Raw genomic sequence first — 144,179 nt, 5'->3', positions numbered from 1 at the left:
GGCTAAATTTTGGCTGAGTTGAACAATGTGCATAATACACACCTATAATTTAATGGGATCAGTGCCAAGAGTAACGAGGCAAACAGAGGCAATCAAAATGTTCATAGCTTGGTGGTTGTACAAATACCGGGTCTGCACTTACAAAAAGAGGATGATCCATTACCGAGACCTCTCTCCACTCAACATGATACCGAGATCCCCTTTCAAATAAAAAATAAAAATGGTATTGCTGGGGACCTTCGGAATCACCATAGTTAAAGGAAGACCTGCTTAGTCGAGGTCAAAATATTCTAAAAAAGCTACCAAAGGCCACCAACCTAACCAACGAGGACTACCGAGCTCCGAACCTGGCATTTCAACTACCAGGGACGGTCTCGTCCGGCACTCACCCATCGACTCATAACCGAAGTGGAATCCATGCTGCTAGTGGATCTGCCGACTCTCATATCGACATTAGAGCGTCAAGTGTAAGATAAGTCTATCATGTTCACTTGTTAATTAGCTTAACATTTTGAATATATTTATCCTGGCATTATTAAAAAAAAAAAAAAAAAACACTCTACGTGCCTGATTCTCTTTTGTTGTTAGTCGAAGTGCTGACATCTTTAAAAAAAAAAAATACCGAAGCCAAAGACACATCTGAATCGCATTTCAAAGTTCATAAGAGAAGTAGATCGAATCACATGTGTAATAGCCTGCTACATCATTGAAACAATATTTTAAAGTTTCTTATAATGCTTGAAATTGCATCATTATCATTACTAGTCGCTCCTGTTAAGGCATGTGCTCACCCAAAATACCGGAAAGGTGTTTCATTAATATCTTCTGCAGAAATGACAAAAAGAGAAAATCTAAGCCCAAGATAAAATTCGAAGCCGTGAAAATCCGAGCCAAGGATAAATCCCAACCCAAGGGTAAAATTCGAGCCGAGACTTGAATCACGTTGAGGGGATTCAAGTCGGAGAAACTTATATGACTCGAATCACATTGAGGGAATTCGAGTCGAGACTTGAATCATGTTGAGGGGATTCAAGTCGGAGAAACTTATATGATTCAAATCACGTTGAGGGGATTCGAGCCGAGACTTGAATCACGTTGAGAGGATTCAAGTCGGAGAAACTTATATGACTCGAATCACGTTGAGGGGATTCGACCACTAAAGCCTCGACACCAGTCTGAGCATCCAAAGCCTCAGCAAAGACTCCAAACATCATCAAACGCCAACAATCACAGTTGCTTGGAAATCAGCTTATCGACTCAGGTATGCAAACTAATCATTATTCGATACATATATACATTTGTTCTAACAAAAGTAATGACAACGAACCAAACGGGGAGACAATCCCTACAAAAAAAAAAAAAATCATACGAGAAGAAATTTTGCTCCAGAAATAAACCAAGCAATATATGAGGAAGTGAAGAAGCTACTGCAAGCCGGTTTCATTCGAGAGGTTGACTATCCCGAATGACTAGCCAATATAGTGTTGGTAAAGAAGTCGAGTGGAGGCAACCCCGACAAAAGAAACACATAGCAGTACCCTACATGATTTACATGCCAGAAATCTGAGTCAAGGGCAAAAAATCCGAGCCGAGGGTGAAAAATCCGAGGCCGAGGTAGAAAGATTTCGAGATTGAAAGATCCTGAGTCTGAAAAAAGTCTCCTAGACAAAAAATTTCCCGAGACTAAAAAAGTTTCCGAGACAAAAAAATTTCTCGAGAGTAAAGAATTCTCCGAGACGAGAAATTTTCCGAGAGTAAAAAAGTTTCCGAGAGTAAAGAAGTCTTCGAGACGAAAAATTTTCCAAGTCTGAAAAAGTATCTGACACAAAATTTTCTGAGAGTAAAGAATTCTCCGAGACGAAAAATTTTCCGAGACTAAAGAAGTCTCCAAGACGAAAAATTTTCCAAGTTTGAAAAAGTCTCCTAGACAAAAAAAAATTCGAGAGTAAAGAAGTCTCCAAGACGAAAAATTTTCCAAGTCTAAAAAAGTCTCCGAGACAAAAAAATTTCTGAGAGTAAGAATTCTCCGAGACGAAAAATTTTCCGAGACTAGAAAAGTCTCCAAGACGAAAAATTTTCTAAGTCTAAAAAAGTCTCCTAGACAAAAAAATCTTCGAGTAAAGAAGTCTCTAAGACGAAAAATTTTTCAAGTCTGAAAAAGTCTCCTAGACAAAAAAATTTTCAAGTAAAGAAGTCTCCAAGACGAAAAATTTTCCAAGTCTGAAAAAGTCTCCTAGATAAAAAATATTTCGAGAGTAAAGAAGTCTCTGAGACGAAAAAATTTCCAAGTCTGAAAAAGTCTCTTAGACAAAAAAAAATTTCCAAGTCTAAAAAAGTTTTCGAGACAAAAAATTTTCTGAGAGTAAAGAATTCTCCGAGACTAAAGAAGTCTCTAAGACGAAAAATTTTCCAAGTTTGAAAAAGTCTCCTAGACAAAAAAATTTTGAGAGTAAAGAAGTCTTCGAGACGAAAAATTTTCCAAGTTTAAAAAAGTCTCTGAGATAAAAAATTTTCCAAGTCTGAAAAAAGTCTCCGAGACAAAAAAATTTCTTAGAGTAAAGAATTCTCTGAGACGAAAAATTTTCTGAGACTAAAGAAGTCTTCGAGACGAAAAGTTTTCCAAGTCTGAAAAAGTCTCCTAGACAAAAAATTTTCCGAGACTAAAAAAAAAGTTTCTAAGACGAAAAGTTTCCAAGTTTGAAAAAGTCTCCGAGACAAAAAAAAAAAAAAAAAAAAAAACAACTAAAGAAGTCTCCGAGACGAAAAAATTGACGAAAAATTTTCCGAGCCTAAGAAATTTTTCAAATCTGAGCAAAATTCTGAGGCAAAAAAGGAAATTTTCCTGAGACGGAAATAAAATTCCGAGACAGAAATATACTGAGGCCGAGATAGCCCGAGCATATCGAATAGAAGATTGTCAAATAAAAAAAGATTACCGTATTAACGCAGCTAGGAGATCTTCTGATTTGTCAACGGCCAGTGAAAGGCTCCAGCTGCGAACAACTTCGAGCATTCAAAATTTCTACCACATGCAAAAAGTCACAAGCACAATGGGGTAAAAGCTATGCCGCTTGCTAGACATTCCGACAACCATGGTCTCCACAAGCGTCTGACCATCAATATTGAATCCTCATTATCAACGGACAAAAATAGTCTCATCCACAAGTACAAAAGAAGATTCCCAATGCCCGACTAGCTGAACAAATCAACCAATGGGAATCGGGGGGTATCTGTTGGGGAAATTATCATCTCCTAGGCAAATGGGCCTATACTCGAACCAGGGCCCAGTTGATCTTGTTGGCCCAACTTGACCCGCTCAGTCATTAGGGCTTAACAGAGTCCTATAACACCTTGAATGCTATATTTGTGACACATGGGATAAATACATTATCTCATGAGGAGTAAGTGTCCCATTCTCCCACTTAACTTCTATCTCATCCCACTATGGATCTCACTTAGTCATAACATGAAGGTGGAATAATGCGGTTGAGAACTATGTGCCTATAAATAGGCTGCTACCCCAGGTACAAAATACACTCTGTTTAGATACTAAAAATATACTAAAAACTCTCTACTCCCAATACTCTCCAAAACTGTCCACTAACTTAGGCATCGGAGAGGGGATGTCGGGAGACCCCACTTTTTGACGCATTGTTTATTCTTTGCAGATTATGAAGAACACGACGAATCAAATATCCACACATCACTAGACAGAAAACTGTTCTAACATGCACACTCATATTTAGTGTGAGATTCGTGCATGTGGAACTCACTTCAAATGTATAAGCCTTGCACCAAATTTGAGTGTGCGTATAATATGTGTACAAATAACACATTTCATGATTGATATTTGGTCAGAAAAATTAATGAAAGTGTAATGGATGGGATAACTTGATAACGGATAAAAGTCTAAAGACAAGCAAAAATACAAAAATAATCCAATATTTTTTTCAACAAGAAGATGGGTTTGACTATAAAGAGACATTTAGTTAAGTTATTAAACTATTCATTGTAAAGTCATTCTTGCACTTGTTGTCCATTATAATTGGAGTAATGCTAGAAATATGACTTTTGTTATTTTTTCGTCTCAAAAGTAATATAACTTTTAAAATAATTATTTAATTAAAATCTAATAATAATTATCTCAAATCTAACCGCATCACATTTGAGATAAAAAGTTCGTTGAACTAGAAAATTCCTATAATTAGACAGTAGTGAAAAAAGAAAAATGTTCACAGAGATTATAAAATTGAAATACGTAAATGAAATAATTGAGGAAATGACGGCAAAATAAGAGAATTAGAAAACTTGAGAAATAATTGACCAAGAAACAAATTAAAGAAAAAGAGGAAATGACGGCAAAATAAGATCCATAATGGTCCGTCTGGCAGAAGAGACGGAAGAGAGGAAGGGCGAAATTGTCCTTTCGAGATGTAATTTCGTGTGTAAAGAAGCCAGACGCCCTCTCCCCCTCCCTTTCCCAACTCACCCAGTTGACCCAACTCTTCCTCTTCCCCTTCCCCGGCCTAGTAACCGGTCCCATCCCCTCCCAACTCGCCCGACTCACCACCCTCCGAGTCATCTCCTTAATCAACAACCGCCTCACCGGTCCCATACCCACTTCTCTCTCTGCTCTAACAAACCTGCACACCCTCGACCTGAGCTACAACCAACTCACCGGGTCAATCCCTTGAGCCACTGCTACATCAGATCTGCTTATTTCTCTTGTGCAGAGCCATTTCTACAAGAGTACATCAGGTCTGCTTTTCTTCCTCAGGAAATGGGTACGACTGCTAAGTCTAGAAATTCTATTGCTTTCTTCTTCAATCATTTGCTTATCGATCCACGTTATTCTCATGTAAGGCTTTCTTTCCATGCTCAAAAGTTCTATTATTACCGCTGTTTTAGTGCGACTTCTGCTAAAACTGCCAATAGTGATAGAGGTAATGTTGAAAGCCCCAACCAGTTCTTGAAATCTGTGAGAGATCGATGCAGATCTCGAAGCTTTAGGAATCTTGATGATGCCTTAGGCCTGTTTGATAGAATGCTTCACATGCACCCTTTGCCTTCCGTCGTGGATTTTAATCGATTGCTGACTGCAATTGCAAGAATGAAGCATCACTCAACCGTGATTTCTTTGATTAAAGAAATGGAACTGCTAGGAATTGCTCCAGATGTTTATACTCTGGGCATTCTGATTAATTGCTTCTGCCATTTGAACCGGGTGGATTTCGGCTTCTCTATTTTAGCCAGAATTTTCAAACTTGGTTTTCAACCAAACTGTACAATTCTTAATATTCTTGTCAAGGGACTCTGTCTTCAAGGTAAAATTGTTGAAGCTGTGAAGTTGGCTAACAAAATGGAGAAAATAGGCTACAAACCTGATATATTTACCTACGGAACGATAGTGAATTGCTTGTGTAAAATAGGTAAGACCAGTGAAGCTATTGTGTTGCTTAGGAGGATGGAAGAAGGAAGTCTTGAACTTGGTGTAGTGCTGTATAGCACAATCATTGATAGTTTATGTAAGGAGAGATCAGTAACTGAGGCTTTGAATTTTTTGTCTGAAATGACAAGTAAAGGAATTCAACCAAACATTTTCACTTACAGTTCTTTAATTCAAGGCCTATGCAATTTTGGCCGGTGGAAGGAGACAACTACTCTATGGAAGGAGATGGTTGAAAGGAAAATCATGCCAAATGTAAATACATTCAACATATTAGTGGACACATTTGGCAAAGAAGGGAGGTTGAAAGAAGCAAAAGAAGTTTTTGATGTGATGATTCAGACTGGCATAGAGCCTGATACAATCACTTACAATTCTTTGATTGATGGTTACTGTTTGCAAAATAAAATGGATGAAGCTGTCAAAGCATTTAATACGATGGTTCGAAAGGGTTGTTCGCCTTCTATTTTTAGCTATAACATATTGATCCATGGATATTGTAAAAATAGAAGAATTGATGAGGCAATGAGTCTCTTCCATGAAATGACTAACAATGGCTTGATTCCCAATGTTGTCACTTACACCACTCTTATAGGCGGGTTTTGCCGAGTTGGGAGACTTAAGAATGCACTAGAGCTACTTCATGAGATGCAAGTTTGTGGGCAACCTCCTGATTGCCAAACTTATACTATTTTGTTATATGGCTTGTGTAAGAATCTACACTTTCAAGAGGCGATGACATTGTTTCATGAGATGGAAGACAAAAAGTTAGACCTTAATAGTGCGATTTACAACATCTTGATTGATGGTATGTGTAATGCTAGGCAACTTACGACTGCAAAAGAACTCTTTAATACTCTTCCTTCCAAAGGTTTGCAACCTAATGTTCAAACTTATACTATAATGATCAAAGGGCTTTGCAAAGAGGGACTACTAATTGAAGCAAGTGAGCTATTTGAGAAAATGAAGGAAAATGGTTGTTCACCTGACCATTTCACATATAACACAATCATCCAAGGCTTCTTGCAACATAATGAGACATCATGTGTAGTGAAATATATCAAGATGATGGTTGACAAAGGTTTCTCGGCAAATGCGACCACTGCGACTATTTTGATCAACTTGTTGTCTAATAATCAAGCAGATAAAACATTACAAGAATTTTTTCAAAAATCTGTGTGAAAGCTTTCTAGTTCTTCAACATGCAAGATAAAATTTCATATTCCAATCTTTACGGTGCCAATCTGTAAGGTACAAACATATTTGTTGCAAGTCATTATGGTAATAGTTTCCTTCATATCTTTTGGACTAGTGTTGTGCATTGCTATTTCTATTTTGTTATATTTTCTTACAATTATCTGTAAACATGTGTTGTAACTATAATTGTTTTATTAATGATTTATTTAAACATTTTGTTGATGTAGAGTTATTGCAGAATTTGGTCATTTGGAGTTTTGTGTTCTTGATGGTTGTATGCTTATTGGCCCACAAAGTTAAACTTTTAAGTGTTTCATCAATTAAATTAATGTATCAATGTTATGGAATAATGATATGAATATTATGGAATATATGAATATCATGATATGAATAATGGTTGTAGCTAAGAATGTTTATGCTTTTGGGGTCGTATGGACATTGGAGTAGGAAACTAATTTGCAGTAGTATCATTTGATTAACTTTTCAACGTGAGAAAGTTACTGATAATTATTTACATGCTTCTTCGCATACTGGCTCATAGATAGTTCAATTTAAATTGCAATATATTACAATAGTGACATCACGTTGTAGTAATCAAGAAACCTATTGTTTTAAAAGAATTAATTATATATGGACCTAATTCGGTTGCACATTTATTCTGAAATTGTAACAATACTGGCAACAAATCAAATCTTATTTTTATTTAGAGATCAAAAATACCATTTCCATATCTTTAAATGGGCTAGGTCTTTGTCTATTATTTCAAAATTCTTAAGCTATTTGTTTTTGCAAATCCTTAGATGCTTTATCCTATAAATATTTTTCCTTAAAAAATGCGGACATCATTTTTCAATAATTGCTATAAACAAGTTACATCCTTTTAAGATTAGGATATGTACCCAAAAAAACAAGGAAAAATATATGTGAAAAAAAGAAAAAAGATTTTTTATTGGCGTACAAAATGTCAAGCCGTTTACATTCATTTGTGCTTCCTCATTTTACTCATTTTGCCTCTTGACAGATGAAATTAATAAACTTTTTCTCAGTTTTTTTCTATTTGTTCAACATGTTTCTCTGTCCATCATGTATTAGAATAGTGCACCAACAAAATTCCACAAAGGGATGCTTTTCTTATAAGCTATTAGTTCACCAGGTGGCAAAGAGATTTGTAGACTATTATAATTCTTTTTTTATATATATATATATAGTAAGAATGTTGAAAAAAAAAAAACAATCACCTTCCATTGACAAATGATAGAAATGTCCCTTGTTTTTTAAATCTGCACAAGTTTTGCACTTACTATGGGTAGAACTCAAATGATTTTCTCGATTTTAAGTGAAATGGAAATATCTATTTTATGATCCAGGTTAAACTTTATAGATCTCGTGGTATATATGTTGTCATAAGATGTTCATATTGTCACGTCATTTAAAATTAAATGATGTAGCATCATGTACACAATTATATGCAACAAAACAAGATCTTTAACATGAAATGAGTTCTCCCAATTTTTATTAAAATTGAGAGGATCTTGATCCATCTTGAATATCCTCTTTGAAGCGAATAAACTACCAAAATTACAAAGTTATTGGTCTTTTATGTATATTTTAGAGCTTATTGATCCTTTATATGAAAAAAAATTCCTCACAGAGATAGACGTTAATAATCATTTTGTTCAATATCTTCTCTGTCATAATTTGTATTGTCCGTGACGGGACTTAATAAAAACATTAAAATAAAAAAGCTTTCACACCCTCTTGTTGATGCCAATATGATTAAAAAATATGAATCAATTTAAAAGATCTTGTTTTTATCAAATCTTAAAGACAAACAAGAGTACCAAGTTTGATTAGTCTTCTACCATTATAATCTCCACATCTCACCGCAACCCCAAATAAGGATAATCATGAAGCCAAAGTTGTTGCTTCAAAAAGCATGGACAGAAATCAGGATCAACAACCTAAAATGCTAGAAAACTATAATGAAACATAACATCTCTCAAAAAAAAAAAAAAGTTATAAAAAAGAAAAATGAAAGACAACTCAAAAGTAGTAAGAGGATTATGACCGTAAGGATCTAAAAATGAGAAAATTCCCAGTTTTGAATTGACTATAATAATAATAATAATAATAATAATGGTAGATATGATATTTTTATCTTTCAATTATCCAACAATATTGTTGTTACACTCCAAATTAACCTTAAGATTTTTTTTATTTAACAATGATTAAAAAAATAATAATTAAAAAAATCAAGCAAATCAAATGGAAAACAACACGAAACAACTTTACAAATTAAATGACTTTTTTCTCCTAAATGCACGTGCTTGGTTCTCACTGTTATGTATCACTATTTGCTAACATTATAATTTTAATATCATGCATATATTATATTATAAAATAGATTTAATATTTAAATTATTGAACAAGTATATAATGAAATTTCTAAACAAATAAAGCAAAACTATAAAATTGAGTAAATATGAAATGCCAAAAGAATACGAATGAGTTAATTTAGATAGCACACATATGTTGTTACTTCAAATCAAATTGTAACAACCTATGTTACTTAAAATTGTAATTCCATCAAATGTTTCTTCATTATATTCCCCTTTCAGCAGTCCAAATAACCTGTACATAAGCACTACCAAAGCAACCTTAAAGACAGCAATTCCACAGCTCCATACTTGATGTATCTCTTTTTGGCTTAACATGTTGGCCGCGGGGTATATTTGTGACAACCACCAAAGGAGTAAGTATTGCTTCTTAATGCTTTTGGGGCATGAATGACGACTTCATAGACCATGCTATTCTCTTGAAACCACCACCAAAAGTGAATACCTGAAATAAAAAGTGAGATGTAAATACTTTAGAAAAGTGAATAGTTAAAAAAAGAAAAATATACTGTAACCTCTTGAATTACTGCCAAATTTTCATTTACGCTTCTAAACTTTGAAAAGTGACATTAAAACCCCCATATTACCACTGTGTGTCAAATTAGACACTTTAGCATTTTTCTTCTCAAAATACTCTTAAATTTATTAAAAATTACCATTTGAAAAAGTAATTTTATAAAATATATATATATACAAAGAGGGGAAAAACTAAATATAAAAAAACGATGGCCCTTTTAATATTAGCAACCTTAATTTTTTTTTTCAAATGACTTTTTTTTTAATAACTTCTAGCATGTTTTGGGAAGAAAAATGTAAAAGTATCTAATTTGACACACGGTGGTAGTATGGGGAGACCCGATATCACTTTTCAAAGTTTAGAAGTGTAAATAAAAATGTAGTGGTAGTTCATAGGGCTAATATATATATATATATATATATTCACTTTTCCAAAGCATCTATATCCTACTTTCTATTTCAACTATTCACTTTTACTATTCTATTTTAAAATAATAATAAAATCAAAACACCTATATTTTATAAACAAATGTTGGGTTAAAATAGCTAGCCGGATGCAACTACTTTAGCACCCAAATTTCCATCCTACTAGTCATAATAACTTTTGACTAACCGGGTGTGAATGCTCTGATGCACTAGGTAGGGCTTCTAGAAAACTAAGTTTATTTATTTATTTATTTTTATAGATTCTTGACAACTAAGTTATTTGTGAGAGAGAGAGAGAGAGAGAGAGAGAAATATTGTTTCATGTGTAAATTGGCCGAAACTTGTTGGACATTTTTCCTTTCACATTGACCAAATACCCATGGCCGCCATGGGCATGTCACTTTCCTTACATTTTCTTCAACTGATTAGATTACAGCTTAAAGTATAAGTTGAAAAATGGTGCATTGAAGCTTGACTGATTCTGATAAAGGAGGAGACAACTCCATACAAGTCCCCATCAACTAATTAGAAGAAAAAAATTTTTTTTTAAAAAAAAGTCCCCATCAAGTGATGGCAATAATTCATTGTTACTTATGATTCTGTATAATTATTTATTTGAATTAAAGAGAATTCAAACAGATAATTGTAGGAGACGACTTATGTGACCCATTTGACCAAATAAAAATTAGACTGCTCAACTACTAATCTGGTCATGTGAATTTCATAAATAATCTCTCACAATTACATATTTGAATTCTCTTAAATTCGAACAATTAATCATACATATGCCCATCCAGGTCATCCCCTTTTGAAATAAAAGACCAAGGAGCCGTTAGGTTGCAGCCTTATAATGAGAGCTTTGAGTGGGAGAGCGATATCTAACTGTTAGAGAGAATGGGATTCCCATGATGATCGATTGACCATTCAGAGAGATGGACACAGTTAAACGCAATCATCTCTTTGAAAAATGCAACACTATGTGCAAGGGAATAATATAATGGACTTAATAGGAGTTAATTAGGTTAAGATGGTCTGTTAGAAGTTAGTTTTAGAGTTAGTGGGTTGGGTTGGGTTGGGTTGTTAGTAGTTAGGGCAAGTTACAACTGACCAAGCCTACGAGTATGTATCAAATTTGTCAAATGTGTAATCAATTCTTGGAATTTAAGTTTTCATTGAATAGAGTTTGGAGATTCTGGACCTCTCGAAGTGTCCAGGCTTGTGTCTCTTGTTAACCAAGTCTCTATTTTTCTCTATCTTTCTCTATTCTTCTTCTATATTCAGTATTAAATATTACAGAAAACAAGAAATACATTACACTGTGAATAGAAATCTAGTTGTGTATCATTATCAATTTAATTTCAAACTCTTTTTCCGTGTGAAATGAGTTTGTTTTTCCCATTTTCTCTCTTTTCTTTGTTTGGTTTCTCTTTCTTCCTCTGAAATCTTATCACGTGCAATAAAGTTGGGATTGCATATGTAATGGGTAGTTTTATCATGCTCGAGTATATATGCCTGACACTTGTTCAAACAGGGTGGAGTTTGAATGACCTCTCACATAAACAGCCTAATTGCACCCAATCTCGGTCCCTCTTTCTCCTCTCTTTTTATTTTTTTATTTTTGTTGAGGCCGACTCTCAATATTCAATTACAAATCTATTCCACCCCCTTTCTTTTTTCTTATTCTTTTTTTACCGTCTACAAGCCTATTCTTAACTAAGTGGTTAGGGGTGTACAAGCGGGACGGTTATTAACCGAAAATAACCGATAACCGCTAACCTGAAAAACCGGGAAACCGAAAAACAGGAATAACTGCAACCGGATAACCAGATAACCGAGTACCCGGTTGTGGTTACCGGTTATTGCATTCTAAAAAATCGGTTAATAACTGGGTAACCGCAACCGGTATATATATATATATATATTAACCTAAATCTCATTAATATTGAAATTTCCTCCTGTTTTTCATTTTGTAAATCGTAAGTCGTTTTTTCTTTTCTTTTTGTTGCCCTCTGGTTCATTGCGCTTATACATTTTATCACATACTCAAAGACAAATAAGCTGATAATATTGGTTCAAATATAATGAAAATTGAAGGAGGTGTAAGCCTAAAGACAATACTAAGCAATCTCAGACATGGGTTTAGGACTTTGTCTTGCATGAACTGGGTTTCAAGTTATGGGTTTCACCTGGCTGGTCTTTTAGGTGCTGTTGGACGTTGGTTGCAAAATCTTGGTAATAATTGTTTTCTCAATGTAATTTTTCAGGTATGGTTACTTCGAGTATATGGGTTTCTCTTATTTTGCTTAAATTTGGTATTTCATTGCTACACTATGGACACTTAGGACAGAAAATGATGTAATTGAATGTAAATATTGGATTTTTTTTATTTTTTTATTTTTTTTTTGTTAAAAAAAAGTTAAAAAAATTCAACATATATGAAAACTGGTGCAACCGGCCTATCGGTTGCGGTTACGGTTATTGAAATATGAATAACCGAGGACCCGGTTGCGGTTGCGGTTATGAGCAAATAACCGCAACCGGTTGTACACCCCTATAAGTGGTTTTGGAAGATGTGTTCTTTTTTTTTTTTTTCTTTTTTTCTTTTTTTTTTAATAATAACAATAATTAAAATAGAATCAAGTTATGAGTTTAGAACTCCTTGATGCTAATTATTGACCGAGGTGACAATTAGATATTGTTAAATCACCACTTATTTTATTAAAATGAAAAGTAATTGACAGAGATAAGGTTCGAACTCATAATATTTGCTCTAATATCATGTTAAATCACTACTTATCTCAAAAAATTAAACAAATAAGAAAGAATGAACTTAATAATTTTAATTTTATATATATATATACCCGCAACATGTGAGAGTGGAGGTGTGTAACTGTATGTTACCGGTTTTTTTTTTTAAAAAATAAATAAATATTATTTTTACATCAGTTTTATTGTACAAAGTGTGTACATTTGTTGTACAATAAACATTACTCGAAAAAGACGTGGACAAGGGCTAAAAAGAAGATGGGATTTGATTCCTGCACTACACCATCACAACAAGTGCACAACAACCTCTCACATGAGGGTAGACCACACACACTGGGGTCCACCCTCATGTGAGGGGTTGTTGTGTAGTTATTGTTTTGATGTTGTAAATCTAATATTTTCCAAAGAATATAGTACCTTTCTTTTTTTCTTTTTCTTATTTCAAGCCTACCCTTTCACACCAAGCTAATAACATATCCTCGTCTTTTATATGGAATAAATAATGGGAAAATGTTAGATTTACAACACCAATACAACAACTGTACAACAATCCCTCACATGAGGGTGGGTCCCACATACTAGGGCCTATCCTCATATGAGGAGTTGTTGTACAGTTGTTGTATTGGTATTGTACAAGAATCAAATCCCATAATAATGAGGAATCTTTATTTTGGACAAAGAAAGAAGGGGCGACCAAATTAAGGTTGACGCTCTTAAACGAACGTAACGTTATACTGATAGTACGATATTTCAAGGGATTAGAATAAGAGGGATCTAATTAAGTGGATGAAGATGAGAGTCATTTTACGGTTTAGATTTTGTTTTATATATCATCAATATGACACGAAATCTTATATTTTCAAAGTATTTGAAAAAAAATATAAAATTACGAAATTTATAAAGTCACATAAAAAAAAGGAAGTTTTATCAATCCAAACCTAACGTTCAAGCTATTGATAAGAGACGTGTTATATATTCTTTTTCGATTTTTTATTTATTTTTATTATCTTATTTTTAAAATTACTATTGGATCTGTTATGCCTATTTGGATATCAGACATTAACCTCACATATCCAATAGTAATGCTATTTGATCATCAATTGCACTTGGTACATTTTGATAGCATGGGACCCACATCATATGCACCGGGCCATTGTACACCCAGTTCATGTACAAATAGAATTACTTTATGCCCAATGATAATTTTAAAAAGTAAGAATCCGATGATCGACGATGGAAGGAGGACCATATGAGGAAATAAAATAAAGTTATACTTGAGATGAGACTTTCTGTCCCTCATTTCTTACTTGGCATTCTCCTGTGAGCGTTTCTAGTAGTCTCACTAAATTTTACTAGCCAAAATAGCTAAAAATCAATTTTCTCTATTCTGGTGAGCTATTTTTATAAAGCACCTCTAGCAGCCCCACTATTTTAACTATTCATTATCACTATTTTATTTAAGCAATACTTTTTCAAATTTCTTTATTCATTTTCTATTTAATCTTTTTTGAATGTTTGTCTTTTCCTAACGGTTATATTTTTGAATATTTGTCTTATCTGAACGATCATATTTTTGAAATTTTGTCTTTTCCTAATGGGGTTGTGTTGAGACTAATTTGTGAGAGAAATTCTCTATATTTGTGAGCCATTTTTTTAAAGCATCTCCAGCATCCTCATTATTTTAACTATTCACTATCACAATTCCATTTAAACAATATTTTTTCAGATTTCTTTATTCATTCTCTATTTAATCTTTTTTGAATGTTTGTCTTTTCCTAACGGTTATATTTTTGAACATTTATCTTATTCGAACGGTCATATTTTTGAAATTGTCTTTTCCTAATGGGGTTGTGCTGAAACTAATTTGTGAGAGAAAGAAATATAAAAAAAAAAAAAAATAGAAATGACAAATTTTATAGTTTTTTAATGATTTACAGATTTGGTGAATGAATAATACTCACCAAAATTAGTGAGTATTATTTACTCACTACAATTTTTTAGTTAAACTAATGAAGCTGCTGTAAGTAATTTTTTGATATTTTTATCAAATTAACTCACCAAAATAATTAAAAAGCTATTTTGGTGTCCTCTAAGTACTATGCTGTAATGGAAAACCATTTACCTCGTTGTTAGACCAGTTTTCCTAACGTCAGAAAATTTGGCCTTTTTTTAGTATTTTTTTTCGAGTCATTTTTCTTAAATATATAATGACTTAAACATAAAAGTATTTGTGTACTTCTCTCTTCTTTTGTAAGTGCTTTCAATTAATTTTCTAGAATAAGAAAAAAAAATGCCTTGACCCTAAAATGTGTCATTTCGTATCTGCGTGTCGGATTTGTGTCATAATATAAGTATAAAATTAAATAAGTCAATTTTAACTTGACTCGTGTAATTAAATGTGTCAAACCCTTCAAAACCAACTCTCTAATTTTATGTTAGATTCTTGTAAATAAAGTCACGTATCATCAAATTCGAGTCGTGTCGAAGTATTGGTATAAGATTATATATGTCAATCTTAACCCGCTTCATTTAATTAAAAAAAATTAATCTATTAAATTTACATATCATATTAAATTGCTAATGAATATCTCTCATAGGATGCCATTAAGGTTTCGTGTAATGAGAGGATGGGGACCAGCGAACTTCTTTCCATGTGATTTGAGGATAAAAAGAAGCAGAGACTGATCTGGTATGTGTTTTTTATATGTTGGATTTATCAGACGATCTAAATTCACATAATTTGAAAATCTCAAATTATTTTAAAATTGTAAGGGATTGAGCTAGTGTCAAGCATATACTCAAGTAGGATGTGACTACCCATTACGTATGTAATGAGAGCATCTCCAGCAATGACATTTATTTTAGCTACCCAAAAAGCTATATTTTCTATTTTTGTTACTCATTTTTTAATACAAATTCAAACAAATTATCTATTTCACTCTCTATTTTCTTTAAATATTATTATTATTATTATTTTTTTAACCCAACTGTTTTCTTTTACTCTCACATCTCTCTCTCCTCTCCCTCTCTAGACCAACGATATAGAACTTGGTGTTCGATTTTTTGAAATCAAAATTCAATTCTAATTTATTGTGTAAATTTCGAAGTTTGCCTTTGTAAGATAAAATTTGAAAAAGTTAAATAAAATATAATTTATTTTAAAAAAATAGAAAATAATCACGATTCTTTTTCATTGCCTCTCTCTCCTCTTCTCTCTAATCACCGTTTCATCTCCCTCCTCATGCTTTCAACGCATCACACATGAGCTTTCTAGCTGCTTGACCTTGAATCTCAACCTTCCAAAGTATGAAACCTCAATCTCAACTGTCCTTATACCCAATAGCAAAAACCCCAAACTTCATGAAGGAAAAGAGAGAGAGGGGGGGGGAGAGAAGGGCTGGGTCTGTGGAATCTTTTTTTTTTTGGGTGGAGGAAAAAGAGAGCGACAGTGAGAAATTGAGAGAAAATAAAATAAAAAAAAAACATTTACAGTGTAAACAGTGAACAGATTGAATTGCTTATTTACTATTCATTCTAGAAACAAAAATTATAAATCGGCTATTCTGTTGTTGAAGAGAAAAAAATGTCAAAAATAATCAAATTTGACCATTATAAGAGATTTAAACAACTTTACTGCACGCGATACTATCCGGGAGGAAGAGAGAGAAACAAACAAAGAAGAGACAAAAAAAAATGGGAAAAGCAAACATATTCCACACGGAAGAAGAGTTTGAAATTAAATCGATAATGATGCACAACTAGATTTCTATTCGCATGGTTTTGCATTTTTCAAAGAGATGATTGTGTTTAACAGTGCCCATCTCTCTGAATGGTCAATCAATCATCATGGGAATCCCATTCTCCCAAACAGTTAGATATAGCTCTCCCATTCAAAGCTCTCATTAATTATAAGGCTGCCAGCGTAATGGCTCCTTGGTGTTATGGCTTTGTTTGACAAATAACACAAAAATTTTATATTTTATTTTTATAATTTTTAATAATAATCAACATTAAAATATATATTTTTTTTTTACTTTTTATATTACTTTAATAATTTTTTATTACTATTTAAATAAAAAAAAATTAATTACAATAGAAATTTTGTATATAAAATTTTACTTTATATCACGTACTAACTTCAAAATTAATAACATGCTATCCTATTTTATAAGGCATTTTGCCGAGGCCACATATTTCACAAAGAGCACCAAGGAATTATTGCCATCACTTGATGGGGACTATTCCTTTTTCTTCTAATTAGTTGATGGGGACTCGTATGGAGTTGTCTCCTCCTTTACCAGAATCAGTCAAGCTTAAACGCACCATTTTTCAACTTATACTTTAAGCCGTAATCTAATCAGTTGAAGAAAATGTGAGGAAAGTAAAGTAGGTCCCAATATGCATGTCCTCGACAGACATGCCCATGGCGGCCATGGGTATTTGGCCAATGAGAAAGGAAAAATGTCCAACAAGTTTCGGCCAATTTACACATGAAACAATTCTCTCTCTCTCTCTCTCTCTCTCTCAAATAACTTAGTTGTCAAGAAGCCCTATTTGGTCCATCAGTAGAGCATTCAGAAAAATTTTATTCAGAAAAAGGCCTCCCAAAAATCACTCCTTAAACATTCTCACAACCCAGTCACCACAACATCAGAAAACATAGCATCTCTCTCTCTCTCTCTCTCTCTAAAATGGTAAAACACAACACCATGACTTCACCATCATCGCCAACAGCAACAACCTTCATGCAAGCAGACACACACACCTTCAGAGACCTAGTCCAGAGGATGACCGGCTCGTCCGCTAACTCGGAGAAGCTCACCGTCAACCCCCCTTCAAAACTCTTCCCTAAAGCCTTCACTCCTAGTGAGCACACTGGTCCCCGCCGGTCACCCTTCAAGCTCCATGAGCGAAGGCACACCCACACCATGAGAAAGCTCGAAATCAAGCTGGGCCTCACCACTCTCGGCAACAACTCGCCTCGCCAAACTCAACGAGTTGACTCACCCGTTCAGAGCCCTATAACGCCACTCCGGTCCGAGCAACCATTTCTACCAAGTTCCTGGGCTGAGTTGCCCTCATCACCGATGTTGTCGGACGAGGAGAAGGCTATTGTCGAGAAAGGGTTTTACTTTCACCCTTCGCCATTGAGTACGCCGAGAGGCACCGAGCTACCAAAGCTCTTGACCTTGTTTCCACTGAGTTCGCCGAGTCACAAAATTCGGGATTCGTAATTAAAGATATTCTTGGGGTTTTAGGCGTTTGACAATTTTCTTTTTCTTTTTCTTTTTGGCTAAGATATCTTTAATACTTCGACTGCATGGCCGGGTATTGGGTTGTTTATTAATACATTAGAATAAAATTTTCTATGTGTTGTATATTGTGGTTTGCACGTAAACTTTCTAAGATCTATGTGAGTTAGTGTTTTCATTCCCTCCCTTCTTTTTTTTTTCTTTTTTTTTTTTTTCCGAATAAAAAGCATTGAAATCAAAAGAAAAATGTTACATATACTTCCAATGTACTTCTACTTTTCATGATCATTGGCCACTGATAATTTTTCTCATTTGTCCAAAAAAAAAGAAAAAAAATTCTCAACTTTTATGTGAGGGTGGTTAGCTATCCAAACCGAGCCTTGGGTGGCAACCCCTCAAAGATGGTTGCAACCACTCTATAGTGCCATCATCACATCTGATGGTTGAGATCATCAATTCTGTATGACCACCAAATCGGTGGTTCGACAACTACCGCACGAGAGAGTGTATTATAGCATTACTCAAACTAAAATAGACTAAATAGCACTATGAGAGGTTTGTACGTCTCTAATCACTTCTCCAACCGAAATCTAACATGCAATTTGGTTTATGCTCCGTTTGTTTCGATGTAAAATATTTTTGACAAAATCATTTTTTCAGGAAAAAAAAAATAATAATTATTTTCTTAAAAATATTTTTCGGTGTTTGGTTCGTACGAAAAAATCACAAAAAGCTTAAAATAGAATTTGGCAACCGTCATTGGATTTAGGCCAAACTGGTCAGAATCTAACTAGTACTGCCAGATTCCGGCAGAAATTTTCAGATTCCAACCAAACTGGCCGGAATCCAGCCGTACTAGTTAGATTTCGACCAGTTTGGCCGAAATCTTGTCTACCAGAATTCGGCAAAGTCGCTGGATTCCGACAGAAATTTTCAAATTCCAACCGTACTGGTCAGATGCCAGAATTCGACCAAAGCCCCCAGATTCTGGTAACCGGATACTAAAATTCAGAGATTTTTCGATAGTTGAGTTAGGTTACCAACAAACTTTAATGTCCAGAGGTGGCAGATTTCCCACAAACGTGAGTACAAGAATGAAGAGTTTAAATTCAAAAAACGTAAATCGTTTTCTAAAAATTAAAGAGGCTTTTACGGTCAAACTGAAAATGATTTTCGTTGACCATTACTTTTGCCCCCACCAAACACAGCAAAATACCGTAAACATTTTCCAAAAAATATTTTACACCTAACCAAACGGAATATTAGTCTTTTTTTTTTTTTTTTTTTTTTTGGGTAATATGGATTTGATTAAATGCGGGAGTTCTTTGAGGGTTGAAAATGCTCCTTGTGAGAATAGTTTATATTACATTATCTACTTAACTAGGCTACAAAAAAGCACTTATATATGGTTGTTGTAAGAAAATTTACAATGCCCATAACAACACCAAAAATTTCTACGAATCATCTTTTTGTGTTATTTCAAATTTGATATTTCTAAAATTTTATTTTTATTGATTTAACTAGTCACTTTTTAAAGTTATTAAATAACAAACTATATAAATGTTTCTCTACTTTAAATAAATATTATTTTTTACTGATAAAATTAACTATTAAAAGCATTCAATGCATTAAATTCAAGTCAGACCAAAATTTTTGAAGCATTCAATGCAAAAAATAATATTAAAAAAAATAACATTCACTTTTTTATTTTTTAGATTTAAAGAGATATTCTAACAGATATTAAATATAACTTTTATTGAGAATTGTTAAATGTGTTTTGTTAAATATCTTTAAAAAAAAAAAAAAAAAAAATCAAATTTAAAGAGCTGTGAGTGCTCTAAAGATGGGCTAAAGTAGTAGCGGGAATGAGATTATCGTTGTCAGCAAACAATCCAAATTACCCGATTTTAAAAAATAAATAAATAAGAAAGAGGGAGAAAATTATTAAGAGGCGTGTTTGGTGGAATTGTTAGGTGTCAGGGTAAGTTCACTGTTCTTTTAAGAGGGTCGTTACAAAAACACCCCTTACACACTTCGGGTCTGTTTGAGTTTGTGATTTTAAAATAACGATTTTAAAATGTGCGATTTAAAAAAAGTTATTTTTAAAAACGCAGTTAAGCATTTGGCAAAATTGTAGTTTAGCCTTTAAAATCGTGAATTTACCTTTAAAATTTCGCATTTTAAAAAAAGCACAATTTTATCTGCTATTTGAAAAATCAGATTTTCTGCGTTTTCAAATCGCAATTTTTAAAAACGCAATTCTCAAACGATTCATGTTCTGTAATTTAATTTAAAATCGCACTTATTATTTATGAAATCACAATTTTAAACGTACCCTTCATAGTTCATACATATCCACCCTATCATATGGAATATGGAATGAAGGTCACATGTAATGTGTCCCACTCCTTATAAGAGGGTAGATGTACAGAGTGTATAAGTAATGTTTTTTTAGCTTTTCCCTTTTCTTTCGTCTCATAGCTGACTTGCATTATTGCATATATTCTGGCCTTTCTGGGTGCAGTGGCGTCTAGTTTAGATACGAAGGGTACGGGCCCCACATGGAGGTCTCCAGGGCCCTACTTGGTCTTTTGTTGGGACGTTTGTGTCATTTTGTCCAAACACGTACCAGATCCGTCCCTGCTTTTTTTGGTCCTCCAATCACATGGAAGGAACTTCGCTGGTTCCGATCCACTTATTACATGAAACCTTAATGGCATCCTGTGAGTATGAGAGATTTTTTTTTTTTTTTTTTTTGATAAATAGTATGAGAGATATTCATTAGCAGTATAAGGTAGGATTGATAGTTTTTAATAAGGATAATTGTACCGCTGATTCATGGGGTTAGCCTAAATTAAGAATCACTCTTTGTGATACAAAAAGTTTATGGAAGGTCATTGTTGTAAACTATAATTACGAATCACTCTCTAAACCCGTTTTCTGTCCACCAAATTAACAGAATCCGTTAGTTTGCCACGTCATATAAATATATAGTGAGGCAACCTGTAAATATTATTTGTATTGTAATCTACTAATGGATTTTATTTACTTAGTGAATGAAAAACGGGTTCAGGGAGTGATTTGTAATTATAGTACCACAGTGAATTATTTGTAATTTAGGCCAACCCCAAGGACCAGTAGTGCAATTATCCCTTTTTAATATGATATGTAAATTTAACATAAAATTAATGGATCAACTTTTTTTAATTAAATGAATCGGATTAAGATTGACATATATAATCTTATACCAATACTTCGACATGACTCAAACCTGACGATAAGTGACTTTATTTATACGAATCTAACACGAAATTAGAGAGATAGTTTTGAGGGGTCTAATTCGTTTAATTATATGGGTATAGGGGTGGCCCGAAAGCACCCCCAGGGGGTCGGGGGGTGGTGCAGGCCACCTCTGGAGGTGGCTCACAGGCCACCCCCCACCCTTACGGGGGTGGCTCCATCGGCAACCACCCCCAAACCCCTCTTTCCATTTTTTTAAAAAAATTTAAAAAATAAAATTTTAATTACAAAATAAAATAATATAATAAAACATAACATTTTAAGATGATGTAGTGAAAATGCTGACGTGGCATTAACAAAGGTTGCGAAAATGAACGAAAAACTCACGGAGGGGCCGGTTTCAAATTTGCAAAAAACTAAAGGATCCAATGTAGATAAAAAAAAATGTGAGGGGCTTTTTTTTAAAAGAAAGCGCTCCTATCCTAGATTTATTATATATTTACCCAAAATTTTATTCTAATGTATTAATAAATAGCCCAAAACCTAGCCACGCAGTCGAGTATTAAAGATATCTTAGCCAAAAAGAAAAAGAAAAAAAAAATTGGCTATAGCCTTCTCCTTGTCCGACAACATCAGTGACGACGGCAACTCGGCCCAAGAACTTGGTAGAAACGGTGGCTCAGACCAGAGTGGCGTTATAGGGCTCTGAACCAGTGAGTCGACTCGCTAAATTTGGGGGGGTGAGTTGTTGTGGAGAGTGGTGAGGCCTAGCTTGATTTCGAGCTTTCTCATGGTGTTGGTGTGCCTTCGCTAGTGGAGCTTGAAGGGTAACCGGTGGGGATCGGTGGGCTCACCGAGAGTGAAGGCTTTAGGGAAGAGTTTTGAAGGGGAGTTGACAGGGAGCTTCTCCGAGTTAGCGAACAAGCCGGTCAGCCTCCGGACTAGGTTTCTGAAGGTGTGTGTTTGCTTGCACGAAGGTTGTTGCTGTTGGCGATGATGGTGAAGTCATGGTGTTGTGTTTTTCCATTCTAGAGAGAAAAAGTAGATGTTATGTTTTATGATGTTGTAGTGACTGGTTTGTGAGAATGTTTAAGGCGTGATTTTTGGGAGGCCTTTTTCTGAATAAAATTCTTCTCAATTTAAGGGGAAATGAGTTTAAACTATTTTATGATTCATATTTAACAAATACCTAATATTATGTTATTTAAAAAATTTAAATGAGATGATAAGATATTCATTACTTGGCAATATATAGTATTATATATGTAAAATTTAATTTGGACTATAAAATATTTTTTCTCCATTTTACATGAAATAATTAAAGATAATAATAATCTGTGTTAGGGTACTACTGGTTTTACTACAAGTTTCTTACAAATTAATATGACAGTCTACGTAATACTTGCCTCGTTAGTCATTAACAATTAAATTTATTTATTAAATTTTGTTACTTAATTTTTGTTACTTAATTTTTTATTAATAAAGTACCATCAGTAAAAAAAAAATAATAAAAATTGTAATACCTAAATATTTTTCATATTTGTTTATGGGAACGGAAGGACTTTGGTTTATATTGTAGGAAATACTTGGACAAATGGAAATTCTATTGGGGGTGGCGTGTGGGAACACAAGGGAAAGTCATGGTGTTCACAATTGTTTGCATACATCAATGATAAAGAATGATTTTGGATAATAATGCTTAGGAGTGAAAATGTGATTATGGTTAATTGTTATTGTCTTTAATTGCTAACAATAACTGCCTAAAGCGGTTATTACGTTTTGCCTTATGCAGTTAGTAGTTTTTTAAAGTTATAACTACACCGCATAACCACTTTTAATGTTGGACATTTTAGGCTTATTTTTTGGTGTTGGGCCTTCATTGGACCTCTTTGTTTTTGTTTTTGTTTATTTATTTATTTACCGAATGCATTGTGTCGTTTAAAACTCCATATGAAACGACGTTGTTTTGCATATATATAGGTAGCTCATTAATGAATTTTTTTTTTAACTGCCTACAAAAGAGGTTAGGCAATTAACAGTTAGTAAGCGGTTATTAACCGTTCGCCTTTTCACCCTCTAATAATTTGTATACAATACATTTTATCAGTCTCGTATGACATTTGGTTGCCATCTTTTGATATCAGTCTTGATGGGAAAATTATTAGTCTCCTCAGTTTTTGAGCCCATCACAATTTTTTGGGCACAATTGGCCCACTCGACCGGGCAGACCGGCCTGAACACACCGCACATCCGAGACCACGGATATTGCGGAACCACCTGGACTTCAAGGGATACTGTAATAACCTCGACCCTATTTTGAGGGTAGAATAGTCTTTACTACCTATGAGAATAGATAACTAGACAGGAATAATAAACACCTGATTTTACATATGTATTTTTACTTCTTGTTATTAAATAACCGCTTCTAGATTTTATTAAAACGCCTGCTTTTAAATGTAATAAATTTATATCAATTTAAATTCCACTTTTATATTTTATATTCATATTAATATTTAAAACCCAATCTAGTCTTGCTTGAAAAAAAAAAAAAAGAAAAAAAAATAGAGAGGGGATTTTATATTTTAAATATGAGATATCTAATTTTATTATTATTAAAATACATGTTTTAATACATAAAACCCTAGCAGCCAAAGAATGAAACCCAGAACCCTACTACTATAAGTAAATATTTTCGCCGTCACTCTCATTCAGAGACGGAGGGAGGGGGGGATGGCAGGGGCCATGGCCCCCCCCCCCCCAATTTCCTAAAAAAAAAAATTATTAGGTGGAAATTTTTTTTTTTTTTTAAAAAAAAAAACTATAAGATAAAAAAAAAAAAAATTTAACTTATTTGGCACCTACCAAATTTTTTTTTTTTTTTTTGGCCATTTGCCTCTTGTCTTTAATATCTATAGCAAACATAACACAACATGGCATACCTTTCTTTTCTTTTAGTAGTTATTTTACTACAGAAATGAAATACTACATTGGTTTGCATGATGTCTTTTTTCTCCCTCCTTTGTCTTTCTCCATGTACCAACGTTACGTGGCCTTTTGTCTTATTTTATTGTCTTCCTTTTCTTTTCTTTTTTAATTGATTTCCTGTAGCAGTCAACTGAAGATTTTTTCTGCGTCTTTCTTTTTGTCTGAACCACAGCACCGTCCTCTCATTCCTTTTCTAGTGTTTTGATTTTTTTTTTTTTTTAAAAGAAATCATGGATTACTTTTATAAATCATTTTTATTAAGGGTATAGTATGTGATATCGGAATTTATTTAAGAGAAAATATTTCTGATGACAAATATCTTTATTAAGTTGTATTTCTAATATCAATAAAAGAAATCGTGCTGTTACTTATTTAATGATTTAAATATTATTCGAGTAATTAATGTCTTTAAACATATTTAGAGAATCCATTTTCGGTAGGTTAGTAAGACGAATCTTAGTGATGTTAGTGTGTAGTTTAATGACTAGTACGAGGTACTAATTTATTTAAACCTGTATCAGGTAACTAGTTACCTGTTGAGGTATTTCAACGACGTACTGCATTCAAAGATGTAAGGGATCCTCTACCCTTTCTCAAATTGTTTTATGTCATATTACTTTATCCCTTTATTAGCATATTTGCGATTAATTGTTCTCGTTCTTTATTTCAATTTATATTGTTTGCATGAAGGATTTATCTTAAATTAGTTTCGATATGAAAGTTATTTAGTGGAAATTATATTTTGAAAGTAACGATTTTAAGAAAAACCTCAGTTCTAAAGGACTTTCCAATTATAGAAAAATTTCTTATTTTACCCCGAGATGGGAAGTCACTACTTTTGGTAGAAATGAAAAAGAGAAGAGTTAAAACCTTCCTACACGTGGCCTCAAGATGTACTACAAGAAAAGTAAAGAGAATAAGAATAATTTATGAGAATAAGAATTTTATAAATGAGGAACGTGTGTGAAGAAGACTATTATTTTGGCCCTAGAGATATTCACAGAGATTCACAGAGGCTTAAGCTCGGTACCGTTGCTTGGATGGAAGCGCAACTGCTGAAGAACTTTGAGAAGAAGGTAATCCATCCCTAGGTCATGCAAAGTGCACTTCAATTAATTATCTGACGGGGTAAGCCTGTGGCCACAGTTTACCTGCCTGGGGTCGTATTGACCGTACAACCCTAGTACACATGGCGTAATAGTGTACATGAGCCCTAAATATGAGAAGATTTATTTATTAACGAGTAATTTTATGTGTTAAGAAAAATGCTGAATTTTTATTTGTGTTATGAAAATTTAGATTTCAAGTGTATTTTAATAATCGTTTTGAAGAAAATGAAGTTAATTCAACCGTCTTATGGTTGAGGGTTGTCTTACTGAGCATTTCTCGCTCACTCCTTATTTTGTTTTGTTTTCAGGTTATGAACAAAGAGATCTAAGTGGGCGGGATGGGATCTAGGCTAGTAGTAGGATATTATTTTTTCCGTTACCTTAATAAGTGCACTTGCACGATAAATTTAGTTTCCTTTGCATTTTCATTTATTGTATCAAACATAATTACTCTTTTCGAAATAATCGTTCCACATTTATTGAAGATCTGAGTTTTAAAATTATTTTATAGTAATTTACTTAATTCAGCATATTAGCTAGGTTACCTAGCAGACCTTATGAATCTTTGCGGATTGGTGTTTGAAAATGGACGAACCTAATCCTTAGCGGTTTGGGGGCATTACAGATACGAATCACAAGTATCTTGCTCTGAAACATGCGACTAAAGTCGCTTCAAATGGGTTACGGATCCCGGAAGATCCGTACACCCGATATCACATCGCCCTCAACTGCAAATCCCTAGAAATCCAAGATCCTTAGAATAGTCTAACTGCACCAAACCTCTATAAATAAAGAGGAATATCAGGTATCATAGAGCACTTTGTCTCTCTAAAATTACTCTGAATACTCCCTGAATTGCCTACTAACTTAGGCATCGGCGTGGGAATGTCGGCATCCCCTGATGTAGTTATTAATCATTTTTCAAATTTCAAAGAAGACGAATCACAAAATGACACATCACCTACCAGAAACTGAACTGCTTTGATAGTGGCAATTCGTATAGTCTCACAAAAATGGATGAATATATTACCATGTTTTTTATTGGATTGTTGGAATTGTGTTGCGGGGCCTTTGGGTACAAGCACAACAGCAGAAGTGCAGCCTGAGGCATTTTCATTTTAATTTGTCACCTTCTATTGTCGTTTTGGGTCTGTCCGTTGGATAGTCCTTTTTGATATGAGGCCCATGATCCCATCCCCCAAAGAGTCGTCCGAGTGTGGCCGTGCGCATGTCGTCTGAGCACTCGTTGGGCTTTTACGGTATGTAGCCTGATCGGCCAAGTCCACAGGTCGTATGGGCAGCCCATACGAGATGACGTATCACTTGCTCCAACAAATTGACCACGTCCATTCTTCTTTTTTCTTTTTCCTTCAAATTACCATTTTATTTGTATTTACACTTTTTTTTTTTTTTTTTTTTTCGTTCAATATTGATAGCTAGATCTTTCTCCTCCTCTTTTTATTTTTATTTTTTATCAGGGTATCATGGTTCACCTTTAGCCGAACAGTACCTCGGCTAGCCCACAATTAGACAATTATTCAGGGTAAAGACTCAGCCAAGATCCGCAGTCTAATCCTTGCTCATCCTTGCTTCTTTCTTAAAGCAAACATCAATATGTCTGGTGAGTGATAATAAGGTTTGCAAAACTTGTGGAGAAAAAGGTAGACTTAGCCTATATAAAGAGAATTAAAAGGACCTCACTTATCACAAGGTTTTAGGCATTCATGTTATTTACCACGTTCAGTAGGAATCTAATTTCTACATAGATTGAAAAGGATGAGAGCAATTAGAGATCTTCTAAATGACTGGAGACACTAACAATGAAGATTACAAGATGTACCAACTCTTGTGCACACTTAGTTACAAAATGGGTTGCTCCCCATTTGTGCTTGGAATCATTTTCACTTATTCTCTGTTTTCTTTCTTTCATTTGTTTGATTTATCCATTTTGAGTGGACTGACATAGTCATTTGTTTAGTTTTAGGGCCATACGGTTTGAGTCAATTTTTATGGACACATGCAGAAGCCGGTCTTTACCCTCAACCTATATATAAGTGAAGTTGGCCTATTAGACTTTATTCAGCCAATACGCAAAATTAGGGTCGATGGTAATAGTCTCTCAACACAAACGGGACATTGTTTTTCTTTTGTAATAATGGGCATCTACAGGAGATTAATCAGACAAATATTGAAAGCTTATTTTGAGAATAATGAAGCTATGTCATTCTTATTATTGATCTATATATACATGCTATGAAGAAATAACATATTTATTATTAAATTATTCTAACACCATTAGGATTAAAAATGAGAAAGACCTTTTTTGTAATCCTTGCTCCCTTTTTCCTCTTTGAATAGAAAAAAAAAAAAAATTAATAATAACAGGAGAGACTCACTAATACATAGATAGATGAGGATTTTGCGAGGCTAATTAAGATTACCACTAGGGAGTTTCCTTCTAAAATCACATTGGGGAGGCCAAGAAATTGGGCACGACTCCATTCATGCAATATGTCTCGATTTTAGTATCTATTTTTTGAGGTGAAATTGTGCTGTATAATGGTGCATTTAAATTCAATGGTCTAGATTTGGGTTAAATCTACATTATGAATGTTATAGTACAAAATGGAAGATAATATTGTCCTATTAATATTATATTGTATTTGTATTCTGTAATATTTTATCATATTTTGCCTTATTCCTAAATCCTACATGAATTTTTATATAGAAACGTTATATGATTATCTTTATAATACTCTATTATATTTGTCTTCATTTTTATCCAAACTTTATGGATAGGTTAGTAAATGAAAAGATAATTATTATTAAGTTGTATACATCTCTGAATATATATATTTAAAAAAAAATTGAATCTAATTTCTTTTGTTTTTTGTGTGCTTATTTTCGGCATCGTTCCATTACATGAGTTGGACGCCAAACTTGCCCCTATCGGTCAAATTTATTTTTGTTTTTTTAATTTCAACGACCCAAGGTGGTAGTGCTAATTATTATTTTAACAATTACTTGAATTAATGATTGATTGACATTGCCACATAAGCTCGATGAGATAAAACTCATTAATGTGTGATTTCTAACATTACTATTTTTTTTTATTAATGCTACTCTTTAACCTTCACTCCCATTTATCAGTACTCTCATTTTACACTGGTTGACATGATGCGTTTTAAGTAACATTCAATGTCAGCCACTAAAAATAGAAAAGCCACTTAAAACATATAACGTTAATCGGTATGAAATTTTTATGATAAGAATTTACACCTTTTATTTATTTATTATTTTTTATAATAATAATGTTATGTACCATATTTTTATTTCACAATGCTGACGTAATAGTATCAACCAACTATTTTATTTATTTTTAATGATGATTAATTCAAGGGTTGGCTGAGATTAGCACATCAACATTGTGAGATAATTATGGGATAAAAATATAATATGTAGCACTACTTTTTTTTTTTTTTTGAATAATGGTTAGAAACTACATTTTTATTCCATAACTATCCCAAAAATGTTGATGTGGCATCCTCAACAAATCCTTGATCAATTTTGTTATAAAAAAAAAAAAAAAATTAAAAGAATTAATTGAGACTGTCACGTCACTATTACAAAATATTTGTGTAATACTTAACATTAACTATATATTTTATTTTTAATTGTTTACCGTCGCTTTAATAATCAGTGGGAACGGCACGGAGTTTGGGCAAAACAGTTTCCAACCTTGGTTGAGGGTCAGACTTTGCCGCTTTGGTACCTCAAAAACTCATATAAAAAAGAACAGCCGATTTTTTTCTCTTGGACCGAAACGATTAGGATGTTTTATATTTTTTATTATTAATTTCACAATGATGACCAACTCTAATTATTATTTATAATTAGATAATTTCAATTTTATAAAATTAGTATACAACTCAATAAATTATAATAGTTATATAAAAGTATCAATATAATTGCGTACAAGACTACCTATTTATTTATTTAGTCTTGGTCCTATCTCATTCCTTTTCTCCAATATTATCGAGATTGGAAGTGGAAATGGGATTTGGCTTCTTGAAATTTTCTATCATTCAAATAGACCGTGAAGGTTGTCAAATTAGGGGGAGAACTCATTGATAAACGTTAAGATTTGCCTTACCATCTCTTGCATTATGATACATTTTTTTTAAAAAAAAAAAGAAAAGAAGAGAAAAGAAGAGTGTTATTATGAGTATTATAATTTTTATTATATATGTTTTACGCTTAACGTAATAACTTTATAATTAATCTTCCCTTAAATTTTTTTATTAAATTCTATTAAAACTTTTAAAATACTTTTTTTATTTTTAGGAAAAAAAAATGTTGGGATTTAAGGTTTTTTTTTTTTTTTTTTTTTTTTAAGGGCTAGGATTTAGGTGTTGGTTAGAATTTAACGAATTTTACAAAAATACACATATCTGAATCTTTGAAAATTTTTAATATTTTTTTTAAAAAAATAAAAACATGGGTATTTTGAGAAATTTGATAGGATTTAACGGATGACTGAAATTAAAATTTTTTGAAAAATGAATACCCTAAATTAAAATGTTTTAAAGTTTTGATATTTTCTTTAGAGTTTTAGCTCAATGGTTATAAATGAAGTTCTTCCTAATTTTTATTTTATATGTTTTACAAATTAACGTAATTATTTATGTCAATCATAAAATGTAAATTCCTGTTTACGTGACACTAGTTATTTGTTACGTGACATTACCGGACACAAATTTCTAAGGGAATTATTATACTCCTCCCATACGCTTTATATTAATATAATTGATTTTATCTTTGAAAATTTTTCTGGCGGATTAACCCAATCCGTCTACTTTTAAACAGAGAATTATTATTAATTTTATATCTCTCAGCAATCTTCTTTAAAATCGAGGGAACTTCCCTACGTAAACGCAGAAGACGACGACCTCGGAAACGCTAAAAACTCTGATCCTAGAAAAAGCTAAAAGAAAATAAGAGAGATCGGAGAATAAGAAATGATGAGCTGTATGTGTTGTAGCAGGTATGTGATTGTGCCGAAACCAATCCAAAATAAGACCTTCGAGTCGCCGAATGGTGTTCGGGTGATTGTACCTCGTGGTACAACGGCCACTACTGCGAGGTCCACGAATTCTAGGGTTTGTGCTGTTCGGGCTTCACTGGTGGACTCGTACGAAAGCTCCTTCAATTTCGCCAGCCGCATGGAGAAAGCCTGGTTAATCTCTCAGGTAAGGTCTTTTTTTTTTTTTTTTTTTTTTTTTTTTTTCCCCCGGTCTGTCTTGGTGATAAAATCAATTATTGAAAATGATTTTTTTAGCAATATCATCTGTTGTTTTATTTGTTAATTTTAATTTCTTGATTTGAGTTGTGTTTGGTTGCATGAAATTAGATTCAGTTGGTTTCGTGCGCGCGCTCACACATTTATATATACATATAAGCATATATGATTTAGTTTTGCAGAAATGGAATCCTCGAATTGGATGCAATTCTGCGCAACGAGAACGTAGCATTAGGAAAATTAAGATTTTGGAGTAGTTTTGGGTTTATTTCTATTGGTCCGCAGCTAATCTGAAATAAAACTGATCATCTATGGAGAGCCAGATTACTGAATCTACATAACTATTTAACGGCTTAGGCGAAATCCACATTTGGAGTTGGAGCTTAATTTGTAGCAGGAGCACAATAATATTTTCTTAATTCTTTCAACTCTTTGTTAGTTGTGTTAATAATATAGGGTCAACCATTACCCTAATTGTTTACTGATTATTACAATGATAGTCTCTTTGGTAATGATTTGAGTGTCCATCTGTTAGTAGCGTCCAGTTTGGGAATCCACTGTTAGATGCAACAAAGCTTACACTTCAGAACAAAGTGTCTCCACGAAGTTACTGGAAAGGGGTACATATTAATATGACTAAGCATTTAGGAAAACGAGACCTGTTTACAGTGTCTTCTCCCCCTTCCCCTTCATTAGAATTCACTATTTCTGGTATATATTATAGTTCCAGTGAGCAGTGACTCCCATGGGTGACGGATTAAATGTCAGGTGCTCATACATGCCATTTACATCTTGATATGTGATGGAAAAGTAGAAATCTTCATACCTTTCGCCTATGTTTAGTGAGCTGAGCGGCAGAATTACACTGCTCTAGCCTTTGAGAGTATCTGCTTTTTAGGATTTTGCTTTAATGAGGTCTTTGACTCTTTGCTGATTAGTGATTACTTCATGGATCAGATGCTTAGCTCACTTGAGGAATCCATTTGGGCAACTCTAGTGCAATGCATGATGAAAAGAGCTTGTTGGTCATTCTTTATACTTCTGTGATTTTTTATTTTTTTATTAAGTAAAACAAACAATTCACTTCCATGATTAAATCGATATTTTGTAGCTGTTTGCTCATGTTTTGAAAAAACAATTTACTTTCTTTCCTCAAGCCTAGTTCGATATGGAAATTGAAGATGTTGGAAAATTGGGTGGAGAAAATGATTTCATTCATTAGGAGGTAGGAGTGTTCCACAACAATGAAATAGTAAGTGGACCGATGAGATAAAAGTAGAAACAGAACGTATAATACATTCTTCTCACTTGCATTTTTCTGATTGTTAGGCTGCTCATTGATGATGAAATCACTACAGTTATCACAATTATTAGGATAACTTATTTAATTTGGGTGTGGGGAGAGGGAAAAGAAGAGAACAGGGATGGGATGGGGGGGGGGGGGGGGGGGGCGGGGGGAGCTTGCACATTTTTTAACTGTGCATACAAGTCTTCTTAGATCATTGTTATTGGCCTTGTCATATCTCCTTCCTTATCGAGGGAAGTTGTTGTCAAACTAATTATGATCACTCCATTTATAATAGCCAGTTTTTCTCTCTTTTCTTTAAAGATCAGAAAGTTATTTTTTGAATTAATTTATTAAGATGATTTATATAAGCTTGTGTTTCAAAAGATGAAAGGACCTCTATGCAACCCTCTATTCCGTGAGTATTTTTTCTTGTGTTGGTGTATAATATGCTTACATTATGGGGTTGTTTGTTTCCATTGGGAGCAGAAGTAAACAGGTCAAGATAGCAGTCATATCCTCATAATTCTAAGCTACAAATGTGTTCTATGCATGCTTCAATGAGTATTTGTTACAGCTTTTGCCACTTCAAGTGTGATAAATGGCTTTTTTGGTGTTCTAGTTTGGTGTCCATTTTAAACTTGAGATCTTTTTAATCCTTTTGTTGGGAATATAGATTTTGCATTCTGCCCTTAGTTTTATAGTATATGAGTTTTTATGTGATTGGTCTATTTATTACTCCCTCCATATCAAAATAGATGGAAGTTTGAAAATGGCATGCATAACGAAACAAAATAAACATAAGAATTCTCCTAAAATGCTCTTAGGTGAACCAACAAAGCTGGTTTCAAAATTTAAAAAAATGCAGGTTTAAATTTAAGGGTAATGCAGGAAGTTAAATGGATAAATGCTTTTGTTTTTAAAACTTTCATACATTTTAGGACAGTCTAAAAAGGAAAATACCTCATCTTTTTTGTGTGGAGGGAGTAGCTGAGTTGCTATTTTTAAGTTTCCAATGTAATATAATTGGTCCGAGGTTTACTTAATAGTGGTGGGTACACGAAGTGACGCTGCCTTGGAAGGGTTCCTCGTCATAATATATATATATATATATATATATACACACACACACACACACAATTGGTCTTGTGGGTGATTGCTACGAGAATTTATGCTTGTGGTTTGGGTGACCATGGCTTTGTTTACATATTTAGTTCTGCCATAGTCACTTAAAAGGACAGTAATTTGTTTGTTCTTTTCGAAACAACTCCTGTTCTTATGTGGTTCTTCACCACACGTGCTATTGGGTATTCTTTGATGAGTTTGGTATTTCAAAGAGTATCTAGGAAATGGTTCCAGAAATTCCTTCTTTGATTTATAAGTATCAAGCTAATTCTTGCAGAAGAAGAATTATAAAGAAATAATAACAAAAGAGAAACCATTTTGTTTCATCCTTGAATATTGAGCCATGTTCATTGATGTAGAAAAGTAAACATGGTGTAGGTTTTGGGATAAATTTGGCGCTATAGAAATACAATCTTGGATAAGGTTTGAATTACTTCCCTGTATGGTATTGGAAACAGCAGAAAGATAGCTATTTTCTCGATTAGATACTTCATGTTACATATACAAGATTGCGGTTTATTTATCATGGGTTGCTACTTCTGTGGAACTGGCTTGATGTTGAGGCTCATGCTTTCTTCCTGAAGACATTTTAATAATCTATATTTTGTTTGTTTCCTTGTTTCTCCAATGTTCATGCCACGTTCAGCAACCAAGGCCAGTTGTTTGTTCTTCTTGCAACTCAAATGGGCATGTTGAATGCAAATGGTGTCGGGGTACAGGCTTCTTTATTCTTGGTGATAACATGCTCTGCCAAGTCCCCTCAAGAAACACCAGTTGTGTTATTTGTGGTGGAGTGGTAAGTTAAATCTACACGGTCTTTAATCTACGGCTAATATAAATCCTTAGTGTTCGTTTGATCTGCCGTATCTATAATAGCAGCATGGATGACCCTTTTATATGTTGTCATGATACTTCCAGGGATCAATGTGTTGCTCTGATTGTAAGGGAACAGGCTTTCGTGCCAAGTGGTTAGGAGAGCCTCCTATTTCCAAGTAGCAGTATTGCTTCTCAGTGGGTGAAAAGCTCCATCAAGGCTCCATTCATTTTCTGGTATCTTCTCTAGTTCATTTCAGTATTTTGTTGTCCAATTATTGATATTTGTAGCTTCTTTTACTCCATACTACAAATTACACCCTTGTTGTTACTTTGTCTATTTATCAACCCACTTAGCGTTATCACAAAAAAATTAGCCTGTATCATATTCATATCAATTCTTAAAATATTAAAGTGCATTCTTTTTATGAAAAAATTATGAATATTACCTTTCTCATTTCATTTTTGATTACTCTTCACATTGCTATCGTTGTAGTTTCGATTGTTGTTGTTACCACCATTATATGTGTGATCTCCAACAATTTGGGTAGGTGAGGCCCATATGAGGTCTCTCAAAATTGCTGTCCTAATAGCAAATTGTTGAGGATCTTTGTGCTAGACTGCTATCGTCAATAGCAATATATATATATATATATATATATATATATTGCCATTGACGATAGCAGTCTAGCACAACGGTCAAAACGCTTTCATTACCCATAATGGGCTACTATCATCATCACCACCATCAACGCTCTCTATCAATGTTGATGTTGCTATCACCATGGCTATCGACATCAATTACCATCCCTGATTACGATCTCCAACAATTTGTGTAGGTGAGGCCCATACGAGGTTCCTCACAATTGCTGTCGTAATTGCTGTCCTAATAGAAGATTGTTGAGGATCTCAATCCATTAGAGCACTAGTAGTAGATGCCCTATAAGTAGTTCTATTCCTTAAAATAGGAAAAATTTGAAAAAAATGTGCAAAATAGGAGTCACAGCAGCTTTCTTATTTTAGATGAGGTTCTTTGGGAAGTTACAATGCTTCCCAATGTATTGGGAAACACTGTAGCTTCCTAATCCAATATTTTATTGGCACAAAAGGTTTTATCTCTCTTCCCACACGCCTTCTCTCTTTGTCTCCTTCAGAAAAATGCTTCACCTTCCTTCAACCTTTTGAGAAGGTGTTCCAGTAGCAGTGAACGTTAGAGTTTGGGAGGACGAGGGGTCCCGCAGGAGGAGGTGCCGATGCCGCCGCAACACCACGATAATACATAGGATTAATTCTTCTCCGTGGACACCATGGCACATGACAACCTTGAGCAACGCGCCGCCGCCGTTGGAGGAGGTGGGCATGAGGAACGGGGAGACTAAGTGGATGGTGACCCAAACCAGCAACCGTAGCCCATCGCCACGACGAAACGAAATCTCCTAGGATTTTGACTCCCCCTGTATGTTGTTTCGGTCTCAACTCATAGGCCGTCCTCAGTTGGGAATTTTTCGAGAAAGTCACATTTCCCAGTCAAATCTTTCTCGAGAAAATCCTCTAGTCTTTGATTCTCTTTCCCGATTGTTTCTAGTAATTTTGAGGTTCTCTTTTTACGTTATTGTTTTGATTGCAATTGAAGGTCAATGAGCTCGAGAAATTCAGAAATGGCACCTTCCAGAATAAAATGTGAAAATAAAATAAAAAATGAGGTGGAGGTGTACTGGATTTCACCTAGATTGATGTTGGAGGTTTTTGGGGTGGTTTTGATTTGGGTGAACAAGGTTGGGGATGGAGCTGGTGAAGGGGATGGAATGGCGAAGTGGAACTGGTGGAGGGATGAGCGAATGCTTCTGGAATATGGAATGAAGTTATAAAGGAAAAAATAAAAAAGAAAAAAGAAAGGTAAAAAAATATTATTTTAATATATAAGGAAAAGTAAAGGGAAGCTGTTGTGGGGTGTTTTTGTATAGGAAAAAAAAAAGTGGTTTGATTTTCTAAATTTTTTCTAAAATAGAAAAAATGATTGGGAATTTGCTGCTAGTGCTCTTATATATTGCCATTGACGAGAGCAGCCTAGCACAAACTTCGAAACGTTTTCATCACCCATGATGGGGTATCATCATCACCACCAACGCTATCTATCAATGTTGATGTCGCTATCACTACCGCTATCGACATCAATTATCATTCTTGATTACAAGTTGTCGTCACTACCACAGTGCCATGCATCGTTGTAATTATTATAATATTTTAATTTCTCAAAATTTTAAATATATCACTTTACAATGATATAGTTTGAAATTTCCATAAATTTGAATTTCATCCCTTAAAAATTATTCAAGATTTTCATCCACAATGCAACCATAAGAAACATCTATGATGAAGAATTCTTCTTTAGAAAGATGTATGTTGGGAAAGAAATTGAAATTGAAAGAAAGAAAAAAGATCCTCTGCTATAATTGGCATATAATTTGTGATATTGTTAAAAAAAAAAAAAGAAAAAAAAGAAAAAGAAAAAAAAAGAAGAAGCAAGTATTTTGTTTGTTGGCCATTTACTCAAGCATCAATACATAGCAACATCAATCAGCTTATGAGCAGGGTTTTTGTCTTTTAAATCTACTGTGGTGTGGGTTAATAGCTCGCGTATTATGGGCTTAAAAATCACGGTTAATAAGCTTTATCAACTCTTTTTCGTTTTCTTAATTACTTGTTTCTCTATTCATTTTGTTCTTTTTCCTAGAAATTAAAACCCTTGTTTCTTTCGTTTGGAAACCCTCTTCAGCTCCCAAAAAAGGGTATTCGAATTTCCACGATCTCTATATTATGTTGCATGTACACCAAAGCAAGGGACGGGGTTGAATATCCTCCACGTTATTTTTTGATAAGTAAATATATCTTCCAAGTTTATTGTTATTTTATTGAGTAATGCTAAAAATCACATTTTTTATATTGTAACTATCTCACAAATTATGTTGACATGGTAGTTTAAATCAATCAATGTTAAAAAAATAAAATAAAAAAATAAGGATTGGTTGAAATTTTCTACCAATGAGTTTGTAGGAAATTTTCTACAATCCACATAGAAAAGTGACACGTGTCCTTTAAGCAGGTGAGAATCATATTTTTTTTTTTTTATTAATGCTATTAACAAAGCATGTGAGAAGCATATGCTATTCAAACAATATGTGCTTCTTACATGTCAATCTTAAATATGGTTTGTATGAAATTTCTTACAAATCGGTTTATTAGAAATTTCTGTCCGGTTTGAATTGTCACATCAGCCTTATGAGATGATTGCGAGATAAAAATGTAAACTACTCTATTCTCTCTCTCTCTCTCTCTCTCTCATTAAATTGTCTATTATGGATGAAACTTTAATGGGATATAATCGCATTTATTTCAAGTGAAATTGAAAGAATCAATTATATTATCACGATTTTATTTTATTACATCTATCAGTGTACATGATGACACATTATTTAAAATTTTAAATGACGTTGCAACATATATACTATTATATTTGTGAAATCTAAGTAGACCATAAAATAGACCATCTCAATTTGATTTGATCCAACTTTGTAGTATCTGTATCATTAGATCATGCAGTGATGACGGTAGAAGAAGGAATAAAAATAAGGGAACAAGTAAATTTAATCATTAGGTTTTCAAGTGATTTTAATTTAGTCATTAGGTTTTTGAATTTCAACAATTAGGTCTTCAAATTTTTCTTTGATTTTAAATAGGTTCCTCCATCAATCTCATGTCCAATTAATTAATATCATATGGTTCATGTTTGACAAGTCATGCACCTATTATATGTGTTATGTCACACGTGACATCTATAATTTATAATAATTACATGACGTATCGAATGAGAGTTACATGATATTAATTGTTTGGGCTGACATGACATTCTATTAATTAATTGAAGGGGTATGCTAGACATCTCAATTTTTTTTTTTTCAAAAATTGGTTTTCAAATAATGTGTCACAATTTCATGTAATTTTTTTTTTTTTTTTTTTTTTTTTTTTTTTTTTTTTTTTTTATAATGATTTCATGTAATCTAAGGACCAAGTTAGAGATGATGTATTTGAAAGAACTAAGGACTAAATTTGATTTTTTCTTTTTCTTTTTCTTAAAAGCAATGTTAGCATTGAGTTTTGTGCCGGGCCTTCTCATTGGTTCCATTGATGGGTCGTTGTTGGAACAATTTTTTAGCCCAAAAGAAATCATGTTTAGGAGGGAGTTACAACAGGGTTATAGGAGTGTCGGGCAGGGTGTGAGATGAGGCGACAAGAGAAGAACATATATGTATCGGAGAAATGCTAGGGTACTTAAAAACCTTTACAAACAAAAGTTTACAAATTGACATGGCATCTGGGTGGCATATTATTAATTAAAAAATTCAGACACAGATTTCACGTAAGATTGGTTTTTGATCAAATTAAAAAAACTTTTATAAAATTAATCCCAGCAATCCCGACCAGACCCCGACCACCGTCGACGTCTGGGTCGGGAAACCGTCGGGGTCTGGGTTCCAGCAATCTCGAACTGCCGGCGACGACGCTTGCTTCAGTCAATTTGCCCTCGCCTCTCTCAATCAGCTTGGGCTGGAATGGGTCGATTTGCTTCAACCAGTGAATATGCCTCTCTCAAGCTCCAGTCACGTCCTCGCCTTGGATCCAAAGCCACGTACACCGGAGAAAGAGAGACCTGGCCAGATTTTTACAGGTGAGTGAGATCGTAGCTATCCAACTTTCGAAAATCCTCCCTTTTTGGCTTCACTTGAGCGATTGACGCAATCCACGAGGAAGAGGAAGTCAAACCGTGATCGGGCTTGCCTTGAAGGCTCTTGTAAATCTCCATCTGTACAAGATGTCCCCACATCTGAGATAAAATCAAGTAGAAGAAGTAGAAGAGACTTTTTCTTTTTGGATTTGATTCTTGTACAACACTAATATAACAACTGCATAATAACCCTTCACAAGAGGGTGGATCCCAGTATGTAAGACCCGCCCTCATGAGAAGAATTGTTATACAGTTATATTGGTGTTGTAAATCTAACATTTTCTTTTTCCTTCCGTCGAAGTGTAGATTCTCAGCTACAGTAGTGTACCACTTCAATTATTGAAGCCGGAGCTTACATGTGGTATTGGGAAAAAGGGGTTAGGGATTTGATTCATACACAACACCATCACAACAACCACATAACAACCCCTCACATGAGGATGGGCTCCAGTGTGTAGGGTCCATTCTCATATGAGGGGTTGTTGTGTGGTTGTTGTGTTGGTATTGTAAATTTAACATTTTCCTGTTTGTAATTACCTCCAGCAACTTTTAGCATTTGTCATATGTATCATTTGTCTAACTGTCATCAATGAGGAGACATAATGATGAGTAGAGTGGCCCCATATTAGGACCATCACAAATGTTTAGGTATGAATGCTTACCACGTGGAGAAAATGTCCTAGAAGGGAAAAGATCCTCTTCATTTCAAATGAGATAGGAAAGAACCGATTTTTTTATTTAAAATAAGCAAAATTGTTCAAAAATAAAATAACAATTTTATCCTTCTTAAAATGAGAAACTAGCTCTTCTCTATTCTCCTGTAGGTAGTCCAAGACGCCATGTAGTTTCATGTCCATTTCACCCTTAATTTTCACGGTCACACGGTTTTCTAGACATCCAACTACCTCTGAAAAAAAAAAAAAAAAAGTAAGTTCAAATAGATCATACAAAAAAAAAAAAAAAAAATTTAACGTAAAATGTTTTATAAAAAATATTTCCTTTATTTTTCACTATTTTATACAAAAAATTGTGGTCAAACCGAAAATATTTTCGATTGACTATGAAAACACATTTTTTTAAAAAAAAATTTTGTCATGATTTTTCTTTTTTAAAATCATAAACCATTTTTTGAGTTTGAACTTTTTCTTTTTGCACGTACACTCTCTTATAATTTATTCTATGCCGCTACCAACAACCATCGGAGGTCGTCAGAATCCGCCGCCAAAGTTCGTCGATAGCTACCTAATGTCGCCGGCCACAACTAATTTTCCATACAAACTAAACACCGATAAATATTTTAGAGACCGAGTCTAAATGTAAGCCAACTCCAGCACTAATGATGCGTTTGGTAACGGAATTCTAAAAAATGAATATGATTCTGATTTTATTTTTTAAAAAAATAAATCATATTTACTAAATAAAAGTTAAATTTTAATTTTAAAAATTCAACATCAAATCGCATCATAAAGGCTAGGTTTAGTAAATGAATAGGTTTGTACTTTTAACTTTGCTTTTATGGCCTTTCCTACAGAAAAAAGCGCAGAATTATTTTTGTCTAAAAAATTGATGGTGATTGAGGGCAAAGCGAAAGGTCACCCCTCACCAGTCAAACCAGCAGAATAGTAAGAAGTGAGGAATATTCCATTTAGTTCACACCAAATAGTGATCCCACTCTTCCTTATCGCCACCATCTTTGGGCGGTCCGATCCCCGGCTCCGCTATGGTATGATTTCAATTATAATAAATACATAACAAAAATTATCAGATTTTTTTTTCAATTTTTTGTGATACTATATCATACAGTTTTCGCAAATTTCAAATATTTTTGTGATATTATTTAATAATTGTCAAAAAAAAAAAAAAAAAAACATATTCAATGACTATTGTTTTAGTATTTATGATATTGTACTATATTTTAAGATTTTTCTGAGAGTCTTGCTGCCTTGGCTGCTTAATTTCTACATTTCGGGATAGGACCTTCCCGAAAGTTTTGCTGTCAGTTTTCTTAGGCCGGTATTGACCCGAAGTCCGGTCTTACTGGAATTATTTCCAACAATAATCCTAAAGTAAAGGAGCAAGAGATGAGAAGGAAGAGTTCCACATAAAGTTATCTTTGTTATCTATTTATTAGAGTTTAACAACTAAAAAAGATAGTAAGGAATAAAGGATTGTGTGTATCTTTAGTGTTGGTATGTTAGTACAAGTTTGTAAGGGATGCCTCATAAGTATCTCTGTAGTTATCTCTAATGACGTTTATCTTTTGGATTGTAAGGCTTGTTGAATAAAGAATCGAATAAGTCAATTATCAATTCTAGTAATTGTTTTTGGAGGTTTAGGGTACTTAAACAAACCTTAAAATCATTTTTTATGTGCTTGAAAAATTAGTCACGAAACATTTTGATATCAGAGCTATATTGCTTCCGCCGTAGCAAATCATTAATGAGAACGTTTAGAAAAGCAATTGAGATCTGTGAGTTTCATTCAACAAGTAATGATCAAGAAATTTCGTGGAGGTCAAGGGAGGATGGACAAGATATTTGATGCCGTGAACACACGTTTAGAGCACGTGCTCTCAGGCAATGAAGATTGTTGGTATAATTTATGGTATGGCCGTGACAGCTCATTCTTTTTCGGTGACTTTGCCTTCCAATCGCTCCTAAAACAAACAAGGTGAAGAGAATATGTTGGGGTTGGCCGGCATTTCTCCCTCCAATACCTAAGTCAGTCTCTTTGTGTATAATATGCGCAAGTATAATAATAGCAGTCTTGTTTTCTTACCTGATGTTTTGGCTTATTTATAGGTTGAGTGATCAGTACTTTCGCCGCCTTAGAGTTTTGTCTCTTTCTTCTCCCTAGACCTAGGAGTGCCGCCAGAATCAGACTCTAGTTCGGAATTGCCCCTCTTCCGAACCGAGACTCTTCCCTTAATAATCTTAAGGTGAGATTCACGGAGACAAATTCGAGATTGATATTAATCCCGAATTTTTAGGAACGGGGCACGAGAATATAGGGGACCACGTATAACAGATTCCTAATCCATTGTGTTAGCTCAGGAATAAAACCATGTCGGGACTCCTGAATACCCATCCTTGTTGACTCATATCAGGTGGGCCTTGGCCCCATACCTCTACATGAGTTAAGGTGGGCTGAAAGGCTTGTAGCTCTCAACATGGGCTAGGCAAAATATGATTATTCCCAACAAAGATCATGGTTGTCCTTACCCGGTTAAACCACATACCATGACACCCACTCCAAACCACATGATCCAAACCCTTCATGTTGAAGCCCCACCATTAATCGCACGCTAAAGCCCCACAGCGGCATCACCGCCATGGCGGTCCAACCACCATGTTTGCCCAAGTCTACACGTGATGCCACACCGATGGAGAAGCACAGTGAATGCAGGCCACGATCGTTGCACGTGTTGAAGATTTACCGGACCTGGGAACAACCCATGCAAAGTGTTTGACACGAAGATTAATTGGTTGAGAAAGAACGAAAATCATCCCTTGAGTTGCAAAGAATAAAAAGCACGAAAAAGTGAAAAAAAAAAAAAACTACCTTAAAATTATCATAAATATATTCCTTTTAATCTCTTCAAGAAGATAAATATCACTGAAAAAGAAATCCATGCCAACTCATCCCATCATTATTCCATGAATAGAGGCAAAAGACTTATTGGGTCATTCCTTCCACGACATCTTTGACTTCGACATTGTATTGCCCGAAAAACACGTGTGAAAAGAGACAGCCATAGACACCAGCGTTAGGATGAGGGCATGACGTGTATTGTTAAAAGACTTTTGACACGAAGTGAATTAATACCAACTACTTGTCAAAAAAAAAAAAAACCAACTGAACCACAAAATTAATAAACTAAAGGTTAAGCCAGATTAACCTGATTAATAAATGTCTCAATTTTGAGTCAACTTAGTTAATTTACGGATGACTCGTATAATTTATATAAATTAATTTTTTTTTTTATTATTAAAAATCAAATCCGTAAAGTCTAAGACTAAAAATTACCTTCATCTCATTTATAGTTGTAAGGATATAGCTTAAGTAATAAGCAGTGTATTTTCATTTTCTTGTTCAATAATTAAAAAACTGTTAATTAAATAGGTTATGTGGGGTCGCACTAAGTCAACCCAATACGACTTGTTGGGTTAGGTCAAGTTACCCACTTATTTAAAGATTAATGTTAGGAAACATCTATTTATTATTTTAAAATTGATGTGATTTTTAAAATTACAATTAGATTTGAGATAGATCAATATTAAATTTTGATCTAATGATAATTTTAAAAACTACATCAACAATAAAAAAATAAAAAGATAATCTTCAACATTACTTTTATTTAAACGGATAAAATTTTAATTGATACATATAATTTTATATTGAGAAGTGCTAAACTTATCAAATTTTTTTTCTATAAAAGTTCATTTTCAAATAATACATCAATCATAAATGAAATTTACTATTTTAAAAAATGTGTCACCATCCTACCATCTTATAGGATGGTGACAACATTTGAGACCCTCTTTTGAAAAAAAAAAAAAATGAAAATAAAGCATTTTCCTTTTATATTTATGCATCAGAACAATTCAAACCTAGCAAGTAGCACCCCATGACGAATAGTCACCTTTAACGTACTTATCGAGTATCAAACAGTATCGAAGAGGGCCAGCATTACCTTGCAGGCTACCGCGGCGCACACGAGCATTTCCTTTGCGCTTTTACCTTTTGCCAGCGAAGGTCACGGCACAGTACAGATCCCGCTGGAACGGACATCGACCTGGCAACTTCGTGGGACCCACCCGCCATTACTCCTTTTTACGCAAAGCGTAGCGAAAAGGCAAAAGTCCAAACCAGACTGGACCCCAAACTCCCCCAATGTCAATTTATTTGGCTAAGCCTCATTCACGTGTCGTTTCTCTATTGGCTGCACCCCGGATCTCCCTAGCCCCACAAGATAGACCCGATTACTTTTACACACAATCAACTGCCACCACACAGAAGAGAGAAAGACCGTGTTTATCGAAAGATCAGCAAAGTGAAATATGGCATCGAAGCTCTGCGACTCGTGCAAATCGGCGACGGCAAAGCTGTTCTGCCGAGCCGACTCGGCGTTCCTCTGCGTAGGCTGCGACTGCAAGGTCCACGCGGCCAATAAGCTCGCGTCCCGCCACGCGCGCGTCTGGGTCTGCGAGGTCTGCGAGCAGGCTCCCGCCCACGTCACGTGCAAGGCCGACGCCGCCGCCCTCTGCGTAACGTGCGACCGCGACATCCACTCAGCCAATCCCCTCTCCCGCCGCCACGAGCGCATCCGCGTCACGCCCTTCTATGACACCGTCGCCGTCAATTCCGGGGCCACCGCCAACTTTCTCGACGACCGTTATTTGTCCGACGGTGACGTCGGCAGAGAAGAGGCCGAGGCCGCCTCTTGGTTGCTCCCAAACCCTCCCAATCCTGCCAACAACAAGGTGACAGAGACTCCGGATCTGAATACGGGTCAGTTCGTGTTCCCGGCCATGGATCCCTATCTGGATCTGGATTATGGACCCGTGGATCCAAAATTGGAAGCGCAGGAGCAGAACAGTTCGGGTACTGACGGAGTCGTACCCGTGCAGAGCAAGAGTGTGCATCAGCTCAGTGACCACTGCTTCGATCTCGATTTCTCCACTTCCAAGCCCTACGTGTATGGCTACAACAGTCACTGTCTCAGTCAGAGTGTAAGTTTCTTGCTCAGAAGAAATATCTGTTTGGTTAATGAGAAAATGGTAGAATTATGTTAGGTCTGATCTTGTAGTTCGCTGCACAGGTGTCGTCCTCCTCGCACGACGTTGGCGTAGTGCCAGATGGCGGCGCGGTGACCGATGTATCCGATTCTTACGCTAAGCCCGTGATGGAGTCTGCGAATCGGACGGTTCCGATTTCGGCGGCCGATCGTGAAGCGAGGGTGCTGAGGTACCGAGAGAAGAGGAAGAACCGAAAGTTCGAGAAAACGATCCGGTACGCCTCGCGAAAAGCCTACGCAGAGACGAGGCCGCGAATCAAAGGGAGGTTCGCCAAGCGGGGCGGACATGGTGGGGGTTGAACCGTTGAAGTTGATCGTGTATGTTGGTGGGTACGGCGTCGTTCCGTCGTATTTAAGGTTAAATTTGCCGTCGTAATAAATTGACGTTTTGTGTATATACTTTTGGGATGGTGTTTGATCGACCGTTGATTTTGTAAAAAAAGTTGATGGTATGTAGTAATGGAATTTTGCTTTTTCTCCTGCTTTTTGAGGTGGCGCACTTTCTCAGCAGTGAATCAAAATCTGAGTTGCTATTAGTTCATGTGGGGGGATTAGATTAATTTAATAATTAGTTTATGATTGGTAGGATGTTGGATTAGCCAAAATAATCTTTTGAGATTTGTTTGTGGACGTATGCTCCATTTGTTTCGGCGTAAAATGATTTCTAGAAAATGATTTTGGTATTTTACGGTGTTTGGTATGGGCGAAAATAACGGTCAACGTAAATCATTTTCGGTTTGACCGTAAAACCTTCTTTAATTTTTGAAAAACGATTTACGGTTTTAAAAATCGTAAATCGTTTTTCAAAATTATATTTTTCGTCTTTACACGCTCGTATGATATTTGACTGGTCGAATCCGACAATAGTCGATCGTTCGAAAATAGGCAGCATCGGAATCCGGCATCATAAAGTCACTGGAATAATGCCGGCGTCGGAATCCGACCACCGGAATACTGCCGGAATTCGATGCAGGGAAATATGTTAAAAAAAATATTCCCTCCACATTGTCTACACACCCACCCACCCCCCACATGGCTTGTAACCCACTACACATGGCCCCATCCCATATGCAAGAGAGAGTGTGTAGTGAGTGAATATGTAGGGAGTGTTTTTGTAACACTATCCTTTGATGTAACAGATCGGAATTTTGAGCAGCCTTAATTAGATGGTAAACTGATTACCGATAGGCCAATCGACCCTTGGTCCAAGCCCAACCAACCCGAAGGCTTGCCGTTGGTCATTAAGTTGTTGTTGGCCGGTTGGCCTTCAGGTCAAACCCGCTCAAAGGAAGAGTTCCACACGGATCAGTAGAATCTTTTTCTCTTTGGGTCCAACCCATACCTTGAGGGCGTTCAAACCTTGGCTTGAAGCCCAGTAACCCCTCGAATGCTCTTAATTAACAGGTATACTGCCCTCTACCATTTCCACGCAGGGGACTCCACATGGCCAAGAAGGTAAGCAATCGATTGATGCCATGTGTACCGAGATAGGATTTGATTAAGCGTTGTTTCACGTGCCTTATCTCCAGAGTCTCTATCATTTTCTTCCCTAAAAAATGGAGTACGCTATTATGGTGATAGTCACAAAATTGACAATCCAACTGCACTAGAAATAATACACTCTTTGAGAGGTTACCACTACTTGACACACAATCACTCAAATTGTTTTGTAATTTTCTGATACCTCACCCTATCCAATAGAAGAGGTTATATTTAGTAGGCCTATACAAACGGGGCGGTAATAATCGCTCCGCAACCGCTTGTAACCGTTAACTGCTAATCGCATAATCGCAATTATTATTTATTTTTTTTGAAAAAATCAAAACCTGTTCAAAAACCGGCCCAAAGCCCAAATTAAAAAATAGTTTTCAAACCGTCAGTTATAAATATAATAACCGTTAAGCGTAACTGCTTGTACACTCTTGATATTTAGTCTCACCCACGTTGATTGAGAGTCTAAAAAAAACCATGGAGTAACGCCTTGCCATTCAATGGCCATTACAGGCCAACTAATGACCAGGAATTATGCAACTATCATGGGTCTTCAGTGATCTATTAGGTCAGCTACAACTTGAATCAATTGTTTGCATAAAGATAAAGCATTATTCTTGATTCTGAGCCAAGCTACATGGTTAAATTGAGGCACCTTTGTTTGTTACTGTGTTTGTGCTTTTGGGAGTGTTTGTTCATTATTTCAAGTTTAAAAAAGTGTCATAATGTGACATAAAAATAAAAATTATTTTTGTGTTTGTAAGAGCGTCTTGTGTTTGTTAATGTTTTTGTTTTCAGAAAGAAAACATAAATTTTAACAAATAGATCCATAGTGTTTCTACAAGTTAAAACACTTTTCCAATAGCAAGATGCCACGTTGTTAACTTTATAATTGAAAGGATAAAGAATTTTTAAAACATTTTGTTAGGTACCTAACAAATACGCTAAAAGCCCAAGCGCTGATGCAATGCGAAAAGTTGGGTTGTTAAACTTATCCGATATTAGGATAGCCCAATCTAGCCCCAAATTGGGCCACTTCAAAATCATACAATTGGAGGTATGGGCGCTAGATTGGGCCAACTTAGTATATGATAAGTTTAAAGACTTAACTTTTCCCATTCTTTCAGTTCTAGAGTTTTTGGCGTGTTGGTTAGTTACTTAACACATTATGGATTTGGTGATGCGTAATTTTGGGGAACGAGCGATAAATTGGGTCAACCTAACTTGAAATAAGTTTTAAGGGCCAAACTTTTTGCATTTTATCAATTTTCGAGCTTTTGGGGTATATATTAGGCCCTTAAACCTATTTCATATTAGGCTGACCTAATCTAAAGTCTAAACGTACCCCGAATTGAATCCCACCAGAATCATAACATATTTTGATCTAAAGAGTTATGGAAAAGAATAGTTTGAGGTTCTGACATTATCCTCCAAAACTGTTTGGCTCAAAGTAGTGCCTCTTTCATCAAAGCTGTTTGCCTGAAACCAACTCCACCCATCCTTTTCAGTTGATAGTAGACACAGCTTCTGCCAATTAAGTAAATGTATTTTCCTCGAGTTGACATCGTGCCCCCACCAAAAGTTACAAACGATACGAGCAACATGTTTAGTGAGTATAAACAGATCAAAGATGAGTGGAAAGAGTTGTGCATGCTTAACTTTGGAATGAATTTTAGTTTTGCTTAGACAAAATTTAGGAGGAAAAAGGGGCTGGCCTGCTGGGGAAGAGGTTTGGGAATTGGGGGTGACAATTAACCACGTGTGATTTTATTTTGTTTTTCTTAAACTGGGTTTATAACTTTGTATTAAGAAAAGTACTAGTTGTTTAACTACGTAAGACTAGCTTCCATGCTAACGTGATATTGTCATGTCAATTCAAAAATAATTTGTACAAATGAAATTCTCACTTTCATGGGTGGCCGACCACCCACTTGAGAGTAAAGGGGCCGTTGGTCACCCACATCAAATCTTCGGGAGGTGGTTGCGACAAACATATTTGATGGTCACATCACAACCAAGAAAGGCACTAGAATTTTAGTCTGGGGGTGCAAAACTAAAAACCAATAATTTTTGGGAGTAAAAGATTTATTTTAAAAGGTATATCTCATAAAAAAACAAATAATTAGATGGATATTTAAAATTTTGGGTGAGCAATAAACTCTAACTCGGTCTGCCTGGGTCACAACCATCCCTTTGTGTGGTGGTTGGAGATGGCGCGGGGTTTGTGCAAATTTGTTTGGCTCACTCAATGGTGCCATGTTACACTATCACATTAGTGCGTAAGGCCAATAAGTACGTGTAGCATCACCTTTATATTAATATTTAGTGTAGATAGTAAGTTTTATTGGGGGAGGTGACAAGAATGTTCTTTTTCCTTTTTTTTTTTAGAAAAAAAAAAAATTTACATCAAAGAAGAACTATGATCAAGAAGAATAAAGAAGGGTTGGCCGGATAACTTAATAATAGGTCAAAGTAAACATAAATTAAAAGAAAATGCATCAAATAAATGATGTGGCCTTATGAATTGTTGGCACAAATGAAAATCCAAAAAAAGTGGCCGCCAATTAAAGTGGTTAGACAAAGATATGACTGTCGCAAGACCTTCTAACCCTACATGAACCCCGAGTATAATGGACTTAGAAATAAGCACAATCCTCGAAATACCATTTTAACCCTACCTGAACACTAGTAGGGAACAACAAAAAACAGAAAAACACATAAATAAATCACCAAACCAGAGAAAAATGTGTGGTCTTGTGAAAAGCACGTACAGACACGTGAGGCAGCCACAGGAAGCGGAGAGGTCGATGAAGACGGTTGTGAGGCGCATTTGTGAGCAAAGAAGAGAGTTGCCCTCCTTCTCGAGCACAGCCGCCTTGCTTGGAGAGCAAGACGAGAGAAAATTTTGTTGTAGAGTAAGTCGGCTTTGAGGAGAGAGACTAACCCACGAGAACTTTGTCTACTGGTAGCTAGCTAGCTAGCTAGGCTCTTTTAATCTTTATTTATTTATTTATTATTTAAGTTATTCTTTCCGCTAAAAACTGTGTTCCTTTTTCTTTAATATATAAATTTTGTTTAAGAAAAGGACAAACAAACGGAGGACCAAAAAACATAGGGTAAACTTTTGTGATGAAATGCATGTGAAATGGGAGAAAATAAATAAGTGGATAGAATGCAAGAAAAAGTAATCAAAGATTTGATTAACGATACACAATTAGCATGGTAAATGGTTTAATTAGAAAAACAAATTAATCCTAATATAAAAAAGAGTAATGCTAAAAATTCATTTTTATCTCGAAAAGCTGATGTGTGAGTCTCAATCAGCCATTTAATTATGAAGTGAATAGAATGAAAAAAAAGTAATCAAAGATTTGATTATGATACACAACTATATATGGTAAATGGTTTAATTAGAAAAATAAATTAATCTTAGTGATGTGTTATTTCTACATCACATTACCTTACATCAACTCTACATCAAGACGTCCCCAAGGGGTAGCTCAATCGGTTGGGGACCACGCCTCATGAAGCGAAGGTCACTAGTTTAAATCCTTCCTTCCCCTCTTGTGTATTAGACATGTCAAAAAAAAAAAAAAAAAAAAACTCCATACCAAGACACATAGGATGTGGAACCCATGCATGTGAATCTCATATATGATGCAGAAAAATCATTTCCCTTAATTTTAATATAAAAAGAGTAATGTTAGAAACTCATTTTTATCTCACAAAGTTGATGTGGCAATCTCAATCAATCATTTAATAAATAATTGATAAAAGAAAAAAAATTATAAGTCGATCGAAACTGCAACATTAATATTATAAAATAAAAATGTAGTATAAAAGTATAGAAAACTCTCATATTCTAACACATAGAACTAAGAAAAGAATAAAATAAACCATTTGTTTTCATTGTTGTTGAATTTCTCATGGCTTGGTGGGCAAGGCAGACAAACAATATAATAACATTGGTCATTGTCTTTGAATATTCATGGCTTGGTCGGCAAGGCACACATGCATCCAGCTATATACAATCATAAACAGAGAAAAATAAGACACTTCCCTCCCTCTATTACTCTATATATATATATGAAGGCAAAGCTCAAGCATGTATGGAGACACAGACAGATCCTCCTGTCCATCAGAGGCCGCCATAGCTACTCTCTGTGTCTTTTAAGAAGGAGATGGCTGTTTTATATTTTTTCTTTCCTCGTATTTGTCGTTATTATTTTATGGTATATATATATATATATATATATATTATTTATGGAGGACGATGAAGATAAAAAACATATGGTTTGCTCGTCGTGCGTAATGGCAAATTGCATGCCTTGCCGAAAATGGCTTCATTGATCTGAGTCCTCTCTCAAAATGAATCTAGTTTCAATTAGAAAATTTTCTTTTTATAACAATTTTTTTTTTTTACAAGAACGTTCATAGCTGGGAATCATCTTCTGATACCTTCTTGCTCCGCCCTGTGATTGATCATGGCAACTTCCGTGCTCTTCTCCCTCCTCCCCGCTCTATCCGCCCTGCGTCTCTCTTACCTTCTCTCATTCTTTCCTCGAATGCTCTTAACAGGTATACTACAGGGGATCCACGCCCTCTACTTTTTCCACGTACGCAGGGGACTCCACATGGATAAGAAGGTAAGCAAATAAGCCATCGATTGATGCCATGTGTACCGAGATGGGATTTGATTAGCGTTGTTTCACGTGCCTTATCTCCAGAGTCTCTATCATTTTCTTCCCTAAAAAATGGAGTACGCTATTATGGTGATACTCACAAAATTGACAATCCAACTGCACTAGAAATAATACACACTTTGAGAGATTATCACGACCTGACACACAATCACTCAAATTGTTTTGTAATTTTCTGATACCTCACCCTATCCAATAGAGAAAGGTTATATTTTGTACGTAGGCCTATACAAACGGGGCGGCAATAATCGCTCCGCAACTACTTATAACGGTTAACCGCTAATTGCATAATCGCCAACCTTTATAATATACATATATATATACATTAAAAATTTGTTTGTATTTGGTTATTTGAATATGTAGTGTTTTTTATTTTAATAGATATTTTGTATTTGTATGTAGATTTGTTAATTTTGTACCAAAAGGTCTAAAAATTATTATTATTATTATTATTTTTAAAAAAATTAAAACCTGTTAAAAAACCGACCTAAAGCCCAAATTAAAAAACAGTTTTCAAACCGGCTATTATAAATATAATAACCGCTAACCATAATCGTTTATACATCCATGATATTTAGTCTCACCCTCGTTGATGGGGAGGCTGAAAAAAACCATGGAGTAATGCCCCAAGCATTACTACTTGGTTGTTACTAGCCGTTTGGAGTAACGCCTCTGGCATTCAATGGCCATTACATGCCAACTAATGACTAGGCATTATGCCACTATCGCGGGTCTTTAGTGACCTATTAGGTCAGCTACAACTTGAATCAATTGTTCGCATAAAAATAAAGCATTATTCCTGATTTTGGGCCAATCCACATGGTTAAATTGAGGCACCTTTGTTTGTTATTGTGTTTGTGTTTTTGAGAGTGTTTGTTTATTGTCTCAAGTTTAAAAAAGTGTTATAATGTGACATAAAAGTAAAAACTATTATTGTGTTTATAAGAGTGTCTTTGTGTTTGTTAATGTTTTTGTTTTCAGAAAGGAAACAAAAATTTTAACAAACAGATCCATAGTGTTTCTACAAGTTAAAACACTTTTTCAACAGCAAAATGTCGCGTTGTTAACTTTACAATTGAAAGGATAAAGAATTTTTAAAACATTTTGTTAGGTACCTAACAAATACGCTAAAAGCTCAAGAGATGATGCAATGCAAAAAGTTAGGTCGTTAAACTTATTCGATATTAGGGTAGCCCAATCTAGCGTCCATACTCCAAATTGGGCCACTTCAAAATCATACAATTGGAGGTATGGGCGCTAGATTAGGCCAACCTAGTATATGATAAGTTTAAAGACTTAACTTTTCCCGTTCTTTCAGTTCTAGAGTTTTTGGCGTGTTAGTTAGTTAGTTACTTAACATATCATGGACATGGTGATGCCTAATTTGGGGGAATGAGCGATAATTTGGGCCAGCCTAGCTTGAAATAAGTTTGAGGCCCAAACTTTTCGCCTTCTATCAATTTTGGAGCTTTTGGGGTATATATTAGGCCCTTAAACGTATTTCATATTAGGCTGACCTAATCTAATGTCTAAACGTACCCCGAATTGAATCCCACTAGAATCATAACATATTTTGATCTGAAGAGTTATGGAAAAGAATAGTTTGAGGTTCAGACATTATCCTCCAAAACTGTTTGGCTCAAAGTAGTGCCTCTTTCATCAAAGCTGTTTGCCTGAAACCAACTCCACCCATCCTTTTCAGTTGATAGTAGACACAGCTTCTGCCAATTAAGTAAATGTATTTTCCTCGAGTTGACATCGTGCCCCCACCAAAAGTTACAAAAGATTCGGGGCAACATGTTTAGTAAGTATAAACAAATCAAAGATGAGTGGAAAGAGTTGTGCATGCTTAACTTTTGAATGAATTTTTGTTTTGCTTAGACAAAATTTAGGAAGAAATGGGAGCTGGCCTGCTGGGGAACAGGTTTGGGAATTGGGGTTTATAACCGCTTGTGATTTTATTTTTCTTAAACAGGGTTTATAACTTTGTGTTAAGAAAAGTGTTAGCTGTTTAACTACGTACGACTAGCTTACAAGCTGACGTGATATTATCATATCAATTCAAAAACAATTTGTACAAACGAAGTCCTCACTCTCATGGGTGGCCGACCACCCACTTGAGAGTAGAGGGGTAGTTGGTCACCCACATAAAACCTTCGGGAGGTGGTTGCGACCACGATATTTGATGGTCACATCAAAACCAGGGAATGCACTAAAATTTTAGTTTGGGGGCGCGAAACTAAAAACCAAGAATTTTTGGGGGTAAAAGATTTATTTTAAAGGGTATATCTCATGAAAAACAAATAATTAGATGGATATTTAAAATTTTGGGTGAGCTATAACGCCACAAAGCTCTAACTCGGTCTGTCTTAGTCCCAACCATCCCTTTGTGTGGTGGTTGGAGATGGTGCAAACCAAGAAAGCGTTTGTGCAAATTTGTTTGGCTTACTTAACAGTGTGATGTTACACTATTACATCAGTGCGTAAGGCCAATATGTACGTGTCGCATCACCTTTGTATTAATATTTAGTGTAGTTAGTAAGTTTTATTGGGGTAGGCGACGGGAACATAAAGTTCTTTTTTTTTTTTTTTTTTTTACTTTTTCTTTTTTGAAAAATATTTTTACATCAAATAAGAACTACAATCAAGAAGAACAAAGAAGGGTTGGACAACCTAATAATAAGCCAAAGTCAACATAAATTAAAAAAAAATGCATTAGATGAATGACGCGGCCTTATGAATTATTGGCACAAAACCAAGAAAAGTGGCCACCAATTAAGGTGGTTAAATAAAGCACATGCAAGAATATGACTGTCGCAAGACCTTTCAACCCTACCCGAACATCCAGTATAATGGACTTAGAAATGAGCATGACCCTCAAAATACCCTTCAACCCTATCTGAACACTTGTAGGGAAACAACAAAAACTAAAAATAGAGAAAAACGCATAAATAAATCACCAAACCCAAAAAAAAGTAACATTAGAAGTGGAGATGGCGGAGACGTGTGGTCTTGTGAAAACCACGCGCAGGCACGTGAGGTAGCTACGGGGAGCGGAGAGGTCGATGAAGATGGTTATTATTGAAATTATTTCATGAAAATATAAGTTTCCCTCCAATTTGAATATTTCAACTTTCCCTCGAATTTTTCAATTATTCTTTGTCTCATATTAAAAAGTTATGAGTTTTTTGGGAATAGAGCTGAATTCTGATTCTTCTCTACTTTTTTAAAAAACAAATCATATTTTATTCCACTTTTTTAAATTTTGTTAAATATATCTCACGAAGTCAAAACTCGAAATTCGTGCAGTGAATTAGAATTGAATTCCAATTTCAAAAAATTTAGCACCCAAACGGACCAATAAACATTTATCTTGCTATTATACTAGATAGGGTTTTGAGTACACATGTATTAGTTGTGTTACCCAGTGTGAAGCACTGGTCGTCGCACGTACGCGTGTCGCTTATGCTCCGTTTGTTTCGACGTAAAATAATTTCCGTTGTAAAATGATTTCAGGGAAGACATTTTTCTGGAAAATATTTTTCGCCGAAAGCATTTTTCAGTGTTTGGCACGTACGGAAAATTAAAAATATTTTTAATATTTTTATTCAATCAAATTAACTTATAAAAATAAATTTTTATTCAAAACATATAAATATTAATGTAAAATAATATAAAAATTACTGAAAACGAGATTCTGTCACTGATCAACATGATTCCGGCCACTTTTACTGGATTTTGCCATTTCGGCTACTATAGCTAGAATCCAAGATAAAGGCCAGAATCTGAACAGTTTCGTCGGAATCTGGGTTGGCCGGATTCCTGCCAAAACTGCCAGATTTCGGCGTTCTGGCCGGAATCTGCCAGAACCATTGGAATTTGGCCAGTAGGTCAAAATCCGGCCGTTTTGGCCAGATCCCGGCCAGTCGGCAAGGATTCGGCCGATCTGGCTGGAATTTTATGGCCAGATCCGGCAGGCCGGCCATTCTGGATTGATCTGTCCGGCCAGGCGGCCGGAATCCGACCGTTCTGGCCAGATTGCCAGAATACGGTCGCTGGAATTTAGGCTGACCGGATTTCGTCATCAGATTCCGGTGACATTTACGGGATGCTATTGAATTTCGGTACCGGCAAGATTTCGGTGATAGTCGACAGCTTGAAGTGAAAGTCGATTGTATTGTTTAATAAGGGTCGAATGCGTCTGGCGTCTTTGGAAAATGATTTACGGTTTTAAAAAGCGTAAATCATTTTCCAAAATTTACTAAACATTTTTGGTCAAACAGAAATCATTTTCCGGTTGACTATTATTTTCGTCCTATCAAACACCGGAAAATGCCGAAATCATTTTTCAGAAATCATTTTACGCCGAAACAAACGAAGCATTAGTCGCTTTAGACGCACTTAGCACGTGCGCATTATCACACACGAGTTTATTGTTTGTTGATTTGTACAATTGTTTTTCTAACTGTTTCTTCAACAGTTAGAAATTGCTATAAAATATTTTCTGCAATTTAGATTAAAAGATATTTTTCTAGCATATTTTGATTAGATCTTTTTCTTCTTCTTCTCTGCTGTTATATAATTTCTTATTCAGAGTAGTGTTCAAAATTTGCAATCTGCATGCTACACTCGGGCAACATTGTATCCTGAGAACATAATTGTTGTATTTCCTTTTGCAAAGCTTATTGTTTAAGTTTGAGGCACTATTTGTATAAGAGAATATTAATATTCGCCTTATTGTCCAAGATTTCAGTGATTTTCATACAGTTTTTATTTGTTGCTTTCTTCAATTTCTGTAGTTCTACATCTTTATTTTCAACTGTTGTGAGGTACATTTGTAAGTGGAGTTAATAGTGGATGGCAATATTTGAAAGAACACTAAAACCCAAGGCAATTCCAAGAAAAGAAGGAGACTGTGTGCCAGAGGAGGCAGTAAGGCAAAGGAGGAGGGGCTTAAGTTGCGTTTTTGGGAGGATCTTGAATATATCGTCTGGGGCGATGAATAAGGTTTTGTGAGAGGCGAATAAAGCATCAAAAGAGGCAAAATGATCCATAAAATAAATTCTAGAGAGAAGAGACCAAAGAAGAAAAATTCCCACTAGATGGTAGCGTAAGGGATATAATAGTAATAATGGGGTTTTTGTTAGTTAGAAGATGTATGAGGTATAAAAGCATAAGAGGAGGGTAGAGATAGTTATCGAAATTGTGTAAGTGTTTTCTCATAAATTGAATCTTGGAGCTTTTGTAGGTGAGCTCGAATTATCCATTCTTGGAGCTTTGGCCGAACTTGATTGAATCGGCTATTCTATCTTCAATGTAACAATATGCGTTTTCATTCACCATTTCTATTCATTCTCTATCAATCTTTCTATTCAATTCCATAAATAAATCACAGAAAATTAAAGAAGTCCATTACAGGTAGCGTCATGAGAGAGGGAGAAGAAAAATAAGATAAAATAAGAGAATTTCCCTCCTTCTCGAGCACAGCCGCCTTGCTTGGAGAGCAGGGCCGGCTTTATATATTTTGAGGCCTTAGGCGATAATTTTAAATAAGGCCTTTATATATATATATATATATATATATATATATATATATATATATATATATATATATAATATTTTTATTTAAAAATTATTTTTATAGCTATTGAGATTCAATATTATATTGTCAATATCAAATCTATATAATTTATTTTGAGTTTCAGTTAATTTGTTTATTCTTCTATTGTTTTTGCAGTTTTTTATATATTCAAAGGCATATTTCTAGCAAACATTTATAACAAATATTATTTGTAAATAAAAGAAACATTATCCATGATATAAATTTAAAATAAAAGAACAATAGAATCTGATTTATCAAAGATATTTTCCAACTTCACTTTATGTTAAGATCATCTAATTCTCTGAACCTACAAAAGCAAAGACCGAAATATATATATATATATATATATATTATTTTTTGTTAAACAATTTTATTATTCAAAATAAATTTATAGTATTTCCTGTTGATTGAAAATTTCTTCAAACTTATCTTGCATTGAGAGAGGCACAACACAATTGATCAGCTTAAGTTTTTGTTTTTGTCTTATAAATAGTACTTGGTTTTTGTTTTGACAAAAATAAAACCTGAAATAACAGAGAAAAATAAAATTAAAAAAAGTCAAGTCCAAATTTTCATCCCAGATTCCCAATGACCGAAACACAACCAAATAAAAAAAAAATAAAAAAAAAAAAAAAAAAAAAAAAAAAAACTACAAAATAAACGAAACATGAAAAAAATAAAAATGAAAAATGAAAAAAAGTATTCAACAGCCACACATATGGGCTCTTGCAGTCTGGTTTTATCTCTTGGTGTCGGTGCTGCCTTCAAGGTTAGTACTAGACTATTAAAAAAAAACAAAAAAAAACAAAAAAACAAAAAAACAAAAAAAAACTGAAGCAAAAAAAACTCTGGTGCGGTGCACACCAAAAAGAATACCGAAGCAAATCTAGGCTGATGGTCGTTGTGAGAGATTACCGGAGGGAGAGGCAAAAGCTGGACACGAGACCTGGTTGGTTGATGGCCAAGCTATGAGGTCCTAGTGATGGTCTTGGGCATCCTACCTGTTCTGGCACGCTTAACCTCTGGATTTGAAATCACTGCTTATATACCTAGTATTGGCCATAATTTACAAGAACATTATGTAGTCTTAGTAAGAAGGGGAAGGGTTAAGGATTTACCCGGTGTGAGATATCACATTGTTCGAGGAACCCTAGATGCTGTTGGAGTAAAGGATCGTCAACAAGGGTGTTCTAGTGCGTTGTAGATTCTTATCCAAGACTTGTATGCCGGAGGATTGTAGAGCATTTTAGAGAGTGATTTTGGTACTTTTATGAAGATTGTTTAGAGAATAAGATTTTTGTCTCTGTGTATGTGTGTTTTTTTTTTAAAGTAAAATGTCTTTCTTGGCATGAGTCGCATGACTGTTTGTTCTTAAATGCCGGAGTTCTAGAGCCTTTCTGTATGATAATAGACTATTTTATTTTTTGATTTTTGGAATTGTTGTGTTCCTAGGGAATTGATTTTTTGTGAGAGAGATAATTAACTCTTTTTTTTCTTTCTTCTTTTCTTTTTGGGTTTTTTGGTATTAATGTTGTGATCTTAAGCCCCTAACTATTGATTTTTCTATGGAAGTTTAAGAGTCTCTAAGTAAGATAATGAACACTTACTTTGTCAAAATCGTTGTAGAGGCCTTAATTTTTTATTTATTTTTTCTTTCTACAAATTTATTTATGGGACTTTATTCGTTTTTTGTTTTTGTTTTTTTTTTTTATCAAGAATTCAGGATGGGGCCTTAGTGGCCTTATTTAATTTTTTTATTATTTTTTTTTTCTCACAAACTTATGTTATGGGGCCTTCTTTTACTTGGGAGCTTAGGCAGTCGCCTAATCCGCCGAGTGGAAGAGCAGGCCCTGTTGGAGAGCAAGACGTGAGAAAATTAATTTCTCGTAGAGTAGGTCGAATTCGAGGAGAGAGAACCCACGAGAACTTTGTCTTCTGGTAGCTAGCTAGGCTCTTTTAATCTTTTTTATTTTTTATTTAAGTTATTCTTTCCGCTAAAGACTGTGCTCCTTTTTCTTTAATATATAAATTTTGTTTAAGAAAAGGACAAACTTTTGTGATGAAATGTGAAATGGGAGAAAATAATTAAGTGGATAGAATGAAAGAAAAGTAATAAAAGATTTGATTATGATACACAACTATGGTAAATGGTTTGATTAGAAAAACAAATTAATCTTCATATAAATAGAGTAATGCTAGAAACTTATTTATATTTCACAAAGTTGATGTGGTAGTCTCGACGGTCATTTAATAAATAGTTGCTAAAAGAATAGAAAAAAATTATAAATTAATTGAAATTGTCACATTAATATTTTATAATTATAAAATAGTTATAAAATAAAAATGTAGTATAGAAGAATAGAAAACTCTCATATTCTAACACATAGAACTAAGAAAAGAATAAGAAAGAAGAATCAAATAAATGCTAAACCATTTGTTTTCATTCTCGTTGAATTTCTCATGGCTCGGTAGGCAAGGCAGACAAACAATATAATAATAACATTGGTCATTGTCTTTGAATATTCATGGCTTGGTGGGCAAGGCACACGTGTATCCAGCTATATACAATCATAAACAAAGAAAAAGAAGACACTTCCCTCCCTCTATATGACTATATATATAAAGGGCAAAGCTCAAGCATCTATGGAGACACAGACAGACCCTCCTGTCCATCAGAGGCCGCCATAGCTACTCTCTGTGTTTTTTAAGAAGGAGATGGCTGTTTTATTCTTTCCTCGTATTTGTCATTTTTATTTTATGGTGTGTGTATGTATATATATATATATATTATTTATGGAGGACGATGAAGATAAAAACATATGGTTTGCTCGTCGTGCGTAATGGCAAATTGCATGCCTTGCCGAAAATGGCTTCATTGATCTGAGTCATCTCTCTCCATATATATATATATATATATATATATATATATATATATATATATATATATATATATATATGTTTGTGTGTGTGTTTTTTTCTTTTCCTTCGTTCTCAAATTTTAGACACTTGTCACTAAAAGAAAATTTAATTTTTTAATTGCATGCATTAACGAACTCTCTCTCAACCGGCCCTAGAGAGAGAGTCTTTTGAGAGTTTTGTTCTTTGGGGGAGGGGGGGGGGGGTAGGGTTTTGAAGTTTTTTGTTCTCCCGGATTAGATTCGGTAGTGGTTGCTGTTCCCCGACAGAAGACTAAACGGGATTTGGGTTGGAAAACGACTTTCTGGTGTGTTTTTTCGGCAAAGGCTCTGACCTGATTTTCTTTGTTTGGGTTTCTTTCTTTGATGTTAAATCTGTTCACTTCGGCTGATTCTTCCAAGACCACAGTGGTCGTCGGCTTCTTCCGGTCTAGCAGCCTCCAGCCACAGCTGTGTCTGTCCTTCATGCTCAACGCGTGGCCTACACGCGCCAAGGAAGTCTCTCCTTGGCCTAGCGCGTGTGGGTCACGGCTTGTCTTCCTGGGCGAGGTAGGGGTTTTTCGATGGATCCGAGGTCTTCTGGCGGATTTCTGCTGCTGAGGAGGTCTCCAGTACACGCGCCGTCGTTGGCGACGGCGCCACCCGACACCGGTCTCAATTTGTACTTCTATTTTAAGGTGCTTTATTTCATTTTTTAGTGTTCTTTTTACAGTTTGCCTCTATGATGCTTGAAATTTACTGGACTATTTGTTAGCCTAGGTGCTAGATCTGCCATTTTTAATTAAAAAAATAAATCTAGTTTCAACTAAAAATTTTACTTTTTATAACAATTTTTTTTTTTTTTTTTTACAAGAACGTCCAAAATTGGGAATCATCTTCTGATACCCTCCTGCTCCGCCCTGCTTTCTCCCTCCTCCTCGCCCTATCTGCCCCGCGTCTCTCTCACCTCCTCCCCGTGGCCAACCGTTACCCAATCCCTCTCACACGCAAACCTCTCACTTTTCTCCACCTCTTCCTCTCCCGACATTTTTCCTCTCGTTGATAAGTCGAGTTCGACTTGCTCTCCTATGATTCCGCCGCCGAGTAGGCAACCGAGTCGGAGCTTCTAAATGTAAGGCTTGGTGGTGAAGTTATACATGCAGGGACTATCCAATGTTACTGTCAAACAATCAAAGATTCCATTCTTCCGGTTCGCGCACGCGAGATCGTGCCGTTATTTCGATGCTCAAGGTAGGCCTTCATTTCTTCTCCTTCTATTTGCTTGCTGACACTTTTGATTTTTTTTTTCTTTTTTATTATTATTATTTATAAAGATGTACTAACATTAATTTTTTTTTTTTTTTTTTTTTTTTTTTTTTTTTATTTCTTCGCCATTTTCGCACCTCAAAAACGCGGTTTTGCCGTCATCACACACCGATTCGTTCACCTAAAATATCAAAAAAAAAAAAAAAAAAGCTTTTATACTGTCGCGTTGATGAATTTGATTTGATTAATCCCTCCATTTTTGGACAAGTTCACACGTCATCCTTGAGTTCTAGTTCCAAGTGAGTAGCCTAGGAGGATGAGTCGGGATGACCATTCTATATATCCATCGCGTCTCTCTGTCCTCGAAATTTCCCTTTTCATAGTCCAATGCTCGCTATGTTTGACTCACTTGCCCTCCCACTCTCTCTCACTTCCTCTCTATTTTTCTTTCTTTCTTTGTGTTTCTTACTCTGTTTCGATTCCTCGTCTTAGACAAAATTTAGGAAGAAAAATGTGGGGGATGGGGATGGCTCGGGGGGGGGGGGGGGGGGGGGGGGGTGGGGAAGCCACAACCACGTGATTTTTTTTTTTTTTAACAGGGTTTTTACTAAGAAAATTGCTAGCAGTTTACATCCGTTAACTGATGAACTTTTCATAGTCCTAAACTTGTTTTTTGTCCACCAAATTAACAGAGTCCGTTAGTAAATTACAATATAAATGATATTTAGAGGTTGTTTCACTATTTATATGAATTGACAAACTATCAAATTCTGTTAACTTGATGGATAGAAAATTGGTTCAATGAGTGATTCATAATTATAGTTTACCACAAGGACCTCCCATGAACTTTTTGTACCACATAAAGTGATTCGTAATTTAAGCCAACCTCAAGGATCAGTGGTGCAATTATCCCAAAAAAATATGCACAAAAGAATAGTTTTGCTTCTTTTTTTTTTTTTTTTTTTTTTCCCTCAATATTAATAAAAAAAAAATGATATTCTTCACACCACAATCACACTATGAAGACATGATACGGGATAGTAACTCTTAGTTTCTTAGATCAGTCATTGTTAAATAAAATAATAATAACAATAATAATAATAACTCAAAAGGCTTCTAACCCATGTCACATCGGATCCGGATCCTCTCCGGTTCACTTGAACTGGAGAGGAGCCGGTTAATGGTGAGGATGCTTTCAAAAGAAATCTAAGCTTTTAAATTTGCCACGTAGCAAACTGCTACTTAACGGGGACAATGAGTTTAATGAAAGAGAAATAAATTTTGAAATGGGCAAAAATACCCCTCCCTTTCTGTGTCCACTGTCCTTCGTAGCCTTCGACCTTCATTCCCATCTCTTGGTCTCCGGTGAGATGAACTCCAGCCCCAAATGGTCTTGTAATTTTCTTTGAAAGCTTTCCATCTAATTACCCAGCTTCTTCCCTATTCTAGAATTAAAACCTCTCAAAAGCTAAACCCAGATTTCATTCTTTCAGAATAACAAGTTCATTTTGTTTGTTTCCTGAGAAAAAAAGCATTTTAAATTCAAGATGGGTCTGAAAGGTTTTGTTGAAAGAGGCATAGCTTCAATTGTTGCAGGGTGTGCTACCCACCTACTTAACCTACTCAAGGTCCGAATGCAGCTCCAGGGTGAAACCCAGGCCCCTATCCCGAAACTGGCAGTCCAAAATCTACGCCCGGCTCTCGCCATCCATGCCACCTCACTCTCCGCTCTGGGGTCCATCCACTTGCCCACTCCAACAGCCTCAGGTGGCGCGTGCAGGCCTACTCTCCGTCGGCATCCGTCTGGTCCAGCTATAAGGTGTGGCCTCGTTGTTCTCGGGCATCTCCGCCAAACTCTGTGATTGTAGTCCACCACCCGAATGAGTCTCTACGACATCCTCAAGAAGTGGACAAATCTGAACTCCGGCAACCTGTCGCTCGCGCGCAAGATAGTGACTGGGCTCGTACAACAACAGGTGTTGAGAATGCTCTTGGGTTTTAACGAGTGGTGGATAGTCGATGGACAGTGGACACAGAAAGGGATGGGTATTTTCGCAAGACGGGTATTTTCACAAGTTCATCTCACTAGAGACCAGGAGATGGGAATGGAGACCGAAGGAGTACAGTGGACACGAGAGGGAGGGGTATTTTCGTCCATTTCAATATTTCATTAAACTCAAATGAGCTTGCGTCCCATTAAGTAGCTGTTTGCTACGTGGCAAATTTAAAACCTTAAGATTTCTTTTGAAAGCATCCTCACCATTAACCGGCTCCTCTCCAGTTCAAGTAAACTGGAGAGGATTCGGATCCTCTCACATCAGCCGAATAATGTTGCTATTCCTATCATCATTACCTTTTGTGAGAGCATCTCATCGAGTTTGGCTTGCCTCCAGTGAAAAATTCACAGGAGATTCTCCGGTGAAAAAATAAACAGGGGAGATGACCTCCAGTAAAAAAAAAAAAAAAATCACTATAGTTCTCTCCCAATTATTCCATCTCCACCATTTTTTTTTTTCACTAGAGAGGCAAGCCAAACTCCATCTCATGCAACTCATATTAATATGACACTAAAACTTATCCCCAAAAAGAAAATGACACTCAGAAAAGCAACTCATCACTGTTTTGTACTTATCCGAAAAATATGATTATCACACTTGTTATAAGATTCAGAATTTTTTTTTAAAAAAAAAAGAAAAAGAAAAGAAGATGCCGTAACTGACTAACTGTAGACTACATTAAGAAAGAAAAATGTAACTACCATGCAAAAATCCAATTGCAAATGAAAAGAGTCTCAGAGCAAATGATATTGGAATTTCGAGGTTCTTTACATATTTAAACACGCATATTTTGTTGCTACATTCTAAGACCCACAGCAGAAAGTAAGCAATCAGATACAGCTCTATACTAGAAGCTGATAATGTGTAACACACATCAGCAGCCTGATGACTTTGTTTATATCTCTATCCTTAAGCAGTACAATTCTAAGATTTCCTATACTATGAACTACTAGATTTTATTGCACCCCATCTTCCACACCAAGCTAAGGAAGGGTGCTTACCCAGAGCTGCTGTGAGAGGAACCCCCATGATTAGCCAAGAAACGGACAACAACAGTGGTAATATTATCTGCACTACCTCTCTGATATGCTTCCTGCATCAGCCTCTTTGCTGCCTGTTCTGGCTCCGGAAGTGGTTTAACCATTGCAACAGCCTCCTGAGAAAAGGGGAAGAATCAGTGAGCTAAAAGCTTGGGAAAACCCACACGTCCAATTCAAAAAGTCAAGAAAACACTTGACACCCATTCAAAACAACAAATAGCCCATTTTTTTTTTTCTGTAAGTGATACAAATGCCAGGTGAGTATGCGTGAGGTTAATGAGGTAGAGTGAAAAGAAAAATACTTAGTGTTCTGAAGACATACTATCCACTTTTGGGCTTTTACTACATGCAAGGGCATCCAGAATCATTGTGAGGATGCTAGCACCTTATGGGATTCTATTTTTTGGTCTATTTGGTTTAGATTGGGTCATGCCAAGTAGGTCAGTTTGGTAGTGTTCATAGTGCTGCATTGTGGAAGATGTTTCTATCCTGCATAATGTGATGTATATGGAAAGAAACAAATGACCATAGCTTTGAAGACCGCGAGAGGACGGTGGTGAATTGAAAGGCTTTTTTTTTCTTTAATACCCTGCATCAAGACAGCTGCATATAATCAATTTCATATTTCTAGTTTTTGCGATTTCCTTGATCTCTTTTCTTTTTCTTTTGGATAGGCATTTCTTTTGTATACATTGTGTGTACTTGAGTTGCACCTTTGAGCTTTTAATGAATTTTGATTACTTATCCAAAAACAAAAAAAAAAAACAAAAACAAAACCCAGAATCAGAAAGCCTGGCATACCTCATTTGTGACAACATCCCACAGTCCATCACTAGCAAGGATAAGAAACTCAAGGGAGCTGTCAATCTTTTCCTCCTGAAAGTTCCATAATGATGTCAGTGGCTAATTATTCTCATAAACTGAAAATGGGAGGCCTGGCAAACAAGTTTGATGCACTCCAATTCTACCAATATCAATCAGAAGACTCCTTTCCTAAATAGGGACTTGTAATATAGGACTCCAATCTCGTGCTCTTAAGTTTCTTTCATTTGAACCATTTACCATGTCAAAAAAAGTCAAGACCTTTATTTAGGTAAGCATCAAAGTCAACGTTAAGACACCTGAATTTCGGGATCAGCAACAACATATTGTTTCAAGAGCCTATCACCAAATGCACGAGAAACAGCAAGAACTCCTCCAACTCTCCAAGTTCCTGTTGATATAATTTTTAGTCACCAACACAAGCAATTCACTCAATCACCAGAAAGCTTGAAAATTAACATGTGATGACCTTACCAGCCCACATAACAAATCCTCCTGCTTCCTCAATCCGCTGCCGCTCATCAGTTTGGTCTGGCTTGTGATCACGAGAAACAGCAATAGCTGCAGGAAATACAAGGTTATAAGCAAATACATAATGAACCAAATAATTTATCAACAGAATTCGCTCACAACAGAGAGACACAAACTTAAAAATGTTTTTGAGTGATTAGCTGCTGTCCATTATTAAACTGCCAATAAATGATATGCAGCATTTTTCAGCAGCACTCCTAAAAATGAAATCAAACTAAGCCTCCTAAAATGATGAGAGACTAAGCCTCAAAAGGACCTTTCATCAAAACTCTTGCATGTTCAAAATGACATAAAAAGGAAAAGGGATTTCAGAATAGCAATGGCAACCTACTAACCAAAACTGAAATCATAAAGAAATGGCATAACTGAATCATAAGGTTTGCTAATTAGCATATTCCTATAAAGGAATGAGAAGGGATTTTTTTTTCTTTATCCTTTCTTTCCTTTTGTATAGCTGTCAAGGGATTTCACTGAAAACTAAACCTTCCATAAAGTATTCAAACATATATGCTTCCCCATTTGAAAGAATGCACAGTAGAATGAGCTCTAAATGGGATGGTAAGGAAACATAATTAGCAAATCCTAGCTAAGAAAAAAAATCCAATTGCCGCCAATTACTATAACTGAATCACAAGGAAGCTTAAAACCAATATATAACCAAACACCCATATAATTATTACCTAGTGCCGTGCTGATAAAACTGGAAAATAAAAATAGAGAGAGAGAGAGAGAGAGAGAGAGAGAGAGAGAGATTGGATACAGTTTAACACATGATTTAACAACACAGAACTAGCCAGTAGAGAGTTAGATATGATACAAAGTGTTTTGAAGAATAAAAAGCTAGTAAAATAATACAAATGTATCAAACAACAATACAGTGAATACAGTAACAAATTGTAAGTGTCAAAAATGCTTCAGCAAGTTGAAATCACAAGTACTAAATGATTAAAAATAATCCACTAATTATTATTAATACTAAATTTTTACTTGGAATTTGATTGTAAACATTATGAGAGTTTTGAATATAAAAGAGAAAAGGCAGGGAAAAAAACATAAAACAGTACAGCAACAAGTAGACAATCAACTCTATATACATACAACTAGAGGCATCAATATCATACAACAAACTTTTGAGGGGGAACCATTAGATTATTTGGAGAGGGAGAGAGAGAGAGAGAAAGAGAGAGAGAGAGAGCATTTTAATAAAACCAGGGGAACACTAGTATCTACTACAACATGTTCCATTACATGACATTATGACAACAACAATATTAAAAAGGAAACAAAACCTAGCCATGCGATCTAATGTGCTAAAAGAATAAAGTTGGACAAATATAGAACTTCTCCAAAGCCTTTATTGTAATAAATGAGTTCTAAAAGTGGAAAGAAAATCCCTTTAGATGGACCATCAACTACAAGTGCTTCTTATGATAAAGGCCACATAAAATCCAAAACTCTAGAAAGAGATAGCGCATCAGAATGGCGACTAAAACTGGAAAGAAAATCCCTTTTAACATCCAAGCTTTTGAATTGGTTTTGTCCAATGGATATATCAAATCCATGTCAAAGTTAAGTAGACAATTAAGTAATACTTATGGGCCTTACCATTACCACCCCTACAGATAACTGCTCTGGAATCCCCAACATTTGCAACAAGCAAACGGTCACCAACTAGGATGGCAGTGGAAGCAGTTGATCCAGCATCTCTGTTCTGGCTATTTTCTGATTTCAAAAACTCCGAGTCTGTATCTTTGTACGCGTCAGCTGCACAGAGAAAGAACAAGTTAAGACTTAAAGCAAAATACAAAACATTAAGAAAGAAATCATAATGGTGTACGGATAAGAAGTGACAAACCTATAGCTGATTTGGTATCAGAAATAAACTTTGGATGCCTGATCAAATTACTAAAAAGGTTTTGCTTGACATATTCAGCAGCTCGAGCACCCCCATGACCTGGACAACCATAAAGGAGAGATTTGGACTGTTATTTGTCTTTGACATTCGAAAGGAAAGAAAAATAAAGTAAATTAATGTGAAGATATATATAAGAAGCAAACAACACATGGTTTTTGGAGGTTTGGAAAATGGCAATTACTTGGTTAATGTGCGTATGAATAAAATAATACACAGTATGATTACAAGAAAATAATTGCTTATCAAAAAAATTGAAAATAATGCTGGGAATATGCTTACATAAACATAATCAAATCATATCTGAAACACAAGTTTACTCCCATGCAAAAGCTATTTAAGATAATCACACATTACGAGTGGGTTAAGATAGAGAAGGTTGAAGTATCCACAAATCACGCATGAGAGGATTCCCCTAATGGGCAATCACCACAGAGATTGCTTTCATGGTGTGGCAAACACGAGTCACTGGTCAGGATAGGATAGTTCCACAGTCCCTGATGGTGCCATCGAAATTCTGAAGAAAAGCCACAAGCAACTCAGAATAAAATAACATAGTACCATTCCAAGTCAATCTTGGAAAAGGGCTTCTAAAATCTGCGACAACGTGAAGCAGATATCCGAATATCTAAAAATGTAAAAAATCATTCAGCTGTATCCCTCTAAAAGGAACCATTATGTGGATAACATGCTAATTCATTGTTATCCAGTGAATGCTATTAGAGGTAACAGCATGCAGCTAAAAGAAACCAATACATCAGAAGCCATGGTACAACAGACAGATACAGAGATGAAGTTTCCAACACTAAGCATGAGCACGGATACAATCAACATGCCCATGCAAGTGCATGCAGACTCACAGACACAAAAGTACACAATTGTCTGTAAGTTCTACATAAAAAATTCTCTTTCTCACGCTTGTGTGGATGTACATGCGGGCGTGAGTGGGTCTGGGTCTGTGCGTGTGTGCGTGTAGAGAGAGAGAGAGAGAGAGAGAAAGAGAGAGATACCATCAAAGACTCCAAACAGACCAACTATCTCCCCTTCAACACCATCAATTCGTGTCTCATAAAAATCTTCCATTGAAGACCTTTTCCCTGGAGAGCTTGCATATCCATAGCTGAACTTTCCATTCTGACTGTTGCAACATGTATACATTTAGTGTTTAAAGCATCCCATATAATTTCATTGTTGAAAGAGAGAGAGAGAGATATGATTCATGTTGAATTTGGTCAAAGAACTATTTCTGATGTATTAATCAGAAAATTTTGAAATGTTGGCCCATTTATTTCACTAACTCCAAGCTAAAAGAAAAAAAAAAGAAAAAAAAAAGAAAAAAATCTATATCACTAACAAACTCCTCTATTAAACAACAAACTGAAAAGCACAATAAAAAAAAATTATGTGCACACTTACGAGTTCAGTATATGATTACCGTACATATGACTGAGTCACTATTGTCCATTGGGAACATACTAATATCACTTCAACTAGGTGAAGGAAAAGACAAACAAAAGGAAACTGTCTGCACTATTCAGTTATTGGGCACGATTCATCAAAACGTTATAGCATCAAAGAATAAGATATTGGTAATTTAGTAGCAGAAATAAACACATATAATTAAACCATTTGGAATATAGGTACTCATCCGGACATCAAAAGCCAATGGAAAGAATGTTAATGTGAAGCAAGATTGAAGCTTTAAGTATGGTGACCATGGTAAGTTCAGAAATATCTGATGATTCTGATCTTACCATCTACTTTCAATTGTGCTTTTTAGACATCTAATTTCCATTGAGCCTTCATATATTAGGGTTAACTTCACAGAATTAAGGTTTCTTAGCCGTCTAATTTGCACCATGAAATTAGTGGTGACAGCTTTTCCCAAAGAATTAGGTTTTCTGAAATCAGGGATGATTGGAGAAAGATGAAGAACATAAAGATTTCAGGTTAGCAGCAAACTCAAAGAATTATCAGTGATGCTGGCCACTCTTGGATGACAAAGTTGAACAAAATCACAAAGACAAATAATAGCCAACATCCTATGTGTAAGTCTAGAGACACTTGGAGCAACTGCAACTAAAAAGCGATTAAGTGAAGCCTAATACTAAAAAAAAAATCATATTCAAGTCAAAATAGGGAGATCAACTGCAGATGCTGTTTGTTTTAAAGGTGGGAAAAAATAAAAATAAAAAAAAAACAAAAAAAAAACCCAAACTTATTAAGAGATTTTTTGATAAGTAAAAACTTATTAAGAGATTGAAAGAAGAATAAAGACCATAGGTTTTTGATGATTTATAGCATATGTTATTCAATAAATTATTTTTTTCAAAACAATATAATCATAAATTATGAGCAGCCACGAAGAAGTGGAAACACTCATATCAATGAGATTCCAGAAACTGGGTATATAAGACATGTACAAACAATTTATATAAATATTTATTCCAAGTATATACAGGATATAATTGGTAAATTGTAGCACAATTATGACAATAACAAATACTTCTGAAAAAATGCTCAATCAACACTGTTTAAACATAGTTCTTTGTAAAATGCTAAAAAAAAAAAAAAAAACGATTGGGACACCCACGCCGTTGGTCTGTGCCAAAACGACAAACCGCAACTAAGTCAGTCATTAAGAATGAGAAGGATAACTAACTTGGTTCCGTCAGCTGACATTGGCCCATTGACGCATACCCAACACGACAAAACATGATATACACACAAACTTCTTTAACAATGAAAGTGCCAAAATACAGATAAGCAACATCCACTCGAATTAAATGCAGAACAATGCATGTCAGGGGTTATACCTAATAATAAGGACCCCAAAATAGACAAACAGAACAAAGGGAATGAAATATCAAAAGAAGTATATTCTTATATAATCGACTAATGTTCCTAACAAATAAAAGGTGTTACAGTTGACTTTTGAACCATCATTACCAATAATTTCTTTTCCCTCACTTCATTTCCTTTTGAGAAAATGGAAAGTAAAGTCGTCACCCATTACCTCATTGGACTGAGATAAAGTTCACAATTCAGCTTTTGAAGAAGAAACCAGACCAACAAAAATCTCATATTGTGGGTATATCAATAAGAAACCCATATTATGACGGGCCTTCTCATTAGGTTACACAACAGATTAATGTATCAATAAATTATTAATCCTTAAATAAATTATTATTATTATTATTATTATTATTATTATTATACTTATAAAAAAAAACAGATTAATGTATCAATATTCATAGCCAATCCTTGAGATTCGTAAAAAGTAAGAACATTTATCTACAACAATAAAAACATCATAATTTACTATAATTACTTGGTAAACAAAAGGTATATATCATATATGGTACAACAAATACATAATCCATCCCAAAACAGAAGGTGGTAAATAATGCACAATGGGTATACAATACTCGACCAAATACACATACACATCAATGAAAAACATATAATTCAATAAACCGCAACACAACAGCTAGAGTCTACAAATCCAACCTAAAAATTGAAAACACAAATATCAAAAGAGGGTAAACCTGAGGCCACCGCCGCTTACGGGTGCGTCTTCGGCATGAACCTGGCTTGAAGATGACAGCACCGAATTGAGATAGCCCATATTATCGCTTGAATTCACGAATTGCCCAGAAAAAACGAACAAATATAAAATTTGGATTACGTATGCACGAGTAGTTGACGATTCGAAAGGAAAAATCAGCTATTTTCGCAGGCCAAGAAGCTCAATGATCTCAGAATTAGAGGGACCATTTGGATAGTTACGAATTTTAAATTTAACCTGCGTATAAACAACAACGAAAAAGAAACTGATACGTCGATCTCTGAAATTGAAAATTCGAAATTATTACTTGAAATTATCAATTTAGATATAGAAAGTTGCAGAACGTACCTGAAGGAGGGAAGGGAAATGACATGCTAAGACTAAGAGAGAGGGGAATTGACAAAGAGAGAACTCCTCGGAGAGAGAGAGAGAGAGAGAGAGAGATAATTCGGTGTTTGAAAAGAGAAGGGCGAAAAAATAATGATTGATTAATTAAGTAAACAAAATTGAAAAGCGAAATCAAGTTAAATCCGATCCGGTCATTTTTTTTTTATCCACTAGATTAAATTTTATAGATGTCTATAGATACGATACTAAAGACAAAGAATATATAACTCCTCTATAGGGTGTCACCTTGAGTTGGTGGTTACGTATATATATTGTTATATTATTTAAGAGAAAGACTATATATTATATTTTTATTTTATTTTGTTTATGTGATATTTAGCTTTAAAATAATAACTGATTTCATATAAAATAATAATAATAATTTATTTAAGGATTAATTGGCGGCGTTTTATCAGCAAAGCATAATAAAAATATGGTGTATAATATTGAGAAAAAAATGCGATACACAACACTTTTATCTCATTGTATTAATATGACATTTGTCACATCAGCCTATGAATTTTTCTTTTTAGAGCAATTTTTTTGAATTGATTTGGTTGTGTTCATTAACTTTTTAACTTCTTTTTTAATAATGGTTTATCCAAGCGTTGAACGTTGATGAATATTGTCACCTTAGCCCAGTAAAATATGCGTATAATATGTAGCATTATTTTTTATTTTTATTTTTTTTGTTAGTAATATCATGTCAACAAAATGAAAATAAAGTATGATTTCTGATAATATTTTTTTTAAAAAAAGGAGGAAATTTAATCTAGGGATTAAAAAATGGGGAAGTTGTTAGTTCATGCTAAACATGGGGTGAGGAGGCAAGGGCTAGGCTGGCACGGCGGGGTGTAATACCGAGTCTCTAGTCAAATGCCAACATATATCCACCAATTATTGGTGGCCACGATACACGTGGCGCACATGCAGAAAGTGTGCGGTGATCAGTGAATTTCGACTTCATTTGGGGACAATTGAGTTTGGTGAAGGAATATGTTGACATTTTTCAGATTGGGAATCTTATGTATTGACTTCTTTAGATTCTTGTGTCCAAATGTTTATGACCCTTTTTATCTTTTCTCCCACTCGGTTTAAGGTAAAATGGATAAAATATGAAATTTTAGATAAATGAAAAAAAAAAAAAAAATTAATGGATTGAGAATTTCATGCCCTTAAAGACATATGTTTGTTTATATTAAAAATATATGTGAGTTTCAAATGCTCTAAAGACGAATAATGCTATACGTAAGGATAAAAGACTTACGTATCGCATCACTCGTCATCAGCAGTTTTGCTGTCCGAAATGCTAGCAATCCGTGCAATAAATATGAGATAGCTTATATGAGACTCACTTGTCCGAACAGGTACCTATTTGAACAAGTGGATCTCATTAAAGCTCTCTCATATTTGTTGTTCGGATTACTAACGATTCAAACAATAAATTTTTTCAAACTTAATTTAGAGAGAACTTTGTTTTATTTAGTTTTGACAACTTGGTGGTACGGTTAGGTGTACAAACAATTGGCTGTAAAAAAAACACTTGAGGAGAACATTGTGATAATTTATTGCATTCTCTATGACATTTAGCCTAATTGCATCGGTAACTACGGCTGTCACCTTCGAGATCAATTGGCTAAAAAAGCCACAGCACATTTATACAGGTGGAACAAGCATGTTTATTGTATAATTTTAGCAATCAAGGATTATAAAATAAGACACTTTCCCCCAATGTGGTCTAAAGGCATTAGTACAACGCATTGCCTCTTGCATCATGATAAGGGTTCCATGAGCCTACAAAATTTTGTCTTAAAATATCATTACTATTTTTATAATTGATCCACCTGAATTGTCAATTTGAGCAGCCCACAGATAATGGTTATAAGACCACTTATTTTGGGCATGCGGGACAAGTGGACGTGCTATTTCCCTATCTGTGGACTGCCAAAATAAGTAGGTGACAACCTATATGGACTACCTGAATTACATTGCAATTTAAGCGCCACAATTATGGACCAATGTAAAATTACAAAAATACACTTGATTATAACTGACCAGCTCCTCACCAGTTGAAAATCAACTGGAGGGGTCATGTTGCCACAATTATAGGCTATTTAGATCCCAATTTTTCTCGATGTTCAAAATATTACAGCAAATCCTACTCCAAAACGTCAAAACTGACACAAAAAAAAAAAAAAGGTCTTCAAAAGACCAATCAAATGTATTCCACGGTGGTTAGAGCCCTTTTTGGTAAGTCCAAGGCAGTTGGGTTCTTTATTATATATCCTTTTATTTTTCAGTTAGGTTATCTTTTTCCGATCCTATTTTATTTTAATGCATAATTCATAAGTCATGACTAGCATTATAATTTTATAAAAAGAATGTAATTTAGAGAGAGAGAGAGAGAGAGAGAGAGAGAGATGTCAATACAAAGAAAAGGTTTAGACTTTAGCTGTAACGTATCAATTATTTTGTTTATTTCTCAACTCGAGATCTTTTCATATGAAAATCCAAAACAGTCCAGATGAATGAAGACAAAAATTGTCATAGAATCTTATTAACAAAGGAGCACGAAACTATGAGCTTGAAATTTTTTATTTGATTTTATATTTTTACTATGAGCTTGAAATTTAAATACAAGTGCATATTGCTTGTTCTATTCAGCATGTTATTATTTATGATTAAGACAGGTATATTTATAATTATTCCAATTCTTGCTAATTCGACGAGGGCATGGAAAGTGCAATTCGTGAGAAAGACGTTATATGAAAATAAATGAAAGCTTTTTTAGTTGCTGTTGTGTGATTCCCACGCCCCTTCTGATGGGGAAGAGATACATATGGCAACCGGTTGCCATATGTCATGCATATAGAGTAGTATGGTAGTTGGATCCAGTTTTCCAATAATTTGCTATCCAAATTGTTGGATAGTGAATATGAAAAAATTATAACAGGCTCACTTTTTTCGAGCAGGAGTGAGTTGTCCGAGATTTACTCATTCAGGTGAACCTTCTAATAAAGAATCTCACATTTGCTAGCAATTCAAACAACAAAATTTCACGATAGTCTCCCACTAAAGATATGCATGGAGTCCTTTCTAGCAATTTTCTGACGAGCAAGCCTTTGTCTTCCTTGGCAATCCAATCAGGACCATCTTCTGTCCTTTAATTTTACACGCAACTTTTGGTTTTGTTCCAAAGCCGTGCTCTGACTTTCTTCACTTCAATCTAAATCTGCTATTATCTTTGGACTCATATACGTTTTTTTTGCAGATTTTTTCCTTTTTGGCAAAAAGAAACAAAAGCATTAACAAACAACTCTAATCACAAAATGCTCAAAATTACTTTTATTTTTATGTCACATCACAACACTTTTTCAACCAAAAAGCAAAAAATACCCTTAAAAAAAAGACATTGTCAAACGAGGCTAAGGCTTCGTTTGAATATATACATCCCTCCGGGAGTACCATGGATATGGACATTGTAAGGAAACAAACAAAAGTGGCTCACAATAAAATTTGTTAAAAAGGGATTACTGATGTATTAGATGATCAGGGCTCCAGTTTTTCACCAACTGCGCAGATATCTAGAAATACAAACCCGTGAAGTTCCTGGAAGTTTGTGGCTAAAATGCCTGACTAAGGCTGAAATGATATCAAAAGTAAAATTATGGACCCCTGGCTTCGCAGCCATCGGTATAAGCATTGCTGTCCACACCTCTGGGGCCAACTTTACTGCTTCACGGAGATATCGAAAACCATTGATAATCCTTATGGGCATAGAATTTTCCAGCAAAATACAAAAATAGAGTATCACTTGTGCTGTTATGGAAGATCGATCATGAAGTCTGAAGCCTCAAACGACTATTCAATAAGCATCACAAGTAAGAGGCACAGGTGAAATAAAATCGGTCTATTTCCGGCATCTTAACCATAGTTAGTGCATTTCGTCATAGTTAGAAGCTCCAGCTCTGTATCAAGGTCACGGTCTATATAGTCACTATCATAAAAAAATCATGGCACCGAGAAAGTAATCAAACTAATTCAAGATTTACATCAATACACTCTCCATCCAAAGCCAGGTATAGATTAGAACAATCACAGAAAGCTTGTGAATCTTAGAAACATGAGCTGTACCCGTGTCCTTTAGAATTACCTGACTACATTAAAGTAAAGGAAGCTACTTCAAGAAAAATTGTTCAAGCCTTGACGACTCAACTGTGAGATAGACTAACTTTGTCTATAGGGCATGATTAACGTTGATGTGGCTCCACCCCAACTCATTTCAACACTTAAAACTTGCATCATATGAGAGAGTGACCTGGTAAAAACCAAATTTCATATTGATTAAAACTAACTATGTTTCTATTGAATTTTTTAGTATTAAGTAATAAACAAAGAAAAAAGATGTGCAACTTATTATAATCATGTTCATCATGATAGGACAATTACAATCATCTTCACCATGACAGAAAAATTTGTTCACCATGATAGGACAACTATAACCATGTTCAACACGATAGGACTCAAATATGAATAAAAACAACAAAAATAAGTAATCAACAAAAGAAACCGATATTTTAAAGAGATGGAATTGGAAAACTGATCTTTAAATCAAAATAAGATTTGATATGAACCGGCTAATTTATAATTTTAAAATAAATGTGCAACCGCTCGTAACAAATTAGGTCAATAAGCATCCAATTAATTCATTTAAAAAGTAGATTTCTTCATTATTAAGTTGAGAGATCACTATTGTACAATATTGCAAACTAAGTTGCCTATCTCCTAGTTTTTTTATTTAAAGTTCTTTGACCCCGAGGGATGGGAGAAGAGGATATTCGAACTAATGACCTCCGCTTTATGATCCATAGTCCCCAACTGATGGAGCTAAATGAACGAAAAAGCATGTAGATAATTATCAGCAACGTCTTATGTTGAAAAGCTAACCAAATGACACTAATGCAAGTTGGTTTCGCAGTCCAATGCCCTTTATGATTTCAAAAGGCATATGGAACAAAGCAACACTCAGGCCATAAATATGCGTAAGGTATTCACTGAACTATATCATAACAGTGAAACACTTGTTTGATAATAATACTCATATTGTCACATAAATGACAAATTAATTAATTGATGAAAAACTTAAAAGTTTAACTTGGGGGGCCAACAAGCATACAACCATTACGAGCCCCAAACTTCACATGAACAATATTCTGCAATAACTCTGCAGCACTAAAATGTTTGAATAAATCTTCAAGAGAACAAGTTTAATTACAACACAAGTTTACAAATAATTGTAAGAAAAGGTAACAAAATAGGAATAGCAATACACAACAATAGCCCAAAACACATGGAAAGAAATATCACCTTAATGACTTGCAGCAAATACAGTTTTATTCCTTACAGATTGACTCAGTAAGGGTTAGAAGATGAAATTTGTCCTGCACGTTGAAGAATTAGAAAGCTTTCACATAGGCTTCTGAAAAAAATTCTTGTAATGTCTTATCTGGCTGATTAGAAGACAACAAGTCCATTATAATTGTTGTCGTGGTCGCATCTGCCGAGAAACCCTTGTCAACCATCATCTTGAGATATTTCACTGCCCATGATGTTTCATTATGTTGCAAGAAGCCTTGGATCACTGTGTTATATGTGACATGGTCAGGTGAACAATTGTTCTCGTCCATTTTCTCAAATAATTCTTTGGCTTCATTTAGTAGTCCCTCTTTGCAAAGCCCTTTGATCATTATAGTATAAGTTTGAACATTAGGTTGCAAACCTTTGGTAGGAAGAGTATTAAAGAGTTCTTTTGCAGTCGTAAGTTGCCCAACATTACACATACCATCAATCAAGATGCTATAAATCACAATATTAAGGTCTAACTTTCTGTCTTCCATCTCTTGAAACAATGCCATTGCCTCTGGAAAGTGTAGATTCTTACACAAGCCATCTAACAAAACAGCATAAGTTTTGAGAACGGGATGTTGGCCGCAAACTTGCATCTCATGGAGTAGCCCTAATGCAATCTTATGTCTCCCAACTAGGCAAAAACCGAGTATAAGAGTGTTGTAAGTGACAACAGCAGGAATTATTCCGTTGTCAAGCATTTCACAGAAGAGATTCATTGCCTCGTCAATTCTTCTATTTTTACAATATCCCTTGATCAATTTGTTATAATTAACAATAGAAGGTGAACAACCCTTCTCAACCATCGTATTAAATGTTTTGACAGCCTCATCCATTCTATTTTGTAAACAGTAACCGTCAATCAAAGAATTATAAGTGATTATATCAGGCTCTAAGCCCCTCCGAATCATCACATCCAAAACTTCTTTTGCTTTTGTCAACATTCCCTCTTTACCAAGTGTGCCCACCAATATGTTGAATGTGCGCACATCTGGCATGACTTTCCTTTCCACCATCTCATTCAATAGTTTAATTGCCTCCTTCCACTGTTTGGAATTGCATAGACCCTGAATTACAGATTTGTAAGTAAAAAGGTCTGGCTGAATTCCTTTAATTGTCATTTCCAAGAAAAAGTTCGAAGCCTCAGTTACCAATCTGTCCTTACATAAACTATCAATAATTGTGTTATACATCACTACATTAAGTTCAAGATTTCCTTCTTCCATCTTTCTAAGCAACCCAATAGCCACATTGGTCTCACCTGTTTTACATAAACCGTTTATTATCGTTCCATAGGTAACTGTATTAGGTTTGTAGCCATTCTTCTCCATTTCGTTAACGAATCTTGAAGCTTCATCAATTTTACCCTGAAGACATAGCCCCCCTACAAGAGTGTTTAGAATTATATGGTGCGGTTGAAAACCAAGTTTCAAAATTCTTGCTAAAATAGAAAAGCCGACATCCACCTGACTCAAATGGCAAAAGCAATTAATCAGAATGCCATAGGTAACTGTATTAGGTTTGTACCCGTTCTTCTCCATTTCGTTAACGAACTTTGAAGCTTCAGCAATTTTACCCTGAAGACATAGCCCCCCAACAAGAGTGTTTAGAATTATATAGTGCGGTTGAAAACCGAGTTTCGTAATTCTTGCTAAGATAGAGAAGCCGACATCCACCCGGTTCAAATGGCAGAAGCAATTAATCAAAACACCTAGAGTACAGGCATCGGGAGCAATTCCTAACAGTTCCATTTCTTTAATCAGAGAAATCACAGTTGAGTGATTCTTCATTCTTGCAATCGCACTCAGCAGTCGATTGAAAACCACAATGGAAGGCAAAGGGTGCATATGAAGCACTCTATCAAACAGGCATAAGGCATCACCAAGATTCCTTAAGCTTCCAGATATGCATTGATCTCTCACAGATTTCAAGAACTGATTGGGGCTTTCCACATTATCTCTAACGCTGTTGGTAGTGTTAGGAGAAGTAGCACTAAAACTACGATAATAATAGCAATTTTGAGCATGGAACGAAACCCTTACATGATAATAATGAGGATCGTTAAGAAAATGATTGAACAAGAAAGCAAGAGAGTTTCTACACTTAGCAGTCGTACACATTTCCTGATGTAGCGGAAGAAAAGCAGAAGCAGATCTTATGTAGCGACTTCAAGAGAAATAAGCAGTAAAGGAAAAATCAAACAAACACTGAGTCTACCAAAAACACTGAAAGAAGAAGAAAGAACAGAGATAGCTGAAAGAACCACAAAACACATAGAAAATCGGGTCAGGGTCAAGCTTTTTACCGGAAGAGAGCGGAACAAAACAGGACCTGAGTCGCGAACGGGAAACTCCGAGCCCCGAGCTCCGGGACTCTGCAGCCACTAAAGGTTTTGCACAGAGAGAGAGAGAGAGAGAGAGAGAGAGAGAGAGAGAGAGAGCCTGGGCTATGGTAACCAACCCGAGAAAAAATTTGAAGGCGAAGTTTGTTTTCGGGGTATTTCGTTGGCTCAACAATCTGCCGAAACGTTCTTATGTATGGGAGTTCCGGATTATACGACGCCGTTTACGTTACTCATAGTCTTATACACGAGTTATTGAAATGACTGTCATTCCAAATATAATAATAATTTTAAAATTAAATTCACGTCACTTTTTGAAGGACAAAAAATAAAAAAAATCTTCCTTCTAAAATTACTCGTTAAAGTCACTCTTTTATTATTTTTGTGTCCCTCCAAAACTGATGTGGCTTTTCAAAATACTATTGAGTTTGTGATTGATCACTATTGAGTTTTGATTAAATAGTGATTTTAAAAGTCACATTATCTTTAGATGAACACGAGTGACTTCTAGAATTACTCTTAAAAAAGTGCGAATTTTTTTTCGTAAAGCGAAATAAATTTGCAAAATGGAGATTTAAATTCTAATAAATTCATTACATACTAATTAGAGAAATGTTATTTTACATTATACGATCCTTCTTTCAGAATACTTCGTTACCGTGGCATGCTCAATCCACCCTTGTATTAATATTATTTTTTTAAAAAAAATATATATATAAAATCATATTAAGCATGTCACATCACCGGAGTATGTTGAGAGAAGGACTGCAAAATGCAAAATAGCATTTCTCTTCTAATAAAATGGCATTCAATCCGCTACAACATGTATCCTCAACGGATTCGAATCCCTTCTCAAACAAAACAAAACATTTTCTTCAAATCTCTTATAGAAGCCTTCAAATCCCTTCTCACAAACATTTTCTTCATAAGCGCACATTTTGGGTGAAGATGTGGTGGAGAGAGAGAGAGAGAGAGAAAGAGAGAGAGAGAGAGAGAGAGGTGGAAGGCCTGGTTTTGTTTGGGTGAAGAAGAGAGAGAGAGTAGAAAATAAAAAAAAAAAAAAAAAAACATTTCTAATGTCAACAATAAATAGACTCTTCAGCCTATTTACTGTACGTTCATTCTAGAAGCAAAAATTATAACTAGACTATTCTGCAGGAGAGGAACAAAGGTTAAAAATAGTCAAATTTGACTATTACGAGGGATTTGACTATGCTCTTAGGTTCTTTTATTTCTTTTAAGCCTGGGGACTTTCCTCCCTTTTTTTTTTCAAATAAAATTATGAAGACCACTACCACATCATTGATGCTTAGTACACTCGAAGTAGCTTATGCATTTTAGAGTAATATGTAAAATGGTTAATCAAAAGCTTAAAAAACATATACATTTGATTCTCTATGCATTTGAACTAAGTATTTTTCCAAATGTAGAGAAGCATTGTACATCAATGCATAAGTATTTTATGCTTCTCTCTCCCACCCTCTATTTCTTTATTATTTCTCTCCTTTTTTTTTTTTTTTGAACTAATATCTTCTATTATTGCAACTCTGAAAAAAAAAACACAATCTTGATCCTAACAAAAGATGATCTTAGGGACATGGTTGTTCCCTAAAAACAATGTTATTAACACTCAAAGGAGTATCTTCCAACCAACATAGGTATAAGAGGCCTCCTTAGCTAGAGTATGGGCAGCCATATTACATGCACGTGGGATAGCTTGGAAGCTTACTGAACGAAAATGTTGCATCTCTTGATGAATACTCTCAATGAAATGGCCTATTTTAGATAAAAACGGGGGATTCGACTTTATTTCCTTGACCACTTGAACTGCATCCCCTTCAAAAATAACTTTCCAAAAACCTGCCTCTTTGCTGAAATGCATAGCCTGCAAAGTTGCCATTATCTCTGCCGTTTTTGGGTCCGTCTCTACCTGTTGCGTTATACTCTTCGCTCCCATACATAAACTTTTGTTGTCTCGTGCTATAATTCCCAGACCTACCCAATCCTTGGCCACATTCATAGATGCATCACAATTCACCTTGATCACACCATCCGGAGGAAGTATCCAGCATGTCTGTTGACTATTGAGTGCCTCATTCCTCCCTACTGGCAGGATTGTATCTTGTTCTTTCAGATTACATCTTTTAAATTCCAACAATGACTTTGTAGCTTCGCTGAAAACTGCATTGGGATGATCAAAACGCTGCTCAAACACCCAAGCATTCCTGCGTAACCAAATTCGTCTTGCAATGGATACCATGAGCTCAAACTCATCCTTTGTGCAACGCTCCATACAGTAAGCAAATAGGCCACGGAAGTTTGGACTTGCAAAACAATACTTCTAGAAACAAGATGATGAGCTCCCCCAAACATCTTTGGCTGCTGGGCACAGCCATAGTGCGTGAAAGGCATCCTTTTCTTCACCATCACAGCAAGGATAAGTTTTCATCTCAATGACCTTCCTACGAAAAAGATTCAATTTGATGGATAATACTTCGTTACAAGTAGAGTTGGCAATTTTTGACACAACCCGAGAACTTGACACGAACACGACACGAAAATACAGGGTTTAGGTTTGGGCTAGTTGAGTTTGAGTCATAATTAAGTCAACCAGATTATGATCCGATTAGAATCGTGTCTGGCGGGTCAACTTGCGAGTTGACCCGCTAACACGATTGCGACCCGATTAAAAAAATTCCCCTGACCCACCAACCCGTTTACGACATGCCAACATGTTAATGACACATTTACGACCCGTTTATGACCTGTCAATCCAATTATGACCCGTTTATGGCATTTTTTTTTTTTTAAAAAAAAATTATTATTATTATTATTTTTTTAAAAAAAAATTACAATCGGGTTGACACACCAACCCTGTCTCAACCCGATTATTAATCAGGTCGTACTCCAACCCGCCAACCTGAGGGGTTAACACGAACTCGACCCGCCAACTAGAATTACCAAGCCTAGTTACAAGCCGTCCAAATAAAACGCTTTGCCACATTAGGTACCCCTAAAGCCCAAAGAACCTTCCAAAAGTCTAACTCCCTTCCTGTATTAGAACATTGCCCCCTTCTGCTTCTTGCAGCTCTATGCCCAAATGGGCTGAAAGCCTCCCCTTGTTTTGGATTTTTCCATTTTTGACCAACTCATCCAGTGTATCTTTGAGTTTTTTTGACATGTGACTCCACCAAAAGTGTTGCATCAACTGGTTCAACTCCTTGCACAAGGCTATGGGCAATTGAAACACCCCCATGTTGTGAGTGGGAATAGCTTGCACCACTGCTTTCAATAACACCTCATTCCTGGTCTGAGATAAAAATTAAATCTTCCAATTGTCAAGCCTTTTGGTTACTTGATCAATTATGTTCTTGAAGGCCAGTGTCCTGGATTTGCCTACAAAAGTGGGCAGCCCCAAGTATGTATTGATTCTGTGGGCCTCCGATAATCCCGAAAGTTCCAAAATTTCTTGCCTTCTCCCTTGGCTAGTATTCCTGCTAAAAAAAAAACAGAAGTCTTGGCCATGTTTAGTTGCTACCCGGACCCCTTCTCATAATTTCCCAAAATGCGAAGGATTCGCCTCCATTCCACAACATTAGATTTACAAAAGAGCACATTGTCATCAGCAAAAAAAATGTGACTTAACCTAGGGTCCCGTAAGGAGGTAGGGACTCCGGTTATGACACCCTTTGTTTCGGCCTTGAAAAGAAGGGCACTAAGGACTTCAACACAAAGAATGAAAAAGTAAAGAGAAATAGGGTCACCCTGTCTAATTCCCCTTGAAGGCTGAATTTGCCCTACTGAATTTCCATTGACTATCACAAAGTAAGAAACAGTCTAAATACATGCCATCACCCAACTTGCCCATTTTTCAGCAAACCATACATGTCATCACCCAACTCGCCCATTTTTCAGCAAACCCCAATTTAAGTATAGCCGCCTCCAGAAAAGGCAATTCCACACGATCATAAGCCTTGCTCATGTCGAGTTTGATGCTCATATAGCCCTCCTTACTCCATATCCTTGATGTTTGGGTTAAGAAATAAAAAAAGAATATTTAAATTATAAAAAGAAATAATAGATAATTGGATAGTAAATGCATTTGAAAAGCCATTAGCTGAAATAGAAAGAGGTAATTTATTATAGCGATTTTAGATAGAAATTTAGATAAATCCATTGTAAATGCTCTGAGGAATGAAATAACATTAATGTCAAATACACCATTTTCCTCTCTAGTGGCAACTTAGGCAACATATATACTTTTTAAATGCTGTGAAATCTAATATGAATCATAAAATAATCTCTCCACATTTCAAGTGAAATGGAGAAGATCTTGTCCCATCTAAAAAGCCTTTCTTCACTCAAATCATTTATACTCATTGCCAAACTCGGCCGAAGAACCGGTTAGTTTTACTCGCCTTTCTTAAACCCAACAAGACCACAAGCATTAACAACCATAATAATATCCATGATTAGCAACAAAAATTGTTTATTTTGATACTAGACATAACATAAACTATTAAAGCCTATAATTGAACAAACATTGAATAAAATCATTTTTACGGCTCTAAAACAGCTAGGATAGGGTTATTTTCATTGTCCTGCTGAAATAGAGATTTCCTGAATTTCCTGTCATACTATGAGGAGTTTGTTTTCCTTTGCAATCCAACAACCAGTAAACCATTAACCATCCCCGCCATCTTCTGTCCTTAAAAAAAAAAATAAAAAAAATAATCCTTTTTAGCTCTGTTCCAAAGCCAGTGCTTTTTGCTTTCTTCATTTCAGTCTAAACCTGCTGTCTCGTTTGACAACGCCTTTCAAAAAAACTTTTTGCTTTTTAGCAAAAAAAAAAATTATAAAAACAATTCCAACTACAAAACACTCAAAACTACTATCACCTTTATATCACATTAAAAACTTTTTCAAACAAAAAATACCATCCAAAAAGCGTTGTCAAGCGAGGCCTCATTTGAATATATACATCCCCGAGAGTACCATGGATATTAACATTGTAAGGAAACAAACACAAATGGCTCAATTTCATTTGTTAAAATGGGATTACTGATGTCTTAGATCATCAGGGCTCCAGTTTTTAACCAACTTGTGTAGAAATCTAGAAATACAAACCCACGAAGTTTCTGGAAATTTGTGGCTAAAATGCATGACTAAGGCAGAAATGATATCAAAAGTAAATTTATGGACCTCTGGCTTCGCGGCCATGCGTATAAGCATTGCTGTCCACACCTCTGGGGCTAACTTTACTGCTTCACTGAGATATCGAAAACCATTAAAAATCCTTATGGGCACAGAATTTTCCTGCAAAATACAAAAATAAAGTATCAATATCCCATTTCTCTTAAACTTTAAAACGAGAAACACAAGGAAAATTTAACATTGGAATAAAATACATGTTTTGAAACAAGTCAAACGAAATATGATCTATATTGCCTTTTCTGATTTTCAGATGGTTGTATCAAGTACAACTATCAGAAGAGTGATGTTATTTTTCACACTCATTTCACATCGGCTGGCGTAGTGTATTTTAAGTGGCTAATACTTTTTTTTTTAAGTGGCCGACATGAGAAGCCACTTAAAACATGTCACGTTAGCCCGTGTGAAATAGGTGTGATAAACGGGTGTGAAGAGTAGCATTACTCATATCAAAATATGCCAGCCACTTAAAACACGCCACATTATCTTGCGTAAAATAGGTGTGATAAATGAATGTGAAGAATATCATTACTCAAATTAGAATAAAAAAAATGGTTTTCCTTCCTAGTAATTACTATGGGAAACAGAAACAAATCCATTACTTCCTAATTTTTCAAATCATCATACAAGTTACATATGATATCCATGAAGGGTTTTCAATAAATGAAAATAATTGTAAAAAGTATCACTTGTGCTGTTATATCCCCATATGATCAATTGAGCAGGAAGACAACGGAGTCTCATGACTCAAACGATTATTAAATAAGCATCACAAGTAAGACGCACATGACAATGGCTTACGGAGGAAACTTCGCTGCAATGGCCAACAAAATATCACAACTAGCTTATTCTGCACCCCCTTTTAAGGTTTAAGGTATAAGGGCAAACAAAAAATCATGGCACTGAGAAAGCATTTGAAGTAATTCAAGATTTACATCAATATACTCTCCATCAAAAGCCGGGTATAGATTAGAACAATGAAAGAAAGCTTGTGAATCTTAGAAACATGAGCTGTACCTAGCTATGTCCTTTAGAATTTACCTGACTATATTCAAGTTAAGGAAGCTACTTCAAGAAAAAGTGTTCAAGCATTCATCAGACAACTGTGAGATAAACAAACAAGATGAATTTAGACAAACCTCGAATTCTGATGTCTCTATTGCTTCAAGCTTCTCACTAGGACTGCAACCAACAACTTCATCCCGCATAAAAACATCAGCTGCTCCAATTATATCCCGAAGAAGGAAAACACGGACCCGTACACCCTTTTCAGATAAAATGAATTGCAGAATATCTTCAGTGGCATTAACGACAGCACGCATGTCAAATGATTTCCATCCCAGAGGATTTGAAGAATTTTGCTCAGAATTAGGGGGTTCTCCACTCGACTTGGAAGCCTGTTCAGATATTGCTGCAATCTGAAAATAGACAGACACCTTTTTAATATAATTCAAAGTAGCAACACCAAATTAATGGAAATTCATAGCAGAAACAAAATATTCAAAGAGATAACAAAAGGTTAAGTTACATATAATCTTCTTGTCAATCTTCCATTTGCATTTCATATTCATAATGTTGACACCACATCACGAGTCACCGTTATGCTTATCAACAATGAAATTGGACAGCCAGACCATAATAAGCATCACATGTACTACAGATAATGGTTGTAGTCACAAATAAATGACGAAGGCCCAATTTATCATGAGTTCCACTTGAACCAAAAAAAAAAATGCAAGAATGATCTAATAATTTTTCGATTAGCTAATGCTAGAATATTTTTTATGATTTAGGATCATCTATTGGTTGTGGTCATATAGATTCTGTATCTCCAGTGATGTCTGAGGTTTTTAGAAATTTGCAATCGAAGTTTAGTCTACCAATAGCTTGGACACAGATTTGATATGATGTGCATGCATACAGAAGACTTCAAGTCAATAAACAACGTGAAAACCAACTAATAATAATAATAATGCAACCAGTCATCAACTAATCCACTTGAAAATTTTCCAATTTCTATGGTTATTAGATATCGGTACTAAAGATCAATGACAGGTACTAAAGATAAATGACAGGTAACAGAGGTGCTGGATGAACAGAGCACATTCATTTAAATTGGATGAGCCATGAATCAATTATGACAAAAACTTAACATTAACAAAGGATATTCTCGTTTAAAATAGCACGCACTGTTTCATTCAATTTATATATTAAGCATATACGCTACATTGGACAATAGATAAAAAGAGAAGAGACAGCCTACCAGCCGCTCTAGTCGATTCCATCTAATGGATCCATTATTACGGATGAGTAATTCCCTCAAAATTTTTCTCATATCAGGATTTGGGTCTTCTAGAAGTCTCCCAATAACAAAAGGATATGCACTCTCAATGACTTTGAAATCAGGATCCAGAGCCTTTGCTGTGCCTTCTAGTGATCCTAGAGCTCTTATCACCAGGGCATAGTCAGGGGGTAGAGAGAAGTTAAATTCATACATAACATCATATAGCTGGTTCATTACCCCCTGAAATCCAAGGCAAAGATAAATTAGTAAATTTCTGTGCTTTTATTACCACAAACACACTCGAGGAGCTTCTGATAAGAAGAGAAGAAGAAATTAAGAACATGCGACCATCATATACCCAGTGGGCCATCGTGCCCATATTTTGGTTGTAGAGACATCACAACATCGATGTTACAGCTGATAGAACATCATTAGACATGTAATCTAAACAGATTGATGTTTACAGCATGTCTGATGCTCTGATGCTGCCCTAGTGGTTGAAAATAAGAAACATAATGCAGGATACACCATAGAATTATAACACAAGTGGATAGTCACATGAAGATACCAACCTTATCTAAAACTCGAGTTTTTAAAAGATAACATGGTAACTATGTTTTAAGAGAAGCATCTGAGGTTAGACAGTCTCTCTACCTGTCAATTTTCTCTCCAGGTAAATGAAAAAATAAAATACGAGATATTTGACAATGGCTACAAAAAGAAAAAAATTCAAGCCACAAGGTTGCTACCAAAAAAAAATCCTGTAAGAGGAAGACCCATGGGAATGGGAATACAGTGAAGAAAAATGGAAGATGATCCAGTAGCATATCTATCAGAAAAGAAATATAGATCATTTAAAGAAGCTGGTAATGCAACATCATTCGCATATATCATAATACTTATTTTTGGAGCACTTCAGCTCACTATATCTTTTTATCTGAACCAATATTTAGATAGTACAATTAAGACCATAAACCAAGGTACAGAGAAAGACAACATAATTTTTCAAAATTTCTAATGATTTTTACTTTCACGAATCTCATTGGAAAATTTCTGTTCCCGAATTGAAACAAGGTGGAAGTAGATAAGTGTGTTGTAAAAAAAAGAACACAAAATTTATCATCACAAGGCATAAACTTCAATATGATTCTGTCAATCGAATATGTCCACAAGAAATCCATTATCAGTGATTTGGATTGCAAACACTATCACAAACTCCAACAAAGCCCAAAGCCCCAATACACCCAATGGTAATCTCTCAAACCAGACAAAGCTTCGTCTTCCAACTCCCACACACAACAGAAGCTATACTACTATTTTGAAGTTGACTTCACAATTGTAAAGCATAACGAAAATATGAAGGTATTTGCAAGTTTTCAAGTTCTTTGAACATGGGAAATAGCAAAAGTGGCACCCGCAGTGAACTTTCTCCAATTTAGTTGCCAAACTTCCGCACCTTTTCTGATGCAGGTAGGACATAGTTAAAGCTTCTCCCATCATGACATAGGTGCTCCGAATTTTCATTGCATAAATCATAACCAAACAAAAGATTCTACAATCAAATCTGTGACATGCCTAATTATATCTAAACATACATAGACTAATAACTTTGTTGTGCTAATAATAATGCCTGTGTTAACCCCATACTCTACAAAAAAATTATCGAGATTATACAGCTGCAACAAAGTTTAGATGGAAAGGTATATAAGCACAAACCTGGAAATCTTGAGATTGTCTGGTTCCATCACCAAAGGATGCTTGCAGTGCATCTGAAACTAACTGTCTATCAACCCCTTCAGGAATAAATCCCAACGAAAGAAAGTCATTTGCCAAACCCAGAGAGTCTCGATTAACAAAGTGCACAAGCTGAAAGAAACAAAAATTCATCAACAGATACACAATCTAAGGTGAATTCCAGCAACTTTTGAATAGATGAAGGCCGAGGAGGAGAAAGCATGAAACAAGAGAGCATAATTAAAAAATGCTCAAGATGCATCGAGACGAAACACTATTAAATGACCTAACTTTGAGAAAACAAGAAGAATAAAAAGTCGAATTATATGATAGACAGGTTGACATCACTAAAGCATTTCAAATATAAATTGGAATAATAAACAAAAATGCAAAGATGTAAGGACCCATCTTCAAATACTGATGAGATAATGAAATAAAAGTAACCTGAACCTATGAACTTCTTACAACATCAAATATGTCGAGCGCACCAACTATGGAGCACTTACCATGACCGGAGCAAAACTCATATTTAAGTTAAGAAGAAACAAGAACAAGGGTAAAAATTAGAACAATGGGCCAAAAAACAAAAGATTGTTATAATAATAATAAAGGTATAAATAGTGTGTAGACACTCGAATGCTATCTGGTTTAAAATTTAACCTGCAACACATTTGTTTGGTACATGTAAAAAGAGCCAGAGATGATGGTTTTGTGGTGGGCAACTTTTACAATTTGCTTCATTAGAAGTTAAGAATGTGACGAGGTACTTTTTCATGCTGGAAAGAGGGCAAAAAAATATGTTGCTGCATTCAACTGGAAAATGATAAATTGAATGCTATCTTCAAAGTGCATAAATGCATAAGCTACTAGAGAAACGTGTTTGTTGTGATCTTTTGGCAGTTTTGAACCACAATCCTACAGCCTGGTTCATTATTTCTCAAATTTCCTCCAAAATAAAACATACAAAAGCAGTAAATGAAATGCTCTAAATATAACTAGACTGCAGATCACTCAGGTAAGAGAGCAAAAGTTAGTGTTCAAACTCAACACAAATTAATTAATAATAAGAACAAGCTCTATAAAACATGAAGATGATTTGGGTTGGCCCCACAGAAAAGCAAGGCGTCATCAAAGAACAAAAGATGAGATATCAACCCATGTCCCCACAGGGAAGACAGACAACAATCCTCCACTTACAGCAGCTGAAATTATCCTACCCTTTATCACTAGAACAAACAGCAAAGGCGACAGAGGGTCCCCTTGCCTCAAGCCACAAGAGCTACTAAAGAAGCCTGTGGAGGAGTCGTTCACCAAAACCAAAAACCGCATTGAGAAAATACAATGAGGTATCAATGAGCACCACTTCCACCCAAACCAGCATCTTCTCAGCATGTACAACAGAAAATCCCAATTAATATGATCATAAGCTTTTTCTAAGTCCATTTTACAATAACCCCCAGTTCTCCATATCTCAATCTGCTATCAAAGTATTCATTGGCAATAAGAATATGATCTAAAATTTGCCTACCTCAGCTGAATGCATTTTGTGACTTAGAGATGATCTTCTCCAACACCGTCTTAAGCTTGTTCGCTAGAATCTTAGCAACAATCTTAGAAATGCTACCCACCATACTGATCGGGCGAAAATCCTTGGGATCGACAACCCCGGGAATCTTCGGAATGAGGACGAAGAACATAGCATTAAGGCTTCTCTCAAACTTGCCACTAGCATGGAATTCATTAAAAGACCTTCATGGTGTCCTCTTTCAGAACCCAACAAACTTGGAAGAACGCCATAGAGTAACTATCAAGGCCTAGTGCCTTGCCACCATTCATTGCTTTCACAACCTCCCACGCTTCCCTTTCCTCAAACTCTCTCTCCAACCACCTAACCTCAACCTCATCAATAGAATGAAAGGAAAAAAGACTTTCTAAACACGTTACCGAACAATCCTTAGATATGTCGCATTAGTTTTGAGTCTCATAGAATATTTCAGGCCACATTAGCAGATAAACGACCAAATCAGTGAATATTTGTGACTCCTGATGTACAAGTATATTCAACGTTTTTTCACCAGTACATACTATTCCACTAAATCCATCCTAGTTTATAAAACATCACAATCTTCAAAAAAATAAAAAATAAATTGGTTGAATCAATGAAATTTACAAGCTCAAGTAACAATCACCATGTAATACATTCTTCTCTGGAAACACTGCAAACGATATTAAACAGAGTTTCACTTCAACTATCAACAGACAACCATGCCAAATTACAATATTTTCATTTTCTTGTGATAAATGTGTCATTTCAAAAGCAAGAAAAAAAAATCATAATAGCCATGAATCAAGTGATTGTAGAGAACTTCTTGAATGTGAACTGTAACCCACACATAATCCACACATTGATCTTCCTAAAAATAACATCTGGCACTGTTCTTTATATCTGATCAACAGATAATTGTGAAAAAAATATCACAGAGCATTCACATATTTTTAACACTAGAAAAATGTCACAGAAGGTTGTTTGAAAGTTCTATCATGAATCAACACTCAAATTGAGCCTTTCCCTCAGTAAATACCATGTAAATAGTTCTTACCATTTGAACAAGTCCTACTCCATAGTGGCGAGGAATATCCCCCATCATTCCAAAATCAAAATATGCAAGAGTGCCATTGTGAGTAGCAACAAGGTTTCCTGGATGTGGATCAGCATGGAAAAATCCCACCTCAAGCAATTGCCTCAAAGAGCAGTACAATCCCTACGAAGACAAATGAAAGAGGAAGATAAATTTGGAACTCAACACAAGATTACATGTAATGTATTTGATTAGAGATTGTATATGTGACACACAGAAAAATAAATTATTATGAACTGCCAATGCACAAACATAAGTAGCAATTTCTGCCCAATACCTGGTCAATCAGTTCCCGTCTATTTAAACAGGCCTTCTTCAGGCTAATTTCATCTGTGAGCTTAATTCCATCAACCCATTCCATGGTAAGCACAGCAGTCCGCGTAAGGTCCCAATATATTTTTGGAACTTTAACACAGTTTGCTTTTTTATATTTCACAGTTTTCTTAGCAGTAGCTTGTTGACGGCCAATTTGATTATCACCTGTTTCACCCATCAGATTTCTGTGCTTAAAACAAATTATGCATGAACTTAATCAAACCAACAGCATCACATGCAACTTTTGATACCCACGCATGCGCGCTCACACACATATTGTGGGAAGGGAACTGATATCCTAAATAAATAATCTCGTATGTGAGAAAGATGCCATCTGACTCTGCCTGCATCCATAACACATTTCTATGAAAAGTGGATGGTACAACTGTACCAGCTGTTATGACTAAGCTAAAGACTGATGATGCAATCTTTTGCCATTGACAACATTCAGAACTATATTTTCAACTTGACCGTACGGTCATTAAAAAATAAAAAATAAATAAAGAATAGGATATTAAGCATCCTCAAACATCATACTGACAAACAAATTTGCACTTCAATATAATTGGTTTAAGCATGACATAAAGATAACGATATTCACACATAAACTGCACTGTTTTATGACCTCAATAACTAATAAATATGCTGCAATAGTTAGAAGTGAAGGAAAAACTTACATGGATGGCAACCATAGAGAGAAGCAAAACGCTCAGCATTTTTACCCTCTCGGACATAATCAATCTCATCAAACATGTGCCTGACCTGTTCATTAAAGAAAAGCCTGAAGATATCCATAACAATGTACATTGACAAATCTTATTCAGAAGATCATAACAGCAAAGATGCTATATACATAACAGAGTAAAAATAAAGGAAAGTAACAGCACTTTAAGGAAAAAATGAGCATACATAAAAGCTGATATATATATATATGATGTCAATCATTGACACACACTAGAAGTTGAGCTCAGGCGACAAGATGAATTAATGATAGAATGAATAAAAAAATCAAAAAGGGGTGGGATTAATAATACAATGAATTAAAATAAATAAATAAATTAAAAAGGATGGGAAATACAAGATAAAAGATGCAACGATGATGCTTATCCATAACAAAGTCAAAGATAAACTCGTGTGCTCATGAGAGTTGTGGAGAGAGGGAGTTTGAAAGTAGTTATCCCATAACCAGGTGTGGTAGTTAGATATTGAGAACTGAAACTCTGGGAGTGGTTATTTCCTGAATCCGCATGCCAGTAGTAGGGTTGTCGGCTGTTGCATTTTGTGTAGAAATAGAATTTCAAGATTGGTCCATTTCAATTATTTAAGTGGCAGATTTTGTATCCATAATCAGTAAACGATCTTTTGGAAAATCATAATTGTGGCGCAGCTTCATATTAGAAATAATTAACAGATGAGGCAGAAAATCTACACAGTAAAGGTATAGAAGGCTCACCATTTCATTTACTGCTACCAATAGGTCTTTGCGTGCCTTAGCAAAGCGCTTCAATTGACCTCCAATCATATGGAATAATTCCGCATCAAGGGTCAGTGAAAGTCTCATACCTGGCCTCTGTACCTTAACAGCTACCAGCTCTCCAGAATGCAGGTGAGCTGCAAGACTTGAAGCAACAAAACAGAACATTTAGCTTGAGTTTTCTCCAAACAAACAGATCTTCTCAAGACATCCATATAGTATAGATGAGATATATCAGTACTACCAGGATAGATTGCATCTATTCTTCCATATTCATTAAAGATTCTCTAACCTTTATAAACCTGCCCTAACGATGCCGCTGCAATAGGCTCTGGGCTGATATCAGCAAAAATTTGTGAAATAGGAACACCCAACTGAGTTTCAATAGATTTAATTGCAAGATGAGTTGGAAATGGAGGTATTTGATCCTATAAAACAAATGGTAATGCTTCAATCATGAGAATGAGGACATAAATTGACACAGTAGATCTATACTCATGGTATTTGGTTACATAATTTATTGATGAAGAGGCAAATGGGAGAAAGAAATCTAGTAAACCTGTAACTTAGCAAGCTCTTGGCAATATATAGTTGGCAGTATATCTGGCCTCGTGCTCAGAGCCTGCCCAAGCTGCAAATAGAAATAATACTAGGTCAGATGCATAAATTTCACCATACAGCAATTTGAGAGTTATTTAATGATTTAAAATTATAATCTAGATGACTAATCCTAATCCCACTCATTGTACAACATTCATCACACATAGAAGATGGATAAAGAAACCTTTGCAATGGCACATTTTTGTATGATGTGTATCAAAATAAAAACAACTGTCTTCCCCCTCTTTTCCAACCAAAGCAGCAACAGTTCTTAAAGGCAGGATTTTCTCCCAAGTCATGGTAGAATTACCAAGAGGATTTACCAGCTAGCAACCTTCACTACAATCTGCCACAAAGAAACCTATTCATTGCACATTTCTTTTTTGAATACATCTTTGTTTCTTTCCCAAAAAATCAAAGAGCCAAAGTACACCTATGTGCTTCATGTATATTACTTGTAGCACCATCATCAAGTTCTTCCTTTTCCTCCCACTCTTCCTTCATCTTCAACCATTGGTAGAATCAAATCCTTACTCCTTGGCATTAATTGATGCATATTAACCTTAAGTATGAAAGTAATATGTTAAATATATGTTGAAAGGTTGATGTACTGGGAACAAACATGATGTACATATACAGCCTACTCAGACACACAACTTTGAAATGTTAATGTATCTAGTTCCAACCAAACAACAAAATGAAAAAAAAAAAAAAAAAAAAGGAAGAAGAAGAAGAAGAAGAAGAAAGAAAAAAGAAAAGAAAAAAAGGAAAGGAATACATGAAGAATCTTAAAGACTGTTAAAAAGGGAAAGACAACAAAATTTCTCAACAATATAAGTGACTTGCCTTAATGTAGAATGGCCCCAAATGGATTAGAGTTTCACGGAACTGCAATAAATTGTAAAAAGTTAATGTCAATTTCAGTCTGTTACAAGTGTTCATATGTTTCTCCACCAAAGAAATAAAAACATGTAATAGCTTCAAAAAAATTCATGTGCCAAACAACCTACAATTTAAATCATAGCCTGCAGTTTCCCGAAGTTTGACTAGATATTCTATTGGTAACATGGTGCATGCTTATTGGCAGCAATATATAGTCACAACATGATATTATGGAAACTTATCATATGGAGAAGCCCAAATTCTACTTCAAGGAAGACATTAAGGTATAGTTAACTATGGGACATATAAATAGTTGAAGACTTAGATTGCTGACCCCAAACATACAACCTAAGAAAACAACATCATTAATATATAGGCAACGAGTGTAAGGGCCACTTTGGTAGGGCTGGATTTTATTAAAATTTAATTAATATGAGCAGCTGCAACTGCTTCTGAGAAGTAACCCTTGGCTTCCTACAAAGCCCAAGCAGCTTCATAAAAGCAGAGAAAAATCCCTTACCACCAGATTCACTGATATGTAAGGGCAAGAGGCATATATATTTTTTTGATAAGTAAGGGCAAGAGGCATATATATTGTAGCAAAACCAGCAGATACACGAATATGTGAAAGCAATTGACACACATTACCCTTATCTTTAGAGAGTGAAAAAAAAGAAGAAAACAATTAAAAAAAACTAGTTAATGAGAAACAACAGAGGATGCAATGCCTAGATAGAACACAGTGACCCTACTGACAGTTGTGTGTTATCAACGTTGCCATCATATTGCTACCCAGAGCTGACACTGACCTGAACATAAGAAAATTAAAGCTTATAACAATGAGAGCAGCAACTAACTTTTTTTTTTAAAAAAAAGTAATGAGAGCAACTAACTGGGTCCAACATCGATTAAGAATGCACATTCAGCAAATCAGTGACCTCCAGACCCATCCACTATCTGAACATTTCACCACACAGACCCATAGATGATGCTTGTGCCTAGGGAATGTGCATAATCAAGTGATCAAAGTGAACAAGTGAAGCAACCCAACAAATTTGTGACATAATTCTGCTCACAAACTGGAAGTAAAAGCATTATGGCTACAGCCAACAATCACAGAAGTCATTGGTTGATATTGCTGGCCAACATTTTACACTAATCATATAAAGACATGTCTTAGCATAAAGAGATGACTGGAAACCAGACTCCCAACACAGAACCTATGGTGCCTAGGCTCAAGGGTATAGAAATATATCCAGAGCAACAATCCCAAAAAATTGGTGTTACTCTAGACGAGGAGTAATTTATCCACAATATGGATAGCTCATTGGAAACCAACAAGCAGCTTAAAACAACAAAAAGAAAATGCAACAACTGTAACAGCTTAGTGCTGGCAGCTGCCATTTTGATGCATTGTGAATCTGTGATGATTACAAGTGCCAGTCCAACATTTTTGAATCTATGTCAGCAGAGAATAAATCAGTTCATTTAGCAAAGGAACTTATTTGTGAGAGAGGCGTGGGGGGATAGCAAGGATAGAATGGCATCCAATTAAAGTTGCAAACTGAATGAAACTATAGGAAGAAATCATAAGCTAAGCACCATACTCCATCATAAGCTTTAAACTCAGCAGAAGCCAGCGGAGAAGATGAAAAATAGAATATGTCGCATACCTTGATGGCACGTTTTTTTATGTCTTGAACAAAAAACTGCCAAATGCTTAGCTGAAACACATGAAATGAAATAATTGCTGCTCTATACAAAGCCAAAAATGGACCAAAACGGGGGAGAATGGAAACACTTTTCTCATAGGCTCCAAGAGCATGGCCAAATTCACTTTCTAGTGATTCCTTCCTCAGCTTTGCATACTCTGCAGATGGGCTTTCACCATGCACGCTGGTGAAGCCTGTAGAAAATCTGCAGCAATATCTATAAGCTGAAGTACAATAATCATGGAAAGGTAGAAAAACTTTAAAGAAGAATAATGAACCATTCAGGGAGTGCTGGACACACAAGACAATTCTCAAGTATTCACATTAATTCACAGTTTCAAAGATAGCCATCCACTTACGAATTTCGGTGCAACAAGTATAATGAAATCCAATTGTCTTGTCTTCTAACAATTTTAAGATTTGTTTGATATCCCAATGACATGCATTTCTGCAAGATGGCCTCAACGGTAGCATCATAGCGTAAACCTGCAAGGAGAACATAAGTTAAAACAGCAACACCCACATCATGATCCATGCTGGTAGTAGAGGAAGTTATACGGCAACAAAGGACGTGGCAACAAAGGGATTACATCTCTTTCATTTAAATAAGAAAATGCAGATCACATACCCCATAGATGTAAATATTCCAGGACAGAAATTTTTTTTTCTCAGTCTCAATCTCTGCCTAACGAGGCTAATTCTCTAAAATTCTTATGCACCTCCCTCCCGCAAAAAAAAAAAAAAAAGAGAGAGAGAAATTAGATGCATATAAAAACATGACCCCCACAGCTCTAAATTTATATTCATTTATACCCCCCTACCCAAAAATAAAAAATAAAGAAAATTCTGGCTCCGCCCCCGTGAAACATTATGTCCTAGTAAGTGAATAGAAAAGTGATCAAAAAGCGCCTAGCTAACACTGCTAGTAAAAAAAAGCCTTCTCATGATGTTGGACTTCATTTGCAGTTAAGTCATCGAGAATTACCGAAGTAATGGTTCGGGCTTCAAGCCCCGTCTCAGTCAACATCATAACCAACATTATAACTAATTTGACAATAGCACATCTAAAAACTAATTTGAAACAACGACGCCCGTCCGTACACATAAAGAGAGGATCACATCGCCAAGTACAAAAATAAACCTAACGTAAGCCTCCGTTTCATTGCCGAGAAATAAAATCATGAATCTCAATTCTCACGGTACCGGTTCTTCCGGCTTAAACATTCCTACATTTTCTCATCAACCAAACAGAAGCTAAAATAAAATTCAAAGAAAATAGCAGGGGAGATTAAGTGTTGGTGAAGAGGAGTTACCTCTGGAGAGCACTGCGATATGGCGGCGACTGTTGAGACTCGCAAAGACATTTCTCATTGGCTACAAAGCATGCGAGAGAGATTTTGCACAGCGAGTGTTTGTAAAAATGCGCGAGACCCCAATTCAGCGTACAACGATACTCTCTGTTTTTCGTGTGTAACAGTGTAGCAAAGGAGACGGAGAGAGTATTTGCTTGAGGAATGGGAAAACTGCCACGTATGGTCTACTTGGCACCTCTAAGGGGCACCTACGTGTCTTGTAACTGTAGAGCCTGGGACCGACTTGGCCTTCCCTGGCACGATGCTTTTTTATCATTCTTTTTTTTTTTTTAAGGAAGTTATGGGTTCCCTTGATAAAATTTTGTAAACTGTTTTGTGTTTTGAAAATCTATTGATTTTAGATTAATTTTGCATTTTTGCCCGAAATATTATACGAGAAAGCAACACAGCCAACCAAACCATCTACGACATCTGCTACACAACAAGACCAACAACGAATAATTCAAGTTGTTCAACACAGATATTTATCTAAAAGAACACAGTTAGAGATACTCCAAAAGCTGGTACTTTTCTTGAACATGCCCCTACACAATTACACATTTTGGTCATATGTCTACACTTCTCAATCCCGATGAAAAGCTTCAAGTTTTTTCTTTTTAGAAAAAGCCATTAAGGAACTTTTTCCAAGTAAAAGATTGTGGTTTTGGGCTCTAGCAGCGTTATGGTTAGGGGTGTACAAGCGGGCAGGTATTAACCGCATAATAACCTAACCAACTATGGCAGACGGTTAGTACTTTTAGGGATAGGCAAAGGCAGTTAAATAATCCCTAAACGTCTACCCATATATAAATAATAATAATATACAAATAACGTTGTTTTAATGTGTTTGATATAAGGTTTTCATTTTGAATTTAATAAAATTGATATCTATTAATCAAAATAATAACAATAATAATATTCTCGAGCTTTATTACATTTTAAAGTCTTCTAATTATTTAAAAAAAAATGCCAAAAATCATACAAAATAAGCTCTAAAAGAGAGACTAAGAGAATTTTCAAAACACCAAAAATAGGCCCAAATGGCAGATTTCTAAAAAGAGGTTATGAGTTTCAATAACCATTAACCGCCTAAGACAGAGCAGTTGTAGTTACGAAAATTCAATAACTGCATAAGGCAGTTGCAATTGGCGATTAGAGGCAATAATCGCTAACCACAACCAATTTTACACCTATAGTCACGGTAAAATGTGAAGTGAATGATTGAATTGTAAAGAAAAATAACTTAAAACAATGTAAACATAGCGTATACCACTATACCTAATTCAAAACAACGGCATTTTGGTATTAAACACCAAAACAACGTTGTTTTGATGAATTTATAATATGTATAATATATATTAAAAAACAATATATTATATATAAATAGTATACAGATGCGGTTAATTGGTTATTAACCGCATTCGCATGCCATAAAATCGCTATTCGCATCTGCATGTGAGGATAGTAATTTTTGCTAACCGCATCCACATGTGCAGATAACATATGCTGACGGTATATATATATTGTATATGTTATAAATGATACTAAAAAATGAGGTTTTAATTTAGCATTAGTAATTTTTTACATGACCCACAAATCTGACACGATCACAACACGAAGTTATAGAGTCTGAGTTTAAGCTAACTGGGTTCAAGTCCTAAACAAATCAACCACATTTATAATTGCATCAAGCGGGTCAACCCGTGGGTTGACCCGTCAACTCTCTGTGTCTCTCTAACTCGGTCTTTTGGTTGAATGTGATTCTTTGAGCTACGCATGCCTGTGTTTCTTCTCATTCATCATCGGTCTTCGACTCTTCAAGATTTCAATGGTTCTTTATTTCTTTTCAGGCTTTGCTGTAACATCGTTTAATCAAAATTATTTCAGCACTTGTTTGATGGGTGGTGGGTCATTTTGGAAATGAACAAAAATACATAGTTGATTTTAAGAAGCATTAATTTTCAATTCCTGAATGATCCACAATTTGCACCTGAGACGTAAAACCTTTGCTTATGTGAGATTTATTGGACATAACTTTTTTACTTGCTAGACGTTTTGCAGGATTCATCAAAGTGTTTATTAATCCAATGGCTAGACGGGTCGTGTCAATCCAGCACGACCTGTTAGTTAAACGGGTTAATTATGTCGTGTTAGGTTACCCACAAAATTAGTGTGTCGTGTTCGAGTTTAGGATGCCTACTCTTTTAACTAATCGTGTCGGGGATTCGAGTTGACCTTAATAGATTGATGGGTCAATCCAAACCTGACACGCTAACTCGTTTTGGTAGCCTTACTCTCCTTTCATATTACTTACATAAACATAGAAACAAAATACCCCCTTCATTCCATCAATCAAAGCGTATCATATATATAGTATACGAAATATAAGTATTTTCATATGAAATTTGGTTTTAGTGTTGTAAAAAAAAAATTACAAATATTGTAGATTTTCAACAATTCATATTTAATTTCAAATCCAAATTCTTCCAAAAGTACGGGTATCTTCACTATTGTATAAATTACCTTCTCAAGATCCCAACCTGCATATCATAAACATAAAAGAGCAATTAATGAATGACATTGCTTGCATACTTTGTGCACCATGTTTACTAGAATGTTAATTTTGAGGACTTAAGTTTAGCTTACGTAAAATATTCAATTTTAATTCTTCCAGCATCTTCAGAAAGAGTGATGGTTCCGCATCTTGGTCCTCTACAATAATCGACGATTTTAACCGTAACAATGCCATCCTTACAAGGTGGTGGTGCTCGGTTTGTGACACCAATACATTTTACAACGACATAATGTTCCCCACATGCTCCACTATTTTCCCATATTTTATCACTTGCTGCGGCTATAAAGTTACCTTCAAAATCGTGTTTAACGTTACATGCATAGGCTGGCAAAAAATATTGAAAATTAGTATTTAGGGTCGAAAAATGTGATATAGTCTTACAAATAATAAGAAAGGAGCAAGCACAAAAATTGAAAATTAACTAGTAACTAAGACGCATTCTGGTGGTTATACTTCATACCTAGAATTGAGTTTATGTCTACACATCAAACCCAATAGAGGTAAGTTATGTTATTAGTGAATTAAAATTTTACAGGCAAATCCTTATAAATCGGAAAGAAATTAAGAACAAAAGAACAATTGCATTATGAAATTCAAGCATTACAGTTTCCATTGTGCGAATAAAGCAAAGAATTTGAATTCAACCTATAGAAGGTGCAAGGTACGAGCATGGACGAAGGGTCTTCTTGGAGTAGGAACAAAGTTGCAGAGTGTGACCATGAACAAGGATATCTCTGGAGTAAGGGGCAAAGGTTTATGACACGGGCACAAATGAAAGTCCATGGAGTATGGACAAATGTGTGTGGCGCGGACAAACCCACATAGCCTCATAAGTAATCTTGGAGAGGGCCAATTGGATCGATTAAAATTCTCCGTTTAAGGGAGTGTAGCAATGTGATGATGGACTCACACATGAATGGGAGATTCTTGAGTATACATGTATGAGTATAGAAAGTATAAGTCCCACATTGAAAATATATCATAGGTGTGAGTGATTATTATATCATAGTTGGGCCCAAACCCACAGATTTAAGAGCATAGGTTTATACATATATACTCAAGAATATTGGTTTAGATTCAATAATTAAATTGAGAATTTGCCCGAGATGTATGGGGGAATGGCAGAAAAATACTACAAAAGAGTTATAGGGAGATATCAGATTTCATTCAGGTGGTGGAGGAGATGCTAGAACGATGTGACATATAAGAGTTTGAATTATTGGCAGTGATAGCAAGGAAAATTTGGATTATGAGAAATACAATAGTCTATGGGGAAGATGCAAACTGTGAATGCGGTAAAGGAAAATGGGAGAAATTTGAGTAAATTTGGCTATACTGTAGATGAAATTATAGATGTTCTTAATAAACTACAACAATGGCAAATTTTTCATGTAAACAGGGATGCAAATTGTGATGCTCGTGGATTTTTCAAGTACATATTTTTAGTTCTAATGTTGTTCATGAATCTGAAAAAAAGAAAAAAAGAAACAGAGTTTCCAAACTGAAATTGTTCTATATTGATATGTGAAAAGAATGTGTATGAATTTATACCACAAAACCAAGGAGATCCTTTTAGAACGAGTAATGTTATTTGGCAGACTACCATACAATTTGATGATGTGTCAGTGAGAATCAGCTATTTGATCAGCACTTGTAAATAAATAAAAATAAATAAATAAATAAATAAAAGGCTGATTTTTACTGCCATGTATATGATAATCGTATAACAGTTTACTAAATACCATTACTCTTTTAGAATTATCAAACCCTATAACAATCAAAATATACAAAGATACCCAATATATAACCATATATGACTTACGTTCATAAGGGCGTTTGTAGAATGTGGCAGTCCCTTTGCCAATATTGAAAGCATACGAAATTGTGGCAAAATATATGATGGTGCCAACTATAATCAGAACTTGAATATTTGCTCCCATTCTTTTTCCTTTATAAATAATGCCTAAAGATATGTGGTTTTTGAAAAAGGTTTTAATCCATTTTATAGCCTACCCCCATCTTTGTTTACTCACCAAATGTATTTGTAGAACCTAAGCTTATTCTCACACGAAGGGGTTTTCTAACACGATCAACCATATTATGTTGGCCTTCCTCACTCTGAACTCCATTATTGGACCGTTTCTCTCGGGTGGTCTCCAAAGTCTCACCCAAGAGACCCAACAACATTGACTTTTATGATTATAGTAATGGTACACAATATTGTTGTTTATTTAGCAAACAACAAAACAACCGGGTGTCTTTTTTTTAATAGATGAGTTACGAGACAAAGAGAAAAATACAGGGATCTTTTCTACTATAAAGTGGAAGATCCAGCAAAGAAAGAATACATATATAGCAAATACTTTAAAAAAATTTAGATTAATCGGCCTATTTAGTTAAGTTTTTTTTTTTTTTTTAATTGCCTATTGTTTAAGTTGTGAGTGCAAAAATTTGTGCTTCTATGAACTTTGGCAAGTTGGCAACCATCCGGTTATTGAGAGAGCCAAGTAACCAAGGATGTTTAGTGTTATTACCGTGCACAATGATTAATAATATGGAATGAAAAAGAGAGAATAAGAGAAAATTAAGACACAAATTTACGTAGTCCGGCAATATTCAATAATAATTTAGAGTTACAAAATAATAAATTTTATAACAAAACCCTATTTTACTCTCGTGTTACTCTCTATACTCAAAAAAAAAATATGAGTCACTTGTTCCAACTTTTAAAATAGTGGTGAATTTATTTCTTTTTCTTCTTCTTTTTGGTTTGTTTGTGTGTGTGTGTGTGTTTTTTTTTTTTTTTTTTTAAAAAAAAAAAAAAAATAGGGAAGAATGGCACTATTGCAGCTAAATAGGAGAGAATATTTCAGAAGTGGGACCTACAAAACTACCACATTTAAGCAATTGCTGACAGAAAGAGAACCGTTGTGCTTAAAAATTTAGGGTTAAACACCTTTTTAGTCCCTGAGTTTTGACAACTTTATTTTTTAGTCCTTGAGTTTCAATTCGCATCACAGATGAGTCACTATACTCAAAAGAATTTAGAGTTAAACACCTTTTAAAAATTTACGTAGTTTGACAATATTCAATAATAATTTAGAGTTACAGAATAATATATTTATAACAAACCTTATTGTACTCTTGTATTACTCTTTATACTCAAAAGAATATGAGTCACTTGTTCCAACTTTTAAAATAGTGGTGAATTTATTTCTTTTTCTTTTTTATTTTTTTTTAATACTAGGAAAGAATGGCACTATTGCAGCTAAATAGGAGAGAATGTTTCAGAAGTGGTACCTACAAAATTACCACATTTAAGCAATTGCTGACCGAAAGAGAACAGTTGTGCTTAAAAATTTATCCATCTCCCACTCTTTGGCGGACGTGAGACAAACTCATTTTTTTCTTCGCTATACCAAGAGAATTGGGTAAGGGAGAATGGTACTGTACGTTAGAGCTGAATATGAGAATAATGGTGAAGATCGATCTAAATTTGATGTAAGATGGGTATGTTGACTGCCAAGAACTACTGCTCAAAGAGTCCCCATCTACGAGAGTTGTTGGTGGAGAACTTTGAAGACCAAAATGGTATGGGGTTCTACTTCTACATCAGATTCAGATATATATATATATATATATATAAGCAAGTTCAATTCCTAAACAAAATGCACAGAAAAGATCCTATTAACTCCAATAACAGAGTTATGCAAGAAACATTTTGTTCATGGCGCAGTGCATTTCGGTCTTGATCTTGTGTGTTTTCTGGTTGTTCAGGGATCGTGTTGATCTTGTGTGTTATCTGACTATTCAGGGATTATGTTGATGATGTTCTGTTATTATCTTGATCTTGGGTGTGTTCTGTTTCAACTTGATTTTGGGTGCTCTGCAATGGGTGGAAGTGGAACCATGGTCCGTGGAAGACAAAAATGGAGGGATGTCCGTCAGGTGCCCAACGCCAGAGAGAGATGAACAAGCAACATTCCGTTTAATTATTTTGATGATGTGTTAATTTTTAAGGTTAAATACCCTATTGGTACCTGAGTTTTACGTGATTTTAAATTTAGTACCTCAGTTTTGGTTTGTATCATAAGTAGTACCTGAATTAAGGGTAAAAATCCATTTGGTACCTCTGTTAGATTTTCCGTCCGAATTTTAACGGCTCGCTAAGGTTGACACGTGGCACTACATAAAAAAAAAATTAAAAATTAAAAATTGAAATCTTTAGAAAATGATTAAAAATAATAAAATTTTAAAAAAGAAAATTAAAAAAAGAAAAAAGAAGAGGGGTGGCTGAGCCACCCCCCTTGGCCACCATGGGGGTGGCCGGCCACCCCCATTTTGGCCAAGGAGGTGGTCGGTCTGGCCGGTCTGGGGTGGCCGAACCACCCCCTATGGGGTGGTTCGGCCACCCCACAGTTGAAAAAAAAAAAAAAAAAAATTGAAGGGTTTTGGCCCTAGGGGGGCCGGACTGGGTGGTTCGGCCACCCCCTAGGCCAAAACCCATCAAAAAAAAATTGAGGGTTTGCCCTTGGGGGTGGCCGAACCACCCTCTAGGGCCACGAGGGTGGTTCGGCCACCCCCATACAGCCCAGACTGGGGTGGCCGAACCACCCCCGTGGCCCATGGGGGTGGTTCGGCCACCCCAAGGGCAAACCCTCAATTTCTTTTTGGATGGGTTTTGGCCCGTGGGGGTGGCCGAACCACCCCCTAGGGCCACGGGGGTGGTTCGGCCACCCCAGGCCGGCCTGTATGGGGGTGGCCGAAGCACCCCCAAGGGCAAACCTTCAGCTTTGTTTGGTATGTGGAATGAATAATTTCATTAAGAAATAAAATAGTTATTATCATAAATATAATGGAATGGAATGACTATTTATATACTTTAATTTTTCAAAAAAAAAAAAATTCATATATTTTAATTGGAATCGAATTAAAATTTCTACAAAACTCACAATTTTTTTATTAAAAAAAAATTATTAAAAAACTCAAATTATTAAAAATAAATAAATAAAAACCTTGAAAACTAGTGGGTGACCAGGCCACCCCCGATGCTGGCCATCCCCAATGCTCCAGGGGTGGTTGCACCACCCCGACTCCATATGTGGCTGGCCGACCACCCATTCGGCCAATCACTGTGTCACGTAGGTTTTGTTTTTTCTTTTCTTTTCTTTTTTTCTCTTAAAAAAATTGAGAGAAAATAAAAAATAATGAGTGATTTTTTTTTAGAAAATGTAGTCTATTCCTCTCATCTATTGGTAAAGGATGAATAACTATTCCAAGAAATAGAGCTCTACCAAACAAAGTAATCACTACAATTATTCAATTTCATGAGTCTATTTAGAGGTGAGTTAGGTGACAAAACAAAATAAAATCTAGATTAAAAAAATATATATATTAAACCACAATAGGCTAAAGTTGTTTGACCCTTCATTTTTTTTTATGGAAGATGGATCCATTATTACGCTTGTCTTTTGTAAAGTTTCTTAACCACATGTATAAAATAAAATAAAATAAAATAAAAAAAAAACTAAGGTTACAAGAAGCATTAGAGTTTTTTTTATGTCCTTTTAAATGTCACATGCCTTTTAAAATTATTATTGATTTTAGTTGATTATTGTTGAAGTTTTATTAAAACGTGACTTTAAAGTCATATACATCTGGTCCTTCTTATAAATTTATAATATTATTCTTAAAAAATATATATTTTTTGTTTTTTTTTTTAAAAAGCAAAAAGACAGAATATAAATTTGCTTCTCTAGTGATGCAGTTAATTTCAAAACGACTTTCATATCATTTTTTTATTGTCCAATAAAATACTGAATTCCAAAGCCCTTCTTCTGGGGCTTCTCACAATCTCTCTCTCCCTCTCTCACGTGCACGCAAAGAAAATGGCAAATGAGCAACCGTCACTGTCGTCATGGCCATGGCTCCTCAAAGCACTGCCTTTCATGGTTGTTGTCCTAATAGCAGCTCACGTCTTCGCGTTGGTACTAGCCCTTTATTTCTCTCTTTCTTATTCACTTTCTTCCTTTCCCCTCCCTTCCCTTTATTAGAACCTCAACTCATGAGGACTCTTCATCAACCAAGTCACACGTGGATAACTCTTCAGCATAGCAGATGAGGATAAATACTAAATTGTTGTTACTAAGATAGAATATAATTCAAATGTATAGATATATCAAGTTAGTTTGATTAGCTGTAGAATGTTAATCTCTATATACTTCTACTAGGTTACATCTACTGTAAACTGTTTCTATAAATACAAAGCATCAACAAAGGATTATTTGGGATTGTTTAACCATAGATTTATTTGTTCGTATATGGTATCAGAGCCTTTCAAGGATTAACATCCAATTTTTTTTTTTCCTTTCTCCATCGCTCATTATGCCGTCTACATCTTCTTCCATTACCTCTAGCTCTGCATCTCCCCTGCAGCCTAGCCACTTGAACCATTTTTCTCCTGCCAAGCTTGGTCGTGATAACTACATGGTATGGACTGCTCAGATCGTTCCCTACCTTGAAGGTCACTCTCTGTATGGTTATGCCACAGGTGATATTCCCGCCCCTCCTGCCCAGATTACTTCCTCAGACAGCACTTCTACCACAGTCTTTTTGATCCCAAATCCTGTTTACACCGCATGGTACCAACAAGATAAACTTCTCCTTGGTACCTTGATTTCTACTCTCACTGTGTAGCATTGCCTCATGCTATTGGCATCAAGACATCCTGTGATCTTTGGGTCACTCTGGAGCGCCTCTTTGCCTCTGATTCTCAAGCCCGCATTGGGCAAATCCGATATCAGCTAGCTTCTTTCAAGAAAGGAGCTCTCCTGGTTACAAAATATTTTCAAAAGGCTCAATTGCTAGCTCAAACACTTGTTGCAATTGATGAACTCATGAAGGACTCTGCTCTCACTAGTTATGCTCTTGCTGGTTTACTGATGGAATATGACTCTCTAGTCACTTCGGTTACCACTTGCTTGGATCCTGTATCCAGGACTAATCTTTATGGTCATCTTCTCACACATGAGCAAAGGATTGAAGGTCATCATTCTTCCCCTGACTTATCCTTGTCCAGTGTTAATTCTACTCAACGTCAGTCGCCTTCTCCCCTTCCTGGCCGTGGAAGAGGTTTCTCCTCCAACTACTGTGGACGTGGTACGGGTTGTGGCCGTGGCTCCCCCTCATCTGGTATTTTCAACACCAACCGTCCCATCTGTCAGATATGTCAGAAGCTTGGAGATACTGCTAACCGCTGCTACAGTCACTTTGATCACTCATATCAGCAGGCTCCTTCTGGTCCATCTGCTGCCTTCTCTGCACAGCAAGCCATTCCTGATTCTGCTTGGTACCCTGATACTGGTTCCACTCACCACATTACCAATGATCTCTCCAACTTGAATCTGCATGCGGAGGAATACACGGGTACTAATCAGATCCGGGTGGGAAATGGACAAGGTTTGCCTATTCAACACACTGGTTCAGCATGTTTACCTTCTAGATTGCATAATTTTTCTTTATAATCTCTTCTTCATGTTTGTTAGTTTGTAATTGGCCACATTCTGTTGGACAAAATCACTTCTCTGTAATGATGCTTTTTAACAGTGATTCCGCTATTCAAAGTGCTTCCAGAAGATTCTGCACAAATTACAAGTCAGAAAATTCAGTTCCCTACCAGCCGTCTGGACGACGTGACATACTGTTCGGATGCCCAATTGTCCAAAGCATCATCCGTTTTAACGACGAGAACTTTCTGTCCGGACCTTCCCCTATGTCGAGAAGCTTCGAACTGTTCCAGCTTGCATCCATCCGGACGTTTCAGCAGCCCGTTCGGACGACTCTCAGTGTTCGACCAAGTTTCAGGATTTCTTTCCAAAACACATATATGGGAAGTTTGCTGCAACCGTCCAGACAATGTGGATTCCCGTCCGGACACGCTCATCCATAAGGCAAGTATCGCATTTAAAATCTAGATGTCCGGACGCCAGTCAGCATGGTCCAGATGCGCGAGCATTAGATATGGAGATTACGTGCATCAGATCAACCGTTCGGACGACCATCACCTTGGTACGGACGCCCAAAGCCTTGATATGGAAATTACTTGCAGCGAAAGTACGACCGTCCGGACGTCAGGACACCACCATTCGGACGCAGCTCAAAACACGAAAGAATTCCAGGGAAATTTTCGGAAAGCCGATCGCATAGTAGTCCGTCCGTACGGCCTATGACTACTGTCCGGACGACACCTATGTTTTATCAAGCCAGACGCTCATTTGAACCCTGAGCCTATAAATAGAGGTCCCTAGGCTTGAGAACAGCAAGAATTCGGTATTGAATTCCATTAGTACTTAGAAAGCTATATTGTGAGGTGATTGAGCTGAGTTGGTCTCTCTAAAGTCGTTGCTGTGTGTGATGTTGTTGCGCTTAATCTAAAGTCTATCTTAGAGGTTGGCCCTAAGGTAAAGGATTCCATTGAAGACCCCTTCTGGTAGGAGACCTAGTTGGGAGACGTTCGTGTTAGGTTACACGTTAGAGTTCAAGGTACGACCACTGCATCAGGGGTATATGAGTGCTACTACTTTGTAACTAGTCTTGTCTTCTGAATAATGGATATCCTGTATGTGAGTGCTACTACTTTGTAACTAGTATTGTCTTCTGAATAGTGGATATCCTGGGTTTGGTTGCCCCGGAGTGGTTTTTCTCATTTTGAGTTTCCACTTTGTTAACAAAAATTCTTGTGTTGTTTAATTTCCGCATTGATATTTTGTTAACACTTTGTGCACACACACACACACACTTACTCTTATTAGAAGTCAATTTCAATTTTTAAATGTTCCTCATATCCAAAAGAACCTCACTTCTATTTTCAAATTCACTACTGATAATCATGTCTTTGTTGAATTTCATCCATCTTGTTTTCGTGTTAAGGACCTCCGCACATGGAAGCTGCTCCTCCAAGGCCCGAGTAGAGATGGCCTCTACCCGTGGCCATCCACTGCATTGTCTCTTCCTTCATCACCTCATGCCTTCTTAGGTGAAAGAGTATCTGTTGATCAGTGGCATAATCGGCTGGGCCATCCTGCACTTTGAGTTGTTCGTGTTGTCCTCTCCAAATTCCGTCTTCCCACCTCCACAAATAAAGCAACTCCTGTTTGCTCCTCTTGCCAACAAGGAAAACTGCACAAATTTCATTTTCCTTTAAATTCTAGTGTTTTAGCACATCCATTGGATTTGCTTTTTCTTGATGTTTGGGGCCCTGCTTCGATTGTTTTTTCGAATAATAAACGTTACTTTATTTGCATTGTGGATGATTATAGTCATTATTCTTGGATTTTTCCTCTTTCATGCAAATCTGAGGTGCTTCATGTCTTCACTAAATTCAAATTGTTGGTTGAAAATTACTTTCATTCCTCCATCAAATCTGTCCAAACAGATGGTGGAGGTAAATTTATTCCTATTCAGCGTCTCTTATCTGCTCATGGCATCTCCTACTGCCAAACCCGTCCACACACACACACCATCAAAATGGTAATGTTGAAAGAAAATTACAGCATATAGTTGATAATGGTATGGCTCTCCTTAGTCATGCTTCCGTTCCTTTAAAATTTTGGGATTCTGCCTTTGATATAGCTTGTTACCTAATAAATCGGCTGACATCATCTAACAACCCCACTAAATCTCCCTTTGAACTTCTTTTCAATGCGAATCCTAACTATCACTTATTAAAGGTGTTTGGTTGTGAATGTTGGCCATATCTTCGGCCTTGCAATTCCTCCAAGTTCTTTTATCTCTCCAAATCATGTCTTTTCTTGGGCTACAGCAAACCGCATGTTGGCTATATTTGTTTCCACCCTCCTTCTGGCTGTGTCTACATAGCTCGTCATGTTGTATTCAATGAAACTTGGGTGTGTTCTGTTTCAACTTGATTTTGGGTGCTCTGCAATGGGTGGAAGTGGAACCATGGTCCGTGGAAGACACAAAAATGGAGGGATGTCCGTCAGGTGCCCAACGCCAGAGAGAGATGAACAATCAACAACTCCCGTTAAGTTATTTTGATGAGGGGTCAATTTTTAGGCATCGGGCCTCGTCTGCCGTCTGGTTTACGGAATGAATAATTTTATTAGAAAATAAAATAATTATTATTAGAAATAAAATAGAGTAAAATGGAATGACTATTTCTACTATTTAGTTTGGTAATAACTTATATACTTTAATTTTTCAAAAAAAAAAAACTCATATACTTTAATTGGAATAGAATAAAAAATTACTAAAAAACCTCACATTATTTTTTTTAATGCGGTAAGGCCAGGCCACCTTCGATGCTGGCCATTCCCAAATGCTCCAGGGGTGGTTGCACCACACCCTACTCTATATGTGTCTGACCGACCACCCATTCAGGTAGTCACTGTGTCACGTGGGTTTTGTTTTTTCTTAAAAAAAAAAAATTTGAGAAAAAATCATGAGTGTTTTTTTCTAGAAAATGTATTATATTTCTCTAAAAAATGAGAGGAATATGTATTCATATTGGTAAAGGAATAGTTATTCCAAGGAATAGATTTATACCAAATAAAGTAATGACTATAGTTATTTAATTTCACCGGTCTAGTCTAAAAAAAAAAAAAAAAAAAAAAACTTTAAATTTTTTATGAGAAATCATAATCCATTAACCGACTCCTCTCAGAGCATTTCTAATAGCCTCACCAAAATAGTTTTTTAGCTATTTTGGTGAGCCAATTTGATGAAAATCCTGAAAAACCACTCCCAGCAGCTTCACCATTTTAACCAAAAAAATTTGATGACTGAAATTACTAACCAAATTAGATGAGGCATTTTCACTCAATAACTCACTCACCAAATTTTGTTTCACATTTCTCTCTCACATGATTAGCACACTTTTTTGCTTTTTTCTCTCATTTTCTTCTCCCATCTCCCATCTCTCACACGATAATGTCATTATTACATGGATATGAATGATTTTTTGTAAAAAGATTATATAGAGAAAAAATAAATAAATATGAAAAAAATATTATTTAAATGGAATAGTGAATATTGACTAGTTAAAATGGTGAGGCTACTAGAGGAATTTTAATAAAGTAGCTCACCAAAATAGAAAAATGTAATTTTTAATTATTTTGTTGAGTAAAATTTAGTGAGGTTACTAGGAATACTCTCATTACCGAGGATCCTAATCCATTTAGGCTAGCCAAAAATACTTGACATTTGCCAAACCACCCCCGGCCAAAATGGGGTGGTTTGTTGAAGAGGGTGGCTAGAGCCACTTCTTCTCTTCTCTCTTTTTTTAAAATGATTATTATTTTTTTAAAGTTTTCTTAATTTTTTAAAATTTTCTTAATTTTTTAAAGTTATTTTTTTAAAAAAAAAAAAATTAATATCAATAAGTCATGGGACAACCGAAGATGCGTTTTGAAGGATATGATGCATACTTTCATTAATTTTAAGGTTAAACACCTTTAATTTTCACGTGCTCTAACAACTTTATTTTAATTTTTTTTCCACATAACTGTTTGTTTTGAGAAATCATTTTTCAAGAAAATGTTTCATGATGAAAATATTTTTTTGGCATTTAGCGCATATGGAATATATATATATATTCATTCAATCATATTAATCTATAAAAATTAATTTTTATTCACAACATGAAAATATTAATATAAAATAATTAAAAAAATTAACCTAATCATTTGAGTTCAGGCAGTCGTCTAGCGAAAGCCCATCGGTGGAATGGTGGTGGTTCGACGGTAGTCTGGTACGGGGATGGCCCGACGATGGTCTAATGGTGGTTTGAAAGTGGCTCGATGGTGGTCTAGCGTTAACCTGGTGTGACTTGGCGGTGGTCTAGCGGTAGCTCGATGATGGCTTGGAGGTTGTCCGGTGCTGGTCCAGCGATTTGAGAATAAAAAACTCAAACTCATAAAATGATTTTCAAAATTTAAAAATAGAAATCATTTTCCAAAACTAAAGAAGTGCGTTTGGTCAAAACAAAAATATTTTTTTCTATTGCACTAAACATTGTAAAATATGGAAAATATTTTTCAAAAAATATTTTACGCCAAAACAACCATAGCTTAAATTTTATTTTGTATCGTTAATGGTATCTCGCCTATTTAGTGGTGAATTAGGTGACAAAACAAAATAAAATATAGATTAAAAAAAATAATACTAATCCACAATAGGTTAAAGTTGTTTAACCCTTCATTTTTTTTTTTTTTTTTGGAAGATGGATCCATTATAAGTTTATAACGCTTGTCTTTTGTAAAGTTTCTTAACCACATGTATTAAAAAAAATAGTAAGAAGCATTAGAGTTTTCTTTCTTTCTTTTTAAATGTTACATGCTTTTTAAAATTATTATTGATTTTAGTTGATTATTGTTGAAGTTTTATTAAAAGGTGATTTTAAAGTCATATACATCTCGTCCTTCTTATAATATTATTCTTAAAAAATATATATATATATTTTTTTTAAAAAAAGGAAAAAGACAGAATATAAATTTGCTTCTCTAGTGAGGAGCATTCCTAGTAGCCTCACCAAATTTTACTCACCAAAATAGCTAAAAATCACTTTTTTCTATTCTGGTGAGCCACTTTATTAAAATTCCCCCAGCAGCCTCACCAAATTTTACTAGTCAAATGGAATTTCCATTTAAATAATAATTTTTCAAATTTTTTTATTATTTATCTATTTAAAATTTTTTGAATGTTTGTCTTACGGTCATATTTTTTAATATCTTATTCTAATGGTCATTTTTAAAAATTTTGTTTTGTATGACAAAACAAATCAAAGCAATCGTGTGAAATTTTCTAAATTGAGATGCAAATTCAACGCATTGCAGATATTCAAGCATAAAATGCTGAAGATCAATGTCAAAACTCAAAAGATAACAGCTGATTTAAGAGGATATAAAGCTGATTCGTCCCCAAAAAAAAGAAACGAAAATAAAGCTAAGAAAGGAAAAGGCAGGAGCTTGTCACAATGTCCAGCAAAAACACCTAAGGTCCTGGATACCTAAGAAAAAAATAAAGAAGACCCAATTATATAAATAATACGAATGGACAAGGGCATGATATTTGCAGAATTGGATGATGCAGAAGAAATTCAATTGCCATGGAAAACTACAATAAATAATACAGAAGAAACATATATAGGGATTCACATTCAGTGTGTAGAGAACAAGAAGGGCAGGTAGGGAAACGTGATCTTAGGTTGACAAATGAGATTCACTATATATCATGCATTCTTTCCTCCCACATAAACCATGCATCAACTAAACGTGGTCCTACGAGCAGTGCCTCTTTTTTTTTTTAATTTTGAAAACAATGAGACATGTAGGCAAAATTTCGAAGAGCAAACAGAGCTAATTATATCAAATGTTGGTAGTATTTTGTCTAGAAAGTGCAAGAAAACTCCAACTACTGGTCAAAGTTACGAAGTGGCTAGTGATTACTAAACAGGATCTGCTAGTGATGCAATTATATGTTAATAAGCAAGCCAAAGAGTTAATTGAAGATGTGATATTATGGTTGGAGAAACAGAGGATACCAAGAGATCACATTCAGGCCTTTCATCAAACACTTTCGGTGGGTTCATCAAACACTTTCTGTGGGTTCATCTCCTTGGGACATTCTATTCAGACAATTTGTTTTAAAAAAACCACAATGGAGCATTGAAGCTCTTATTCAGACAATCATTCTAAAATAACCCACAACTCTAAGAATTGTTTCAAGGAGAAACGGTAATGGGTCTTCCCTGAGCTCAAAAATTTTCGTCTTTTCTTCTTTTTAATGATCAGAAATAGAGACTAGGATTTATATATAAGGACTTGATATGGCACACAAAGAGGTTAGATTTGCAAAGAAATATGAACATTGATACAGAGAGAGAGAGAGAGAGAAAGCTCACTGAGATGGGGTGGAGAGGAATCCAAATAGAGGAAGGAGGCTTGATGGAGAGATGGCCGGTGTGGGACTGGACGGACGGGAAGGATCTGGCGTGGGCTCGTTGGACTGCGACGCTGGGGGGACGACAGGCTTGTGGTGATGAGCTCAGGTATGCTGTGCGTGAAGATGGGAGAAAAATGAAAGAAGAAAGATGAAAAAGTGGATTGCGATCGTGGGAGAGAGAAAATAGAAATAGAGTTGCCGAGTGAAAATGCCTTGTCTAATTTGACTAGTAATTTCAGTCATCAAATTTTTTTTGGTTAAAATGGTGAGGCTGGTGGGAGTGATTTTTAAGAGTTTTCATCAAATTGGCTCACCAAAATAGTTAAAAAATTAATTTGGTGAGGCTACTAAAAATGCTTTGAGGCAGTTAATTTCAAAACGACTTTCATATCATTTTTGATTATCCAGTAAAACAGTGAATTTCAAAGCCCTTCTTCCTGGGCTTCTCACAGTCTCTCTCTCCCTCTCTCACGCGCACACAAAGAAAATGGCGAATGAGCAACCGTCACCGTCGTCGTGGCCATGGCTCCTCGAAGCACTGCCTTTCATGGTCGTGGTCCTAATAGCAGCTCACGTCTTCGCGTTGGTACTGGCCCCTTCTTTCTCTCTTTCTTATTCACTTTCTTCCTTTCTCCTCCCTTCCCTTCCCTCTAGTTCCGAGCAGATCTCTGATTTACTCTCCATTCGTGTTCTCTTCCTTCCAGGTCTACTGGATTTACAAATTAGCCACCGAAAAACAGCCTCAGAGGAGAAAGGCACACTAGGGAACACTCACAAACGGAGAAGGTTGGTGAAACCCTAATATTGAATTCTTTGTTAATGTTAAGTTGTCATGATCAGTATAATTATTCCACTGTTTGGTGTTTAACTAGACTTTGGTTACTTGTGAATGGATGATTCATACGGGGGTTTTAGCAATTTAACTGGGACCCATTCGAGTGGTCGTTGGATCATGGTTGTTGAGTTTTCATAGGGTTTGCTTTTTTTTCCTGTGGGCAAATCTAGTTTTAGAAAGAAGTAGTTGCTGTACCATTCTCTTGTCACTACTGTTATATCAGTTTTTTTTAATTGTCTTGTTTAGGTTCTGTTTGGTTGCTGAGAAAATTAGGAAGAAGAACAAACTAATAATTTGTTTTGGGCATTCGTTGTATTAGCTCTGCTATATGCTTCGTTGGTTAGCTGAGAAAATGTAAAGGAAAAAAAAAAGAAAAAAAGTATATATGGATATGTGTTTGTATACATTCATGTATAAAACATTTTACAGTTTCCGGAGTTAAACTGAGGTTTTTTGTACTAATAGTTCTGAATCACTAGGAAATGCACACTTCTAAAGTTCAAGCAATTGTTATAGACCTACTTGAGTTGATTTGGTTCTGAGTTATGATTAGCTTTGAATATATATATATATATTCTATCTCTATCTTATAGTCAAGCGAATCATTGATGAAAACAAATGGAAATCCAAAAGTAGATCCCTGGTGGCATTTGGTTTCAAGCTGACCCGATTAAGTTGTTTTGTTTCTGACACGGTAAAAGGTGTACGAGAAAAAAGAGTTAAACATGTTAACTCAATTAATTCTGGAATCCACCAGAAAGATAACTGGAATCCACCAAGAAAATATAAAAACTCCCTTAAAATAAACTTTATTCAATCAGCAATGATGAAAACAATTCCATAGCATACCTTTATATAGGCTACAAATCCGAATCCTAAGAATACTAGAAATCGCAATACGACTTAATATTTAAGGAATAAGAATTTCTAATTATTAAAACTAAAGACTCCTAATTCCTAATGAACAAGAACTCCTTAAAACATTCTAAACCAACTAAAACTGGTAAAATAAATCCCAAACCAACTTAAACTAATAAAGGAAATCCTATTTTTGCTTGTTGTCACTTTTCACGTAAATCACCCATGAATGACCAGTGTCCTCTACTTTAGAAAAACTTGTTCTCAAGTTTTGATTGAACTTTCCTTGATCTTCCATGACACCAAGTAAGGATTTCTACCCACTTCTCCTTCCTTTTCGTGTTGCACCATCACGGAATAAGCGCATAGCACGACTATACCCTCGAGGTCTGATTTGGACCTCTCAAAGAAAATCTTTGTCTTGCCCAAAACTTCAACATTTAGTATTAAATGTGACCCATCTGTCTAATCTAATTCTCCCCCATCAAAATCATAGAATCTATCAACAATTACCGTTCTTGATTGCAATGATGATGCAATGTTAGGAGTAACTTCCGATGATGCCTGGATCGAAAATCAGCCTGGAATCCCTTAAAGTACCACTAATTGATTTCCAAGTATCTACAAATATATCCTCCATCTTCAACAAGCAGTTACTTGGAACAATTCAATGGAAGACTTAAGAAAATCCTTCCTTTTATTTTGTTGCCTTTTAGGTACAAACATCGTTAACTTTTCACTCACAACTTTATCAATTGATGCATCTTTACCTCCTTTTGGCCCTTGCTCATCTCCTTCTATCTTCGTGACCAAAATTTTACAACCCACCATCATTAGCCTCTTCTAATTCTTTTTTATTTTCCAAATATTTTTCTCCTCTAATTCATACTTTCATCCTTAACCTCAAGCTTCGGAACAATAGAATTTGATTGCCCCTCAACTTGAAAAGGTTTGGACTTCTTTGTTTGTGCTTCTCGCGAAACCATCTTTATTCTATGCTCATCCCACGTGAATAAATATATATCTTCTTTTTTCACATGGACCCCTTTTACAATTTTCTTCCAAGGCTTACCTGTAATACTCCGATCCCATATTGAAAAGATGACCACATAGAGTAGGTGATTTATAAAGATAGTCATGAGTACTAAGTCCCACATTGCCTAGTTATCAGGTGAAATTGGGCTTTATAAGAAATTATAAGGAAACTAATTGACTAGTCCTTTTCGGGTGAGAGTGCAAATGTGGCTAGCGTTTTTCTTTGGTCGTTACAAATGGTATCAGAGCCATCTAGTAACGCCAGGACATGTGATTAGAATTAGGAATTCTAAGAATACTATAAATCCTAGTACACATTGAATAAGGACTCCTAATCCTTAAGGGATAATAGTTTGTAATTATTACAAATAAAGACTACTAATTCCTAATGGACAAAAAATTCCTTAAAACATCCTAAATTAACTAAAACTGGTAAAATAAATCCTAAACCGATTTAAACTAATAAAGGAAATCCTAATTTTGCTTGCTACCACCGTCTACGTGAATCACTCTTGAATGACCACCTAGCCTGTTCTACATCAGTTTCAATATTGGTACAAGTTCTCTTTTGATATTTCAACGTTTGAAATATAAACAAATATCAAGGCCACTGACTTAACCGAGTTAACCGAAATAGTCAATGTTAAACCGACTTTTTGCCCCACATCACTGATTTAACCGATACACAGCCCTAAACTAAGGGTGGCGTTTCCATATGTTGTGCTTGGGAGCAAGGACTGCTAATTTGATTTTCAGGGTTCCTGCTATTTTCAGCAGTTGTTTGAATTGTTTGCATCAGTTTGTATTCTTGCCAATGGTTTGCTGGTGCGGATACGATGGGTCATGAGTAGGGTTCTTGTTTTTTCACACCTCTTCTCTCCGAAGCTGAAGAATTTCTTAAGTCAGGGCTTTCAGATGTTTTTAATTTATGCACTCTTTTATGTGTCCAGTAGTTAGAGGGCTTTGAGTACGATGAAAAACCTTGCATGCATGTTGGGTCTAACCCATTTTTCCATGTTAACTTTAGCTATTTTACGTAGGAGACCAAATTCTGCTGATATCTAGCTCATGGTGGAAATATTTTCACAATTTTGCTTTTATGGATTTTGTCATATTTTTGAAGTTGTGGGTTGTGTTCAAGAAACATAATTCAAAACTTTTGTGCATATAAAAGTTAGAAACTACGTAAAATAGATTGATTAACAGAAGTATGAGCTGATGCTTGGCGTCCAAGTTAAAAAAGGCAATAAGCGTGACAAACAGATAAATCTTCGCTTGAGAACATCAGCACTTTCATCGACTTTTCATGATTGAGCCATGCTCCTTGTAGTGTCCTACCACTTTTAATAATCCAATGTGGAGTTTTACAAACTGCAAAATTGATTTTGTCATTGGCAATGTAGACATGCAGATTCTTGTTGGATTACTGATGGTGCAATTGAAGGCCCTATGCTACTGGTGGATTTACGGTTGATCATGGATTAAATTTTGCACAGATATTCCTTTCTTTTTCCATTTTTTTCCTTACCTGAAAAGCAAGAGCATAGTTGAGCTATGACCCAACTCAAAATATCATACCTCTTCCCCAAAATGAAACTATAACTTTTATTTGCTCATTTTGTTGTGTTTTGGTTTCTTCTTCCTTATAAATTTGGATGATATATTCTGTCACATCCCCACGTGTACTTGTAACATAGTTCTAACATTTCTCATTCCACTTAAAGATTTTTCTCAATAGGCGTGGGAGTTTTTTTTTGGGATGAAAGGTCTTTTTCGTTTGTTGTTTTCCGGAACTTGCAAAATTGTTATGTTTGAGATATTATGGTGAATGCTAGACGAAAATGTGATGGTTCTGATTTTGATTCAGAACAGGTAGAGGTAGATCCAAGGGCTAGATGTTATGGGTATAATCTATGAAGTTGATAGTATTTTAGCTATCTAATGCTTTATTAGATTTGTCAATGACCAACCCCACTGGCGCGAGCCACCCCTTAGCGGTGGGGGTGTAGGGTGGCTTGTCATCCTTCACTTTCTTTTAAATTCTAATTTTTTAAAAAATAATAATACTAATAAAAAAAAATAATGTAGCCAAAATGCTGATGTGGTATTATTAGGGTTAATGCTATGTCAGTAGATTTAGACAATTTTGAACGAAAAAACTGAAATGAAAAGTTCAAAAAACTCAAGGAGTTAAAAAGTCGTATTTAGAAACTGATGAAGTAAGTTAAAATGATCCGATTACTTAGGGAACCCATTTAGTTTTCATAAAATTTGAAGCAAGTGGTGGAAGTATGAGCAGATTATAACTCAAGGAAAAGTATATGACCAGTAATGTCCAATAATGGAAAAGTTAAATACATACTCATATGTATTGACAATTATATATATATATATATATATATATATATATATATATATATATATATATATATATATATATTTCAATTGTGAAGATGCTGTATTTATATATCCCTAATAAATAATTCTGTTTTAGGTTCTGGACTGGTGCGATTTCATGTGGACATAAGAATGCAGTTAGGCTGTGTTGCATGTTTGGTTTAGCAATTTCAAAATGTACCGTATAAAAAAGAAATAATGGTTTCAAAATATAGTTAATGAAAATGTGATTTTTAAAAACGCAAGTAGGTGTTCAGTTATGGTTTGTCCTTTATAGTGTGCATTTTTTTAAATGTGCCATTGCAATTTGAAAACTTAGTTTTTTTTTAAAAAAAAAAAAAAAAAGAAAAGAAAAAACTTGTCATTTTTTTCAAAGGGACTTCCGAACAATATATATAAAATTTTATGTAAAAATATATTTTTGACCTAAGAAATAGCAGGCTAAACGGAGAGTGAACCCAAAACTCATATGGGTCTAAAAAGCATCGTTTTTTTTTGGCATTAAGGCCGTGTGTAATGATCGATCTGCTTGTGGTCATGCCTTTTTTAGTAGCTTTCCGGGAATTACTAAAATCCCACTGGGGTCCCTCACGTATTTTTGGCCGAGTTGTATATTGCTTCTAGATTTTCTCATTCAAGAATTTTGGAGAGACAATCTCGGTAGTAAAATCTATTGAGGGTTTTTACTTGATGAGCTTCAAATTAATACAGATCGGTTCATGCTGGGATTGGCGGAAGAGATATTAAATCAAAGAAGAAAAGTAGAAATAGACGATCCAAAGTTTCTTGGTATTTGTCTTTAATTACTTGGAGAGTTCTCTTAATTTCAAGTGAAATGGAGGCAATCTATTTTATGGTTCAGATTTTATTTTGTTGCATCAAATGGTGTTCTCGATGTCACATCATTTAAACATTTAAATGACATGACAATATATACACCATTGAATTTTTGAAATTTAACCATCGAAATCTTCTTTCATTTGCGGATCGGGTAGACTGTAGTTCGGTCAACAAATTGCAGTCAATTCCAATCCGGCTAGCATTGAATGTGTAAATGCAATTCCAGAGAAAATTTGGAAATTGATAAGTGGATATGTTTTTCATATTGTTACCTACCCCTCGTATAACCCTTTTATTAGTTTGTTTGTTTTCTTTTTTTTTTTTTGGGGGGGGGGGGGGGGGGGGGTGGAAATAGCTCACACTTTCATAGTATTAAACCTGAGATATCACCCATCATTACATATTAAGAGACATCTTGAATTGAAATTTACAAATGGGCAGTGTTTGGCAATCATCTCCTCTTTATTTTCATTTCTCTTTAAAAAAAAAGTTAATCTCTTTTCAAAATTATTACCAAATAATTTTATTTACTTTTTTCTTACAAAAAATTCAAATATTATTTCACCTTTATATTACATCAATTATTTCTTATTATTATTCAAACTAAAAACTCACAATAAAATTCTTTATCAAACGCACAAACAATGCTGGGTCATTTTGACATTGAAAAGAGTGCAACCCTTGCCTTTAGGAAAAAAGTAAAGTAAACACCAAAATTAAAATGTAACACATGTTAAAGGATTGATTAAATGATTTAATTTACCACTTCTTATAAATTTAAGTTTTTTGGATAATTTGTGATTTAACAACACATAGTCAAATGTTGTCTTATTGGTGGGTATTATCTTATTAAAATATAGATTTTTAAGAAATTTTTTAAAAAGAGAGCTCATACTACCTAGGTCCACCCTAATTTGAAGAACTTTGGTAAGGGAAATGAGCTATTTTTTTATTTTATTTTTTTTCCCTGGGTAAGGAAAATGAGCTTATTTTGTGTAGGAGGCAGGAATTATCAAAAAGATTAATTGACGAATACGTTATTTAAACTCTTATTTAATTATATAAGAATCTAAATAATTAAATGACCTTTTTTTTTTTTCAGTCAACACTCAGCAGGGTGGCATGGTGTTCACACCAAAATAGACTGAAAGAACAACAATGAAGTCAGCATATCACAAAGTCACCAAGAGGATCAAATTGTCAATCAATTAATGCTCACTTCACCCTCTCTCTCTTAATTTTTCTGACTAAACAAACAGGAGTTAGGGGGTCACCACACCTAACTTTAACGATTAATAATTTTTTTTTAAGTAGATGTTTGACTATTGATAACATGCAAAATAATGATTTTTTTTTAAAAAAAAAAAATTGTTGAGAAAATTTCTTTAATTAAATCTATTAAATTGACATTTGTTCTTAAAACATATAATATGTATTTTAAAAATGTACGTGAGAACCATGAGTTTATCTTGCCTCTTGTGAAAAAAAATCACCGAAGATCTTTTTGTGCAAAAATAAATGATAAAAATCATCTTTGAAAAAAAAAAAAAAGAAGAAGAAAGAAAGTTAGAATTCTCTCGCAATCATATAATTTTTATTGTTTATTTTTGTATACTAGATATTAAGTAATTTTTTCACTAAGGGCAAGCCAAAGTCAAGAATTGATATTTGTTAATCGTATTAAAAATGAATGTGAAAATTATATATTTTAAAAAGATGTTAATTTAATAAACACAATTTGATTTGTTTATTTTTTTTTTTCCATTTTACAATAAAAATAATCTAAACAGCTTTCATTAGGGGGGGAATAACTTTTGTTACTCAATATTATTAAAGATTTAAAGTACTCCCATTATTTAATTATCGCGTTCAGACAATAATTATTATCCATCATCGTGATGAGCTGTAATCAGCTTAAACTACTACACCTGTAAATTAAATGACGTTGTTTTAAGATGTGGCACTGTGGCAGTCGGTCCATGCTCAAAGTCCACGTGTCGTAATGGGACTCGAGTGACCTAACTAAAGCTCCTTCTATAGTTAACGCCTTTCTTGTCCTTTGTTAACCACCACGTGTCACTATCTAGCTTTAACGTCAACGTCGATCCCGTCCAACGGTCTGTCAAAGTTACCGTCCAAATTGTCGCTTTCTGTGATTTAACATTTAATGGCTGTACGAAAAATGAGGGACATTAAAAAAAAAAAAAAAAAAAAAGTCGGCGACTTTTGGCCGTTGTTCGGTGATGGTCTGGGCTGTCCGGGCCGTCCGGCGGTGGTTCAGCCGAGTTTTGATGGTAATCCGTCAAACTCCGGTGATTTGGAAAAAGTAAGCTTAAATTTGAAAAAGAATTTACGATTTTAAGAAATTAATAATTGCACTACCGGTCTTTAAGGTTGGCCTAATAGTCCGTTTAAGTGTAGAATACGAATATTATTCGAATACACTGCACGAATTACGAAGTTTGACTTTGTAAGATAAAATTTAAAAAAATTAAATAAAATATGATTTATTTTTGAAAAAAATTGAATATTATTCAACTTTATTCAACTTTTTATACGAACCAAACACACCATTAAATTACGTATCACTCCATGTGGTACAAAAAATTCATAAAGAATCTTCGTGGTAAATTATAATTACGAATTACTCCCTAAATCCGTTTTCCGTCCACAAAATTAATAGAATCCGTTAGTTTGCCACGTCATATAAATAATGAGACAACCTCTAAATATCATTTGTGTTGTAATTCACTAACGAACTCTGTTAACTTGGTGAACTAAAAATGGGTTTAGGGATTGGTTTGTAATTATAATTTACCACAAAAACCCTTCATGAACTTTTTGCATCACAGGGAGTGATTCATAATTTAAGCAAACCTTGGGACCAATGGTGCAATTATCCATTTAAAAAATTAGGAAACCATTTCATCATAATTGAATAAGCTTTTCTAACTAAATTGAAAATATTTTTTATAAATTATTTTACGCAGAAACAAACGAAATCTAAAATAAGGCTAGAAATTACCTTTATCACATTTTATTAATATAAAGTAATATCAATCAATAGTTGAATTGTTAAAACAAAAATTTAATGGTTGATTATCACTGCAATATCAATAAAGTAGGATAAAAAATGTGATATATTAAACTTTCAATATTGCAGCGGTGCCAATATATTATGAAGTAGCAACTTACTAATGAAGTATGTGATTTTTATTAGGACCAACTTTTTCTTTAAACTGGTTTCAAGAAAATTTATCTAATTTAGCTTATTAAATTGATATTTATTTTTAAAATATGTGATTTTAATTCTAAATGCATTTTAATAAAACATGTGATTTTTAAAAATGAATAGGAGAATCATATGCTTTAAGAAATCATCCAAGTTCTAATAGAATGGATTGGAAGTCCTCAAACTCAATATAGAATAAAACTCTTTTTCAAATATTATACTGACATAATAATGGAAGAGCAATATTATTAATATAATTTCCCAATAGATTATGAATGGAATAGCAATATGTAAATGGTTACTAGATCCCCCAAATACATAGCTAATTAATAAATTGAACCTAAACAAAAAACAACAAGCGAAATACTTAGATATGCTCTCTCCTCCTCCTTTTTCTTTTCACTTTTTACTCCTCGTGTAACGACCTACTCCAAATGACACAATATTGTCTGTTTTTAGCTCCCCAAACCAAACTTCTCAGGAGGTCACCCATCCTGGGATTACTCTCGTAGAAGCACGCTTAACTGCGGAGTTCTGATAGGTTCATGGCTATCACGGCTTTAAAACACATTGTGTCATAAATGATGCATTTATACATATAAGCACATCCTCATTCTCAAGCGATGTGGGACGTCACAATCACCTCCTCTTTGGACCCAGCGTCCCCGCTGGCGTCCCTCATTGGCTTGTGCACGCTCCCCCCATCTCAGGCTGGGCAATGACTCTGATACCATTTGTAATGACCTACCCCCAATGACACAATATTGTCCGCTTTTGGCTCCCTAAACCAGACTTTCCAGGAGGTCACCCATCCTGGGATTACTCTTGCAGAAGCACGCTTAACTGCGGAGTTCTGATAGGTTTATGGTCATCACGGCTTTAAAACGCGTTGTGTTATAAAAGGTGCATTTATACATATAAGCACATCCTCATTCCCAAGCGATGTGGGACGTCACACCTTGCTCCTATCCTCCCCCTCATTTTCTGGTTTTTTCTTTTATTTTCAGGTGTTCTCCAACCAGATCAGTAATTTTAGCCTCTGCTATACATCCGTTCATCTACTTTCATGTTGTGTTGTTCATCTCCTTCATAGTCGCTGCTATTGTTTGCTGGTTGTGTATGCTTTTGCTTTGAATAAGCGTTTTCTTCTCCATAGATCTGTCATCGTGGACGATCTATGGAATGAAGGTTAGTTAGGTGTGAGAGATTATCTCTCACAGCCGGTTTAAAATAAATTTTCTAGGATATTAATTTGACTACTATTGTCTTAGATGTAGTTTGCTTAGAGCAGATATAGTCTTTAACTATTTTTATACATGAGTTAGTAGAAGATGAAAGTCATAGATATTACTTTATTGTAAGAATTTGTTTGTATTTATGATTTTGATTTTGGATAGCTCTATGCTTTATAATGTAAGAACTTTATGCTTGTAATCTTTGATCAATAAAATACTTAGATCTTTCGTTAAAAAAAAAAAAAAACGAATTGTAAGATTTTTTTGGGTGCAATGATTTAATTATATTGTGATAATAGAAATTTATGACTATTGACATTTTGAGGAATTTTTTGAATGAGCAAGATGATCATTTTTGTCACACGTATATAATAACCTCTCTGCAAATTGCATTATGTTAATGGATTAAGCTTAGGTGCTGTAAATTTTTTTATAGCACCTATGCTGTAGTAAATCTAAGGGTTTGGATTTGATTTCAAACCCTTGAAATCAAATCCAAAGGGTTTGAAATCAAATCCAAACCCTTAGATTTACTACAGCATAGGTGCTGTAAAATTTACAGCACCTAAGCCATATCCTATGTTAATAGCTGATATAAAATTAGCCCCCCCTTTAAGGGTAATATTTCAACCAAAATCATATTTCAACCTTTGATTATGTTCTGATCATGGCGGGGCTAAGCACTAGATTAGGCCAGCCTAGCATGTGATAGGTTTAAGGGCTTAATTTTTCACATTCCATTAACTCTTGAACTTTTGGCATATCGGTCAAGTATTTAAAATTGATACGAGAGTAAGCACCTTGTCGCGTGTTTAAATTTTGAAAATGGCTACCTACAAAAAGGGCTACCTAGTATTTGAGTGTAGCCGTCACAAAAGTGATAAGTGTTACGACATCAAAAAAAGAGAGAGTTGGTATAAAGTAAACCGTCGTGGTGGATTGTTATTATCTTAGTGGGGCCCAATTTTGTACATGAACAGTATATTAGGCTAACACCTAACTTTTTGCACTCCATTAGTTCTGGATGGGAGGGAACCTGATAATACTGCTCGTCTCATAAGTGATATCTCACAATCACGTGCCTGAATTATTTCAAATTCAAACAAATAACTGTAGACGATTGTAGTCCAATAAATATCTAGTAGTTACTTTCATATATAAAAATAATATCTAATTGTTTGATAATGTGACAGATTGACCAGGAATAATCCTTATTGTCGACTAGAGGAAACACCAATTAATGTCAACATATCCTATAACATCTTTTGTGTGCTGTGGCACACTCTAGAATTCTTAACTTTCCATTATCTTAAAAGATTTTAATCCAATAATTAATGTTTTAGAAGGACAATTTTTTTTTTCGAAAATTCCTCAAACCTAGTAATGTGAAACTGATCGACATGTCGACATGCTTCTTAAAATATATAATTTTTACATGTATTTTTAGACAAATAAATATCAATTTAATAGATTAACTTGATTTTTTTTTTTTTCTCTAATCAAGTTTGAAAAAAAAAATGGTTACTTTTGGAATTAGATAATAAGTTTCCAGTATATTTTTTGTTATTAAATCCTAAAAATTTTGGTAGGAAAAGCCAAAAGCTTTCCATGTTAATTGCAGGACAAGTCACAAGTGTGGGAAATGCAATTAAAAAGGCAAATCCAGCATAATAGACTTTTGCAACAAAAATTAGCTGTTACCTGTCCCATGATAAAGGGATGAGGGCACTCTCGTAGTTTTCTCAAAATGCAAGGGTACTTTTATGCCCCCCCCTCCCCCTTATTATACAATATTCACCACCGCATTCTCCGATTCCAAGCCCCATTAGAAACCAAAAGCATCACAGAGAGAGAGAGTGTGTGTGTGTAAAATGAACATGTGCCCTACAAAGCAAAAGCATCGGAGCTCCGGTGGCCGTACTTCCAAATCCGGTGAGCCCACTACGACGACCACCGCGGCGGAATGGATGTCGGAGGCCATACACGGGGGATCCCTGCGCCACGTGGACCTCCACAAGGGGACCAATGGCTGGGCCTCGCCGCCCGGCGACCTGTTCTCCCTCCGCTCCAAGCACTACCTGACAAAGCGGATCAAATCCCCAGCCGGCGAGTACCTCTTCTCTCCGGTTGGCATGGACTGGTTGAAATCGACCGCCAAGCTCGACAACATACTCGGGCGCCCCGACAACCGCGTGTTCCACGCGCTCCGTAAGGACCAGGCCCTAGGCAAGTCCCTCAAGAGCTTCGTTCTCGCTGTGAATCTCCAAGTACCCGGGAAGGACCACCACAGCGCCGTGTTCTACTTCGCCGCAGAGGATCCTATCCCCACTGGCTCGCTCCTCTACCGGTTCGTGAACGGCGACGATGCGTTCCGGAACCAGCGGTTCAAGATCGTGAACCGGATCGTCAAAGGACCGTGGATCGTGAAAAAGGCGGTGGGGAACTACAGCGCATGCTTGCTAGGCAAGGCCTTGACATGTAATTACCATAGAGGTCCTAACTACTTAGAGATCGACGTGGACATCGGGAGCTCGGCGATCGCGAGCGCGATTCTGCACCTCGCGCTGGGGTACGTGACGAGCGTGACGATCGACATGGGGTTCGTGGTGGAGGCGCAGGCGGAGGAAGAGCTGCCGGAGAGGCTGCTCGGCGCGGTTAGGGTTTGCCAGATGGAAATGTCGTCGGCCACCATGGTCGACGCGCCGCATGCTCCGGCGATGGCACGTGGGTTGGGGTTTGCCAAGGTGAACCACCGCGAGCCCGGCGATTATGACGACGATGGTGAAAATGGAAGCATTTAAATTAATCAGAAATTTAGCTTTAACTTTTTTTTAACCTTTTTTGGAATTTTCACGGGGTTAATGTAATTTAAGTCCCTTTTTTTACGGGGATCGGTGGTGTAGATAATAAATGGTAAAAATAATAAAAATGCGCTGTTTTCCTTCTTTTCTTTGGGGTGGGGGTGTGGGGGTCTGAGTGAGTGAGTGGAAAAATGTCTGATATTTAATATTTTGCAGTATTGGAAAATGTGGGCTGATTTAATGATTGGTGGAGTGCGTCAGGGTCTCTCAGTCTCAGTCTCTCAGATACAAGTTGCTGAAAAAGAAAGGGAGTGATTTTGTCGTGTGCTTAGGGTGTTTGGCTTGCTTTCAGTGACAAATGATTGGACATCTTTGTGTACAAAAGTAAACAGTAGAAATTGCCTCAGTAAAAAAAATTTACTATCTTCTTTCTCAATTTTTTCACTGTCTCAGCTTTGTCTAGTAATATTTTGTACTTGCTAATAATTAATTCCCCCAATAGCTTGCACAGATTTATTAGATTTTTCAGAAATTTGAAACCTGTGTGATGTGGAGATTTGATAGTTTTTGTTGGGCGGCTGTGAGTGAGTTTGGTGGGGACGATGACTGTGCAGATTTTGGTGGTGGGTTCACTTTTTTAGTGTGTAGGTGGGGGATAGGTAACGCATCATTTTGCCTAAACGATGCTAGGGTATAGCATTCTTAGTACGACTAAAATCCCTTTTGTCTCTACCTTAAAAATTAAATAATAATAATAATAATAAAAAAGAGTTTGAAAGAGGGTGATTGATCTATTTCAAGCATTTTGGAAGCTTGATTTACACGTCTAGTCACTGTGATTGTAATTAACGGATACTTTTTTTTGACTTATTCCATCTCAAAATTTGTTTTATTAAAAAAAAAAATGATATACTCACAACTTCCACCTAACTCTCACACAACTCTCACTCACATGTGTGTAGGTCCCATGCATATGGGTCTCACACACATATGAGTGAGAGTTGTGTGGAAGTTAGATGAGGGTTGTAAAGCAAGCATTTTTCCCTAAAAAAAATTAAGCTTAAGATAACTAGATTTGGAAATTATATATTAAATAAATCATCCAAATTTTGCATGAAAAGTTTGGAAGTAGCTAGTTTGACATCATATATTAGATTAAAATACATTTTGGTTCCTCTCAATGTTGGATATGTTGTCAATATGATGGATTAACATCATCTATAATTCTCTCTTCAAAGTGCATAAGCAGGAAAATTATAAGGACTGTAAGAGGGGACCCTGTCCGAGCAACTTGCTAGGGAGGATAGACTCTTTGTTCGAGTAGGATGGCCCTACCGAGGCCCTCTCACAACTCCAATTTGATTCTAGAGACAGAAAATTTCAAACATCTCTAAGTATGAGGGATTTTTCCGATCCTAATTTGATCCCAAGATCGTGATTTTGTCAATTCATTTCTATAAGTTCTCATGGCTTTATGAATCCCCCCTTTAACATTGATGCATAAATTACAGTTTGCACCTTCAAGTGAAATGAAGAAAAAGAGAAGTGTGTAGGGATGTAAATAAACCAATCCGTTCGACAACCCGCTCAATACCCGCTCGGTTTAGCCCTATCCGAACTCGAGCTTGATACTGTAGAAACTCGATCATTACTGTAGAAACCCGCTCAATTAGTAAGTGATACATACCTGACTCGCCCGACAAAATTCGATAGGGGCTCGTGAGCTCAGCTCGTTTAAAGCTCGACCGGATCGCTCGTCCAGCTCGTTAGTCCAACTCGTTAGCTCGTTCATATCTTACATATATATTAGTGAAAATAGTAAATATAGTATAATATATATAGTATTACATATTAATTATAATACTTTGATAACAATATTTAGTATGTTAAATTAACATATTAAGTTATTAATAGTTAGTATATAATAATATTAAATAATTAGCATATAAGTATATATATATAAACACATATATCACATCACACATGGTTAACAATAGTTATATATTATACTTATATTATAGCTACTTAGTTATATAGAATATATTAGACTTACTATTAGTTCACATTATACATATATCATAGTTTATACTCTCTAGTAATATATAATAATATATTGTTAATTTGTTACTTATAAACTATATTTTATAATATACCTTATATAGTTACATATTATATATTTATGTTATTAATAAATGCATATAGGTTGTTCATAAACTTGGGCTTGAATTATGCTTTGATCACTCATTAAAAAATTTAATAGTCTACATCAAGCTCTAGTTGAGCCGAGCTTGTCGAATAACCCGGCTCGTCTCGAATGTCATTTTCAACGAACTCGAGCTTGAGCTTGAGCTCGCCCGAGTTTTGAACGAGCCGAGCTTGAGCATGCAATTTATAGCTCGGCTCGAATTCGAGCTCGACTACTTAGGCTCGACTCATAAACGAGCCAGTCTTAAAATCTTCAAACTCGACTCGGCTCAGCTCGATTACATCCCTAAAAGTGTGTGTGTGTTGTCCCACATCGGTGATGAAAGTAGAGTGAAGCGGCCTTATAAGCTCCTTCCTCTCTTCAAGAGATAGGCCCTTTTAAAAAGATGTGTTGGATTCAGCTTGTAAGACTGTCTGTGTCTACCTCTTCCTCTTAATTCAGTTTCGATGTGTGTGACTCCATCCCATTTCCCCTTCCCCTATTCTATCAAAAAAAAAAAAAAAGATTCATCACTAATTCAGACCATATACATATACATTATTATGTAAAATCTAAAACGGACCATAAATAAGATAATCTCTATTAGAAAGGATCTTAGTCCATTATTTATACACTGCACTCTAGCTTTTTGAATTCGTTTCACATTGGTATTTAATTAATTAATCGTGGATTCCATTATTTACATATGCTCTCTCTTAATTATTATTATTTGTATTGACTCCTCATAAATTAGATATAACTCATCCACATTATAATTGAATCCTTTAAGTTGATTAATACTCTTTAATTTTCTTTGAAAGCAACTTCACTTCACGTGACTCACGATTAGCTTATGTGCAAAAATGTATGTGCAAATTGCGTGCTTTAAAAAACATATATTAATTTGATAAATTGAAGGAAAACTTTATTTTTCTTTTTCTTTTTAATTTTTAATTTGGTTGGCCTTACCAAACGATCCAACTTGGGGGGATCGATCGTGATTCGTGGAAGTCCTTTTTTATCTCAAGGAACAACTACTTTTCCTTCTGAATTTGAATAACGGTTGCTGCTCTCGTATTCCCTTCTACTTAGAAAGATTATTATTAGTGGTGCACTACTACTTGTGATGGGAAATGCGATTAGCCGTTACTGTCATGTCCGTTCCACTATAAACAGTTTTGGAAATGATGATCGATCACTCCTTTTTGTTGTGTGGTGATACTGAAATGAGCGAGCGTCGGTAGAATTATTATTGTAACTTTTACAAAAAAGATGTGAGCCCGACACTTGTCATCATGATTTTTAAAATGTAGATCGATCGACTGCAGTCACGTGATAATTTACGTAACACGTATCACATTTATAAGTGACGTGAAACATTTTTCATTTGATCAACGAAAATGTGGACTACTGTAATATATATGATAGTCTATGTAACATTAATTTTCACAAAATATATATGTATATTAACACATTAATTAATTTGTAAAAGATTATAGTAGAAGTTGTAATAAAAACTACAATTTTTTATTAATTTTTTTAAAGCCTCTAATTTTTTTTAAAAAAAAAATAGCAGCCACGTGTCATTCTTTTAATGGTGCCACGAGTTGTTAAAGTACATGGAAATCCGTCAGTTTTAGACAGAAGTACTATTTTCATCTTTTTTCATAGTGCATGTACCACAAATAAAAAAAAATGAAAACTTAAGGAGTAAAAACTAAAATTTTTAAATCATAAGGGACAAAAATGTATTTAACCCTTAAAAAAGAGGCTTGTCCTAAACCGATACTAAATGCTGGCCAAGCCCGACCAAGCTCAGAAAAGCGGGCGCAACAATTTTGAGAAGGCAACGCCCATATAACATTCTAACGTATCGCACGGTTACCACATGGGAATCCAAAGTATTTGAGGAGTAAAAATGGGAGTTTTTGGGTAGTTGATGGACCGGTGGACATTGATGGACTTCCTGGAGAGCCACGTAATGCAGTAGACCGGTTCAGGAATTGGGAAAAGGCTAGATAGTGCGGAGATGGAAGACAGGTACGTAAAAGGAAAGTGAGTTGCAGCTCTTTTAGGGGTAAAGGAAGATAATGACTGTGCACAAGTCTAAAAGCACCGTTGATTTTTTTCTATCAGGAATAAAACGAGAAATCAAATATATAAATTAATGCTTTCTTGTTCAACACGCTCTTCGTTAAAAATCATCCGCCGTTTGTCAAAAGCCTGTCCTGCGTACAGGAGGAAGGGAAACGGGTATTTCAAACCGCCTCCATAAAAGGCAAGAAATGGCCCAATTGAGAGGTACGCATACAATTTGGCGTGTCATCAACCGGTTGTTCAGCACATAACTTGCTCCGATTAAGGGTCTTCTGCCTCAAGTCAAGAATCTCGTTATGCTCGGAAAAGAAGAAGGAATCTGGGGGCCGGGGGAGTTCTATAATTACCATCCAGTTGTTAAGGCGTTAGGAATACATAAAGAGAGAATCAATGACTTGAATCACCTATGCACATTTCCCATTGTCTATTTTCATATAATATATATAATATAATTTAATAGTCTAGCTTCTGGCTTTAGTCAGTCCTTTTTTCTGAGCTTCTGGCTTTTAGGAGTGACTAGATAGCTGGTTTTCAGTTAATTAACTAGATCTATTAATTAGCGTGCATGATCAGTCGTTCATGAGGTGTCACATTTATTTTCAGTGGTTGAGAGCAATTGCAAAACCAGTGGCAGATTTTAGTAAGACTTTTGCTCGAGCAACGGCGACCTATATATGTTCTTACTAATTAATTGTATGTGCAATAATGGACAATTTATATGTTAGAGGGCACTTGTGTCCTATACTTTTGTACGGGTGGCTAAACACACCCGATCAAGCATGTGGGATTCGGACACCCACGTAAGTGTTGCTCATGAACCTTACTGTACATGCATGCAATACGATCAGTTCATAGTATCTGATCTCATTTTTGCAAATATTATCATATGAGCATATCTTCTATCATTTCTCTCTAACCCTTGATATTCTCTTCAACGAAGGCCCGGATTACCAGGGAAAAAGACCGAAGTTGAAGAACTTTTTGGTAATAAGAAATGGCTACCCAATTTTTTGTGTTGATTAATCAAATTAAATAACATATCCTCATTAATTAACATATTTACCAAAGCAGGCTAAAGCTAGCATGAAGCACTTAGCACACGATACAGAATGTCAGTTTGAGCTTATTGGCTAATGTTGGATCCCATATGGGCAATGAATAAGTTAGCTTTTATATCGCATGCAGGCCTTACTTTCTGTGTCATAGGAGTCATAATTACGCTTCTCCCTGTGCCATTTTCTTCGTGATGACAATATTGTCTGTGTTTGTTGTCTCACAAAAAGTGATAACTTTTCAAGCGCAGAGGCCCAACCAAAATCTACCAGACTAATTAATTCTTAATCTACTAGAAATTTTAAGCATTGAGACGCGGGCTTCGTCCAGGTGATTGGTCCCAAAGGAAAGGTAGCACCTAGCCACCTAGGAGGTTTGGAATAATATATCCCTAAAAGCCGCAAGCCTCAACCACAAAGCCAATTCTTTAGGATTAAGTAGAGATTTCTTTCTAGTTTGGATTGTTAATAAATTGGGCAGTAAATAGGAGAGAATTTTTATGGTGATCATTTGTTCCGAACGTATATCAGGCAGCTTATCTGTTTGCTCAGACATATGAACTCTATATTTTTTTTTTTCTCATATTTATCGTCCAAATTTCTAAGTATCTTGACAACAAATTTTGATTGTGAACGTGAGCCTTTGGGAAACAAACATCATTAAACGCTGAACCCTAGGCATTGGTCAAAGGTTGAACTATATATTTTGCTCAATTAATTTGACTTATTGCTTTAGTAATAGCCATTGATTCGTGGGTTGATGGCTGTCGATTTGGTCCAATTATTATAGGTGGTTGGGATGAGAATAGTTAATTAAAGGAATATATCTTCAGTCCTTCCCGGAACATCAGGGTTTAATTAGTGCATTTCATTTTTAGCACTCTCATGGTGGTCCTCATCACCTCACTTTTTAAGCTCTTGGAATATTTTAAAAGGAAAATGCTTTGCCAAACAAGGAGAAAGATGATCTGGTTGGGGTCGTTGGTGAGGGTGAGGCCGGAGGTAGCCGCAGAGAGGCGGGTCGAAGTGGCATATTGGAAGCCTTAGTAGTTAACGTAATAAGTGTTACGCCAATTTATAAAAATTTGTATAGAAACTCTATTATTCTTATCAACACTCTTTCTAAACAGAGTCTTCCCTCTTGTTGCATTGCCTTGTTTGCCATATTTTTTTTTAAAAAAACAGTTTTTTGCCATGTTTATTTTTTCAAGCAAGCATTAATGCTAATTTATTTCAAAGCTTGCAACCAACCCATGGCCGATGGAGTTATTTGGAGTCCAGATATATTATATATAATTTCCAATCTCAAAGCAAATCCACATGATCTTTTAATTAAAATATTTTACCGCATGGGAACGCAATAAATGTATTTACAGTCTAGCTAATGCATTTTAAAATTTGTTTTTATTGAAAGGGGTGTTAGCATGTTAGGGTCGATGCATGTCAAAGCACTAGTAGCAGATGCCCTATAAGTAGTTCTATTCCTTAAAATAAGAAAAATTGGAAAAAAAAAAAATGTACAAAATACGAGCCACAGCAACTTCCTCATTTTAGATGAGGATGCTTGGGAAGCTACAGTGCTTCCCAATGTAGCTTCCCAACAGATTATTTTAATAAAAAAAAAACGTTTCTCTCTCCTCTCTCCTCTCTTCTTCACACATCATCATTCCTCAATCTCAAAAAACAGCTCTCTCTCTCCTCTCTCATTCAGTTGTCCTCATTCCTCAACCTCAAAGAAGATGCAAACAAGAGAGAGAAAGAAGATGGAGAGAGAGAGAGAGAAGAGTTTATGGAAGAAAGAAAAAAAATAGATAGACAAAATAGGAAGAAGATGGAGACGAGAGAGAGAGAGGGAGAGAAGACGGAAAAAAAAAAAAAAAAGTCTCAAGAGAAAAAAAAAAGAAGAAGAAGAAGTGGAGGAGGAAAGTCTGTAATGAAATTAAAAAGAATAAAAAAGAAGAAAAAAAAGTAAAAGATAAAAGAAATATTATTTTAATTTATAGGGAAAGATAAAGGGAAGCTATTGTGGGGTGTTTTTGTATAGGGAAAAAAAAAAGTGGTTTGGTTTCTTAAATTTTTCCTAAAATAGGAAAAATAGTTTGGAATCCGCTGCTAGTGCTCTCACTTGTTCAGCACAATTATTTATAGAATGAAGTTGCAGATTTGATGTAATTAAACAAAAGGAAAAAGGAAAATGCTTTTAGAGTATTAATTTTTTTTTGGGTAAATGTCTAATAAATTCCTGAGTCGGAGCGTCATTTGAATTCGATCTCCTACTTTTTGAAAGTAAGTATTCAATGCTTAACTTTTTCGCGAATTTGAAACAGGTCCTTCCGTCATTTTTCCATCCATTTTTCTAACCACAGTTAGTGCCACGTCAGCACACTAACCACATCATCATAAAATAATATTATTTTATTTAATTATTAATTAAAAAACATAATAATATATATATGCCACCCGATGGTGGTGCTGCTCCCTTTGGAGTGGCCTGCCCCATTTCCAGCATGAAAGCCAGAAAATTACAGAGACGTCCCATAGCTCAAGCAGTACTATCAGACTAACGAATTACAAGCCAAAATTTCAAAACAATTTCCTTACGTGCCGAAACCCTAGATTAAGGTTTCCAAGAAACAACATTCCTACAACTCATCAAGTCATTGAGACATTTCTACAAACAACTTGTATGGGGTGTCTCCTACCAGATTTGGAGAAATTATTTTCAATTCAAACAATTTCCTTTTTACAACAACATTAATCAAAATTGTATTTCAACAACAAAAACCCATAGAAAACAATTTGATAAGCTTGAAAATTAATCTCGGTGTGGTTGACTGAGTAGCCCCATATTCATAATGGCATGTAAAAGCAAGAGAATTGTTGTCGGCAAACAAATTTTGATTCCCCTAAGCGTCCCTTCTGTAGGAACTCGGAAATTAGAAAGATTGAGTCATCAGAATGGCAAAAACCAAGAATTTTAACAATATTCCTATGTTTGATCTTTGCTAATGTCTTGATCTCTGCCTTCAAACTTTTGGATGAGTGGCTCCCATAATTATCTAGGTGTGGGTATTTTGTGGATTGAATGTTTGTTTCTTGATTTGAAGGCAAATGGGACGGAGGTTGTGATGGTGCCTTTGATGGAGGAAGGGAAGACGGAGAAGATGATGGTGGTGATGAATGAGAGCAGGAGGCGGCTGGGGATACCCAGGGATGACAAGCAACAAGAACAAATTTTGATTGATACCCACTTCAAGATATACAGGGCAGAGTCAAGAACAAAAAAAAAGAAAAAAAAGGAAAGAAAAGAATTTGCTTAGAGGCTGGGGGTGGCCGCGAGCCACCCCAAAGGTGGGGCCGGCCACGCCACCCCCAAACCCCCTTTTTTTCTTTTTCTTTTTTTGTCTTTTTTTTTTTAAAAAAAATAATAATAATAACATTTTAAGTTTTTAAATTAATAATTAAATAAAATAATATTATTTTAAGATGATGTGGCGAAAGTGTTGTCGTGGCACTAACGGTGGTTAGAAAAATGGATGGAAAAATGACGGAAGGACCTGTTTCAAATTCGCGAAAAAGTTAAGCACTGAATACTTACTTTCAAAAAATGAGGGATCGAATTCAAATCGCGTTCCGACTCAGGGATTTATTAGACATTTACCCTAATTTTTTTATAAAAACTGACGTGATTGCTTGATAAAATAATTAAAAGTGAATGTTTTAAAAGTTAGTTATTAATTAATTAAATTGACAAGTCAAATTTTTTGTTTAATAATTTCATCAATTATAGTTAGTCACATAAGCTTATAAAATAATTTGTAGTAAAAATTATAGTACTTCTAACAATACTTTTTGACAAAAAAAACCTGACTTACCAATTATAAATTACCACGTTAGTTTACAAATGTTATTATAATAAAAATTGTAAGACCTCGAATATTTTCCATTTTCTAAAGGTGAGAAATACAAGAAATGTTGCATTTGCTGCAGCTTAATTACCTATATAGAAAACGTGCCAGTTTACTCTATTCCCAGCGACAACCTTTCTAAATCTCTTGTTCATTCAAATTAGCTGTTGTTCAAAGCCAACAAAAGGTTTAGCCCTGTTTTTTCAAATTTTTGTTTTTGTTTTTGTTTTTTTAAATAAAAAATTAACAAACAATTCAAACACAATTCTTAATAACACAAAATTTGTTTTGACCTTCATGTCATGTAAGAACATTTTTTTCAAACAAAAGAATATCCCTTAAAACACGTTAACAAACATAGCCTTTGATTCCGATAGTGGGTTGATCTTCAAACCTTTCTATCACGAAAGAGAAGTATCATGCTTGTTAAATCATAACTTATCACAAAAGCTTAAGTTAATAAGAAGAGAAAAAATTAATTATTTAATTGATATTCTAACACTTCGATCTCCTCGTGTGTGGGTTCAAATTACACTTGAACAAGTGAAATATTTAACTAAAATAAGTTTAATTGCAAAGTCAAAATTCAAATTCATTGTTAATATTCTGATATCATATTAAATTATTATTTATCTAAAAATAATTAACACATTAAAAAAATAATAAATTTAATTAATATTCTATTAAAATCCTCGAATCAACATTACAAGAATAACCAAGACAAACACGATAGTTTGAGACCGATTATAGACGTCACAAGGGCCTGCGGGCCTATGCGACACCCATTTTTATTGGCGGTTTTCGAAAGCCCATACGGCATTGGGAATGAGCGGTCTACATGACTTGCCGTTTCATGTCTTAAAGAATCAAATAAATAAGATTTTAGTCCATTCCATTAATAAAGGAAAATGTTTGGAAACAATTTCTTTTATTACAAATTTTATTTATTTTTTTTGATAAATTTGCAGTGATAGTCCACATTTTATGAAAATTAGTATTACGTTGAATGTCACATGGCGGTCAACATTTTAGTGACTGACATAGGCTTAAAAACTAATCTCGGTCTCTAGCTATCAAAATTAGGTTTGACCCCTCATTCATACTTTAGTTCATTGAACGAGAAATTTTGATTCCGTTCTCTGTTAATAATAAATAACAACCGATAACCAAGCACATGAACAATATTAATTAGATTTGGTCCACTAATAAATGTAGAATTATAGAATTATTTCATTGATTTGAACTTATTTGTTGCCCCCTCACAAATCACAATTATTTTTCAATATATGTGACTATTAATTAAATGAGGTGGGTAGAATTTGATCTAGGCTTGGTTTCGCATCTGCAACACCTGGCAACAGCAAGTGTCCCGATCGGTGCATGCACCATTTATCCATTCTCCATATTTCTCAACACAGCTTTGGACACATGCCAGCTTTGAGCAGTTGATAATATTGATTGGAGGCATGGAGCATGTTTGTGCCTCCCCTAGCAGAATAGTACCTGTTTTCAATTCAACCAATTAAGACAAAAACAAAATCAATATATAATTAAAATGTTTGGGATGCTATAAAGGGTTCAAGTTTCGGGAAGAAGAAACTGGAGAGCTTTGAGAAGGAATTTTAGTTTAATTAAGAACTATAACATGTAGGCATGTAGCTAGGCCTCCATCTACAGTTTACGCTCCAAACATTAATATTTTTTTAATTCTTTCTTAATTATTTGATGAAATGCCATCTCTTTCTTATAAAATTTCTGTTGGGAAGTAGTGGCGGACCCAGCCTTGTAAATATGAGGGGGCCAAATTGAAAGAAAAAAATTTTGGGGGGGCAAACTAAAAAAATAAACAAAATTTAAGGTAAAATTTAATATATATATATATATATATATATATATATATATATAGATTTTTTTTTTTTTTTTTTGAGGGAAATTTTGGGGGTTGGGGGGGCCAAGGCCCCCCCTGGCCCCCATATAGGTCCGCCAATGTTGGGAAGTGAGTCGATTAGCCGACACGGCTTGCGCCCTAAGGCCCAATAGTAGCTTATTAATCCGGATCTATCATACCCATAAAATACCGAATCAGCTTCTACACCATTATTGCGCTGCAGGATAAAGATGTGAGATGTATGCTTCTAACTTAAAAGGATAAACGATGCTTAAGTCAAGACCAACATATATGGGGGATTAATCACATGTTGAAGATGAATCATGGCATGGAAGCAATTGTATGAGGGAATATGAATACTAGAAAAGGTAGATCACGATTATGTAAAATGGGCTTTTGGCCCTTGCTCAAAAATATTTATTGGCATAAGCATCGGAGTTATTCTGGTCGTCATTCTATATATATAGGCTTCATTGCTTACATTTTTTCTCTTTTGCATGTGTAATTTGGTTGGTGTTCGCCAGAAGAAAAATTGTTCTAACATTTTCAATTACCAATAATATATATAGAGGCTAGCTGTAAATATAATAAACCCATCCACTAAAAAAGAAAAGGAGGAGCCAAGGAAAAGGAATTATATACCACTTGAAAAAACCAAGAAAAACACCAAAAGGAGAGGGAAAGCTGGAAAGCACTTCATCTTAATTTGGAAACGAATTGAAAATGCAAACTCTTACTCGATCAGTGTCTTCACTCTTGTAGGCTCTCAACCTTGACAACCTCGTTATTTATAAGCCAATGTGTTTGTGACTTGTGAGTGGTCATCAGCACGTGAAGAATGCAGCAATGCAAGTGAATTAAGATAAAAGCAAGAAAAAAAAAAGGCACGTGCAAGTCAACAACTTACAACTTAGATCCGGGGTGTTTTACCAATGAGGAAAGTTAGATCCGATGGTGTTCTACCGAGGAGGAAAGTTAGATTCGAGGGTGTTTTACCAAGTATAAAGTTAGATCCGAGGTGTTTTACTGAGGATGAAAGTTAGATCCGAGGTGTTTTACCGAGGAGGAAAGTTAGATCCGAAGGTGTTCTACCGAGGAGAAAAGTTAGATCTGAGGTGGAAGTTAGATCCGAGGTATTTTACCAATGAGGAAAGTTAGATCCGAGGGTTTTCTATCGAGGAGAAAAGTTAGATCCGAGGTGTTTTACCAATGATGAAAGTTAGATCCGAGGGTGTTCTACCGAGAAGAAAAGTTAGATCCGAGGGTGTTCTACCAAGTACAAAAACTAGATCCGATGTGTTTTACCGAGGAGGAAAGTTAGATCTGAGGTGTTTTACCAATGAGGAAAGTTAGATCTAAGGGTGTTCTACCGAGGAGAAAAGTTAGATCCGAGGGTGTTCTACCAAGTACAAAAACTAGATCCGAGGTGTTTTACTGAGGAGGAAAGTTAGATCCGAGGTGGAAGTTAGATCTGAGGTGTTTTACCAATGAGGAAAGTTAGATTCGAGGGTGTTCTACCGAGGAGAAAAGTTAGATCCGAGAGTGTTTTATCAAGTACAAAGTTAGATCCGAGGTGTTTTACCAATGAGGAAAGTTAGATCCGAGAGTGTTCTACCGAGGAGAAAAGTTAGATCCGAGGGTGTTCTACCGAGTACAAAAGCTAGATCCGAGGTGTTTTACTGAGGAGGAAAGTTAGATCCGAGATGTTTTACTAAGGAGGAAAGTTAAACTCGAGGGTTTCATACCGAGAAGAAAGTATATTCCGAGAAGTTTGATCTGAGGGCATTCTTCCAAAGAGAAAAGCTAGACGCGAGGGTGTTCTACCGGGACGAAAAGTACGTACCGAGACGACACATACCGAGAGTATGATTCTGAGAGTACTATCCCGAAGGCCCTATGCCCAAGCTTCTAGTTCCAAATAGCATAGTCCGAGGACCCCTCTAGATTTGCCATCCTCCGAAATGCACAGTCACATGCCGAGGGACCAATCCGAACCGAGGATCCAGCTTGAAGAACTCTCCCAAAGAGCCCCATATCAAGGGGAGTGCAAGATAAGGAATTCCAAGTAGGACAGTTCATCTTCATCGAATTCACCAGATAAGTTCATACTCTTCTTTTACAAACATGATTCATGTTAAAGTAAGGATAAATGTTGGTTTTTATTTTATCAACCAGGAAAATATATATATATATATATATATATATATATATATATATATATATATATGCATGCACTTATACGCTTTGCTGAAAAATATATATATTTTGATAAAATAGACTCATGTGTTAAGGCCTCACTCCTGCCGTGAGTGAAAGGATCACAAATCATCCCAACAGATGAAAAGACAAAAACATATAGCAGAATAGTACCTGTTTTCAATTCAACCAATTAAGACAAAAACAAAAACAAAATCAATATATAATTAAAATGTTCAGGATGCTATAAAGGGTTCAAGTTTCAGGAAGAAGAAACTGGAGAGCTTTGAAAAGGAATTTTAGTTTAATTAAGAACTATAACATGTAGGCATGTAGCTAGGCCTCCATCTACAGTTTACGCTCCGAACATTGTTATTATTTTAATTCTTTCTTAATTATTTGATGAAATGCCATCTCCTCGTCTCTTCTTATAAAATTTCTGTTGGGAAGTGAGTTGATTGGCCGACACGGCTTGCGCCCTAATGCCCAATAGTAGCTTATTAATCCGGACTTATCATACACATAAAATACCGAATCAGCTTCCACACCATCATTGCGCTGCAGGATAAAGATGTGAGATGTACGCTTCTAACTTAAAAGGATAAATGATGCTTAAGTCAAGACCAACATATATGGGGGATTAATCACACGTTGAAGATGAATCATGGCATGGAAGCAATTGTATGAGGGAATATGAATACTAGAAAAGGTAAATCAGGATTATGTAAAAGGGGCTTTTGGCCCTTACTCAAAAATATTTGTTGGCTTAAGCATCGAAGTTTTTCTGGTCGTCATTCTAGATATATAGGCTTCATCGCCAGAAGAAAAATTGTTCTAACATTTTCAATTACCAATAATATATATAGAGGCTAGCTGTAAATATAATAAACCCATCCACTAAAAAAGAAAAAAGAAAAAAAGAAAAGGAGGAGCCAAGGAAAAGGAATTATATACCACTTGAAAAAACCAAGAAAAACACCACAAGGAGAGGGAAAGCTGGAAAGCACTTCATCTTTGGAAACGAATTGAAAATGCAAACTCTTACTCGATCGGTGTCTTTACTCTTGTAGGCTCTCAACCTTGACAACCTCGTTATTTATAAGCCAATTTGTTGTGACTTGTGAGTGGTCATCAGCACGTGAAGAATGCAGCAATGCACGTTCAAAAAAAAAGACAAAAGGAAGAAAACAAGCACGTGCAAGTCAACAACTTACAACTGACCTTTGCATGCAATTATGCAAATAATTAATTAATAAAATGTGCATGCAAAAAATAAGAAACGTGGATAAACAGCTGCAGAAGGCCCAATTAAGAAAAATAAGACCCGGCAGTTTATCTTGTCAAGCCCAGGAGTTCAACGTGGGATATTAATCATTATGCTTAATCTAATTAATTAACAACAAAAGATTAGTAAGATTATTTGAATTTCTTTAAGAATCTTAGTTTATCTCTTATTCTTATGAGAATTTAACCTCAAAAGGGTTGGCTCGAGATGTAAATCACTTGGTCTTGATGCTGTAATTTATAAAGCATTTGGTCTAAGATTCAACCTCTTTGAGTGCAAACAATTTCTTAGAGAGTGAAAGCCGTAGCTTTACTTGACCCGAATGAAATGGGTGCTTTGCACAGTGTCAAAAAAAAAGAGAGGAATTTTTCCTCCAAATATTTATTGTTTGCATGAGGCCTAAGTAACCTCGTAATAAATTAACCTCCGATCCACATAGTCAAAATATATATATATATAACCAACGGAAGAAAGATCTCGCTTAATCGTAACGACTTGGTATCAAAAGTGTTATGTTTGGAAGAGCGTTTGAAAAAAAGTAGCGATTTAAAAATATATAAAAAAAAAATTACATTTTTAAATTGCATGTAATGTGATTATTTTTAAAAATGTACTTTTTTTTTAAAGCTATATATTTTAAAACTGCTAAACCAAACTGATCGACGATACTTAATCCATTAATATATAAATAAGTACTCATGAGTCATGATAAGTCACGATCAAGAACACAAACAATATAGAATTATTTGATTCATTTGAACTTAATTATTTGTCCCCTCACATTTATTTTTCGATATATATATGGAACACAATTGGCAAATGAGGTAGAATTTCATCTAGATTTGTTTTGGTATCGCCGATTCTTTGCAACAGCAAGTTTCCTCATTGATGCACCCACCATTAACACTTTCGCCATATTTCTCAATACAGCTTTGGACACATGCCAGCTTTGAGCAGTTCACAATATTGATAGGAGGCTCGGAGCACTTTTGCGCATCTCCTAACGGAATACCTGTTTTCAACCCAAACAAAAAATTAAGAAAACCAATAATTAAAATGTTCGGGATTTATACTATAATTTTTCTAATAATTTCTTATAAATTGACGTAACAGTAGTAAACGTGATATTATATTCAAGAGAAGCAAAATAACCCAGATTTATTGTTTGATACAAAAAAAAAAAGTAGAAAAGGATTCAAGTTTGAGGAAGATCGAAGACGCTGGAGAGCTTTGAAAAAAAGATTTTAATTTTAAGAAAACATTCTTAATTCTTTCTTATTTGATTAAAATGTCAATTACCAATAATCATGTAGTGGGGGTTATAAATATTATCAAACAAAAACATGTGAGAATCATGTTTGGTTCTCGATCTTTTTAAAACAAAAACATTAATTAACAAATAATCAAAACTTAAAAATACTCGAATCTATACATTTTTTTTTTTTTTTCCGATTATGTCACATTAAAACGTCTTTTTCAAACATAAACAAATTAAAAAACACGCTCTAAAAAGCATTAACAAATAGAGCGGGAACCGTTTCTAGAAGAGAAAAAAGAATTACCAGTTGAGAAAACTAAGAAAAACAGCACAAGGAGAGGGAAAGCCGGAAAGCAGTACTTCATCTTTGGAAACGAAAATGCAAGCTGGATGAGTGTCAAGGCAGGTTCTCAACCTTGATAATATCGTTATTTATAAGGCAATGCTAATATATATATATCGCATATAAGGAGTGCATTTCAATTTTGGTACTCTTTTTAATCTCTCAACCAACCATTAATGTTATTGTCAAAATTGGTTTTATGCTGATTTGAATTTGGCGTATTCCTCAATTAAGCAATTTTTTTAAAAAAATTTATTGACAATCACTATAATTAAGTGAAATAAATGAGATATTAGAACTCTATTAATATTATGTAAATCAAGTTAACATTGTTATTACATAGTTGTTTACCTAACTAATATTGAAATAATTATTTCAAAAAATAAAATAAAATTGAGGAGAGTGTATTTATGAGGCACAAGTTTTCCACTAAATTAATTGGGTTGAAAGAATTTACTCAAATTCAGTAAATTAAACTGACATGTGTCCAAACGTGAGATTATCGACAAAAAAGATTTATCCAAGTTACTTTCTTTCTTTTTGTCCAAGTTAATTCTTTTTTTGCCCAAATGTTTTCTCTTTTTGTCTAACTCGATCACTTCTTTTTTCTTTGTGAGTTTCGGGGATATTTCCATTCATAGGTCCGAGATCCACATCTATCTATGAATTGAAAGGTCTGAATGATCAACTCTGCAATGTTGTTGGAATTAATAACTCTTTATAAATTAAACAATTTTTGGGTTTGGATTATACAAATTTGCGCACCAGTTGAAATCATCGACATGCCTGCCCTAACCCATTTGTTTGGGTTGGCACCATGCCCGACCCATTTAGTGATTGGGTTAGGCTTCGGTTGCATGATTTTTGTTGGGTACATTGATTCTCTATGCAAACCCAATCATTTCAACTGAATATATGTGGGTTTTGAATCGCCTTTTTTCAAGTTTTATATATAAAATTTTGATGCAACGAAATCAATTCCAATCCATCTCTAACATTTTTCTTTTAAAAAAAAAAAAAAAAAAAAAAAAAAAAAAAATCAACTATTGAATATGTAAGATTAAGACAAATGAAAACAAATCTAATAGTTGATTTGAAAAAAGATTAGATGAGAGTTGGAACAGGAGTTAGAGAAGTAGCAGATCTCTTTGTAAAATGGGTTGTTTTGTCCAAATTTTCTGAAGAACAATGCTACAAACTCAACTCTTATAAAACCTTTATACATGCAGTTGGGTTGATATGGAGTGCTCATAAACCATTAATGGATTGACATTCATTACGCTTCTTCCTATGCCATTTTCTTCATGATGACAATATTGTCTTTGTTTGTGGTTTAATTTGTAGGATTTTTTATTTTTTATTTTTTTTATTTTTTTTTTTTTCAGGGTATCTCAGTTTCAGTATTTTGAATTGTCTTACAAAAAGTGATAACTTACCAAGCGTAGAGGCTCAACTAGAATCTACCAGACTATCCTTAACCCAATACCCACACTACTAGAAATGTTAAGCATTGAGACGCAGGCTTCGCCCCGGTGATTGGCCTCA

The 144,179-nt window shown here is 35.2% G+C and overlaps 9 protein-coding genes and 2 long non-coding RNA genes across 15 annotated transcripts; 6 read left to right on the top strand and 5 right to left on the bottom strand.

The window, feature by feature from the left end:
• Positions 1-4,419: 4,419 nt before the first annotated feature.
• On the top strand, positions 4,420-6,809 carry LOC133871112 (putative pentatricopeptide repeat-containing protein At1g12700, mitochondrial). Its single transcript, XM_062308478.1, has one exon. It carries the CDS (start codon positions 4,781-4,783, stop codon positions 6,626-6,628), a length of 1,848 nt encoding a protein of 615 aa, XP_062164462.1. The 5' UTR covers positions 4,420-4,780; the 3' UTR covers positions 6,629-6,809.
• Positions 6,810-17,127: 10,318 nt separating this feature from the next.
• Positions 17,128-18,016, top strand: LOC133871342 (VQ motif-containing protein 33-like). Its single transcript, XM_062308771.1, has one exon. It carries the CDS (start codon positions 17,439-17,441, stop codon positions 17,979-17,981), a length of 543 nt encoding a protein of 180 aa, XP_062164755.1. The 5' UTR covers positions 17,128-17,438; the 3' UTR covers positions 17,982-18,016.
• Positions 18,017-30,221: 12,205 nt separating this feature from the next.
• On the top strand, positions 30,222-34,312 carry LOC133870993 (uncharacterized). The gene is made up of 3 exons (XM_062308315.1): positions 30,222-30,582; positions 33,689-33,838; positions 33,961-34,312. The coding sequence occupies exons 1-3, from the start codon at positions 30,352-30,354 to the stop codon at positions 34,036-34,038; spliced, it is 459 nt and encodes a 152-aa protein (XP_062164299.1). The 5' UTR covers positions 30,222-30,351; the 3' UTR covers positions 34,039-34,312.
• Positions 34,313-43,633: 9,321 nt separating this feature from the next.
• Positions 43,634-44,915, top strand: LOC133871083 (zinc finger protein CONSTANS-LIKE 4-like). 2 transcript variants are annotated; one of them, XM_062308443.1, is made up of 2 exons: positions 43,634-44,370; positions 44,460-44,915. In XM_062308443.1, exons 1-2 carry the CDS (start codon positions 43,699-43,701, stop codon positions 44,733-44,735), a joined length of 948 nt encoding a protein of 315 aa, XP_062164427.1. In that variant the 5' UTR covers positions 43,634-43,698; the 3' UTR covers positions 44,736-44,915. The 2 variants fall into 2 exon arrangements, with proteins under 2 accessions (XP_062164427.1, XP_062164424.1); XM_062308440.1 differs by having other exon boundaries at positions 44,448-44,915.
• Positions 44,916-59,390: 14,475 nt separating this feature from the next.
• On the top strand, positions 59,391-62,923 carry LOC133870765 (uncharacterized). The gene is made up of 3 exons (XR_009900789.1): positions 59,391-59,820; positions 59,997-60,373; positions 61,985-62,923. It is a non-coding gene; the product is annotated as an uncharacterized LOC133870765 (long non-coding RNA).
• Positions 62,924-63,161: 238 nt separating this feature from the next.
• Positions 63,162-70,819, bottom strand: LOC133870764 (probable protein phosphatase 2C 59). The gene is made up of 9 exons (XM_062307970.1): positions 70,667-70,819; positions 70,299-70,555; positions 67,761-67,888; positions 66,694-66,792; positions 66,444-66,602; positions 64,782-64,868; positions 64,607-64,698; positions 64,287-64,361; positions 63,162-63,601 (listed from the first exon to the last, which is right to left on the bottom strand). The coding sequence occupies exons 2-9, from the start codon at positions 70,376-70,378 to the stop codon at positions 63,443-63,445; spliced, it is 879 nt and encodes a 292-aa protein (XP_062163954.1). The 5' UTR covers positions 70,379-70,555; positions 70,667-70,819; the 3' UTR covers positions 63,162-63,442.
• Positions 70,820-74,858: 4,039 nt separating this feature from the next.
• LOC133871250 (pentatricopeptide repeat-containing protein At3g22470, mitochondrial-like) lies at positions 74,859-78,407 on the bottom strand. The gene is made up of 2 exons (XM_062308649.1): positions 76,073-78,407; positions 74,859-75,023 (listed from the first exon to the last, which is right to left on the bottom strand). The coding sequence occupies exon 1, from the start codon at positions 78,229-78,231 to the stop codon at positions 76,162-76,164; it is 2,070 nt and encodes a 689-aa protein (XP_062164633.1). The 5' UTR covers positions 78,232-78,407; the 3' UTR covers positions 74,859-75,023; positions 76,073-76,161.
• Positions 78,408-83,470: 5,063 nt separating this feature from the next.
• LOC133870166 (uncharacterized) lies at positions 83,471-96,887 on the bottom strand. 2 transcript variants are annotated; one of them, XM_062307226.1, is made up of 14 exons: positions 96,617-96,879; positions 95,663-95,789; positions 95,265-95,508; positions 93,556-93,597; positions 92,669-92,740; positions 92,402-92,537; positions 92,089-92,246; positions 91,313-91,397; positions 90,598-90,800; positions 90,282-90,443; positions 87,664-87,813; positions 85,927-86,187; positions 84,803-85,081; positions 83,471-83,768 (listed from the first exon to the last, which is right to left on the bottom strand). In XM_062307226.1, exons 1-14 carry the CDS (start codon positions 96,672-96,674, stop codon positions 83,511-83,513), a joined length of 2,235 nt encoding a protein of 744 aa, XP_062163210.1. In that variant the 5' UTR covers positions 96,675-96,879; the 3' UTR covers positions 83,471-83,510. The 2 variants fall into 2 exon arrangements, with proteins under 2 accessions (XP_062163210.1, XP_062163211.1); XM_062307227.1 differs by lacking the exon at positions 85,927-86,187 and having other exon boundaries at positions 96,617-96,887.
• Positions 96,888-99,035: 2,148 nt separating this feature from the next.
• On the bottom strand, positions 99,036-101,199 carry LOC133870215 (EG45-like domain containing protein). 3 transcript variants are annotated; one of them, XM_062307296.1, is made up of 3 exons: positions 101,053-101,199; positions 99,302-99,554; positions 99,036-99,195 (listed from the first exon to the last, which is right to left on the bottom strand). In XM_062307296.1, exons 1-3 carry the CDS (start codon positions 101,168-101,170, stop codon positions 99,183-99,185), a joined length of 384 nt encoding a protein of 127 aa, XP_062163280.1. In that variant the 5' UTR covers positions 101,171-101,199; the 3' UTR covers positions 99,036-99,182. The 3 variants fall into 3 exon arrangements, with proteins under 3 accessions (XP_062163280.1, XP_062163281.1, XP_062163282.1); XM_062307297.1 differs by having other exon boundaries at positions 99,302-99,521; positions 101,053-101,185; XM_062307298.1 differs by having other exon boundaries at positions 99,302-99,509; positions 101,053-101,185.
• A 24,248-nt stretch (positions 101,200-125,447) lies between these two features.
• On the top strand, positions 125,448-126,567 carry LOC133870883 (protein ENHANCED DISEASE RESISTANCE 2-like). Its single transcript, XM_062308140.1, has one exon. It carries the CDS (start codon positions 125,493-125,495, stop codon positions 126,420-126,422), a length of 930 nt encoding a protein of 309 aa, XP_062164124.1. The 5' UTR covers positions 125,448-125,492; the 3' UTR covers positions 126,423-126,567.
• Positions 126,568-136,870: 10,303 nt separating this feature from the next.
• LOC133870219 (uncharacterized) lies at positions 136,871-138,341 on the bottom strand. The gene is made up of 2 exons (XR_009900662.1): positions 138,195-138,341; positions 136,871-137,167 (listed from the first exon to the last, which is right to left on the bottom strand). It is a non-coding gene; the product is annotated as an uncharacterized LOC133870219 (long non-coding RNA).
• Positions 138,342-144,179: the final 5,838 nt, after the last annotated feature.

This window comes from Alnus glutinosa, chromosome 6, assembly GCF_958979055.1.
Source record: "Alnus glutinosa chromosome 6, dhAlnGlut1.1, whole genome shotgun sequence".
In the NCBI taxonomy this organism is placed as follows: domain Eukaryota; kingdom Viridiplantae; phylum Streptophyta; class Magnoliopsida; order Fagales; family Betulaceae; genus Alnus; species Alnus glutinosa.
The sequence above is the reverse complement of the archived record's forward strand: the minus strand, read 5'-3'. Positions and strand labels throughout refer to the sequence as shown.

What these genes read in the sequence shown, in the direction of transcription:
- LOC133871250 (XM_062308649.1), bottom strand. Translation starts at nt 78,231, where the DNA reads ATGTGTACGACTGCTAAGTGTAGAAACTCTCTTGCTTTCTTGTTCAAT.
- LOC133870166 (XM_062307226.1), bottom strand. Translation starts at nt 96,674, where the DNA reads ATGAGAAATGTCTTTGCGAGTCTCAACAGTCGCCGCCATATCGCAGTG. An exon ending in TACTTGTTGCACCGAAATTC is followed by an intron (nt 95,509 to 95,662) that starts GTAAGTGGATGG and finishes ATATTGCTGCAG; the next exon opens with ATTTTCTACAGGCTTCACCA. An exon ending in AAGAGCTTGCTAAGTTACAG is followed by an intron (nt 92,538 to 92,668) that starts GTTTACTAGATT and finishes TTTGTTTTATAG; the next exon opens with GATCAAATACCTCCATTTCC.
- LOC133870215 (XM_062307296.1), bottom strand. Translation starts at nt 101,170, where the DNA reads ATGGGAGCAAATATTCAAGTTCTGATTATAGTTGGCACCATCATATAT. An exon ending in CTACAAACGCCCTTATGAAC is followed by an intron (nt 99,555 to 101,052) that starts GTAAGTCATATA and finishes ATTTTTTGCCAG; the next exon opens with CCTATGCATGTAACGTTAAA.
- LOC133870764 (XM_062307970.1), bottom strand. Translation starts at nt 70,378, where the DNA reads ATGGGCTATCTCAATTCGGTGCTGTCATCTTCAAGCCAGGTTCATGCC. An exon ending in TCTGTTTGGAGTCTTTGATG is followed by an intron (nt 66,793 to 67,760) that starts GTATCTCTCTCT and finishes ATGGTTGTCCAG; the next exon opens with GTCATGGGGGTGCTCGAGCT. An exon ending in AGGATTTGTTATGTGGGCTG is followed by an intron (nt 64,699 to 64,781) that starts GTAAGGTCATCA and finishes TTATATCAACAG; the next exon opens with GAACTTGGAGAGTTGGAGGA.
- LOC133871083 (XM_062308440.1), top strand. Translation starts at nt 43,699, where the DNA reads ATGGCATCGAAGCTCTGCGACTCGTGCAAATCGGCGACGGCAAAGCTG. An exon ending in GTCACTGTCTCAGTCAGAGT is followed by an intron (nt 44,371 to 44,447) that starts GTAAGTTTCTTG and finishes CTGATCTTGTAG; the next exon opens with TTCGCTGCACAGGTGTCGTC.
- LOC133871112 (XM_062308478.1), top strand. Translation starts at nt 4,781, where the DNA reads ATGGGTACGACTGCTAAGTCTAGAAATTCTATTGCTTTCTTCTTCAAT.
- LOC133870993 (XM_062308315.1), top strand. Translation starts at nt 30,352, where the DNA reads ATGATGAGCTGTATGTGTTGTAGCAGGTATGTGATTGTGCCGAAACCA. An exon ending in AAGCCTGGTTAATCTCTCAG is followed by an intron (nt 30,583 to 33,688) that starts GTAAGGTCTTTT and finishes TGCCACGTTCAG; the next exon opens with CAACCAAGGCCAGTTGTTTG. An exon ending in GTGTTATTTGTGGTGGAGTG is followed by an intron (nt 33,839 to 33,960) that starts GTAAGTTAAATC and finishes TGATACTTCCAG; the next exon opens with GGATCAATGTGTTGCTCTGA.
- LOC133871342 (XM_062308771.1), top strand. Translation starts at nt 17,439, where the DNA reads ATGGTAAAACACAACACCATGACTTCACCATCATCGCCAACAGCAACA.
- LOC133870883 (XM_062308140.1), top strand. Translation starts at nt 125,493, where the DNA reads ATGAACATGTGCCCTACAAAGCAAAAGCATCGGAGCTCCGGTGGCCGT.